The following is a 112070-nucleotide window of genomic DNA, read 5'->3' on the forward strand; positions in this document are numbered from 1 at the left end:
CAAAAATCCCCCAAAATCTCCCAAAAAATCCCCCAAAAATCCCCCCAAAAATCCCCCCCAATCCCCCCAAAAATCCCCAAAAAATTCCCCCCAAAATCCCCCCAAACCCCCCCACCAACCCAAATCTGACCCTAAATCCCCCAAAATCCCCCCCAAACCCCCCTGGGACCCCCAAAATCCCGCGAAAACCCCAAATCCCCCAAATCTGACCCTAAATCCCCCAAAATCTCCCCCAAATCCCTTTGGGACCCCCCAGGACCCCTCAAAATCCCCCCAAATCTGACCCTAAATCCCCCCAAATTCCTCTAGGAGTGCCCCAAAACCTTCCCAGGACCCCCCCAAATGCCCCCAAATCCCCCTGGGACCCCCCAAATCCCCCCAAACCCCCTAACCCAAATCTGACCCTAAATCCCCCAAAATCCCCCCAAATCCCTCTGGGACCCCCCAAAACCTCCCCAAATCCCTCTGGGACCCCCAAAACCCCCCCAGATCCCCCCAAATCCGGTGCCAAATCCCCCAAAATTCCCCCAGACCCCTCTGGGACCCCAAACCCCGGACCCCCAAATCCCCCAAACCCCCCCAAATTCCCTCCAAATCTGACCCGAAATCCCCCCGAATCCCCCCCAAATCCCCCCGGGACCCCCCCAGACCCCCCCAGACCCCCCCGGACCCCCCCGGACCCCCCAATCCGCTCCCCCCAGATTTCGAGCCCTCCTCGAGCACGGAGAAGAAGAGGACGGTCTATCAGATGGCGCTCAGTGCGTGCCTGGGGGGCTGGGGGGGTCCCGGGGGGATTTGGGGGGTCCTGGGGGGGTCCTGGAGGGATTTGAGGGGGATTTGGGGGGATTTAGGGCGCATTTGGGGGGATTTGGGGAGTCCCAAAGGGATTTGGGGAGATTTAGGACGGGATTTGGGGGATTTTTGGGGGTCCCGGGGGTTTGGGGGTCTGGGGGGTTCTTGGGGAATTTGGGGGGTCTTAGGGGGGGTCCGGGGGATTTTGGGGTCCCAGAGATTTGGGGGGATTTTTGGGGGTCCCAGAGGGATTTGGGGGGGTCTTGGGGGGGTCCCAGAGAAATGTGGGGGGTTCTGGGGGTGATCAGGGGGATTTGGGGGGTCCTGGGGGGTCCTTGGGGGGTCCCAGAGGGATTTGGGGGGATTTTGGGGGATTTAGGGTCAGATTTGGGGGGATTTGGGGGGTCCCAGGGGGATTTGGGGGGTCCTTTGGGGGTCCTGAGGGATTTGGGGGACTCCTAGAGGAATTTCGGGGGATTTGGGGGATTTGGGGAGGTTTTGGGGGTCCTGGGTCCCAAAGGGATTTGGGGGATTTTGGGGGTCCCAAAATGTGGGGAGGGCGCAGATTTGGGGGTCTGGGGGGTCCTGGGGGTCCTAGGGGTTTTGGGGGAGGTTGCCGATTTAGGGGATTTGGGGGAATTTGGGGTCCGGGGGATTTGGGGGGTTTTGAGGGGTCCCAGGGGATTTCAGGGGCATTTGGGGGGTCCTGGGGGTTTTGGGGGTCCCAGAGGGATTTGAGGGGGTCTTGGGGGGGGGTCCCAGAATTTGGGGGGGGATTGAGGGGGGGGTTTGGGGGGGCTTTGGAGGGTCTTTAGGGGGATTTGGGAGGGTCCCAAAGGACGGATTTGGGGGTCCCATTTGTTTGGGGGATTTTTGGGGGTCCCAGAGGGATTTGGGGGGTCCCAGGGGGGTCCTGGGGGGTTTGGGGGGTCCCAGGGGAATTTGGGGGTTCTGGGGAGGTTTTGGGGGCCTTGGGGGTCCCAGAGGGATTTGGGGGGTTTTGGGGGGTTCTGAGGGGAATTTGGGGGGTCTAGAGGGATTTCAGGGGGATTTGGGGGTCCCTGGGGGATTTGGGGGATCCCAGGGGGATTTGGGGGGTCCTGGGGGGTTTGGGGATTTGGGGAGATTTGGGGGTTGGGGGTTTGGGCGGTTTTGGGGGGTCCCAGGGGTTGTCCTGGGGGTTTTGGGGGGAGGTTTAGGGGTCTTGGGGGAATTTGGGGGGTCTAGGGGATTTTGGGGATTTTGGGGGTCCTGGGGGTTTGGGGGTCCCAGGGGGATTTGGGGGTCCATGGGGGGGTTTTGGGGAGATTTGGGGGGTCCTGGGGGGGTTTGGGGGGTCCTGGGGGAATTTAGGGGGAATTTGGGGGGGGTCTAGAGGGGATTTGGGGAGATTTGGGGGGTCCTGGGGGGGTCTTGGGGGGTTTTGGGCGGATTTGGGAGATCCCGAGGGGTCCTGGGGGGTTTTAGGGGGGATTTGGGGGGTCCTGGGGGGGATTTTGGGGAGTCCCACGGATTTTTGGGGGGATTTCGGGGGGATTTGGGACCGAGACCCCTCCCCAAATTCCCCCAGGACAAACTGGGCGAGATTTGGGGGGTTTAAGGGGAATTTTGGGGAATTTTTGGGGGATTTTTGGGAGATTTTTGGGGGCAATTTTGGGGTGATTTGGGGGGATTTTGGGGGATTTTTAGGGGATTTTTGGGGATTTGGGACCGAGACCCCTCCCCAAATTCCCCCTTCCACCCAGACAAACGGGACGAGATTTTGGGGGATTTAAAGGGAATTTTGGGGGATTTTTTCAGGAATTTTTGAGGGGATTTTGGGGGGATTTTTTGGGGTGAATTTGGGGGGATTTTGGACCGAGACCCCTCCCCAAATTCCCCCTTCCACCCAGACAAACTGGACGAGATTTTGGGGGATTTAAGAGGAATTTTGGGGGGAATTTTTGCAGGATTTTTGGGGAACTTATGGGGGATTTTTGGGGGGGATTTTGGGGGGATTTAAAGGGAATTTTGGGGGATTTTTTCAGGAATTTTTGAGGGGATTTTGGGGGTATTTTTTGGGGTGAATTTGGGGGGATTTGGGACCGAGACCCCTCCCCAAATTCCCCCTCCCCCCCCCCCCAGACAAACTGGACGAGATTTTGGCCGCGGCCCAGCAGAGCATCAGCGCGGGGGAGGGGCCGGGGGCGCCCCTGGGACCCCCCCTGGGCAAGGGGGGGCGCCCCAAAGGCTTCTTCAGCAGCGAGGTGGGTGGGGGCAAAAATGGGGCAAAATCCGGGAGATTTGGGCAAAAACTGGGGGGGAATTTGGGGGGAAATTCGGGGGAATTTGGGTAAAAATTGGGTGAAAAATGGGCGAAATTTGGGGAAATTTGGGGGGAATTTAGGTGAAAATTGGGGGAAATTTGGGGAAAATCTGGGGGAATTTGGGTAAAAATTGGGTGAAAAGTGAGCGAAATTTGAGTGAAATTTGAGTAAAAATTGGGTGAAAAATGGGCGGAATTTGGGGAAATTTGGGTGGAATTTGGGTAAAAATTGGGGGAATTTGGGTAAAAATTGGGTGAAAAATGGGGGAAATTTGGGGAAATTTGGGAATTTAGGTAAAAGTTGGGTCAAAAATGGGTGAAATTTGAGTGAAATTTGGGTAAAAATTGAGTGAAAAATGGGGGAAATTTGGGGAAAATTTGGGGGAATTTGGGTAAAAAATGGGTGGAAAATGGGGGAAATTTGAGGGAAATTTTGGGGAATTTGGGTAAAAAATGGGTGGAAAATGGGGGAAATTTGAGGGAAATTTGGGTAAAAATTGGGTGAAATTTGAGTGAAATTTGGGGGAAAACTCAGGTGAAATTTGGGTAAAAATCGGGTGAAAAATGGGTGAAATTTGGGGGGAATTTGAGTAAAAAGTGGGTGAAAAATTGGGTGAAAGATGGGGAAATTTGGGGGAAATTTTGGGGAATTTGGGTAAAAATCAGGTGAAAAATGGGGGAAATTTGGGGGAAATTTGGGAGAAATTCGGGGGAATTTGGGTAAAAATTGGGTGAAAAATGGGGGAAATTTGGGGAAATTTGGGCAAAATTTGGGGAAAATTGGGGGGAATTTGGGTAAAAATTGGGTGAAAAATTGGGTGAAAGATGGGGAAATTTGGGGGAAATTCAGGGGAATTTGGGTAAAAGTTGGGTGAAAAATGGGTGAAATTTGGGGGAATTTGGGTAAAAATCAGGTGAAAAATGGGGGAAATTTTGGGGAATTTGGGTAAAAAATGGGTGAAATCTGAGTGACATTTGGGTGAAAAATGGGTGAAATATGAGTGAAATTTGAGTGAAATTTGGGTAAAAATTGGGTGAAAATGGGTGAAATTTGGGGGGGATTTGGATGAAAAATGGGCAAAATTTAAGTGAAGTTTGGGGACAATTCGGGGAGAATTTGGGTAAAAATTGGGTGAAAAATGGTCGAAATTTGGGTGAAAATGGGGAAAATTTGGGGGAATTTGGGTAAAAATTGGGTGAAAAATGGGGAAATTTGGGGGAATTTGGGTAAAAATTGGGTGGAAAATGGGGGAAATTTGGGGAAAATTTGGGGGAATTTGAGTAAAAATTGGGTGAAAAATGGGGGAAATTTGGGGGAATTTGGGTAAAAATGGGTGAAAAATGGGTGAAATTTGGGGAAAATTTGGGAAATTTGGGTAAAAATTGGTGAAAAATGGGGGAAATTTGGGGGAAATTTTGGGGGAATTTGGGTAAAAATTGGGTGAAAAATGGGGAAATTTGGGGAAAATTTGGGGAAAATTGGGGAATAGAAAAATGGGTGAAAAATGGGGGAAATTTGGGGAAAATTTGGGGGAATTTGAGTAAAAATTGGGTGAAAAATGGGCAGAATTTGGGGAAATTTGGGTGGAATTTAGGTAAAAATTGGGGAAATTTGGGGGAATTTGGGTAAAAATTGGGTGAAAAATGGGCGAAATTTGGGTGAAAATTGGGGAAAATTCAGGTGAAATTTAGGGAAAAAATTGGGGAAATTTGGGGAAAATTTGGGGAATTTGGGTAAAAAATTGGGGAAAACTGGGGAATTTGGGGAAATATGGGTGAAAATGGGGGAAATTTGGGGAAATTTGGGTAAAAATTGGGTGAAAAATGAGCGAAATTTGAGTGAAAATTGGGGAAAATTCAGGTGAAATTTGGGTAAAAATCGGGTGAAAAATGGGGGAAATTTGGGAGAATTTGGGTAAAAATTGGGTGAAAAATGGGGGAAATTTGAGTGAAATTTGGGTGAAAAATGGGCAAAATTTGAGTGAAATTTGCAGAAAATTCAGGGAGAATTTGGGTAAAAATTGGGTGAAAAATGGGTGAAATTTGAGTGAAAGTTGTGTGAAAAATGAGGGAAATTTAGGTAAAAGTTGGGTGAAAAATGGGGGAAATTTGGGGGAATTTGGGTAAAAAATGGGCGAAATTTTAATGACTTTTGGGGGAAATTCGGGGGAATTTGGATAAAAGTTGTGTGAAAAATGGGCAAAATTTGGGGGAATTCAGGTAAAAATTGGGTGGAAAATGGGGAAATTTGAGTGAAATTTGGGGGGAATTTGGGTAAAAATTGGGTGGAAAATGGGGGAAATTTGAGTGAAATTTGGGGGAAATTTGGGGGAATTTCGGTAAAAATCGGGTGAAATTTGGGGAAATTCAGGTGAAATTTGAGTGAAATTTCAGTGAAATTCGGTGAAAAGTGGGGAAAGTTCAGGGGAATTTTGGGAAAATTTGGTGAAATTCAGGTGAAATTTGGGGAAAATTTGGCTAAAATTCCAGGAAAATTGAGTGAAATTCAGGTGAAATTTGGGAAAATTTCAGGTAAAACTCTGGGGAAATTTGGTGAAAATTCAGGTGAAATTCAGGAGAAATTTGGGTGAAATTAGGGAAAATTTCAGGTAAAATGCTGGGAAAATTTGAGGAAAATTCAGGTGAAATTTGAGTAAAATTCGGTGAAAAGTGGGGAAATTCAGGTGAAATTTGGGTGAAATTCCAGTAAAATTCAGGTGAAATTCGGGTGAAATTCGAGTGAAATTCAGGCGAAATTCAGGCAAAATTCGGGTGAAATTCGGGTGAAATTTGGGGGAAATTTGGGTGAAATTCCAGTGAAATTCAGGTGAAATTTGGGCAAAATTCTGGTGAAATTCAGGCGAACTTCAGGTGAATTTCTGGTAAATTCCGGGTGAATTTCCGGTAAAATTCAGGTGAAATTCAGGCGAAATTCGGGTGAAATTTGGGTGAAATTCGAGTGTAATTTGGGTAAAATGTGGTGAAATTTGAGTGAAATTCCACCAAACTTTGGATGAAATTCAAGCGAAATTTGGGTAAAATTCCGGTAAAATTCAGGCGAAATTTGGGTGAAATTCAGGCAAAATTCAGGTGAAATTTGGGTGAAATTCAGGTGAAATTTGGGAGAAATTCCGGTAAAATTTGGGTAAAATTCAGGTGAAATTCGGGAGAAATTCAGGTAAAATTTGGATGAAATTCAGGCGAAATTCAGGTGAAATTCCGGTGAAGTTTGTGTAAAATTTGGGTGAAATTCAGGCGAAATTCGGGGAAAATTCCAGTAAAATTCAGGTGAACTTCTGGTAAAATCCGGGTGAATTTCCAGTAAAATTGGGGTGAATTTCCAGTAAAATTGGGGTGAATTTCCGGTAAAATTCTGGTGAAATTCAGGCGAAATTCGGGTGAAATTTGGGTGAAATTCGAGTGCAATTTGGGTAAAATGTGGTGAAATTTGAGTGAAATTCCACCAAACTTTGGATGAAATTCAAGCGAAATTTGGGTAAAATTTGGGTGAAATTCAGGCGAAATTCGGGGAAAATTCCAGTAAAATTCAGGCGAAATTTGGGCGAAATCCGGGTGAATTTCCGCTGAAATCCGGGTGAATTTCCGGTAAAATTTGGGTGAAATTCCGATAAAATCCGGGTGAATTTCCGGTAAAACTGGGGTGAATTTCTGGTAAAATTTGGGTGAAATTCAGGCGAAATTCAGGTGAAATTCGGGTGAATTTCCGGTAAAATCCGGGTGAATTTCTGATAAAATCCGGGTGAATTTTCAGTGAAACTGGGGTGAATTTCTGGTAAAATTCAGGTGATTTAATAAAATTCATTGGTAAAATTGTGAAATCGGGTATTGTAAAATTTATTCGGTAAAATTAGTGAAATTCGATAAAATGGTGAATTCAGTAAAATTCGGGTAATTTCTGGTAATTTGGGTGAAATTTGGGTATTCAATAAAATTGTGGTTGTAAATGTGAATAATGCGTGAAATTTGGGTAAAATTGGTGAATTTGGAAACCAAATTGGTAATGCGAAATTGGGTGAAATTTGGGAAAAAATTCGGGGAAAATGCAGGTGAAATTCCGGTAAAATTTGGGTGAAATTCAGGCGAAATTCAGGTGAAATTCAGGTAAAATGTGGGGAAATTCAAGCTAAATTTGGGAAAAAGTTTGGGTAAAATTCCAGTAAAATTTGGGTAAAATTCAGGCGAAATTCTGGTGAAATTCTGGTGAAGTTTGGGTAAAATTTGGGTGAAATCCAGGTGAAATTCGGGGAAAATTCCAGTAAAACTCAGGAGAAATTCCGGCAAAATTCGGGCAAAATTCAAGTAAAATTCAGGCGAAATTTGGGCGAAATCCGGGTGAATTTCCGGTAAAATTCAGGCGAAATTCAGGCGAAATTTGGGCAAAATTCGGGCGAAATTCAGGCGAAATTCAGGCGAAATTTGGGCGAAATTCAGGTGAAATTCAGGTGAAATTCAGGTGAAATTTGGGTGAAATTCCAGTAAAATTTGGATGAAATTCAGGTGAAATTCAGGCGAAATTTGGGTGAAATTTGGGTGAAATTCAGGCGAAATTCGGGGAAAATTCCAGTAAAATTCAGGTGAAATTCCGGCAAAATTCGGGCAAAATTCAAGTAAAATTCAGGCGAAATTTGGGCGAAATCCGGGTGAATTTCTGGTAAAATCCGGGTGAATTTCCGGAAATTTGGGTGAAATTTGGGGGAATTTCCAGTGAAATCCGGGTGAAATTCCGATAAAATCCGGGTGAATTTCCAGTGAAATTCGGGTGAAATTCTGGTAAAATCCGGGTGAATTTCTGGTAAAATTCAGGCGAAATTCGGGTGAAATTTGGGTAAAATGTGAAATTTGGGTAAAATGTGGTGAAATTTGAGTGAAATTCCACCAAACTTTGGATGAAATTCAAGCGAAATTTGGGAAAAAATTCGGGGAAAATTCTGGTAAAATTCCGGTAAAATTTGGGTGAAATTCAGGCGAAATTTGGGCGAAATTTGGGTGAAATTCAGGCGAAATTTGGGTGAAATTCAGGTGAAATTCAGGTGAAATTCGGGTGAAATTCAGGCTAAATTCAGGTGAAATTTGGGTGAAATTCCAGTAAAATTCAGGTGAAATTCAGGTGAAATTCGGGCCAAATTCAGGTGAAGTTTGGGTGAAATTTGGGTGAAATTCAGGCCAAAATCGGAGAAAATTCCGGTAAAATTCAGGTAAAATTCAGGTGATATTCAGGCGAAATTCGGGTAAAATTTGGGTGAAATTCTGGTGAAATTTGGAAAAAAATTCGGGTAAAATTCTGGTAAAATTCGGGTAAAATTTGTTGAAATTCAGGTGAAATTTGGATGAAATTCAGGCGAAATTCAGGTGAAATTCGGGGAAAATTCTAGAAAAATTCAGGCAAAATTTGGGTGAAATTTGGGTAAAATCCGGGTGAATTTCGGTGAATTTCCAGTAAAATCCGGGTGAATTTCGGTAAAATTCGGGTGAAATTTGTAAATGTAATAAAGTGGGTGTAAATTTTATAAGCGGGCCACGATGGCAAGGGGGAGGGGTTCACACCATTGGGAAAATTCCAGGCCTGGGGAATTCAGGGCCTTCGGGCAGGTGAATTCACGGGCGTTTAGAATTCGGACTTGGGTGAAATTCGGGAAATTTGGGAGAAAGCCGTGAGCTCGCTCGATTCCGTTTGATGTTCTTCGGGCCATTCGGGGGCCTTTCTACTTTGGAATTCGGGCGTTTGCAGAATTCGGGGCGTTCCGGGGAATTCTGGGGAATTTCGGGACCGCGTTGGTGAATTTCCGGGGTTTCCGGGGCGTTTGGGGAATTTCGGCCAGTTTGGGGAATTTCGGGCATTCGGGGTGATTTGGGGAATTCCGAACACTTTGGGGCGGGGGTTCGGGCGTTCAAGTTCAGACTTCGGGGACATTTGGGAATACCGGGGCATTGGGGTGAATTTCGGCGGAAACCGGCCTTAATTTCCGGCCAATTCGGAGTTTGGGAATTCGGGATCGGGGGAATTCAGTGAATTCCAGGGGAGTTCGGGGAACATCCAGGGCCATTTGAAATTTGGGAATTTCGGAGCCTGAATTCCGAGCCGGCATTTGCCGTTGAGGCCCATTCTCGGGCCGTTCGGGGCCGTTACACTTCAGGGCCTTCGGGCCGTGTTGGAATTCCGCATTCCGGCCGTTGTTCCGGCCCTTTGGGGAATTTGGGGGCCTTCGGCCGTTGGAATTCGGGGCGTTTGGGGCCGTTTCGGGCGTTCCCGGCGTTCAAGCCGTTCGGGGTTCCAATTTCCGGGCGCGTTTCGCGCGTTCAAGTGCCGTCGGGCCATTTGGGAATTTCGGGGCCGTTTGGGGAATTTCGGGGCCATTCGGGGCCGTTTGGGGAATTTCGGGGCCGTTGGGGAACTTCCGCATTCAGACGTTGGGGGAATTCTCGGGGCCGTTTAGGGCCGTTGGCCGTTCCAGGGGCGTTAAGGGGCGTTCACTTGAAATTTCGGGGCCGTTTTGGGGAATTTCGGGCCGTTCGGGCCTTTTGGGGCGGAATTCGGGGCCGTTTGGGGGAATTTCGGGCCGTTTGGGGAATTTCGGGCCGTTGGGGAATTTCGGCCATTCGCGCGTTTGGGAATGTTCCGGGGCCATTGCGGCCGTTGGGGCCATTCAGGGCCTTCAGGGGCGCTTGGGGAATTCAGGGCCGTTCGGGGCCGTTGGGGAATTTCGGGCGTTTGGAGGGGAATTCCGGGGCGTTTGGGGAATTTCGAAGCCATTCGGGGCCGTTTGGGGCGTTTGGGATTTCGGGAATTCGGGGCCTTTGGGGCCGTTTGGGAATTCGGGGCCGTTCGGGGCCGTTCGGGGCCGTTCAGGGCCATTTGGGGAATTTCGGGGCCGTTTGGGGAATTTCGGGGCCATTCGGGGCCGTTTGGGGAATTTCGGGGCCGTTCGGGGCCGTTCGGGGCCGTTCAGGGCCTTCGGGGCCGTTTGGGGAATTTCGGGGCCATTCGGGGCCGTTTGGGGAATTTCGGGGCCGTTTGGGGAATTTCGGGGCCGTTTGGGGGAATTTCCCGTTAGGGGAATTCGCGTTGGGCGTTTGGGCGTTGGGGCCGTTCGGACGTTGGTTTCGGTGATTTTGGGATTTTTTTTTTGGGTTTCTTTTGCCGGTTTCGGGTGGGAGTTTGATTTTAATTAATTGTTAATATTTTAATTAATTGTTAATGATTAAGGAATAAGGAATAATTGAGTGATAATAACGAATAATTCTGATTAATTCTAATTAATCATTTTAATAATTGTTAATAATTCTAATTACTTCTCAATAGTTAAGTAATAATAAATACTAGACTACTATGAATTAATAATTCTAATTATTACTAATACTTTTAATAACTATTAGTAATTTTAATTCTCAATAATTAAGTCATGAGGAATCATTGAGTACCATTAATAATCAATTAATATTTCTAATTAATAATTGTAATTATAATTTTAATAATTGTAATTAATTATAATTACTATTTTTAATAATTATTAATATTTTAATTAATTCTTAATCATTAATATTAAGGAATGCTTGAGTGATAATAATTAGTAATCCTAATTAATTATAATTAATACTTATAATAATTCTTAATAATGTTAATTACTTTTTAATAATTAAGTGTTAAGCAATATTTGAGTACTATTAATAATAATTCTAACGATTATAATAAATAATTTTAATAATTATTAATAATTCTAATTCTCAACAATAAAGTAATAAGGAATACTCGAGTAATAATAATTAATAATTTTAGTTAATTATACTTAATAATTTTAATAATTCTTAATAATTCTAATTCTCAATAATACTCGAATACTATTAATAATAATTCTAACTACTACTAATAATTGTAATAATTATTAATTTTAATTATCAATAATTCAGTAATAAGGAATTCTCGACTACTATTAATAATTAATAATTCTAATTAATATAATAATAATTCTAATCATTATTAATATTTTAATAAATTCTCAATAATTAAGCAATAAGGAATAATAGACTAATAACAATTGAGTCATAATAATGAATAATTCTAATTAATTCTCAACAATTAACTGATAACTGACACCTGAGTACCATTAACAATTAATTAATATTTCTAATTAATAATTAATATTTCTAATGAATCATTGTAATTAATAACTCTAATAACTGTTAACCATTCTAATCAATTCTCAGTCGTTAACAAGGGATACTTGAGCGTTATTAATAAGGCATGGGTAATTAATTATGAATTAATTATTAATTAATTATTAATTAATCATTAATTAATCATTGATTAATTATTAACAAGGGATAGTTGAGCGTTATTAATAAGGAATGGGTAATTAATTATTAATGAATTATTAATGAATTATTAATGAATTATTAATGAATTATTAATGAATTAATTATTAATGAATTATTAATGAACTAATAACGATGCATTCCGCCCCGCAGGCGCCCCCGAGGAGGAGAAGCCGTACCTGGCGCCCCCCCCGGGCCGCTTCAGCCGCAGCCTCTCGGTGCCGGGCTCGGACGAGATCCCCCCTCCCCCCACCACGTCCCCGCCCGAGCCCCCCTACACCGCCCCTCCCCCCCCCAGCCCCCGCCACGCCCCGCCGGGGGGAGGGGCCTCGCTTGGGGGCGGGGCGCCCTGGCGCCTGTACAACCTGGGCGGTGGGGGCGGGGCTCGGGGCGGCGGGGGCGGGGCGGGGCTGGGGGGCGGCCCCCCCAAACCGCTGCGGCGCAAGGGGCCGCTGGTGAAGCAAACCAAGGTGGAGGGGGAGGGGCAGGGCGGAGGGGGAGGGGCGGCGCCGGGCGGGTTGGTGGGCGTGGCCGGGGGAGGGGACAAGAGCTCGATCGCCATCCCCACGATCGTGGTCAAAGCGCCCTCGACCTCCAGCTCGGGCCGCTCCAGCCGCGGCAGCAGCGTGGAGGCCGAGGGGGGGGGGAGGGGGGGGGAGGGGCGGAGCCTCGGCCACACCCGACGGACCCTCGGGGGTGGGGGGAGGGGCGGCCCCGCCCCCTCCCATGGCCCCTCCCCCCTCGCAGGGTTTGGATTTCACCTCCCAGTTCGGGGCGGCGCTGGTGGGGGCGGGGCGCAGGGAGTGGGGGGCGGGGCGCCGCTCCGCGCTCTTCCTCAGCACCGAGGAGGATGACGAGGGCGGCGGGGGAGGGGCGGCTGCTCCGGGAGGGGGAGGGGCGGGCTTGGGCCCTCCCCCCGCCCAGCCGCGCTTACGTCACTCCAAAAGCATCGACGAGGGGATGTTCGCGGCCGCGGGGGGAGGGGCGGGGGCGGAGCCTTTCCCCGCCCCCACCCGCGGCTACCGAGGGGGAGGGGCCCGAGGAGGGGGTGGGGGGAGGGGCAGCGCATTCAGCAGCGTAGCGGGGGGAGGGGCCATGGGAGGCGCGGCCCCTCCCCCTCTGCACCCGGGGGCGGCGCCGGTTCACCCCGGTTTATCCCCGGTCCATCCCAGTTTATCTCCGGTCCATCCCAGTTTATCTCCGGTCCATCCCAGTATGAGCCCGGTGCATCCCAGTATGAGCCCGGTGCATCCCAGTATGAGCCCGGTCCATCCCAGTTTGTCCCCGGTCCATCCCAGTTTGTCCCCGGTCCATCCCGGTTTAAGCCCCGCCCGCGCCCCTCCCCCGCCCGGCTCCTGCCGCGTCCTCCCCCCCGCCGCCCCCTCCCCTTTCCCCCTGGGGGCGGGGCTCCACGGGGGCCTCCCCCACCCCATGCACGCCCCTCCCCCCGCCGCCGCCGCCCCTTCCCCCCTCCACCACCACCACCACCACCCCGCTTTGGGCGCCTCCATCTCCATGGCGGGGGGCGGGGCTCGCTCCCTCCCCCTTTTGGGCGGGGTCTCCCCCTCCTCCTCCTCCCTGCACCTCTCCGGGGGCCCCCCCACCTTACCCAAGGCGCCCCCTCCCCAAAAACTCCCCGCCCCCCCCCCCGGCAGCCCCTCCCGCCGCCTCGAGCCCCTCTGGGGTGGGGGAGGGGGAGGGGGCGGTGCCGCCGAGGGTCGCGTGCGCTTCTCCGACGGCGGGGGCGGGGTCTCCGCTGGAGGGGGCGGGGTCTCCGCTGGAGGGGGCGGGTCCCCCCTGCTCTCCCTTCCCCCCCCCGCCCCCTCGGTGGACGCGGACGAGGAGCTGCTGCTGGCCGAGCCCCTCCCCCCGCCCCTGGAATTCGCCAACAGCTTCGAGGCCCCGCCCCTCCCGCGCGCCGGCGGAGCCCCGCCCACCGCGCATCAGGACGGAGCCCCTCCCCCGCCCGCCCCTCCCCCCCCCACCGTGGTGGGGGGTGGGGGAGGTGGGGGAGGGGACTCGGCCACCTCCAGCCTGACCTCGTACGACAGCGAGGTGGCCACGCTGACGCAGGGCGGGGCAGGGGGCGGGGCCACGCACGACCCCCGCAGGGGGCCCGGGGGAGGGGCCGGGGGCGGGGCGATGATTCTGGGCGGGGCTCCCGCCGAAGGGGGCGTGGCGGAGGCGGTGACGGACTCGGGCATCGAGGAGCCCGACAGCCGCAGCAGCAGCGACCACCCGCCCGAGATGGGGGAGGGGCTGGACGGGGGCGTGGCGCTGGGGGAGGGGCGGCGGGCGGGGGGGAGGGGCAGGGTGGTGCTGAGGGGGGGGAGGGGAGCGCAGGAGTGGGGCGGGGCCGGGGGAGGGGAGGAGGTGGCGCTGCCCCTCCCCCTCCCGCCGGCGCTGGCGCTGCCCCTCCCCCCCCAGCAGGGCCCGCGCGGGGGGATGGGCGCGCCCGGCTGGAGCCGCGCGGGGCTCGAGGGAGGATTCGCGGGCAGGCTCAGGTGAGGGGGCGGGGCCCAGGGGGCGGGGCTTGCGGGACGCCCTGGGAGGGGGGTGTCCGTCACACCTGGGGGGGCGGGGCTTGCGGGACAGCTGGGGGGCGGGGCTTCCATCACACCTGGGGGCGGGGCTTGCGGGACGCCTGGGGGTGTCCGTCACAGGGGGGGGGGGTGACCTGGGGGGCGGGGCTTCCATCACACCTGAGGTGTCTATCACACCTGGGGCTTCCATCGCACCTGGGGGGGCGGGGCTTGCGGGACACCGGGAACGTCCATCACACCTGGGGGGGCGGGGCTTCCATCACACCTGGGGGGGCGGGGCTTGCGGGACACCGGGAACGTCCATCACACCTGGGGGGGCGGGGCTTCCATCACACCTGGGGGCGGAGCTTGCGGGACGCCTGGGGGGCCGTCCGTCACAACTGGGGGGGCGGGGCTTGCGGGACACCTGGGGGCGGGGCTTCCATCACACCTGGGGGCGGGGCTTCCATCACACCTGGGGGCGGGGCTTGCGGGACGCCTGGGGGGTGTCCGTCACAACTGGGGGGCCGGGGCTTGCGGGACACCGGGAACGTCCATCACACCTGGGGGGGCGGGGCTTCCATCACACCTGGGGGGTGTCCGTCACACCTGGGGGCGGGGCTTGCGGGACGCCTGCGGGGGGTGCCCGTCACACCTGGGGGGCGGGGCTGCCATTGCACCTGGGGTGTCCATCACACCTGGGGCTTCCATCACACCTGGGGGCGGGGCTTGCAGAATACCTGGGGTGTCTATTACACCTGGGGGCGGGGCTTGCGGGACACCTGGAACATCCGTCACAACTGGGGGGCGGGGCTTGTGGAACACCTGGAACATCCATCACACCTGGGGGGCGGGGCTTCCATCACTCCTGGGACACCTGGGGGTGTGGCATTCATAATACCTGGGGGCGTGGCTTCCATCACACCTGGGACATCTGTCACACCTGGGGGGGCGGAGCTTCCGTAGCACCTGGGGGAGGGGTGGGGCATCCATCCCTGGGTTACCTGGAGGGGGGTGTGGCATCCATCACACCTGTGGCACACCTGTGACATCCACATTGCCCACCACACCTGGGCACACCTGTGGCATCCACATTGCCCACCACACCTGTGACATCCACATTGCCCACCACACCTGTGACATTCACATTGCCCACCACACCTGGGCACACCTGTGGCCTTCCCATTGCCCACCACACCTGGCGCACCCCTTGCATGGGTGGGGCAGTCACACCCATGGCACACCTGTGGCACACCTGTGGCACACCTGGCACCTGCTGCATGGCCTTGGAGGGGTCATCGCACCCATGGCACACCTGTGGCACACCTGGCACCTGCTGCATGGCCTTGGGGGAGTGTGGCACCACACCTGTGGCACACCTGTGGCACACGTGGCACCTGCTGCATGGATTGGAGGGGTCATCGCACCTGTGGCACACCTGTGACACACCTGGCACCTGCTGCATGGCCTTGGGGGAGTGTGGCACCTGTGGCACACCTATTGCACACCTGTGGCACACCTGTGGTACACCTGTGGCACACCTGGCACCTGCTGCATGGCTTGGGGGGGGGTCATCACACCTGTGGTACACCTGTGACACACCTGTGGGACATGTGGCATTCTGTGCATGGATGGGGTGGTACACCGTGACACACCTGGCACCTGCTGCATGGCCTGGGGGCACCTGTGACACCTGTGTGGCACACCCTGGCACCTGCTGCATGGCTTGGGGGGTGTGGCACCTGGCACACCTGCACACCTGTGGCACACCTGTGACACACCTGGCACCTGCTGCATGGCCTTGGGGGAGTGTGGCACCTGTGACACACCTGTGGCACACCTGTGGCACACCTGTGGCACACCTGGCAGCTGCTGCATGGATTGGGGGGGCACCCATCGTACCTGGCACCTGTGGCACACCTGTGGTACACCTGTGGCACACCTGGCAGCTGCTGCATGGATTGGGGGGGTCACCCATTGTACCTGGCACCTGTTGCACCTGCTGCATGGGCTTGGGGGGATGGCACCTGTGGCACACCTGTGACACACCTGTGACACACCTGTGGCACACCTGTGGCGGCTGTTGCATGGATTGGGGGGGGCACCATCGCACCTGTGGCACACCTGTGGCGGCTGTTGCACGGGCTTGGGGTGGGCGGCACACCTGGCACATCACACCTGGCACACCTGTGTCTATCACACCTGTACCGCACCTCACCTGTGCCACACCTCTCACCTGTATCTCACCTGTAACTCACCTGTATCTCACCTGTACCACACCTCACCTGCTCCACACCTCTCACGTGTACCACCTCACCCGGTTCTCACCTGTATCTCCTGTTCTTACCTGTACCACACCTCTCACCTGTATCTCACCTCTTCTCACCTGTTCTCACCTCACCTGTTCTCACCTGTATCTCACCTGTATCTCTCACCTGTATCTCACCTGTATCTCACCTGTGTCTCACCTGTTATTACCTGTTCCACACCTCTCACCTGTATCTCACCTGTTCTCACCTGTCCACCACACCTCTCACCTGTATCTCACCTGTTCTCACCTGTTCTCACCTCTCACCTGTTCTCACCTGTATCTCACCTGTATCTCACCTGTACCATACTCTCACCTGTATCTCTCACCTGTTCTCACCTGTATCTCTCACCTGTATCACACCTGTATCACACCTGTATCTCACCTGTGTCTCTCACCTGTGTCTCACCTGTGTCTCACCTGTATCTCTCACCTGTATCTCACCTGTATCTCTCACCTGTATCTCACCTGTACCATACCTCTCACCTGTATCTCTCACCTGTATCTCTCACCTGTATCTCTCACCTGTATCACACCTGTATCACACCTGTGTCACCTGTATCTCTCACCTGTTCTCACCTGTATCTCACCTGTATCACACCTGTGTCTCACCTGTATCTCTCACCTGTATCTCTCACCTGTATGTCTCACCTGTATCACACCTGTATCTCACCTGTGTCTCACCTGTATCTCTCACCTGTATGTCTCACCTGTACCTCACCTGTGTCTCACCTCACCCACTTTGGGGGTTGTTTGGGCTGACGGGCAGGGCGTGGGCGTGTCCCCGCCCCCCCCCCCGCCCTAACCCCTCCCCTTTCCCCTCCCCCCCCACAGGCTCACGGACTCCGCCCCTCCCCCCTCCTCCACCACGCCCACCAAGCCCCTCCCCCCAACCTCCGCCCTCTTCCCCCATTGGCCGCCCCCGCCTCCCAAACCCTCGGTGGGCGTGGCCGTGGGCGGAGACCTGGACGTGCGCCCGCCCCTCCGGCGCGCGCCCAGCCCCGCCCCTCCCCCCTCGGAGCGCCGCGGGAGCCCCGCCCCCCGCCCCGCCTCCCTGCCCACCTTACCTGCGGCTCACCTGTACGGAGGAGGAGGAGGAGGAGGAAGCTCCGCCTCTTACCTGGAGCTGCGCTCGCTCTCCCCGCCCCGCGCCGCCGCCTCCATCACCGCCGGCCCCGCCCCTCCCAAACCTTTTGGGGCGAAACCTTTGGCTTTTTGGAGCAAGTTCGACGTGGCGGACTGGCTGGAGTCGCTGAACCTGGGCGAGCACCGCGCGCGCTTCCTGCACAACGAGATCGACGGCACGCACCTGCCCGCGCTCACCAAGGAGGATTACATCGACCTGGGCGTCACCCGCGTCGGGCACCGCATGAACATCGACCGCGCCCTGCGCCTCTTCCTCGAGAGGTGATGGACGCGCACCTGAGCACCTGGAGGGGCGGGGACGTGGGGAGGGGCGGCGCCGGTACCTGCGGGAGGGGAGGGGGTGGGAGGGGGAGGCAGGCAGGTGCCGAGGAGGGACCCTCAGGTGTGAGGGAGACACTCCCAGGTGTGAGGGAGGGACCCTCAGGTGTGAGGGAGACACCCCCAGGTGTGAGGGGGAGACCTTCAGGTACCGAGGAGGGACCCTCAGGTGTGCAGGGAGACACCCCAGGTGTGAGGGAGGGACCATCAGGTGTGAAGGAGACACTCCCAGGTACCGAGGAGGGACCCTCAGGTGTGAAGGAGACATCCCCAGGTGTGAGGGAGGGACCCTCAGGTGTGAGGGAGACACCCCCAGGTGTGAGGGAGGGACCCTCAGGTGTGAGGGAGACACCCCAGGTACCAGGGAGGGACCCTCAGGTGTGAGGGAGGGACCTCCAGGTACCCAGGAGACACTCCCAGGTGTGAGGGGGAGACCTCCAGGTACCAGGGAGGGACCCTCAGGTGTGAGGGAGACATCCCCAGGTGTGAGGGAGGGACCTCCAGGTACTCAGGAGAGACTCCCAGGTACCAGGGAGGGACCCTCAGGTAGCGAGGAGAGACTCCCAGGTGTGAGGGATGCATCCCCAGGTGTGAGGGAGAGACCCCCAGGTACCAAGGAGAGACTCCCAGGTGTGAGGGATGGACCCCCAGGTGTGAGGGAGACACCCCCAAGGTACCGAGGTGAAAGCCTCAGGTGTGCGGGAGGGACCCTCGGGTACCAGGGAGGGACCTTCAGGTACCGAGGAGGGGCACCCAGGTGTGAGGTGGAGACTCCCAGGTACCAAGGAAGGACCCCCAGGTGTCAAGGAGGGACCCCCAGGTGTGAGGGAGGGACCCCCAGGTGTGAGATGGAGACTCCCAGGTACCAGGGAGGGACCCCCAGGTGTGAGGGAAAGAGGGGGACGGGGGGGAGGCGAGTGTGCAATGGGGTCCAGGTGTGCAACGGGATCCAGGTGTGCAATGGGGTCCAGGTGTGCAACGGGATCCAGGTGTGCAATGGGATCCAGGTGTGCAACGGGATCCAGGTGTGCAATGGGATCCAGGTGTAAAATGGGTTCTGAGTGTGCCACGGGATCCAAATGTGCAATGGGATCTGAGTGTGCAACGGGATCCGAGTGTGCAACGGGATCCAAGTGTGTAATGGGATCTGGACTTAAGACTGTGAAAGGATCCAGGTGTGCAACGGGATCCAGGTATACAATGGGATCCAAGTGTAAAATGGGATCCAGGTGTGCAACAGAATCCAGGTACACAATGGGGTCCAAGCGTGCAATGGGCTCCAGGTGTGCAACAGGATCCAGGTGTGTAAAGGGATCTGGACTTAAGACTGTGAAAGGATCTGAGTGTGCAACGGGATCCAGGTGTGTAATGGCACCCAGGTGTGTAATGGGATCCAGGTGTGCAACGGGATCCAGACATGGGAATGTGATGGGATCCAAGTGTGCAACGGGATCCAAGTGTGCAACGGGATCTGGACTTAAGACTGTGAAAGGATCCAGGTGTGCCACGGGATCCAGGTGTGCAACGGCACCCAGGTGTGTAATGGGATCTCAGTGTGTAATGGGATCTGGACTTAAGACTGTGAAAGGATCCGAGTGTGCAACGGGATCCGAGCGTGCCACGGGATCTGGAGTTAAGACTGTGATGGGATCCGAGTGTGCAAGGGGATCTCAGTGTGCAACAGGGTCCAAGTTTACATTGGGATCCAAGTGTGCAACAGGATCTGAACCTGGGAATGTGATGGGATCCGGGTGTGCAAAGGGATCCGAGTGTGCAACAGGATCTGAGTGTGCAACGGGATCCGAGTGTGCAAGGGGATCTGGGCTTGCAGCGAGATGTTGGTGTCTAGTGGGATCTGAGTGTGCAATGGGATCTTGGTGTTCAAGAGGATCTGGGTGTGCAACAGGATCCGAGTGTGCAAAGGGATCCAGGTGTGTAAAGGGATCCGAGTGTGCAACGGGATCTTGGTGTTCAAGGGGATCTGGGTGTGCAAAGGGATCCCAGTGTGCAACGAGATGCCCGTGTGCAACGGGATCCGAGTGTGTAAAGGGGTCTGAGTGTGCAACAGCACCCGGTTGCACAACGGGATCTGGGTGTGCAACAGGACCCGAGTGCGCCCTGGGACCCGATTGTGCAAGGGAACCTGGGCATGCAAGGGAACCTGGGTGTGCGAGGGGATTTGGGCGCGCGAGGGTGCGTGCGGCGGGCGCTGAGTGTGCAACGGGACGTGGACAGCGGGCGCCGGTGGGACATGAGCGTGCAACGGGAGCTGAGTGTGCAACAGGAGATGGACGTGGGAGCCCGGCGGGATCTGAGCGTGCAGCGGCGGAAGATGAGCGTGCAACGGGAGCTGGGCGTGCAACGGGAGCTGGAGGCGCAGCGGAGGCTGAGCGTGCAACAGGAGCTGGGCGTGCAACGGGAGGTGGAGATCCAGAGGAAGCTGAGCGTGCAACAGGAGCTGGGCGTGCAACGGCAGCCGGAGCTGGGCGTGCAATGGGAGCCGGGCGTGCAACACGAGCCGGGCGTGCAATGGGAGCCGGGCGTGCAACGGGAGGTGGAGATGAGCGTGCAACAGGAGCCGGGCGTGCAAGGAGCGCCGGTCGCGCAGTGGGACGTGGAGATGGGCGTGAGCGTGCAAGGACACGTGGGCGTGCCACGGGAGGCGGACATGGACGCGGGCGTGCAATGGGAGACGGGCGTGCAAGGGGAGCTCCCGGGCGTGCAACGGGGCGTGGTTGTGCAAGAGGCGATGATTGTGCAAGAGGCGACGATTGTGCAACGAGACGTGAATGTCGCGCTGGACCCGGGCGTGCAAGAGGCGCCGCCGGGCGTGCAGGAGCCCCTGGGCGTGCAAGGGGACGCGGGAGTGTGACCGGGCGTGCAAAGGGGGGGGTGGGGCCGCGCTCTGGGCCGGGCACGCGTGCGTGGGGGTGATGCCGGACCAGGGCACACGCATGTGCAAGGCTCTCACGCTCGCCCGTCCCTTGCACACTCGCAGGCGTGTCGCGTGCCCTTGCACACTCACAGCCACTCTGACACCCCTCGCACACTCGCGCCTCCTTGCACACCCACGCGCACCCCTTGCACACTCACGCACCGCCCTCGCACGCTTGCCACCCACATGCTCAGCCCATCCCTTGCACACTCACACCCTCTCACTCGGCCCCATCCTTTGCACACTCAGCGATCCCCCTTGCACACTCGTGTGCCGCTCTCCCGTCCCTCCACTTACACACTCGTGTGCAACACACTCACCCGATTCCTTACACAATCACCCCATTCCTTGCACACTCCCTCCGTCCCGTGCACACTCACCCACTCTTCCTTGCACATGCACTCACACCCCTTGCACACTCGTGTGCCACACACTCACCCCACTCCTTACACACTCACCCCACTCCTTACACACTCACCCCCGCCCCTTGCACACTCACACCTCTTGCACACTCACCGACTCTTCCTTGCACACGCGCTCACACCCCCTTGCACACCCGTGTGCCACACACACACCCCCCCCCCTTGCACACTCACCCCCGCCCCTTGCACACTCACACCTCCCCCCCTCCCCCATTGCACACGCGCACTGAGCCACTCCCCCCTCCCCCACCTTTGTACACGCTGCCCCCCCGGCCCCGCCCCCCCGCCCCTCCCCCCGCCCGTGCCCCGCATGCTCACGGGCCCCGCCCCCCCCGCCCCTCCCCCTCTCTCTAAGGGCTCTCTCAGGGTCGTCGCCCCTCCCCCTCCCAAAGCCCCTCCCCCACACCCCCCCAAAAAAAAAAAAAGAGGCAACGACCCCCACTCGAATGTCTTCCAGCGCCCCTCCCCCACCCCCAGACCCTCCCCCCCCCCCCCCCCTCCCCCAAAAACCCCGAACAACCCCAGGGTGGGGAGGGGCGCACCCCAACACCCCCCCCCCCCCCCCAAAAAATTCACTGTGACCCAAAACAGGGGGGGGGGGAGGGGGCGACGTTCCGGCCCCTCCCCCCGCCCGCCAAAGCCCCTCCCACCACCCCCCGACAAGCCCCGCCCCCCCTTTTTCCCCCCCCCCCACTTATAGTGAAAGTTAAGCCCCTCCCCCCACCCCCTCAATGCCCCTCCCCCCACCCCCTCAATGCCCCTCCCCCCACCCCCTCAATGCCCCTCCCCCACCTTTTAACGCCCCTCCCCCCACCCCCAAAGCGCTGCCGAGCTGCCCCTCCCCCCACACCCCTCCCCCCGCGCAGCGGCTCGGGTGTAATTACGGGATAATTAATTAATTCAGTAATTAATTAATAACGAATTCATTAATGAACGGACGGACGCCTTCTGGAAGTTTCTTTTTGTGGGGGGGGGGTGCGAAGGGAATTCCCCCTCCCCCCACCCCGAGTGTGCAAAATGCGCGTGCGAGGGGTGGGGGAGGGGCGGGAGGAGGGGGCGGGGCGCGCAAGGGCTGGGGAAGGGGCTGGGTGTGCAAAAGGGGCGGGGCCGAGCGTGCAAAAGGGGGTTGGGAGGGGATGGGCGTGGCCTGGTGGGCGTGCAAGGGGCGGGGCTTTTTTTGCACACGGCCCCCACGTGTGTTCACACGCGTGTGCGAGGGCGGGGCCTGGCCACGCCCCCTCATTTTGCCACGCCCCCTTTTGGTCGAACTCACCTTTATGTGACCACACCCTCTTTAAAAGCCACGCCCCTTCCTTTTGGGACCACGCCCCCCTCATTTACCACGCTGTCTGTAAAGGCCACGCCCCCTCCTTTGGGACCACGCCCCCTTTTGCCCTGTCCTCCTTTTGGACCACGCCCTCTCCTTTTTCGGAAATGCCTTCTCCTGAAGGCCACGCCCCCTCGGTTCGGGCCACGCCCCCTCAACACCTCCTATAGGGATCACCCCATAGAACCCCCAAAGACCCCCAAAGACCCCCAAATCCCCAAGGACCCCCACAGACCCCCCAGACCCCATAGACTCCTATAGATACCCCAGACCCCCCCTGACCCCCCAAAATCCGTTCCAAAATCCCCCAAAAGACCCCCCAAGTTCCCCCATAGACCCCCATAATTCTCCCCGATAATTCTCCCATAGACGCCCCAATAATCCCCCCAAAATCCCCCCAAAATCCCCCCAAAATCTCCCCATAAATCCCCCATAGCCCCCCCAATAATCCCCCCAAAATCCCCTAAAAATCCCCCCATAAATCCCCCATAGCCCCCCCAGTAATCCCCCAAAAATCCCCCATAACTCCCCCAAAATCCCCCAAAATCCCCTAAAAATCCCCCCATAAATCCTCCTTAGCCCCCCAGTAATTCCCCCAAAACCCCCCCAAAATTCCCCCCAAAATCCCCCCAAAAATCCCCCAAATAACCTCCCCACAGCCCCCCAATAAATCCCCCAAATAACCCCCGCACAGCCCCCCAATAATCCCTTCAATAGCCCCCCACAAACCCCCCATAAATCTACCATAGCCCCCCAAAATCCCCCCAATAATCCCCCCACAAATCCCCCAAAATCCCCCCATAGATCCTCCCAAAATCGCCCCAAAATCTGCCCACAGACCCCCAATAATCCCCCCATAGCCCCCCAGGAATTCCCCCCATAGACGCCCCAATAAACCCCCAATAATCCCCCCATAGCCCCCCCATAATGCCTCCATAGACCCCCAATAATTCCCCAATAATTCCCCCATAGACCCCCAATAATTCCCCATAGACCCCCAATAATCCCCCCATCCACGGACCCCAATAATTCCCCAATAATTCCCCCCATAGACCCCCAATAATTCCCCAATAATTCTCCCACAGACCCCCAATAATTCCCCAATAATTCCCCCCATAGACCCCCCAATAATCCCCCAATAATTCCCCCATAGCCCCCCAATAATTCCCCAATACCCCACACCCCACCCCCAATTCCCGCCATACCCCCAATATTCCAATAATTCCCCCATAGCCCCCAATAATTCCCCCATAGACCCCCAATAATCCCCCAATACCCCCTACAGCCCCCAATAATCCCAATAATTCCCCCATAGACCCCCACAATAACCCCATACCCCCCCATACAAATCCCCAAGCCCATACCCCATAGACCCCCAATAACCCCATCAATAATCCCCCATACAATAATTCCATAGCCCAATAATCCCCCAACCCAATACCTCCAATAATTCCCATACCAAAATCCATACCCCAATATCCCAACCCCATTACAATACCCCACATACAATAACCCACACCCAATAATTCCCCATAGCCCCAATAATCCCCAATAATCACCCCATAGCCCCCAAACCCCCAATTCCCATATCCCCCAAATTAAGACCCAATAATCCCCCACCCAATTCCAATCCCATACCCCCAATATCCCCAATAATCCCCCCCCTAAATCCCATACCCATAAATCCCCCAAAATCCCATCCCCAATAATCCCCAAACCCCAATCCGCCCAATAATCCCCCAACTATAATCCATAAATCCCCATAGACCCCCAATTCCAAAATCCCAAAACAGCCCCCAAACCCCCCCAAAACACCCTCCCCCAAAACCAAAACACCCCAAATCCCCAAACCCCCATAATCCATAAATCCCCATACTCCCCAATAAATTCCCCATACCCCATACCCCCATATCCCCCAAACGCCCCAAACCCATAAATCCCCATAGACCCCCAATACCCCACAAATTCCCCCAAAAACCCAATCCCCCCCCCAAAATCCCCCCAAAATCTCCCCATAGCCCCCCAATAATCACCTCAAAATCCGCCCCAATAATCGCCCATAGCCCCCCCCCATAAATCCCCCATACCCCCCCCAATAATCCCCATAAATCCCCCATAGCCACCCCCCAAATCCCCCATCCCAAAACCCCCAATAATCCCCAAAATCCCCAAAACAGCCCCAAAACCCAAAACCCCCTCAAACCCCAAAATCCCAAAACCCCCAAATCCCCAAATATCCCCCAAAATACCCCGTAAATCCCCCATAAATCTCCCCATAAATCCTCCCATAAACCCCCCAGTAATCCCCAAAATCCCCAAAATCTCCCCATAGCCCCCCATCAATCCCCCAAATCCGCCCCAATAATCCCCCATAGCCCCTCATAAATTCTCCCATAAACCCCCCCAATAATCCCCCAAAATCCCCCAAAACAGCCCCCAAACCCCCTCAAACCCCCCAAAACACCCCTAAAATCCCCTAAAAATCCCCAAAATCCCCAAAAATCCCCCCAATCCCCGCTACATGACATCTCCGGGTGAGCCAATCCTCTCGCACCTGCCGGCCCCTCCGCCCCTTCCTCCATCGCTCCTCTCGGCCCCTTCGGCACCCCCTCGCTGGTTCGGCAACTTCCCGCTCCCCCTGGCTCGTTCTCGGCTCGCGGCTCGGCTTCGGCTCCTCGGTTCTCTCGGCCGTTCGTCCGCTCGCCTGCCCGCTCGGGCCGGTTCGGCTGCGCTCGGTGTCTCTCGGGCCGGTTCGGCTCCGCTCGGTGTCTCTCGGGCCGGTTCGGCTCCGGTTCGGCTCCGCTCGGCTCCGCTCGGCTCCGCTCGGGCCGGCAGGTGAGCGGGGCCCGGCCGGAGGGACCGCGGGGTCCGGGGAGGGGGGCGGGGGGAGAATTTGGGGGGATTTTGGGGGGGTTCAGGGTGGGGTGGGGGCAGGTGGGTGGGGGGGGATTTGGGGGTTCAGGTGTGTGGGGCAGGATTGGGGGGGCGGTTTTGGGGGGACAGGTGTGGGGGTTCAGGTGTGCGGGGCTGATTTTGGGGTGCAGGTGTTGGGGTTCAGGTGTGCGGGGCAGGTATTGGGGTGATTTTGGGGGTTCAGGTGTGGGGGGGCAGGTGATGGAGACGATTTGGGGGTTCAGGTATTTGGGGTTCAGGTGTGTGGGGCAGATTTTGGGGTTCAGGTATTGGGGTTCAGGTGTGCGGGGCAGGTATTGGGGTGATTTTGGGGGTTCAGGTGTGTGGGGGGCAGGTGATGGAGACGGTTTGGGGGTTCAGGTATTTGGGGTTCAGGTGATGCGGGGCAGATTTTGGGGTGCAAATATTTGGGGTTCAGGTGTGTGGGGCAGGTATTGGGGTGATTTTGGGGGTTCAGGTGATGGGGAATCAGATTTGGGGGTTCAGGTTTTGGGGTTCAGGTGTGTGGGGCTGATTTGGGGGTTCAGGTGTGTGGGGCTGATTTGGGGGTTCAGGTGATGGGAGCAGGTTTGGGGTGGGGATTTGGGGGTTCAGGTGTGTGGGGCAGGATTTAGGGGGCAGTTTTGGGGGTCCAGGTGTGTGGGGCTCATTTTGGGGTGCAGATTTTGGGGGTTCAGGTGTGTGAGGGATGCAGCTTTGGGGGCGGTTTTGGGGGGACAGGTATTGGGGTTCAGGTGTGCGGGGCTGATTTGGGGGTTCAGGTATTTGGGGTTCAGGTGTGTGGGGCAGGTATTGGGGTGAGGATTTTGGGGGGTTCAGGTGATGGGGAGCAGATTTGGGGGTTCAGGTATTTGGGGTTCAGGTGTGTGGGGCTGATTTTGGGGTTCAGGCGTTGGGGTTTGGGGGTTAGTGATGGCTGCCGGTTTTGGGGGGCGGTTTTGGGGGTTCAGGTGTGGGGGTTCAGGGGATGGAGACGGTTTGGGGGTGCAGGTATTTGGGGGTTCAGGTGTGTGGGGCTGATTCTGGGGTGCAGGTATTGGGGTTCAGGTGTGCGGGGCAGGTATTGGGGTGAGTTTTGGGGGTTCAGGTGTGTGGGGCTGATATTGGGGGTTCAGGTATTTGGGGTTCAGGTGATGGGGAAGCACGGTTTTGGGGTTCAGGTATTTGGGGTTCAGGTGTGCGGGGCTGGGGATTTGTTTTGGGGGTTCAGGTGTGGGCAATTGGGGGCTTCACAGGTGTGTGGGGGCAGGTTTTGGGGTTCAGGTGTGGAGCTGATTTTGGGGTGCAAATATTGGGGGTTCAGGTGTGTGGGGCAGGTATTGGGGGAGGATTTTGGGGGTTCAGGTGATGGGGAGCAGATTTTGGGGTTCAGGTATTTGGGGTTCAGGTGTGTGGGGCTGATTTTGGGGTCAGGTATTGGGGTTCAGGTGTGTGAAGGATGCCGGTTTTGGGGGGCGGTTTTGGGGGTTCAGGTGTGCAGGGGATTGAGACGGTTTGGGGGTGCAGGTATTTGGGGGTTCAGGTGTGTGGGGCTGATTCGGGGTGAGGTATTGGGGTTCAGGTGTGCGGGGCAGGTATTGGGGTGATTTTGGGGGTTCAGGTATTTGGGGTTCAGGTGATGGGGAGCAGATTTGGGGGTTCAGGTATTTGGGGTTCAGGTGTGGGGCTGATTTTGGGGTGAGGATTTTGGGGGTTCAGGTGTGTGGAGCAGGTATTGGGGTGGGGATTTTGGGGGTTCAGGTGTGTGGGGCTGATTTTGGGGTACAGGTATTTGGGGTTCAGGTGTGCGGGGCAGGTGATGGGGTGATTTTGGGGGTTCAGGTGATGGAGACGGTTTTGGGGTGCAGGTATTTGGGGTTCAGGTGTGTGGGGCAGATTTTCGAGTTCAGGTGTGTGAGGCTGATTTTGGGGTGAGGATTTTGGGGGTTCAGGTGTGTGGGGCTGATTTGGGGGTTGGTTTTGGGGTTCAGGTGTGTGAGGCTGATTTTGGAGTGGGGATTTTGGGGTTCAGGTGTGTGGGGCTGATTTTGGGGTTGATTTTGGGGTGTGTGGGGCTGATTTGGGGGTGAGGATTTTGGGGGTTCAGGTGTGTGGGGCTGATTTGGGCGTTCAGGTGTGTGAGGCTGATTTTGGAGTGGGGATTTTGGGGTTCAGGTGTGTGGGGCTGATTTTGGGGTTGGTTTTGGGGTTCAGGTGTGTGGGGCTGATTTGGGGTTCAGGTGATGGGAGCAGGTTTGGGGTGGGGATTTTGGGGTTCAGGTGTGTGGGGCTGATTTTGGGAGGGGATTTTGGGGTGAGGATTTTGGGGTTCACCTGTTTGGCGTGGGGATTTTGGGGTTCAGGTGTGGGGGGGCAGGTTTGGGGTGATTTTGGGGGCTTCAGGTGATGGGGAGCAGATTTGGGGGTTCAGATATTTGGGGTTCAGGTGTGTAGGGGGGGCCGATTTTGGGGGTCACATTTGGGGTCATTTTGGGGTCACTTTTGGAGGTCACGGGGTCAGATTTGGGGTCACTTTTGGGGACACTTTGGGGTCAGGTTTTGGGTGACTTTGGGGGTCGTTTTGAGGTAACTTTTGGGCTCACATTTGGGGTCACATTTGGGGTCACATTTGGGGACATTTTGGGGTCATTTTGGGGTCACTTTTGGGGTAATTTTGGGTTCATTTTGGGGTCACATTTGGGGACATTTTGGGGTCACATTTGGGGTCATTTTGGGGCCATTTTGGGGTCATTTTGGGGTCACATTTGGGGTTCATTTTGGGGCCATTTGGGGTCACATTTGGGGACATTTTGGGGACATTTTGGGGTCACTTTGGGGTCATTTTGGGGTCACATTTGGGGACATTTTGGGGTCATTTTGGGGTCACTTTTGGGGTCATTTTGGGGTCATTTTGGGGTCACATTTGGGGACATTTTGGGGTCACATTTGGGGTCATTTTGGGGCCATTTTGGGTTCATTTTGGGGTCACATTTGGGGACATTTGGGGACATTTTGGGGACATTTTGGGGACATTTTGGGGACATTTTGGGGTCACTTTGGGGTCATTTTGGGGTCATATTTGGGGACATTTTGGGGACATTTTGGGGTCATTTTGGGGTCACTTTGGGGTCACATTTGGGGACATTTTGGGGTCACATTTGGGGTCACATTTGGGGCCATTTTGGGGTCATTTTGGGGTCACATTTGGGGTCACATTTGGGGACATTTTGGGGGACATTTTGGGGACATTTTGGGGTCACTTTGGGGTCACATTTGGGGACATTTTGGGGACATTTTGGGGACATTTTGGGGTCACATTTGGGGTCACATTTGGGGCATTTTGGGGTCACATTTTGGGGTCACATTTGGGGTCATTTTGGGTTCATTTGGGGTCACATTTGGGGTCACATTTGGGGACATTTTGGGGTCACTTTTGGGGTCACATTTGGGGTCACTTTTGGGGACATTTTGGGACATTTTGGGGTCATTTTGGGGGTCACATTTGGGGTCACATTTGGGGACATTTTGGGGTCACTTTTGGGGTCACATTTGGGGACATTTTGGGGACATTTTGGGTTCATTTTGGGGTCACATTTGGGGTCACATTTGGGGACATTTTGGGGACATTTTGGGGACATTTTGGGGGCCATTTTGGGGTCACATTTGGGGTCACATTTGGGGTCACATTTGGGGACATTTTGGGGACATTTTGGGGTCACTTTTTGGGGTCACATTTGGGGTCACATTTGGGGACATTTTGGGTTCATTTTGGGGTCATTTTGGGGTCACTTTTTGGGGTCACATTTGGGGTCACTTTTGGGGTCATTTTGGGTTCATTTTGGGGTCACATTTGGGGCCACATTTGGGGACATTTTGGGGTCACTTTGGGGTCACATTTGGGGACATTTTGGGGTCATTTTGGGGACATTTTGGGGACATTTTGGGGTCACTTTTTGGGGTCACATTTGGGGTCACTTTTGGGGACATTTTGGGGTCACATTTGGGGACATTTTGGGGTCATTTTGGGGTCATTTTTGGGGTCACTTTTGGGGACATTTTGGGGTCATTTTGGGGACATTTTGGGGTCACTTTTGGGGTGTCCCCACCCATTTTTTTGTCCCCTCCCCCCCACAGGTGACGTGAGGGGCCCCCCCTTGGCCCCGCCCTCCATGGCCCGGCCCCGCCCCCCCCTCCCCCCCCCCGGGCCCCTCTGACCCCCCAAAGTCGGGAGACCCCAAAGGTGAGAGGGGGCGGGGCTTAAAGGGGCAGGGCTTAAAGGGGAGGGGCTTAAATGGGAGGGGCTTAGTGGGCGGTGCCTGAGGGGGAGGGGCTTAAATGTGTGGGGGTTGTGGGGTGGGGCTAAAATGGGTGTGGGCTAAAGGGGCGTGGCCTAAAAGGGGGAGGGGCTTTGATGTGGTGCAGGTTAAGGGGAGGGGCTTAAAGGGGAGGGGGTTGATGGGAGGCGTTAAAGTGGGAGGGGCTTAAAGGGGAGGGGCTCAAATGGGTGGAGCCTGGAGAGCTGTGGTTTGATTGGGGAGGGGCTTAAGTGGGTGGGGCTTAAGGGGAGGGGCTGAAGTGGGATGGGCTTGAAGGGGCGGGGCTTAAATCGGTGGGGCAACAAAGGGGCGGAGCCTTATGGCGTGTGGCTTAATTGGGGAGGGGTTTAAGTGGGTGGGGTTCAATGGGAGGGGCTTAAGGGGGAGGAGCTTGATTGGGTGGGGCTTGAGCAGGACCACAGTGGGAGTGGCTAAAAGGGGAGGGGCAAAAAGGGGAGGGGCAAAAATTGAAAGATCAGTGCCAGGTGTGCCCAGGTGTGCCCCAGGTGTGCCCAGGTGTGCCCAGGTGTGCCCAGGTGTGCCCCAGGTGTGCCCAGGTGTGTTCAGCGCCATTTTTTGGCACCGGCCATGTCCAGGGATTTTGAGGAGAATTTTTCCCACTTTTTTCCCCCCATTTTTGCCCATTTTTCCCTGGTTTTATCCCATTTTTCACAACCAGGATGTTTTCCCATGATTTTGCCCAATTTTTCCGATTTCGCCCTCACTTTTTCCACATTTTTTTTCCCATTTTACCCCCATCCATTCCCTTCCCCCATTTTTCCCCATCTTCCCCCCTTTTCCCCCAATTTTTTCCCCAATTTCCCCCAATTTTCCCCATTCTTCCCCCCCAATTTTTTCCTTATTTTTTTCCCCAATTTTCCCCATTTTTCCTCATTCCTCCCCCCATTTTTTCCATAATTTTTACCCAATTTTCCCCATTTTTCTTTCCCTCATTATTTTTCCCCATTTTTCCTCCATTTCTTCCCCCCCTTTTTCCCAATTTTCCCCATTTTTCTTTTTTCCCCATTCCTTTTTTCCCCATTTTTCTTTTTTGTCCATGGTTTTATCCCGTTTTCCAAACTGGATTTTTTCCCATTTTTGCCCAATTTTTCCCCCCATTTTTTTCCCATTTTCCCCTCTTCCATCCATTTCTTCCCCATTTTTCCCAATTTTTCCCCCCATTTTTCCCAATTTTCTTTTTCCCTCATTCCTCCCCCCCATTTTTTCCTCAATTTTTTCCCCAATTTTTTTTTCCCATGGTTTTCTTATCCTCCCCATTTTTTCCCCAATCCCCCATTTTTTTCCCTTCCCATTCCTTCCCCCAATTTTTTCCCCAATTTTCCCCATTTTTTCCCATTTTTCCTCATTCCCCCCCTTTTTTCCCCATTTTTTCCCATTTTTTCCCCATTTTTCCATTCCATTTTTTTCCCCCTTCCATTTTTTGCCCAATCTTCCGCCCTCACTTTTTCCACATTTTTTTCCCATTTTATCCCCATTTTCCCATCCATTCCCCCCCGTTCCCATTTTTTTCCCCAATTTTTTTTCCCCAATTTTCCCCATTTTTCCCATTTTTTTCCCCAGTTTTCCCCCATTTTTCCTCCCCCATTTTTCCCCATTTCCCCTCCCATTCCTTCCCCCCCAATTTTTCCCAATTTTTCACCATTTTCCCCCATTTTTTCCTCATTCCTCCCCCTTTTTTCCCCATTTTTTCCCTTTTTTGTCCATTTTTCACCATTTTTTAGTCCAGGCTTGGGCCCTACAAGGAGAAGATATTTTTGGTATTTTATCCATATTTCCCCCAAATTTTCACATTTTTCCCCCATTTTTTTTCCCATACCCGGAAATCACAAAACCCTAATTTTCTCCCTTGGGTTTTTTTCCCAATTTTTCCCCTTTTTTCCCCATTTTTTTCTCCATTTTCCCCCAAATTTTAGACCATACCTGGGAACTATGAGAAGGACATTTTCCCCCAAATTTCCACATTTTCCCCCCATTTTTTCAGGATATCTGGGCATCCCCAAACCCCTCATTTTCCACCCATTTTTTCCCAATTTCCCATGTTTTTTCCCCATTTTATCGGCCATGTCCGGGGACTACGAGGAGAACATTTATCCCACGTTTACACCCTGAATTTTTATCCATATTTTCTCCATATTTTCCCCAATTTTCCCCATTTTCCCCCACACCCATAAATCCCAAAAATCTCATTTTTTCCACCCATTTTTTCCCAATTTCCCGTGTTTTTCCCCATTTCCAGGCCATGTCCTGGGACAACAAAGAGAACATTTGTCCCATTTTTTCACTGTGTATTTTTTATCCATATTTTCCCCAAATTTCCTCATTTTTTCAGGATATCTGGGCATCCCCAAACCCCCCATTTTCCACCCCATTTTTTCCCAATTTCCCGTGTTTTTTCCCCATTTTTCAGCCATGTCCGGGGACTACGAGGAGGACGTTTCCTGTATGATTTCATCCATATTTTCTCCATATTTTCCCCAAATCTCCCCATTTTTTCAGGATATCTGGGCATCCCCAAAAATCTTATTTTCTCCTCCTTTTTTTCCCAATTTCCCGTGTTTTTTCCCCGTTTTTTAGAGCATGTCCGGAGACTACAAGGAAGAAATTTTTGCCGCATGGTTTCATCCGTATTTTATCTCTATTTTCTCCATATTTCCCCCAAATTCCCACTTTTCCCCCCATTTTTTCAGGATATCTGGGCATCCCCAAACCCCCCATTTTCCACCCCATTTTTTCCCAAATTCCCGTGTTTTTTCCCCATTTTTCAGGCCATGTCTGGTGACTACGAGGAGGACATTTGCCAAATCATTTCATCCGTATTTTCTCCATATTTCCCCCAAATTTCCACATTTTCCCCCCATTTTTTCAGGATATCTGGGCATCCCCAAACCCCTCATTTTCCACCCTTTTTTTCCCAATTTCCCGTGTTTTTTCCCCATTTTATCGGCCATGTCTGGTGACTATGAGGAGGACATTTATCCCACGTTTACACCCTGAATTTTTCTCCGTATTTTCTCCATATTTCCCCCAAATTTTCCCCATTTTTTCCCCACACCCACAAATCCCAAAAATCTCATTTTTTCCACCCCATTTTTTCCCAATTTCCCGTGTTTTTCCCCATTTCCAGGCCATGTCCGGGGACTACAAGAACGACATTTATCCCATTTTATCACTGTATATTTTTTCTCCATATTTCCCCCAAATTTCCACATTTTCCCCCCATTTTTTGAGGATATCTGGGCATCCCCAAACCCCTCATTTTCCACCCTTTTTTTCCCAATTTCCTGTGTTTTTGCCCCGTTTCCAGGCCATGTCCGGGGACTACGAGGAGAACATTTATCCCACGTTTACACCCTGAATTTTTCTCCGTATTTTCTCCATATTTCCCCCAAATTTTCCCCATTTTTCCCCACACCCATAAATCCCAAAAATCTCATTTTTTCCACCCCATTTTTTCCCAATTTCCCGTGTTTTTCCCCATTTCCAGGCCATGTCCGGGGACTACAAGGAGGACGTTTATCCCATTTTATCACTGTATATTTTTTCTCCATATTTCCCCCAAATTTCCACATTTTCCCCCCATTTTTTGAGGATATCTGGGCATCCCCAAGCCCCTCATTTTCCCCCCGTTTTTTTCCCAATTTCCCGTGTTTTTTCCCCATTTTCCAGGCCATGTCCGGGGACTACGAGGAGGACGTTTGCCGCAGCGCGCCGCGCCTGGTGCACGAGCTCTGCTTCGCCGCCCGCGCCCGCCCGCCCCACGCCCGCTGCCTCGAGTTCACCGACCTGCTGCGGCACCGCGGGCACCCCCCGCTGCCGCAGTTCACCGACCTGCTGGGCACACCTGGGCACACCGCCTGGGCACACCTGGGTACACACCTGGGCACACCTGGGCACACCTGGGTACATACAGCACACCTGGGCACACCTGGGCACACGCACACCTGGGTACACACCTGGGCACACCTGGGCACACCTGGGTACAGGTACAGCACACCTGGGCAATCCTGGGAACACCTGCACACACCTGCTGCGGCACCGCGGGCACCCCCGGCCGGCCGATACAGGTACGGCACACCTGGGCACACCTGGGCACACCTGGGCACACCTGGGCACACCTGGGTACACCTGGGCACACCTGGGTACACACCTGGGCACACCTGCTGCGGCACACCTGGGCACACCCGGGCCTGCTGATACAGGTAACACACCTGGGCACACCTGGGCACACCTGCGAACACCTGGGACACACCTGGGTACAGGTACAGCACACCTGATACACGTATGGCACACCTGGGCACACACCTGCGCACACTGGGGCACCCCGGGTACATACACACTGGCACACCTGGGCACACACCTGGGTACAGGTACAGCACACCTGCACACACCTGGGCACACCTGGGCACACACCTGGGCACACCTGGGCACACCTGGGTACAGGTACAGCACACCTGCACACACCTGGGCACACCTGGGCACACACCTGGGCACACCTGGCACACCTGGGCACACCTGGGCATTTTGCGCCGCGGCTTTTTGGGTTGGGGATGTCCAGTAAGTTTGGCAACTTGGGGGATTTTGAGTGGATTTTTGGGGATTTTGGGTTGATTTCCAGCAAGTTTTTGTGAATTTGGGGGATTTGAGTGGATTTTTTGTGATTTTGGGTGGATTTTGGGTGGATTTTTGTGGATTTTGGGTGGATTTTCAGAAAGGTTTTGTGAATTTGGGCTGATTTTGGGTGGATTTTGAGTGGATTTTTGGTGATTTTGGGTGGATTTTGGGTGGATTTTGAGTAAGTTTTTGGTGATTTGGGTTGATCTTGAGGGGATTTCTGGTGAATTTGGCTGGATTTTTGTGGATTTTGGGTGGATTTTCAGTGGATTTTGTGGATTTGGGTTGATTTTGAGTGGATTTTTGATGGATTTTCGTGGATTTTGGGTGGATGTTCAGTAAGTTTTTGTGAATTTGAGGGAATTTTGAGTGGCTTTGTGGTGATTTTGGGTGGATTTTTGTGGATTTTGGGTGGATTTTGTGTTGATGCCCAGTAAGTTTTTTGTGGATTTGGGTTGATTTTGAGTAGATTTTTGGTGATTTTGGGTGGCTTTTGGGTGGATTTTCAGTAAGTTTTTGTGAATTTTTATGGATTTTTTTGGATAATTTTTTGGATAATTTTGGGTTGAATTTGGGTGATTTCGGTTAATTTTGCCCCCCCCAGAGGTGTCGGTGTCGCTGCTCTCCGTCATCATCACCTCCTGCGGCCTGGTCCTGCTGGGGCTGTTTGGGTGGATTTTGGTCAATTCTGGGTCAATTTTTTTGGTTATTTTGGTGAATTTTGGCTGGATTTTTTGGAATTTTGGTCAATTTTGGGTGATTTATTCCCCCAGAGGTGTCGGTGTCGCTGCTCTCCGTCATCGTCACCTCCTGCGGCCTGGTGCTGCTGGGGCTGTTTGGGTGGATTTGCGTGGATTTTGGTCAATCCTGGCTGGAATTTTATGGATTTTTTTTTGTATTTTGGTGAATTTTGGGTTGAATTTGGGTGATTTCGGTTAATTTTGTCCCCCCCCAGAGGTGTCGGTGTCGCTGCTCTCCGTCATCGTCACCTCCTGCGGCCTGGTGCTGCTGGGGCTGTTTGGGTCGATTTCTGTGCATTTTGGTCAATCCTGGGTGGGTTTTGGTCAATCCTGGGTGGAATTTTATGGATTTTTTTTTGTATTTTGGATAATTTTGGGTTGAATTTGGTTAATTTTGGATGATTTCTCCCCCCCAGAGGTGTCGGTGTCGCTGCTCTCCGTCATCGTCACCTTCTGCGGCCTGGTGCTGCTGGGGCCGTTTGGGTCGATTTGTGTGGATTTCTGTGAATTCTGGCTGGATTTTTGGGTTGAATTTGGGTGATTTTGTTAATTTTGCCCCCAGAGGTTTGGTGTCGCTGACATCACCTTTGGGGTGCTGTGTGGGCTGTTTGGGTGGATTTTTGTCCCCCCAGATTTGTCGGTTTTTTTGGTTAATTTTGCTGATTTTTCGAATTTTGGTCAATTTTGGCTGTTTTTCCCTGGGTGCTGCTCTGCGGCCATTCGTCGACCTCCTGCGCCTGGTGTTCTGGGGATTTTGGGTAGATTTTCATGGATTTTTTCGATAATTTTGGCGGATTTTTGGAATTTTGGTCAATTTTGGGTCTTTCCCCCCAGAGGTGTCGGTGTCGCTGCTCTCCGTCATCGTCACCTCCTGCGGCCTGGTGCTGCTGGGGCTGTTTGGGTGGATTTTGGTCAATTCTGGGTCGATTTTTTGGTTATTTTTTGGTGAATTTTGCGGGATTTTTGGAATTTTGGTCAATTTTGGGTCATTTATTCCCCAGAGGTGTCGGTGTCTCTGCTCTCCGTCATCATCACCTCCTGCGCCTGGTGCTGCTGGGGCCGTTTGGGTGGATTTTGGTCAATTCTGGGTATTTTTTGGTTATTTTGGTTTTGCCTGTTTTGGTTTGGGGATTTTTGAATTTGGTCAATTTTGGGTGATTTATTCCCCAGAGGTGTCGGTTTCGCTGCTCTCCATCATCCCTTTTTTTGCCCTTTTTCTTTCGGGGGCGTTTGGCTGGATTTTGGTCAATCCTGGCTGGATTTTTTTGGTTATTTTTTTTGAATTTTGGTGAATTTTGGTCAATTTTGGGTGATTTTCTCCCCCAGAGGTGTCGGTGTCTCTGCTCTCCGTCATCGTCACCTCCTGCGGCCTGGTGCTGCTGGGGCTGTTTGGGTGGATTTTGGTCAATTCTGGGTCGATTTTTTTGGTTATTTTTTTGAATTTTGGGTTAATTTTGGTCAATTTTGGGTGATTTATTCCCCCAGAGGTGTCGGTGTCGCTGCTCTCCGTCATCGTCACCTTCTGCGGCCTGGTGCTGCTGGGGCTGTTTGGGTGGATTTGGGTGGATTTTTGTCAATCCTGGCTGGATTTTTGGGTTGAATTTGGGTGATTTCGGTTAATTTTGCCCCCCAGAGGTGTCGGTGTCGCTGCTCTCCGTCATCGTCACCTTCTGCGGCCTGGTGCTGCTGGGGCTGTTTGGGTGGATTTTGGTCAATTCTGGGTCGATATTTTTGGTTATTTTGGTGAATTTTGGCTGGATTTTTTGGAATTTTGGTCAATTTTGGGTGATTTATTCCCCCAGAGGTGTCGGTGTCTCTGCTCTCCATCATCGTCACCTCCTGCGGCCTGGTGCTGCTGGGGCCGTTTGGGTGGATTTTGGTCAATTCTGGCTGGATTTTTATGGTTTTTTTTTTGAATTTTGGTTAATTTTGGTCAATTTTGGGTGATTTTTCCCCCCAGAGGTGTCGGTGTCTCTGCTCTCCGTCATCGTCACCTCCTGCGGCCTGGTCCTGCTGGGGCTGTTTGGGTGGATTTCTGTGCATTTTGGTCAATTCTGGGTCGATTTTTTTGGTTATTTTTTTGAATTTTGGGTTAATTTTGGTCAATTTTGGGTCTCTCCCCCTCCCAGAGGTGTCGGTGTCGCTGCTCTCCGTCATCATCACCTCCTGCGGCCTGGTCCTGCTGGGGCTGTTTGGGTGGATTTTGGTCAATTCTGGGTCGATTTTTTTGGTTATTTTTGGATTTTGAGATTTTGGGTGAATTTTGGGTGATTTATTCCCCCAGAGGTGTCGGTGTCGCTGCTCTCCGTCATCGTCACCTTCTGCGGCCTGGTGCTGCTCGGCGTCTCGCTCTTCGTCTCCTGGAAGCTCTGCTGGGTCCCCTGGCGCCACAAGGGGGGTCCCGGGGGGGCCCCCCCGAGGAAGGACCCCCCCCAAGGCCCGGGGGGGGCGGGGGGCGGGGCTCCGGGCCCTTTCGGGGACCCCCTCCCCGACCCCCCGAGCGAGCCCCCCCCCGAGCGCTGCTACCTGGACATGGGGCCCTGCCCGGACATCGGCGCTGGGGGCGGGGCCCGCGGCTTGGCCCCGCCCCTCGCCCCGCCCCTGCCCCTCCCCGCCTCGGGACCCGCCCAGGCACCCCCCGAATTCGGGGGGGACGGTGGGGGAGGGGCGGGGGGGCTGCCCGGGGTCCCCTCGCAGCAGCTCGGGGGGGGGATGGGCGGCAGGTAAGGGGGGCGTGGGGGCGTTTTGGGGACATTTGGGGACTTTGGGGACAATGGGGACTTTGGGGACATTGGGGACATTTGGGGACTTTGGGGAGTGGGGACATTTGGGGACAATGGGGGCATTTGGGGACATTGGGGACATTTGGGACTTTGGGGAGTGGGGACATTTGGGGACTTTGGGGCATTTGGGACATTTGGGGCATTTGGGGACAATGGGGATGTTTGAGACATTGTGGACAATGTAGGGGTGGGGACATTGGGGACATTGGGGACAATGGGGGTTGGGTACATTGGGGTGATTGGGGACAATGGGGATATTTGGGGTGATTTTGGGTCATTTGGGGACATTGGGGACAATGGGGATATTTGGGGACATTTGGGGACATTTGAGGACAATGGGGACATTGGGGACAAAGGGGATGTTTGGGGTGATTTTGGGTCATTTGGGGACATTGGGGGCATTTGGGACATTGGGGACAATGGGGGGGTGGAGACATTGGGGGACATTTGGGGCATTGGGGGCATTTGGGGACATTGGGGACATTGGGGACAATGGGGGTTGGGGACACTGGGGATATTTGGGGTGATTTGGGGACATCGGGGACATTGGGGACATTTGGGACATTGGGGATGTTTGGGGCATTTGGGGACATTGGACAGGAGGGGACATTTGGGGACATTGGGGACATTTGGGGACATTTGGGGACTTTGGGGCATTTGAGGTCATTTGGGGACATTGGGGACAATGGGGGGGTGGGGACATTGGGGGACATTTGGGGCATTTGGGGACATTGGGGACAAAGGGGATGTTTGGGGTGATTTTGGGTCATTTGGGGACATTGGGGGACATTTGGGGCATTAGGGGACATTGGGGACATTGGGGACATTTGGGGGGACAGGGGGAGGTGGGGTGGGAGAGGAGGGGGGGTGGGAATGAGGGGTCTCCAATCCCAAATCCCCCAAATCCCCCAAATCCCCCATCCCAAAACCATCCTTAACCCCAAATCCTCCATCCCAAAACCATCCCTAACCCCAAATCTGTGAGCCCAAAACCATCCCTAACCCCAAATCCCCCATCCCAAAACCATCCCTAACCCCAAATCCATGACCCCAAAACCATCTCTAACCCCAAATCTGTGAGCCCAAAACCATCCCTAACCCCAAATCCTCCCCAAATCCCCCAAATCCTCCACCCCAAAACCATCTCTAACCCCAAATCCTCCCCAAATCCCCCAAACCTGTGACCCCAAAACATCTCTAACCCCAAATCCATGACCCCAAAACCATCTCTAACCCCAAATCCTCCACCCCAAACCCCCCAAATCCCTCAAATCCCCAACCCCAAAACCATCTCAAACTTCAAATCGTCCTTCCCAAATCCCCCAAATCCTCCACCCCAAAACCATCTCTAACCCCAAATCTGTGACCCCAAAACCATCTCGAACCCCAAATCCATCACCCCAAATCCCCCAAATCCCTCAAATCCCAAACCCCAAAACCATCTCTAACCCCAAATCCATGACCCCAAAACCATCTCTAACCCCAAATCTGTGACCCCAAAACCATCCCTAACCCCAAATCCTCCACCCCAAAAGTGTCTCTGACCCCAAATCCTCCCCAAATCCTCCATCCCAAAACCATCTCTAATCCCAAATCTGTGACCCCAAAACCATCTCGAACCCCAAATCCTCCCCAAATCCCCCAAATCCTCCACCCCAAAACCATCTCTAACCCCAAATCCATCACCCCAAACCCCCGAAATCCCTCAAATCCCCAACCCCAAAACCATCACGAACCCCAAATCCTCCCCAAATCTGACCCCCAAACCATCTCTAATCCCAAACACCCACCCCAAAACCATCTCTAACCCCAAATCCTCCACCCCAAAACCATCTCTAACCCCAAATCCTCCATCCCAAAACCATCTCGAACTCCGAATCTGTGACCCCAAAACCATCTCTAACCCCAAATCCTCCACCCCAAACGCGTCTCTGACCCCAAACCTCCCCCCCCCCCTCCCCCCCCTGCCCCCCTCCCTCCTTCCCGAGGCCCCCCCCCCTGCCCACCTGGGCCAGATCCAGGCAAGCTCTCGCCCCACCGGTGACCCCGCGCGGGGGCGGACCGGTGCGCGGGGGGGTGGGTTTCGTTGGCGCCCGTGTCCCCAAATGCCCCAAAGGCCCCGTCCCAAAAGGGTCTCTAACCCCAAATCCTGAACCCCAAATTCTCCAAATCCCCAGCACTAAAAGGGTCTCGAACGCCAAAGCCTCCATCCCAAAACCAACAGTGACCCCAAATCCTTCATCCCAAAACCAACACTGACCCCAAATCCTTCATCCCAAAACCAACAGTGACCCCAAATCCTTCATCCCAAAGCCGTCTCTAACCCCAAATCTGTGACCCCAAAACCTCCTAACCCCAACACACCCCAAACCCCGAAATCCCTCAAATCCCCAACCCCAAAACCATCATAACCTAAATCCTGACCCCAAAACCATCTCTAACCAAACTGACAAACACCACCCCAAACACCTTCCAAATCCAAATTGTGACCACAAAATCCTAACCAAACCCCCACCCCAAAAGCGTCTCTGACCCCAAATCCTCCCCAAATCCTCCATCCCAAAACCATCTCTAACCCCACTCTGTGACCCCAAAACCATCTCTAACCCCAAATCCACTACCCCAAATCCTTTTCCAACCCCAAATCCCACACCCCAAACCCTTCCCTAACTCCAAATCCCCAACCCCAAAACCATCACTAACCCCAAATCCTCCACCCCAAAACCATCTCTAACCCCAAATCCTCCACCCCAAATCCCCCAAATCCTCCACCCCAAAACCATCTCTAACCCCAAATCCTCCATCCCAAATTCCCCAAATCCCTGCCCCCAAAACCATCTCTAACCCCAAATCCTCCATCCCAAATTCCCCAAATCCCTGCCCCCAAAAGTGTCTGTGACCCCAAAACCATCACTGACCCCAAACCTCTGCCCCCCAGCTCGTCGCTGCCCCCGGTCCCCGAGGAGCCCCCTGCCCACCTGGGCCAGATCCAGCCCGAGCTCTACGGCCCCGCCGGTGACCCCGAGCCGGGCGGTGCCCGCGGCGGTGGCCCCGGTGGTGGCCCCGGTGGTGGCCCCGGTGTCCCCGCGTCCCCTCCGTGCGGCCGCCTCCAGGTGTCCCTGCGCTACTCGTACGGCTCCCAGCAGCTCCTGGTGCGCGTCCTGCGCGCCCGCGACCTGCCGGCCAAGGACTCCAACGGCTTCTCGGACCCTTACGTGAAGATCTACCTGCTGCCCGACCGCAAGAAGAAGTTCCAGACCAAGGTGCTGAGGAGGACGCTGAACCCCGAGTGGGACGAGACCTTCAGCTTCGGGGTGCCCTTCGCCGAGCTGCCGGCGCGGCGGCTGCACTTCAGCGTCAACGACTTCGACCGCTTCTCGCGGCACGACCTCATCGGGCAGGTGGTGATGGACAACCTGGATGGGCGGGTACCCCCGAGGGTGGCCATCTGGAATCAGGAGGGGCGGGGTGATGTGGACACTGAAATTTGGGAGCCCCAAAAACCCCAAAACCCTAAAAATCCCCAAAAACCCCAAAAATTCATGGGGTAAATGGTGCTGGAGAACCTTCTGGTGATGGTCACCAGGGACATCCAGGAGGGGACGGGGGTGAGTGGACAGTGAAATCTTGGGGAGCCCCAAAAAGACCCCAAAACTCCTAAAAAATCCCCCAAAAACCCCAAAAAAAATTCATGGGGTAAATGGTGCTGGAGAACCTTCTGGAGATGGTCACCAGAGGGACATCCAGGAGGGGATGGTAACACAAACTAAAAACAAAAACCATAAAAACCCCAAAAATTGGGTGGTGCTGAACCCGAGATGGTCACCAGAGGGACATCCAGGAGGGGATGGGGGTGAGTGGACAGTGAAATCTTGGGGAGCCCCAAAAAGACCCCAAAACTCCTAAAAAATCCCCAAAAAACCACAAGAGTTCATGAGAGAGGTGGTGCAGGAGAACCTTCTAGAGGTGGCCATCTGGAGGGACATCCAGGAGGGGACGGGGGTGAGTGGATACTGAAATCTTGGTGAGCCCCAAAAAGATCCCAAAACTCTTAAAAAATCCCCCAAAAACCCATAAAAAACCCCAAAAATTCATGGGGTAAAAGGTGCTGGAGAACCTTCTGGAGATGGTCAGCTGAGGGACATCCAGGAGGGGACGGGGGTGAGTGGACGGTGAAATGTTGGGGAGCCCCAAAAGAGCCCAAAACTCCTAAAAGATCCCAAAAAACCCCCCAAAAGTTGATGAGAGAAGTGGTGCTGGAGAACCTTGTGGAGATGGTCACCAAGGTGGTCACCAGAGGGACATCCAGGAGGGGACAGGGGTGAGTGGACACTGAAACTGGGGAACCCATGAGGAGAAAGGGAGAACCCCAAAACACCTGAAAATCCCATAGAAAAGGGCCACGGGACAGGTGAGGTGAGCAGGTGGTGCTGGAGAACCTTCTGGACATGGTGATCCAAGGTGGGACAGCCTGGAGGCACCTGTGGCACCTGTCCCTGTCCCCTCACCTGTCCCACCTGTCCCTCACCTGTCCCTCACCTGTCCCTGTTCCTCACCTGTGCCCACCTCTCCCACCTGTGCTCACCTGTCCCACCTGTGCTCACCTGTCCCTCACCTGTCCCACCTGTCCCCGTCCCTCACCTGTCTCTCACCTGTCCCACCTGCAGGAGAAGGCTGACCTGGGCGAGGTGAATTTCTCTGTTACCTGTCCCTCACCTGTCCCTGTCTCTCACCTGTGCTCACCTGTCCCTCACCTGTCCCTCACCTGTCCCTCACCTGTCCCACCTGTCCCTGTCCCTCACCTGTCCCTCACCTGTCCCACCTGTTCCTCACCTGTGCCCACCTCTCCCACCTGTCTCACCTGTGCTCACCTGTGCTCACCTGTCCCTGTCCCCTCACCTGTCCCTCACCTTCTCACCTGTTCCACCTGTCCCACAGGAGAAGGCCAACCTGGGCGAGGTGAATTTCTCTGTTACCTGTCCCTGTCCTCTCACCTGTCCCTCACCGGTCCCTCACCTGTGCTCACCTGTGCTCACCTGTCCCTGTCCTTCACCTGTCTCTGAACTGTCCCACCTGCTCCCACCTGTCCATCACCCATTCCTGTCCCTCACCTGTGCTCACCTGTCCCCATCTGTACCTGCCACAGGTGTGTCACAGGTGTGTCCCAGGTGTTCTCCGGTGTGTTACATGTGTCACACGTGTCCTCACCTGTCCCTCACGTGTCCTGTCCCCACCTGTCCCTCACCTGTCCACCCAGGTGGGTCGACATGGTGTGTTCCACTGTTACCTGTCCTCACGTGTCCTCACGTGTCTCACCGGTCGTGTCACAGGTGTGTCATGGACAGGTGTGCTCAAGTGTGTCCCAGGTGTGTCATAGGTGTGGGACAGGTGTGTCACAGATGGGTCACAGGGCCATGGACCTGACTGGCATTCAGTAGGTGAGCAACAGGTGTGTCACAGGTGTGTCCCAGGTGTGCTCAGGTGTGTCAGGTGTGTCACAGGTGTGTCAGGTGTGTACAGGTGTGTCACAGGTGTGTCACAGGTGTGCTCAGGTGTGCTCAGGTGTGTCACAGGTGTGATATGGGGCCATGAACCTGACTGGATACTCAGGTGAGCCTCAGGTGTGTCCCAGGTGTGTCCCAGGTGCGCTCAGGTGTGCTCAGGTGTGTCACAGGTGTGTCCCAGGTGTGTCCTGGACAGGTGTGCTCAGGTGTGTCACAGGTGGGATATGGGGCCATGAACCTGACTGGATACTCAGGTGAGCCTCAGGTGTGCTCAGATGTGTCCCAGGTGTGCTCAGGTGTGTCCCAGGTATGCTCAGGTGTGTCCCAGGTGTGTCCCAGGTGCGCCTCAGGTGTGTCCCAGGTGTGTCCCAGGTGTGCTCAGGTGTGTCCCAGGTATGCTCAGGTGTGTCCCAGGTGTGTCCCAGGTGTGTCCCAGGTGTTCATTTGATCTATAAGTATTTGGGGTTCCATGGGGTTCTATGGGATCTATGGGGTTCTGTGGGTTATTATGGGGTTCTATGGGTTATTATGGGCTGTTTTGGGGTGCTGTGGGATCTATGGGGTTCCATGGGTTCTATGGGTTACTATGGGCTGTTTTGGGGTGCTTCGGGGTCTGTGGGGTTCTATGGGATCTATGGGATCTGTGGGGTTCCATGGGGTTCTGTGGGTTATTATGGGGTGCTATGGGTCATTTTGGGCTGTTTTGGGGTGCTGTGGGATCTATGGGGTTCCATGGGGTTCTGTGGGTTACTATGGGCTGTTTTGGGGTGCGTCTGTGGGGTCTATGGGGTTCCATGGGTTCTGTGGGTTATTATGGGCTGTGGGTTTGGGGTGTTTTGGGGTTCTGTGGGTTCTATGGGGTTCTGTGGGTTATTATGGGGTGCTATGGGTCATTTTGGGCTGTTTTGGGGTTCTATGGGATCTATGGGATCTATGGGGTTCCATGGGGTTCTATGGGTTACTATGGGGTGTTTTGGGGCGCAATGGGGTCTGTGGGTTGTTTTGGGGTCTGCGGCATCTATGGGGTTCTATGGGATCTATGGGGCTGTATGGTTTATTATGGGGTTCTGTGGGTTATTATGGGCTGTTTTGGGGTGCTTCGGGGTCTATGGGGTTCTATGGGGTCTATGGGGTTCTGTGGGATCTATGGGGTTCTGTGGGTTATTATGGGGTTCTGTGGGGTTACTGTGGGGTCTATGGGGTTCTGTGGGTTATTATGGGGTGTTTTGGGGTTCTGTGGGATCTATGGGGTTCTGTGGGTTATTATGGGGTGTTTTGGGGTTCTGTGGGATCTATGGGGTTCTATGGTTTATTATGGGGTTCTGTGGGTTATTATGGGCTGGTTTGGGGTGCTATGGGATCTGTGGGGTTCCATGGGGTTCTATGGGGTTCTATGGGTTATTATGGGCTGTTTTGGGGTGCTGTGGGTCTGTGGGGTTCTATGGGATCTATGGGGTTCTGTGGGTTATTATGGGGTGTTTTGGGGTTCTGTGGGATCTATGGGGTGTATGGGGTATTATGGGGTGCTATGGGTCATTTTGGGCTGTTTTGGGGTGCTATGGGATCTATGGGGTTTGTGGGGTTCCATGGGGTTCTATGGGTCATTATGGGCTGTTTTGGGGTGCTGTGGGTCATTATGGGGTGCTATGGGATCTATGGGGTTCTATGGGTTTTTATGGGCTGTTTTGGGGTGCTGTGGGATCTGTGGGGTGCTATGGGGTTCTGTGGGTTACTATGGGGTTCTATGGGGTTCTGTCCATTATTATGGGGTATTTTGGGGTTCTATAGGTTTTTATGGGGTTCTGTCCATTATTATGGGGTGTGATTTGGGGTTCTATAGGTTTTTATGGGGTTCTGTCCATTATTATGGGATGTTTTGGGGTGCTATGGGATCTGTGGGGTTCTATGGATTATTATGGGCTGTTTTGGGGCACTATGGGGTTTGTGGGGTTCCATGGGGTTCTATGGGTCATTATGGGGTCTGTGGGGTTCTGTGGGTTATTATGGGCTGTTTTGGGGCGCTATGGGATCTGTGGGGTGCTGTGGGGTTCTGTGGGTTATTATGGGATTCTATGTGATCTATGGGGTTCTGTGGGTTATTATGGGATTCTATGGGATCTATGGGGTCTGTGGGTCATTGTGGGGTCTATGGGGTTCTATGGGTTATTATGGGGTGTTTTGGGGCACTATGGGGTTTGTGGGTTGTTATGGGGTTCTATGGGTTATTACGGGGTTTATGGGTTATTATGGGATGTTTTGGGGTTTTACAGGTTTTTATGGGGTTCTGTGGGTTATTATGGGGTGTTTTGGGGTGCTGTGGGATCTATGGGGTGCTATGGGGTTCTGTGGGTTACTATGGGGTTCTATGGGTTATTATGGGCTGTTTTGGGGCACTATGGGGTTTGTGGGGTTCCATGGGGTTCTATGGGTCATTATGGGGTGCTATGGGGTTCTGTGGGTTACTATGGGGTCTATGGGGTTCTGTCCGTTATTATGGGGTATTTTGGGGTTCTATAGGTTTTTATGGGGTTCTGTGGGTTGTTATGGGCTGTTTTGGGGTGCTGTGGGATCTATGGGGTGCTATGGGGTTCTGTGGGTTTTTATGGGGTTCTATGGGGTTCTATGGATTATTATGGGCTGTTTTGGGGTGTTTTGGGGCGCTGCTACTAGGGGGTTTTATGGGGTTCTGTGGGTTATTATGGGGTGTTTTGGGGGTGCAGTGGGGTCTGTGGGTTGTTATGGGGTTCTATGGGTTATTACGGGGTTTATGGGTTATTATGGGCTGTTTTGGGGTGCTGTGGGATCTATGGGGTTCTATGGGTTATTACGGGGTTTATGGGTTATTATGGGGTGTTTTGGGGGTCCCATGAGGTGTGTGGGGCCCGCAGACCCCTACGTGAAGGCCTCGCTGATGGCCGAGGGCCGGCGGCTGAAGAAGCGCAAGACGTCCATCAAGAAGAACACGCTGAACCCCAACTACAACGAGGCGCTGGTGTTCGACGTGCCCCACGAGAGCGTGCACCACGTCAGCCTCACCATCGCCGTCGTCGACTACGACTGGTGCGCCCCGGAGCCGGGAGGGGCCCGGAGAGAATTTTGGGATCATTTTGGGGGGATTTGGGGGGGTTTTGGGGTGATTTGGGGGGGATTTGGGGCATTTGGGGTCATTCTGGAGCAATGGGACACTCCTTGGTTGACGTCCTCCATGAGAGCGTCAACGTCATCATCCTTGTTGGGTTGAACTGGTTTGTACTGGGAGGTACTGGGGGATCTTCAGAGGAAATTTCGAGGTCTTTGAGGGGTCCTGAAGAGGTTTTGGGGTGATTTTGGGGGATTTTGGGGTGTTTGGGGTCATCCCAGAGCAATGGGACACTCCTTGGTCGACGTCCAACACGAGAACATCAACGTCGTCATCATTGTTGGGTCAAACTGCTTTGTACTGGGAGGATCTGGGTGTTAGAGTATTTGGGGTTGGGGGTTTGGGGTTGGGTTCGAACTCTCTTGTTGGGTAATTGTTGGGTCTTGGGGGGGGTCTTTGTTTTGGGGTCTTGGAGGGTTTTGGGGTGATTTTGGGGGGTTTTGGGGCATTTGGAATCATCCCAGAGCAATGGGACGCTCCTTGGTTGACGTCCTCCATGAGAACGTCAACGTCGTCGTCATTGTTGGGTCGAACTGGTTTGTACTGGGAGAGCCTGGCTGGAATTTGGGGGGTCTTTGGGGGTCGTTTGGGGTCTTTGGAGGGTCTTGATGGGATTTTGGGGTGATTTGGGGGATTTTGGGGTGTTGGGGTATCCCGGGTGGGATGCTTTGGTTGACGTCCTCCATGAGAGCATATATTGTTGGGTCAAACTTTTGTATGGAAGGGTGGAGGGTCTTTGGAGGGAATTTTGGGGTCTTGGAGGGTTTTGGGGTGATTTTGGGGGGTTTTGGGGCATTTGGGGTCATCCTAGAGCAATGGGACACTCCTTGGTTGACGTCCAACATGAGAGCATCAACGTCGTCATCATTGTTGGGTCCAACTGGTTTGTACTGGGAGAATCCTGGATGGAATTTGGGGGGTCTTTGGGGGGCATCTGGGGTCTTTGAAGGGTCTTGAGGGAATTTTGGGGAGATTTTGGGGGGTTTTGGTGTGTTTGGGGTCATTCTGGAGCAATGGGACACTCCTTGGTTGATGTCCAACATGACAGCATCAACGTCGTCATCATTGTTGGGTCAAACTGGTTTATACTGGGAGGTACTGGGGGATTTAGTTTTGGTTTTGGGGGTTGGAGAGGTTTTGGGGTGATTTTGGGGGTTTGGGGTTTGGGGTATCCATAGGGGGTTTTGGTGGCGTTTGGGCTCGGTGTTTGTTGGAGTTTGTACTGGGAGAGCCTGGTTGGAATTTGGGGGTTGTTTGGGGGTCGTTTGGGGTCTTTGAAGGGTCTTGAGGGAATTTTGGGGAGATTTTGGGGGGTTTTGGGGCATTTGGGGTCATCGTGGAGCAATGGGACACTCCTTGGTTGACGTCCTCCATGACAACGTCAATGCTGTCATCATTGTTGGGTCAAACTGGTTTGTACTGGGAGGATCCTGGGGGGTATTTGGAGGGAATTTTGGGGTCTTTGAAGGGATTTGGGGAGATTTCAGGGGGATTTTGGGGTGTTTGGGGTCATCCCGTAGCAATGGGACGCTGCTTGGTTGTCGTCCTCCATGAGAGCGTCAACGTCGTCATCATTGTTGGGTTGAACTGGTTTGTACTGGGAGGTACTGGAGGGTCTTTGGAGGGAATTTTGGGGTCTTGGAGGGGTTTTGGGGTGATTTTGGGGGGTTTTGGGGCATTTGGGGTCATCCTGGAGCAATGGGACGCTGCTTGGTTGACGTCCTCCATGAGAGCGTCAACATCGTCATCATTGTTGGGTCGAACTGGTTTGTACTGGGAGAACCTGGCTGGAATTTGGGGGGTCTTTGGGGGTCATTTGGGGTCTTTGGAGGGTCTTGAGAGAATTTTGGGGAGATTTTGGGGGGTTTTGGGGCATTTGGGGTCATCCCAGAGCAATGGGTCGCGCTTTGGTTGACGTCCTCCATGAGAACATCAACGTCGTCATCATTGTTGAGTTTAACTGGTTTGTACTGGGAGGTACTGGGGGAGTCTTCGGAGGGACTTTTGGGGTCTTTGAAGGGGTTTGGGGAGATTTTGGGGGGTTTTGGGGCATTTGGGGTCATCCTAGAGCAATGGGACACTCCTTGGTTGACGTCCTCCATGAGAACGTCAACGTTGTCATCATTGTTGGGTCAAACTGGTTTGTACTGGGAGGATCTGGGGGATCTTCAGAGGTTTTGAGGTCATTTAGGGGTCCTGGAGGGTTTTGGGGAGATTTTGGGGGGTTTTGGGGCATTTGGGATCATCGTGGAGCAATGGGACACTGCTTGGTTGACGTCCTCCATGAGAGCGTCAACGTTGTCATCATTGTTGGGTCCAACTGGTTTGTATTGGGAGGATCTGGAGGGAATTCGGGGGGTCTTTGGAGGGAATTTTGGGGTCTTTGTAGGGGTCTTGGGGAACTTTTGGGGTTTTGGGGCATTTGGGATCATCCCAGAGCAATGGGACGCTCCTTGGTTGACGTCCTTCCACGAGAGCGTCAACGTCGTCAGCATTGTTGGGTTTAACTGGTTTGTACTGGGAGGTACTGGGGGATCTTCAGAGGAACTTTCGAGGTCTTTGAGGGGTCCTGAAGAGGTTTTGGGGTGATTTTGGGGGGTTTTGGGGCGTTTGGGGTCATCCCAGAGCAATGGGACGCTCCTTGGTTGACGTCCACCATGAGAGCGTCAACGTCGTCATCATTGTTGGGTCAAACTGGTTTGTACTGGGAGGATCCTGGAGGGAATTCGGGGGGTCTTTGGAGGGAATTTTGGGGTCTTTGAAGGGATTTGGGGAGATTTCGGGGGATTTTGGGGTGTTTGGGGTCATCCCAGAGCAATGGGACACTCCTTGGTTGACGTCCTCCATGAGAGCGTCAACGTTGTCATCATTGTTGGGTCAAACTGGTTTGTACTGGGAGAGCCTGGTTGGAATTTGGGGGCTGTTTGGGGGTCGTTTGGGGTCTTTGAAGGGTCTTGAGGGAATTTTGGGGAGATTTTGGGGGGTTTTGGGGCATTTGGGGTCATCCTAGAGCAATGGGACACTCCTTGGTTGACGTCCTCCATGAGAACGTCAATGTTGTCATCATTGTTGGGTTTAACTGGTTTGTACTGGGAGGTTCTGGGGGGTCTTTGGAGGGAATTTTGGGGGTCTTGGAGGGGTTTGGGGTGATTTTGGGGGGTTTTGGGGCGTTTGGGGTCATCCCAGAGCAATGGGACACTCCTTGGTTGACGTCCTCCATGAGAGCGTCAACGTCGTCATCATTGTTGAGTCGAACTGGTTTGTACTGGGGAAACCTGGTTTTTGGGGGTACTTTGGGGGTCTTGAGGGGGTGTTTTGGGGAATTTGGGGTTCCCAGAGAGGGATGCTTTTATGAGAAGTAACTTTTATGTGGGACTGTTGTACTGGGGACCGGCGGAATTTTGGGGGTCTTTGGGGGTCGTTTGGGGTCTTTGGAAGGTCTTGAGGGAATTTTGGGGTGATTTGGGGGCATTTTGGGGCATTTGGGATCATCCCAGAGCAATGGGACACGCTTCGGTTGACGTCCAACGTGAGAGCATCAATGTCGTCATCATTGTTGGGTCCAACTGGTTTGTACTGGGAGGATCTGGGGGGGGGGGTCTTTGGAGGTAATTTTGGGGTCTTTGTAGGGGTTTTTGGGGAGATTTTGGGGGGTTTTGGGGCATTTGGGATCATCCCAGAGCAATGGGACTCCCCTTGGTTGACGTCCAACATGAGAACATCAACGTCGTCATCCTTGTTGGGTTGAACTGGTTTGTACTGGGAGGACTGGGGGGTATTTGGAGGGAATTTTGGGGTCTTGGAGGGGTTTTGGGGTGATTTTGGGGGTTTTGGGGCATTTGGGGTCATCCCGAGCAATGGGACGCTGCTTGGTTGACGTCCTCCATGAGAACATCAACGTCGTCATCATTGTTGGGTTGAACTGGTTTGTACTGGGAGAGCCTGGCTGGAATTTGGGGGGTCTTTCGGGGTCGTTTGGGGTCTTTGGAGGGTCTTGAGGGAACTTTGGGGGGTTTTGGGGAATTTGGGGTCATCCCAGAGCAATGGGACGCTGCTTGGTTGACGTCCAACACGAGAACGTCAATGTCGTCATTGTTGGGTCAAACTGGTTTGTACTGGGAGAACCTGGATGGAATTTGGGGGGTCTTTGGGCATCGTTTGGGGTCTTTGGAAGGTCTTGAGGGAATTTTGGGGTGATTTGGGGGGATTTTGGGGCATTTGGGGTCATCCCAGAGCAATGGGACACGCTTCGGTTGACGTCCTCCATGAGAACATCAACGTCGTCGTCATTGTTTGGTCAAACTGGTTTGTACTGGGAGGGTTTTAGGGGGTCCTGGGGGGGTCCTGAAGAGATTTTTGGGGGATTTTGTGTCATTTTGGAGGATTTGGGGTCATTTGGGGGCATTTTGGGGTCTTTTGGGGAGACTTTGGGATAATTTTGGTGGATTTTAGGGTCGTTTTGGGGGATTTTAATGTCCCCCCAAACCGGGGATTTTTTTGGCATATTTGGGGCTGGATTTTGGGGTTTTGGGGTTTCCCCTGACCCCCCAAAATCAGTCTTGAAGAGATGATGGGGCTGTTGTGGGTAGACCAGATTTGGGGTCGTCTTGGGGGATTTTGGGGTCGTTTTGGGGTTTTGGGTTTTGGGGTGGGGTCTAGAGGGTTGTGTAGGGGGATTTTGGGGTGGGGTTCCCCTACCCCCAAAATCAGTGAGAGATGAGGGGTTGCAGGTGGCAGATTTGGGTTAGTTTTGGGGGATTTTGGGGTCATTTTGTGGGATTTTGGGGTTTTGCAGAATGGGGTATTTTTGGGGTATTTTGGGGGGATTTTGGGGTTTTTTGGGGTGCCCCTGACACCCCAAAATCGTGCATGAGAAGGTGATTGGGCTGTTGTGAGTGGGCCAGATTTGGGGCCAGTTTGGGGGATTTTGGGGTCATTTTTTGGGATTTTGGGGTAATTTTTGGGGTTTTTGGAGTTGTGCAAAATGGGAGATTTTTAGGGGATTTGGGGTTGGATTTTGGGTTTTTTTTGGGGTCCCCCTGAGCCCCCAAAATCGTGCATGGGGAGGTGATTGGGCTGTTGTGGGTAAACCAGACTTGTGGTCATTTTTGGGGGGATTTTGGGGTCATTTTGGGGTCATTTTTGTGGTCATTTTTGGGGTTTTTGGGGTCCTGCAGAATGGGGGATTTTTGGGGTTTTTTAGGGGGGATTTTGGGGTTTTTGGGGTTCCCCTGACCCCCCAAAATCAGTCTTGAAGAGATGATGGGGCTGTTGTGGGTAGACCAGATTTGGGGTCGTTTTGGGGGATTTTGGGGTCATTTTGTGGGATTTTGGGGTTTTGCAGAATGGGGGATTTTGGGGGGATTTTGGGGGCGGTTTTTGGGGTTTTTTGGGGTACCCCTGAAGCCCCAAAATAGTTCATGAGAAGGTGATGGGGCTGTTGTGGGTGGACCAGATTTGGGGCCAGTTTGGGGGATTTTGGGGTCATTTTGGGGGATTTTGGGGTAATTTTTGGGGTTTTTGGAGTTGTGCAAAATGGGAGATTTTTAGGGGATTTGGGGGTGGATTTGGGGTTTTTTTTGGGGGTCCCCCTGATCCCCCAAAATTGTGCATGAGGAGGTGATTGGGCTGTTGTGTGTGGGCCAGATTTGGGGTGGTTTTGGGATAATTTTTGGGTTTTTTGGGGTCCTACAGAATGGAGGATTTTTGGGGTTTTTAAGGGGGGATTTTGGGGTTTTTTGGGGTCCCGCTGAACCCCCAAAATCGTTCATGAGAAGGTGATGGGGCTGTTGTGGGTAGGCCAGATTTGGGGTTTTGGGGTCGTTCTGGGGTAATTTTGGGGGATTTTGGGGTCCTGCAGGATGGGGGATTTTTGGGGTATTTTAGGGGGGATTTTGGGGTTTTTTGGGGTGCCCCTGACCCCTGTGACCCCCCCTCCCCGATAGCATCGGGCACAACGAGGTGATCGGGCTGTGCCGCGTGGGCAGCGACGCCGACGGCCCCGGCCGTGAGCACTGGGCGCAGATGTTGGCGAACCCCCGCAAGCCCATCGAGCACTGGCACACCCTGGTGGAGGTCAGGAGCACCCCAAAAACCACCCGGGACCCCCAAAAATCCACAGGAACCCCCCAAAACCCCCCAGGAACCCCCAAACCCTTCTGGATCCCATAGAGAGCCCCAGATCCCATAAGGACCCCATAGGATCGCCCCAAGCCCATCGAGCACCGGCACACCCTGGTGGAGGTCAGGACCCCCCAAAACCCCCGGGGACCCCCAAAAATCCACCTGGGACCCCCCAGAACCCCACAGGAACCCCCAGATCCCATAAGGAACCCCAGGACCCCATAAGGATCCCATAGGGACCCCCCTGATCCCATAAGGACCCCATAGGATCACCCCAAGCCCATCGAGCACTGGCACACCCTGGTGGAGGTCAGGACCCCCCCAAAAACCACCCGGGACCCCCAAAAATCCCCGGAATCCCACAGGGACACCCCAAAACCCATAGAGACCCCCAGATCCCATAAGGAACCCATAGGGACACCAGAGATCCCATAAGGATCCCATAGTGACCCCATAGGGATCCCCAAGCCCATCGAGCACTGGCACACCCTGGTGGAGGTCAGGAGCACCCCAAAAACCACCTGGAGACCCCCAAAAATCCACCTGGGACCCCCCAAAATCCCCCAGGAACACCCAAAACCTTCCGGATCCCATAGGGACACCAGAGATCCCATAAGGATCCCATAGTGACCCCATAGGATCCCCAAGCCCATCGAGCACCAGCACACCCTGGTGGAGGTCAGGACCCCCCCAAAACCCCCTGGGGAACCCAAAAATCCCCCTGGGACCCCCCAGAACCTCCGGAATCCCACAGGGACACCCCAAAACCCATAGAGACCCCCAGATCCCATAAGGATCCCATAGGGCCTCCCCGATCCCATAGGGACCCCATAGGATCCCCAAGCCCTCGAGCACCGGCACACCCTGGTGGAGGTCAGGGAGCACCCCAATGGCACCCAGGGGACCCCAAAATCCACCTGGGACCCCCAGAACCCCCCAGGAACCCCCAGATCCCATAAGGAACCCCAGGACCCCATAAGGATCCCACAGGAACCCCACTGACCCCATAGGGACCCCCCAGACCCCATAAATACCCCTCTGACCCCATAAAGACTCTCCTGACTCCGGTGTCCGTGTGTCCGTCTGTCCCTCCCTGTCCCCGTGCCCGTGTGTCCCGGTGTCTGTCCCGGTGTCCGTGTGTCCGTCTGTCCCTCCCTGTCCCCGTGTCCCTCTGTCCATCTCTGTCCCCGTGTCCCTCCCTGTCCCTCTGTCTGTCCGTCCACGTGCCCGTCCGTCTGTCCCCGTGTCCCCGTGCCGTCCGCCTGTCCGTCCCTGTCCGTCCCTGTCCCCGTCCGTCTGTCCCCGTGTCCCGGTGTCCATGTGTCCGTCTGTCTGTCCCTCTGTCCGTCCATGTGTCTGTCTGTCCCCACGTCCCCGTGTCCCTCTGTCCGTCCCTGTCCATCCCGGTGTCCTTGTGTCCCTCTGTCCATCCCTGTCCCCGTGTCCGTCCCGGTGTCCGTGTGTCCGTCCCTCTGTCCCGGTGTCCGTGTGTCCATCTGTCACCACGTCCCCGTGTCCCTCTGTCCGTCCCTGTCCATCCCGGTGTCCCCGTGTCCCTTCCTGTCCCTCTGTCCTGGTGTCCCCGTGTCCGTGTGTCCCCATGTCCCTGTGTCCCTCTGTCCCCGTGTCCCCGTATCCGTGTGTCCGTCTGTCCCGGTGTCCCCGTGTCCGTCTGTCCGTCCCGGTGTCCGTGTGTCCATGTGTCCGTCCGTGTGTCCGTGTGTCCGTCTGTCCGTCCCGGTGTCCATGTGTCCGTCTGTCCGTCTGTCCTGGTGTCCCCACGTCCGTCTGTCCGTCCCGGTGTCCGTCTGTCCGTCTGTCCATCTGTCCCCATGTCCCTCCCTGTCCCTCTGTCTGCCCCCATGTCCGTCCGTCCCTCTGTCCGTCCCGGTGTCCGTGTGTCCCTGTGTCTGTCTGTCTGTCCGTCCCGGTGTCCGTGTGTGTCCGTGTGTCCCTCTGTCCTGGTGTCCCCGTGTCCATCCGTCCCGGTGTCCCTGTGTCCGTCCGTCTGTCCGTCCGTCTGTCCCGGTGTCCGTGTGTCCGTGTGTCCCTGTGTCCGTCCGTCTGTCCGTGTGTCCCTGTGTCCGTCCCGGTGTCCATGTGTCCGTGTGTCCATGTGTCCCTCTGTCCTGGTGTCCCCGTGTCCATCCGTCCCGGTGTCCCTGTGTCCGTCCGTCCGTCTGTCCGTGTGTCCGTCCGTCTGTCCGTCCGTCCGTCCCGGTGTCCGTGTGTCCCTGTGTCCATCCCGGTGTCCGTCTGTCCCTGTGTCCGTCCCGGTGTCCGTGTGTCCCTGTGTCCATCCGTCTGTCCGTCTGTCCCTGTGTCCGTCCCGGTCCGTCCGTGTTTCCCTGTGTCCGTCCCGGTGTCCGTGTGTCCCTGTGTCCATCCGTCTGTCCGTCTGTCCCTGTGTCCGTCCCGGTGTCCGTGTGTCCCTGTGTCCGTCCCGGTGTCCGTGTGTCCATCTGTCCGTCCGTCCCGGTGTCCGTCCGTCCGTGTGTCCGCAGGAGAAGGCTCTGACCAAGGCGGCGGGGCCCGCTGGGACAAACGGGGCCTGGGAGGCCCTGGGCCCGCACTGGCGACTGAGCTGGGCCAACTGGGACAGACTGGGACAGACTGGGAGGGACTGGGACAGACTGGGAACAAACTGGGAACAAACTGGGACAGACTGGGACAGACTGGGAGGGACTGGGAACAGACTGGGACAGACTGGGAACAGACTGGGAACAGACTGGGAACAAACTGGGAACAGACTGGGACAAACTGGGAGGGACTGGGACAAACTGGGACAAACTGGGAACAGACTGGGAACAGACTGGGACAGACTGGGACAGACTGGGACAGACTGGGACAGACTGAGAACAAACTGGGCAAACTGGGAACAAACTGGGAACAGACTGGGAACAGACTGGGAGGGACTGGGACAGACTGGGAACAAACTGGGAGACTGGGCAAACTGGGAACAGACTGGGAACAGACTGGGAACAAACTGGGAACAAACTGGGACAGACTGGGAACAAACTGGGACAAACTGGGACAGACTGGGAACACTGGGAGGGACTGGGAACAAACTGGGAGGGACTGGGCAAACTGGGAACAAACTGGGAACAAACTGGGACAGACTGGGAACAAACTGGGAACAAACTGGGAACAAACTGGGCAAACTGGGAACAAACTGGGACAGACTGGGAACAGACTGGGAGGGACTGGGAGCCAAACTGGGCAAACTGGGAGGGACTGGGCAAACTGGGAACAAACTGGGAACACTGGGAACAGACTGGGAACAGACTGGGAACAAACTGGGAACAAACTGGGAGGGACTGGGAGCCAAACTGGGCAAACTGGGCAAACTGGGAGGGACTGGGAGCCAAACTGGGCAAACTGGGAGCCAAACTGGGACAGACTGGGAGCCAAACTGGGCAAACTGGGAGGGACTGGGAATTCACATTTTCATACTGGGAATCACTGGGGCCATACTGGGAGGCACTGGGCCATACTGGGATGATGCTGGTCCATACTGGGAACTCCCATTTCCATACCAGTCTGTACCGGTCCATACTGGTCCATACCGGTTTATACCGGTCCATACTGGTCCATACTGGTCCATACCAGTCCATACTGGTCCATACCGGTCCATACTGGTCCATACTGGTCCATACTGGTCCATACTGGTCCATACCGTCCATACTGGTTTATACTATGTCTACGTTATGTCATACTGTTACATAGTTTATACTGGTCCATACCGGTCCATACCAGTCCATACTGGTCCATACTGGTCCATACTGGTTTATACCAGTCCATACTGGTCCATACTGGTCCATACTGGTCCATACCGGTCCATACTGGTCCATACTGGTCCATACCGGTCCATACCGGTCATATTGGTTTACACCAGTCCATACCCTACTGGTCCATACTGGTCTATACTGGTCCATACTGGTCCATACCGGACCATACTGGTTTACAGCAGTCCATACTGGTCCATACTGGTCCATACTCGTCCATACTGGTCCATACTGGTTCATACCAGTCCATACTGGTCCATACTGGTCCATACTGGTCCATACTGGTTTATACTGGTCCATACTGGTCCATACTGGTTTATACTGGTCCTACTGGTATACCGGTCCATACCGGTCCATACCGGTCCATACTGGTCCATACTGGTCCATACTGGTCCATACTGGTCCATACCCATACGGTCCATACTGGTCCATACTGGTCCATACTGGTCCATACTGGTTTATACTGGTCCATACTGGTCCATACCAGTCCATACTGGTCCATACTGGTCCATACCAATCCATACTGGTCCATACTGGTCCATACCGGTCCATACTGGTCCATACTGGTCCATACTGGTCCATACCAATCCATACTGGTCCATACCGGTCCATACTGGTCCATACTGGTCCATACTGGTTTATACTGGTCCGTACTGGTCCATACTGGTCCATACCGGTCCATACCAGTCCATACTGGTTTATACTGGTCCATACCAGGCAATACCGGTCCATACCGGTCCATACCAGTCCATACTGGTCCATACTGGTCTATACCGGTTTATACTGGTCCATACTGGTCCATACTGGTCCATACTGGTCCATACTGGTCCATACTGGTTTATACCGGTCCATACCGGTCCATACTGGTCCATACTGGTCCATACGGTCCGTACTGGTCCATACTGGTCCATACTGGTCCATACTGGTCCATACTGGTCCATACCGGTCCATACTGGTCCATACTGGTTTATACCAGTCCATACCGGTCCATACTGGTCCATACTGGTCCATACTGGTTTACACCAGTCCATACCGGTCCATACCGGTCCATACTGGTCCATACTGGTCCATACTGGTCCATACCAGTCCATACTGGTTTATACTGGTCCATATGGGTCCATACTGGTCCATACCGGTCCGTACTGGTCCATACTGGTTTATACCAGTCCGTACTGGTCCATACCGGTCCATACTGGTCCATACTGGTCCATACTGGTCCATACTGGTCCATACTGGTTTATACCAGTCCGTACTGGTCCATACTGGTCCATACTGGTTTATACTGGTCCGTACTGGTCCCGCAGGGCCGGAGCCGCCGGGGCCGCCGGGCCCGAAGCCATGGGGGCCCCCCCGGCCCCCCCCGGGCCCCCCCCCGGGCCCCCCAAGACACGGGGGGGCCCCGCCCCCCCCCACTGTGAACCCCAAAATCGGGGGGGGGGGAGGGAACCCCCAAAAAATGGGGCTCCCCCCCCGCCCCTCCCCCACCCCCCCCGTGTGTGTCAGTTCGTGTTTGGGGGGGGGACCCCAAAAAATGGGATTGGGGGACCCCAAAAATAGGAAACCTTAAAAAAAGGGACCCCAAAAATGGGAACCCAAAGAGGGAGGGGGGACACCAAAAAAGGACCCCAAAATGGGATTGGGGGGACCCCAAAAAATGGGATTGGGGGACCCCAAAAGGCCCCAAAAGGGGACCCCAAAAAGGAATTAAAAAAGGGACCCAAAAAGGACCCCAAAAAGGGATTGGGGGACCCAAAAAAAGGACCCCAAAAAGGGGGGACCCCAAAAGGGACCTAAAAAAACCCCCAAAGGGGGGGGCATGGAAAAGGGATTGGGGGGACAAAAAATAAAAAAAAGGGCCCAAAAAGACCAAAAGCAAAAAAGCCAAAATGGGAACCAAAGAGGGAGGGCAACCCATGGGTTGGGGCATGGGCCCCAAAATGGGTTTGGGGACCAAAAAAAGGGTACAAGGTAGGGGGGAACACAAGTTGGAGGGTCCCAGAAGAAAAATGGTGGATTGGGGTTGTCTTTTTTTTTCTTTATGTTTCTTTTTTTGTCTCATATATAGTACCATTAATAATATCTTTTACTTTTTACCTAGTCTTTCCATTTACTGTATAGGTTTATACCAGTTCTGTCCATACGTCATACTGGTATACATATACTTATATATGGTTTATACGTACTGTCTACGTCCATATGGTTTATACTGGTCCGTACTGGTCCCGCAGGGCCGGAGCCGCCGGGGCCGCCGGGCCCGCACCTGGGGCCCCCCGCCCCCGGCCCCCCCGGCCCCCAGAACACGGGGCCCCCGGCCCCCACTGTGAACCCCAAAATCCGGGGGGGGGGAACCCCCCCCCAAAAAAATGGGGCTCCCCCCCCGCCCCTCCCCCACCCCCCCCGTGTGTGTCAGTTCGTGTTTGGGGGGGGGACCCCAAAAAATGGGATTGGGGGACCCCAAAAATAGGAAACCTTAAAAAAAGGGACCCCAAAAATGGGAACCCAAAGAGGGAGGGGGGACCCCAAAAAAGGACCCCAAAATGGGATTGGGGGGACCCCAAAAAAGGACCCTAAAAAGGGAGAGGGGGACCCCAAAAATGGGATTTGGGGGACCCCAAAAAAAGGAAACCCAAAAAAGGGACCCCAAAAAAGGACCCCAAAAAAAGGAAACCTTAAAAAAAGTGATCCCAAAAATGGGAACCCAAAGAGGGAGGGGGGACCCCAAAAAGGACCCCAAAAATGGGATTGGAGGGGTCCCCAAAAAAAGGAAACCCTAAAAAAAGGGGCCCCAAAAAAGGGAACCCAAAGAGGGATTGGGGGGACCCCAAAAAAGGAAAAAAGGGCCCCTAAAAAAAGGGACCCCAAAAAAGGGGAAAACCCCAAAAAAAAAGGAAACCCTAAAAAAAGGGGGCCCCAAAAATGGGAACCCAAAGAGGGAGGCGGGACCCCAAAAAGGGACCCCAAAATGGGATTGGGGACCCCAAAATAGGACCCTAAAAAGGGAGAGGGGGACCCCAAAAATGGGATTTGGGGACCCCAAAAAAAAGAAACCCCTAAAAAAGGGATCCCAAAAAAGGACCCCAAAAAAAGGAAACCCTAAAAAAAGTGATCCCAAAAATGGGGACCCCAAAAAGGGATTGGGGGGACCCCAAAAAAAAGGAAACCTTAAAAAAAGGGACCCCAAAAAGGACCCCAAAAATGGGATTGAGGGGTCCCCAAAAAAAGGAAACCCTAAAAAAAGGGGCCCCAAAAATGGGAACCCAAAGAGGGAGGCGGGACCCCAAAAAAGGACCCCAAAATGGGATCGGGGGACCCCAAAAAAGGAGGGGGGAACCCAAAAAAAAAAGGGATCCCAAGAAGGGACCCCAAAAATGGGATTGGGGGGGACCCCAAAACAAAGGAAACCCTAAAAAAAGGGACCCCAAAAAATGGGAACCCAAAGGGGGGGGGGGAACCCCAAAAAGGGACCCCAAAATGGGATCGGGGGACCCCAAAAAGGGAGGGGGGAACCCAAAAAAAGGGATCCCAAAGGGAAGGGCACCCCAAAAAAAGGGAACCCATAATTGGACCCAAAAAAACAAAGGAAACCCTAAAAAAGGGACCCCAAAATGGTCGAGCAGGGGGACCCCAAAAAAACGACGCCCAAAATGGGACCCCAAAAGGGATTGGGGGAAACCCAAAAAGGGACCCCAAAATGGGGAAGGAGGGACCCCAAAAAGGGAGGGGGGAACCCAAAAGAAAGGGACCCAAAATGGGAGAGGGGCACCCCAAAAAAAGGGAACCCATAATTGGACCCAAAAGAAGGAACCCCAAAAAAAAAGGGACCCCAAAATGGGAACCCTAAAATGGGACCTGGGGAACCCCAAAAAGGGACCTCATAAAGAGAGTGGGGGGACCCCAAAAAAAGGGAAATCCCAAATATGGGATGGGGAGGAACCCAAAGTAGGAACCCAAAAAAAGGACCCCAAAAAAGGGACCCCAAAAAGGGAATTTGGGGTGTCCCCCCCAAAAAAAGGAACCCTAAAAAGGGAATCCCAAAATTGAACTCCCAAAAACGAACCCAAAAAAGGAACCCCAAAAGGGATTGGGGGGGACCCCAAAAAAAGGGAGCGGGGGACTCCAAAAAGGGACCCCAAAAAGGGACCCCAAAAAAGGACCCCAAAGAAAGGGATTCCAAAAAAGGGACCCCAAAAATGGATCCCAAAAGGGACCCCAAAAAAGGGACTCAAAAAAGGACCCTAAAAAAAGGACCCCAAAAAAGGGACCCCAAAAGGACCTCGGGGTGTCCCCCCCCCATAAAAAGGGACCACCAAGGAGGGACCCCAAAAAGGACCCCAAAAAAGGGACCCCCAAAAAAAGGGACTCAAATAAAAGGGACCCCAAAAAGGGACCCCAAAAAAAGGACCCCAAAAAGGGACCCCAAAAAAAGGGACCCCAAAAAAGGGACCCCCAAAAGGACCTCGGGGTGTCCCCCCACAAAAAAAATGGACCCCCAAAAGGGACCCCAAATAAAAGGGACCCCAAAAGGACCTCGGGGTGTCCCCCCCCCCAAAAAGGGACCCCAAACAAGGGACCCAAAAAGGGACCCCAAAAAAAGGACCCCAAAAAAAGAGACCCCAAAAGGGAGCACCAAAGAAAGGGACCCCAAAAAAGGGATCCCAAAAAAGGGACCCCAAAAAGGGACCCAAAAGAATGGACCCCCAAAAAAAGGAACCCAAAAAAAGAGACCGCAAAAAGAGACCCCAAAAAGGGACCCCCAAAAAAAGAGACCCAAAAAAAAGGACCCCAAAAAAAGGGACCCCAAAAGGGAACCCCAAAGAAAGGGACCCCAAAAAAGAGGGACCCCAAAAAGGGACTCCAAAAAAGGGATCCCAAAATAGGGACCCAAAAAGGGTCTCCAAAAAAGGGACCCCCAAAAAAAGGACCCCAAAAAAAGGACCCCAAAAGGACCTCGGAGTGTCCCCCCAAAAAAGGACCCCAAAAATGAGACCCCAAAAAAAAGGGGCCCCCAAAAAAGGGACTCCAAAAAAGGACCCCAAAAAAAGGACCCCAAAAAAAGGAACCCAAAAAGGACCTCGGGGTGTCCCCCCCAAAAAAGGGACCCAAAAAAAGAGACCCCAAAAGGGAACCCCAAAGAAAGGGACCCCAAAAAAGGGACCCCCAAAAAAAAGGACCCCCAAAAAAGGACCCCAAAAAGGACCTCGGGGTGTCCCCCCCCAAAAAAGGGACCCCAAAAAAAAGAGACCCCAAAAGGGACCCCAATGTCCCCCTGCCAAAAAAAGGACCCCCGGGTGCCCCCCCAAAAAAAGAGACCCCAAAAAAGGGACCCCAAAAAAAGGGACCCAAAAAGGGACCCCAAAAGAGGGACCCAAAAAAAGAGACCCCAAAAGGGACCCCCAAAGAAAGGGACCCCAAAAAAGGGACCCCCAAAAAAAAGGACCCCAAAAAAAGGGACCCCAAAAGGACATCGGGGTGTCCCCTCCCAAAAAAGGGACCCCAAAAAGGGAACTTGGGTTGCCGCCCCCAAAAAGGGACCCCAAAAAAAGGGACCCAAAAAAAGAGACCCCAAAAGGGACCCCAATGTCCCCCTGCCAAAAAAGGGACCCCGGGTGCCCCCCACAAAAAAAGGGACCCCAAAAAGGGACCCCAAAAAAAAGGGATCCCAAAAAAGGGACCCAAAAAAAAAGACCCCAAAAAAAAGCACCCCAAAAAGGGACCCCAAATAAAAGGGACCCCAAAAAAAAGGGACCCCAAAAAGGGACTCCAAAAAAGGGATTCCAAAAAAAGGATCCCAAAAGGACCTCGGCGTGTCCCCCCCCCAAAAAAAGGGACCCCAAAAAGAGACCCCAAAAAGGGACCCCAAAAAGAGACCCCAAAAAAAAGGGGCCCCAAAAAAAGAGACCCAAAAAAGGGATCCCAAAAAAAGGACCTCGGGGTGTCCTCCCCCAAAAAGGGACCCCAAAAAAAAAGGGACCCCAAAAAAAGGGACCCCAATAAAAGGGACCCCAAAAAGACTTCGGGGTGTCCCCCCCCCCACACAAAGTGTCCCCATTTGTGTCACCCCCCCCCCGTGTGTGTCCCCCCACATTCTCTGCGCCCCTCCCCCCCCCCTGTGTGTGTTTGTCCCCAAACGGGACCCGGGGCCCCCCAAACCCCGGTGTCCCCCCGGTGTCCCCTCCCCCCCCCGGGTGTGTCCGTGTGGGGCCGGGGGGGTCCCCAAAGCCATAAACCCCCCCCCAAAAAAAAACCCAAAATCAATAAAACCCAAATAACGACCCCGAGAGAGGCTGGGGGCACCTGGGGACACCTGGGGACAGCGGGGGGGTTTGGGGACATTTGGGGACATTGGGGGGTTGGGGACATTGGGGACAGTGAGGGGACATTGGGGATATTGAGGAAATTTGGGGAGGTGTTTGAGACATTTGGGGACATTGGGGGGATTTGGGACATTGGGGACACTGGGGACATTTGCGGACAGTGGGGGTTTGGGGACATTTGGGGGTTTGGGGACATTGGGGGGATTGGGGACATTGGGGACATTGGGGAAATTTGGGGACATTTGGGGACACTGGGGACATTGGGGACATTTGGGGACAATGGGGATATTGGGGACATTTGGGGGTTTGGGGACACCTGGGGACATTTGAGACATTTGGGGACATTGGGGATATTTGTGACTTTGGGGACATTGGGGACATTGGGGACATTGAGGGGATTGGGGGGATTTGGGACATTGGGGACAATGGGGATGTTGGGGACATTTGGGGGACAGGGGGACATTTGGGGACATTGGGGACACTGGGGACATCTGGGACACTTGGGGGAGTTGGGGACATTTGGGGGTTTGGGGACATTGGGGACAGCACAGGGACATTGGGGACATTTGGGACATTTGGGAGTTTGGGGGGTTTGGGGACACTTGGGGACATTTGGGGACATTGGGGACATTGGGGACATTTGGGGGGATTTGGGACATTGGGGACATTGGGGACACCTGGGGACATTTGTGGACAATGGGGATGTTGGGGACATTTGGGGGTTTGGGGACATTTGGGGACACCTGGGGACATTTGAGACATTTGGGGTTTTGGGGGATTTTGGGGATATTTGCGACATTCGGGACATTGGGGGGATTGGGGAAATCTGGGACATTTGGGGACATTGAAGGGATTGGGGAGATTTGGGACATTGGGGACACCTGGGGACATTTGAGACATTTGAGGATTTTGGGGATATTTGCGACATTGGGGACACTGGGGACATTTGGGGACATTTGGGACATTTGGGGACGTTGGGAACATTTGCGACATTGGGGACATTGAGGGGTTGAAAGGATGAGGACATTGCAGGGGTTGGGGACATCATTGGGGACACTTGGGGACATTGGGAGGGTTTGGGGACATTGGGGACAGTGAGGGGACATTGGGGATATTTGGGGATGTTGGGGACATTTGCGACATTGGGGACATTGGGGGTTTGGGGACATTTGGGGACATTGATGACATTGGGGGGGTTGGGGACATTAGAGGGATTGGGGACATTGGGGGTTTGGGGACATTGGGGACATTTAGGGACATCGGGGGGTTTGGGGGGTTTGGGGACATTTGGGGGTTTGGGGACATTGGGGAGGTGTTGGGGACATTTGGGGACATTGGGGGGATTGGGGACATTGGGGACATTTGGGGACGTTGGGGACATTTGCGACATTGGGGACATTGGGGGGGTTGGGGACATTGGGGACAGTGAAGGGACATTGGGGACATTTGAGACAGTTGGGGATGTTGGGGACATCGAGGAATTGGAGGGATGGGGACACTGGGGACATTGGGGACACTTGGGGGTTGGGGGCATTGGGGAGGTGTTGGGGACAACGGGGACATTGGGAGGACACTGGGGACATTGGGGGCTTTGGGGACATTGGGGACATTGGGGACAATGAGGATATTCGGGACACTTGGGGGTTGGGGACATTTGGGGACATTGGGAGACATTTGGGGACACTTCAGGGACATTGAGGGGGTTGGGGACATTGGGGAAATTTGGAGACATCGGGGTTTGGGGACATTGGTGACATTGGTGGGGTTGGGGACCCTGGGGACATTGGGGACAATGGGAGTAACAGGGAATTGGGGGATTAGGGACAATGGGGACATTTGGGAGGGGTTGGGGACACTTGGGGACATTGGGGGGATTGGGGACACTGGGGGCGTTTGGGGAGTTTGGGGACATTGGGGACATTTGGTGACATTTGGGGGTCTGGGGACATCGGGGACATTTGGGGACATTGGGGGTTGGGGACATTGGGGACACTGAGGAAATTTGGGGACATTTGGGGAGGTGTTTGGGACATTGGGGACATTGGGGACAGTGGGGACATTGGGGGACAGTGGGGTTGGGGGATTGAGGGGACACTGGGGGACATTGAGGGGACATTGAGGGGACATTGGGGACATCGGGGACACCCCTGGGGGCGCGCCGGCTTTGGGGGACGCGCGCGGGGGGGGGGCGGGGCTGTCGCTGTCCCCGCCCCCCGTGCCCATCGTCCCCCTCCCCAGCCCCGCCCCCTCCCGAAGAGCCGAGCGGAGCCGAACGGAGCCGACCCGAGCCCGAGCGGAGCCGAACGGAGCCGAACCCGAGGGCGGGCAGAGCCGAGCGGAGCCGAACCCGAGCCCGAGCGGAGCCGAACGGAGCCGAACCCGAGCCCGAGCGGAGCCGAACGGAGCCGAACCCGAGGGCGGGCAGAGCCGAGCGGAGCCGAACCCGAGCCCGAGCGGAGCCGAACGGAGCCGAACGGAGCCGAACCCGAGGGCGGGCAGAGCCGAACGGAGCCGAACCCGAGCCCGAGCGGAGCCGAACGGAGCCGAACGGAGCCGAACCCGAGGCCGGACACCTCCGAGCGCGGCCGAACCGGGGCCGGGCGCATCCGAACCGTTCCGAACGCATCCGAACGCCGCCGAAGCGGTGCCGAACACCACCGAAGCCGAGCCGAACCCTCCCGAACCCTCCCGAAGCCGAGCCGAGCGGAGCCGAGCGCGGGCGGGGGCGCGGGGCCCCGGCGGCCGCTGGAGCGATGCTGAGGCCCGGCCCGGTGAGTGGGGACCCCCCCAGTACGGACCAGTGACCCCCATCCCCCCCTCCCAGTACGGACCAGTGACCCCCATCCCCCCCTCCCAGTCACCCCCATCCCCCCCTCCCAGTCCGGACCAGTAACCGCCATCCCCCCCTCCCAGTACGGACCCGGCCCCTCCGCATCCCTCCCAGTACGGACCGGTCCCTCCCAGTATGGACCAGTACGGACCAGTGACCCCCATCCCCCTCCCAGTACGGACCAGTCCTTCCCAGTACAGACCCGGTTCGATTTTTTTTTTTTTTTTGGGGGGGGGGGTTCGTTTTGGGATGCTCGATTTGGGGGTCGATTTGGGGTCCCCAATTTTGTGGTTCCGATTTTGGGGTCCCAATTTGGCGGGGTCAGTTTGGGGGGGGTCGTTTTTGTGGGGTCGTTTTGGGGTCCTAAATTTGGGGTCCCCATTTTAGGGGATCGTTTTTGTGGGGTCGTTTTGGGGTCCCAATTTTGGGGGGGTCGTTTTAGGGCTGTGAATTTTTGGGGGGTCGTTTTGGGGTTCCAATTTGTGTGGGGGGTCTTTTTTGTGGGGTCCCTTTGGGGTCCCCATTTTGGGGTCCCCAATTTTGTGGTTCCGATTTTGGGGTCCCCATTTGGTGGGGTCAGTTTGGGGGGGTGTCGTTTTTGTGGGGTCGTTTTGGGGTCCCAATTTTGGGGGGTTCTTTTGGGGCTGTGAATTTTTGGGGGGTCGTTTTGGGATCCTCATTTTGGGGTCCCCATTTTGAGGGGTCTTTTTTTGTGGGGTCGTTTTGGGGTCCCAATTTTGGGGTCCCCATTTTGGTGGCTCTTTTTTGTAGGGTCAATTTAGGGGGCGTCCTTTTGGGGTCCCCATTTTAGGGGTTCATTTTGTAGGGTCAATTTGGGGGTGTTCGTTTTTGTGGGGTCGTTTTGGGGTCTCCATTTCGGGGGTTCATTTTGTGGGGTCAGTTTGGGGGGGGTCGTTTTTGTGGGGTCGTTTTGGGATCCTCATTTTGGGGTCCCAATTTTGGGGGGTCTTTTTTTGTGGGGTCGTTTTGGGGTCCCAATTTTGGGGGGGTCGTTCTAGGGCTGTGAATTTTTGGGGGGTCGTTTTGGGGTCCCCATTTTGGTGGCTCTTTTTTGTAGGGTCAATTTGGGGGGGGTCGTTTTGGGGTCCTCATTTTAGGGGGTCTTTTTGGTAGGGGCAATTTGGGGGGGGGTCGTTTTCGTGGGGTCGTTTTGGGGTCCCAATTTTAGGGGGGTTCTTTTGGGGCTGTGAATTTTTGGGGGGTCGTTTTGGGGTTCCAATTTGGGGGGTCATTTTCGTGGGGTCGTTTTGGGGTCCCAATTTTGGGGTCCCAATTTTGGAGGGGTCGTTTTAGGGCTGTGAATTTTTGGGGCGTCGTTTTGGGGTTCCAATTTGGGGGGGGTCTTTTTGTGGGGTCGTTTTGGGGTCCCAATTTTGGGGTCCTCATTTTGGGTGTCATTTTAGGGGGCGTCGTTTTGGGGTCCCCATTTTAGGGGGTCTTTTTTGTAGGGTCAGTTTGGGGGTGTTCGTTTTTGTGGGGTCGTTTTGGGGTCCCAATTTTGGGTGTCATTTTGGGGGTCGTTTTGGGGCTGTGACTTTTTAGTGGGGTCATTTTGGGGTCCCTATTTTATGGGTCAGTTTGGGGGGTCGTTTTTGTGGGGTCGTTTCGGGGTCCTAATTTTGGGGTCCCCATTTTTGGGGGATCGTTTTGGGGTCCCCATTTGGGAGGGTCTTTTTTTGTGGGGTCGTTTTGGGGCAGTGAATTTTTGGGGGGTCGTTTTGGGGTCCTAATTTTGGGGGGTTCTTTTGGGGCTGTGAATTTTGTGGGGTCGTTTTGGGGTCCCCATTTAGGGGGCTCGTTTTTCTGGGGTCACTTTGGGGTCCCAGTTTTGGGGTCCCCATTTTGGAGGGGTCGTTTTGGGGCTGTGAATTTTTGGGGGGTCGTTTTGGGGTCCCCATTTTAGGGGGTCTTTTTTGTAGGGTCAATTTGGGGGTGTTCGTTTTTGTGGGGTCGTTTTGGGGTCCCAATTTTGGGGGTCCCCATTTTGGAGGGGTCGTTTTGGGGTCCCAATTTTGGGGGGTTCATTTTGTAGGGTCAATTTGGGGGGGGTCTTTTTTTGTGGGGTCGTTTTGGGGTCCCAATTTTGGGGTCCCGATTTTGGAGGGGTCGTTTTGGGGCTGTGAATTTTGGGGGGTCATTTTGGGGTCCCCATTTGGGGGGTCGTTTTTCTGGGGTCGTTTTGGGGTCCCCATTTTGAGGGGTCAGTTTGGGGGGGTCGTTTTTGTGGGGTCATTTTGGGGCTGTGAATTTTCGGGGGTCGTTTTGGGGTCCCAATTTTGGGGTCCCCATTTTAGGGGGTCATTTTTGTGGGATCATTTTGGGGTCCCAATTTTGGAGGGGTTCTTTTGGGACTGTGAATTTTGGGGGGTCATTTTGGGGCTGTGAATTTTTAGGGGGGTCGTTCTGGGGTCCCAATTTTGGGGTCCCCATTTTGGGGGGTTCTTTTGGGGCTGTGAAGTTTTCGGGGGGTCGTTTTGGGGTCCCCATTTTGGGTGTCATTTTGGGGGGCGTCGTTTTGGGGTCCCCATTTGGGAGGGTCTTTTTTTGTGGGGTCGTTTTGGGGTCCCAATTTTGGGGGGGTCGTTTTGAGGCTGTGAATTTTTGGGGGGTCGTTTTGGGGTCCCAATTTTGGGGGGGTTCTTTTGGGGCTGTGAATTTTTGGGGGGTCGTTTTGGGGTCCCAATTTTGGGGTCCCCATTTTGGGTGTCGTTTTGGGGTCCCCATTTGGGGGGTTCATTTTGTAGGGTCAATTTTGGGGGGGGTCGTTTTAAGGGGTCTTTTTGGGGTCCCCATTTTGGGGGGGTCTTTTTGGGGTCCCAATTTTTGGGGTCCTGATTTTGGGGGTCCCCATTTTGGGGGGATCGTTTTGTGGGGGGTCCTTTTAGGGAGGTCTTTTTTGTGGGGTCGTTTTTTTGGGGTCGTTTTGGGGGTCCTGATTTTGGGGTTCCAATTTTGGGGTCCCCATTTTGGGGGGTCGTTTTGTGGGGTTGTTTTGGGAGGTCGTTTTTGGGGGTCCTGATTTTGGGGTTCCGATTTTGGGGTCCCCATTTTAGGGGGTCTTATTTTGTGGCGTGGGTTTGGGGTTCCGATTTTGGGGTCCTGATTTTGGGGGTGTCATTTTGGGGTCCCAATTTTGGGGGGATCTTTTTGGGGTCCCCATTTTTGGCGGGGTTATTTTGGGGTCCTCAATTTTGGGGTCCCCATTTGGGGCGGGGGGCGTGGCCTGACCCCAATCCCCTCCCCCAAACCCCAATAGGGAGCCCCGGGAGAGCCCAAAGCCATGGGGGGGTGCACAGGTGTGTACAGGTGAGTGCACAGGTGTGCAGAGGTGAGTGTGCACAGGTGTGTGCACAGGTGTGTGCATAGGTGAGTGCACAGGTGAGTGTGTACAGGTGTGTGCATAGGTGAGTGTGTGTGTACAGGTGTGTACAGGGTGCACAGGGGTGCACAGGTGAGTGTGCACAGGTGTGTGCACAGGTGTGTGCACAGCTTAGTGCGCACAGGTGTGTACAGGTGAGTGTGCACAGGTGTGTGCACAGGTGAGTGTGTGTGCACAGGTGTGCGCAGGTGAGTGTGTGTGAACAGGTGTGCACAGGTGTGTGCATAGGTGAGTGCACAGGTGAGTGTGTGTGCACAGGTGTGCGCAGGTGAGTGTGTGTGCACAGGTGTGTGAACAGGTGTGTACAGGTGTGCACAGGTGAGTGTGCACAGGTGAGTGTGTGTGCACAGGTGTGCGCAGGTGAGTGTGTACAGGTGCGTGTGCACAGGTGAGTGTCTGTGTACAGGTGAGTGTGCACAGGTGTGCGCAGATGAGTGTGCGCAGGTGAGTGTGTACAGGTGAGTGTGCACAGGTGGGTACAGGTGCGCACAGGTGAGTGTGCACAGGTGTGTGCACAGGTGTGTGTACAGATGAGTGTGCACAGGTGAGTGTGCACAGGTGTGTACAGGTGAGTGAACAGGTGAGTGCACAGGTGAGTGTGTGCAAAGGTGAGTGTGCACAGGTGAGTGTGTGCACAGGTGAGTGTGCACAGGTGTGTACAGGTGAGTGTGTGTGTACAGGTGTGTGTGCACAGGTGAGTGTGTGCACAGGTGAGTGTGCACAGGTGTGTACAGGGTGCACAGGCGTGCACAGGTGTGTGTGCACAGGTGTGTATGAGCATGCATGCCCAGACGTGCACAGGTGAGTGTGCACAGGTGTGCATGTGTGCACAGGTGAGTGTGTGTGTACAGGTGAGTGTGCTCAGGTGTGCACAGGTGAGTATTTGTGCCCAGGTGTGTGTTCAGATGTGTGTGCATGCACAGGTGAGTGTGTGAGACACAGGTGCTTGTGTCTCTGTGTGCACAGGTGTGTGCAGGTGTGTGAGTGCACAGGTGTGTTCATGTGTGCGCACATGTGTGTGTGTGCACAGGTGTTTACGGGTGTGCACAGGTGTTTACGGGTGTGCACAGGTGTGCTCACAGGTCTGTGCACAGGTGTGCGCATGTGCGCACAGGTGCACGCAGGTGTGTGTGTGCACAGGTGTGTGGAACAGGTGCGTCTGTGTGTGTGTACACAGGTGTGCACAGGTGTGTCACTGTGTGTGCCCAGGTGTGCGCAGCTGTGTCTGTGTTTGTGTGTGTGTGCCCAGGTGTGTTTGGGTGTGCACAGGTGTGCCCAGGTGTGTCACTGTGTGTGTGCCCAGGTGTGTGTGTGTGTGCCCAGGTGTGTCACTGTGTGTGCCCAGGTGTGCCCAGGTGTGCCCAGGTGTGTCACTGTGTGTGCCCAGGTGTGCCCAGGTGTGTTTGTGTGTGCCCAGCTGTGCCCAGGTGTGTTTGTGTGTACACAGGTGTGTCACTGTGTGTGCCCAGCTGTGCGTGTGCCCAGGTGTGTTACTGTGTGTGCCCAGGTGTGTGTGTGTGCCCAGGTGTGCCCAGGTGTGTTTGTGTGCCCAGGTGTGCCCAGGTGTGTTTGTGTGTACACAGGTGTGTCACTGTGTGTGCCCAGGTGTGTTTGTGTGTGCCCAGGTGTGTCACTGTGTGTGCCCAGCTGTGCCCAGGTGTGCACAGGTGTGTCACTGTGTGTGTGCCCAGGTGTGTCACTGTGTGTGCCCAGGTGTGTCTATCTGTGTGCCCAGCTGTGCCCAGGTGTGTCACTGTGTGTGCCCAGGTGTGTGTGTGCCCAGGTGTGCCCAGGTGTGTGTGTGCCCAGGTGTGCCCAGGTGTGTTTGTGTGTACACAGGTGTGCCCAGGTGTGTCACTGTGTGTGTGCCCAGGTGTGTCACTGTGTGTGCCCAGCTGTGCCCAGCTGTGCCCAGGTGTGTCACTGTGTGTGCCCAGGTGTGCCCAGGTGTGCCCAGGTGTGTCACTGTGTGCGTGCCCCGGTGTGTGTGTGTTTGTGTGCGTGTGCCCAGGTGTGTTTGTGTGTGCCCAGCTGTGCCCAGGTGTGTGCCCAGGTGTGCCCAGGTGTGTCACTGTGTGTGCCCAGGTGTGCCCAGCTTTGGCCCCGCCCCCTTTTCACCCTCACTCCGGGTCCATTTTGGGGTTCCCAGGTTGGGATTTTGGGGTTCCCAGGTGAATTTTGGGGTCCTCGTGTGGATTTTGGATTTCTGCGATTTTGGGGTCTCCAGGTGGAATTTTGAGGTTCTTTTCATGGATTTTTGGGGTCTGCAGGTTGGGATTTTGGGTTCCCCCTGTGAATTTTGGGGGTCTCCAGGTGGATTTTGGGGTCTCCAGGTTGGGATTTTGGGGTTCCCCAGGTAGATTTGGGGTTGTCCATGTGGATTTTGGGTTCTCCAGGTGGATTTTTGGGGTCCCTGATGTGGAATTTGGGGTCCCCGAGTGGCTTTTGGGATCTCCAGGTGGATTTGGAGCTCCTTGTGTGGATTTTGGGGTCTCCAGGTGAATTTTGGGGTCCCCGCTTTGTATTTTGAGTTTCCCAGGTGGATTTTGGGGGTCCCCAGGTTGGGATTTTGGGTTCCCCCTGTGAATTTTGGGGTTCCCCAGGTGGATTTTTGGGTTCCCCGATGTGTTTTTGGGGTCTCCAGGTGGATTTTTGGGTTCTCCCTACAAGTTTTGGGAACTCCAGGTGGATTTTTTTGGCTCCTGGTGTGGTTTTGGGGTTCCCCAGGTGGATTTTTTGGGGTCTCCAGGTGGATTTTGGGGTCTCCAGGTTGGGATTTTGGGGTTCCCCAGGTAGATTTGGGGTTGTCCATGTGGATTTTGGGGTCTCCAGGTGGATTTTTGGGGTCCCCGTGTGGATTTGGGGTTTCTCTCTCTGAGATTTTGGGGTCTCCAGGTGGAATTCTGAGGTTCTTTCTGTGGATTTTGGGTTCTCCAGCTGGATTTGGGGTTGTCCAGGTGGATTTTTGGGGTCCCTGATGTGGATTTTGGGTTCTCCAGGTGGATTTTTGGGGTCCCTGATGTGGATTTTGGGGTCCCCGAGTGGCTTTTGGGCTCTCCAGGTGGATTTGGAGCTCCTTGTGTGGATTTTGGGGTCTCCAGGTGAATTTTGGGGTCCCCACTTTGTATTTTGAGTTTCCCAGGTGGATTTTGGGGGTCCCCAGGTTGGGATTTTGGGTTCCCCCTGTGAATTTTGGGGTTCCCCAGGTGGATTTTTGGGTTCCCCGATGTGTTTTTGGGGTCTCCAGGTGGATTTTTGGGTTCTCCCTACAAGTTTTGGGAACTCCAGGTGGATTTTTTTGGCTCCTGGTGTGGTTTTGGGGTTCCCCAGGTGGATTTTTTGGGGTCTCCAGGTGGATTTTGGGGTCTACAGGTTGGGATTTTGGGGTTCCCCAGGTAGATTTGGGGTTGTCCATGTGGATTTTGGGGTCTCCAGGTGGATTTTTGGGGTCCCCGTGTGGATTTGGGGTTTCTCTCTCTGAGATTTTGGGGTCTCCAGGTGGAATTCTGAGGTTCCCCCTGTGGATTTTGGGTTCTCCAGGTGGATTTGGGGTTGTCCAGGTGGATTTTTGGGGTCCCTGATGTGGATTTAGGGTCTCTGAGTGGATTTTGGGGATCCCCAGGTGGCTTTTGGGATCTCCAGGTGGATTTGGGGTTGTCCAGGTGGATTTTTTGGGGTTCTTTGTGTGGATTTTGGGGTCCCCGTGCGGATTTTGGTGTCCCTCTCAGCGTTTTTGGGGTCTCCAGGTGGATTTTTTGGGGTCTCCAGGTGGATGTTTGGGGTCCTCATGTGGATTTTTGGTTTCTCTCTGAGATTCGGGGGTCCCAGGGGATTTTTTGGGGGGTGTCAGAGGGTTGGTGGTTTTTTTGTTGTTTTTGGGGGTTTTTTTGGGGGGGAATTTTGGGGTCTCCTGGGAGAATTTGGGGGCCCTAGAAGTTTTTTGGGGTTTTTTTTGGGGGGGGGTCCTGAGGGTCTCGGAGCCATTCCGGGGGGGGTTCCGCAGGATTTTGGGGGGGTCCAGAGACATTTTGGGGGTTTTGGGGGGGTCCCAGGGATTTTTTTGTGGGGGGGCTCTGCAGGATCTGGGGGGGTCCCGGGGGTCTCGGAGCCGTTTTGGGGGGTTCTGGGGGGATTTTGGGGGGTCCAGAACTGTTTTGGGGGGTCCGAGGGATTTTGGGGGGGTCTGGGGGTTTTTGGGGGTGTCCGGGGGGTCTCGGAGCCGTTTTGGGGGGTCTGGAGGATTTTGGGGGTTTTGGGGGGGTCCCGGGGGTCTCGGAGCCGTTTTGGGGGGTTCTGGGGGATTTTGGGGGGTTTGGGGGGGTCCCGGGGTCTCGGAGCCGTTTTGGGGGGGTCCTGGGGATTTTCGGGGGTCCAGAACTGTTTTGGGGGGTCTGGAGGATTTTGGGGGGGTCTGGGGGATTTTTGGGGGGTCCTGGGGGGGTCTCGGATCCGTTCTGGGGGATTTTGGGGGCTCCGGAAGATCCGGGGGGTCCTGGGGTCTCGGTGCCGTTCTGGGGGGTCCTGGGGATTTTGGGGGGGTCCCTTTGGTACCGGGGGTCCTGGGGGTTCTGGACCGTTCCGGGGGGGTCCCAGGGGGTCCCGGAGCCGTTTTGGGGGGTCCTGGAGGATTTTGGGGGTCTGGGGGTCGCGGGGGTCCCGGAGCCATCCCGGGGGGGCCCAGAAGATCCGGGGGGGTCCCGGGGGGTCTCGGATCCGTTCTGGGGGATTTTGGGGGGGTCCGGAACCGTTCTGGGGGGTCCGGGGGGTGTCCGGGGGTCTCGGAACCGTTCTGGGGGGGTCCGGAAGATCCGGGGGGGTCCCTGCGGTACCGGGGGGGTCCCGGGGGTCTCGGATCCGTTCTGGGGGATTTTGGGGGTCCGGAGCCGTTCCGGGGGGTCCGGGGGGTGTCCGGGGGTCTCGGAGCCGTTCTGGGGGGGTCCGGAAGGTGCTGGGGGTCCCTGCGGTACCGGGGGGGTCTCGGTGCCGTTCTGGGGGTTCCGAGGATCCGGGGGTCCCGGGGGGTCTCGGATCCATCTGGGGGTCTCGGGGTCTCTGGAGCCGTCCCGGGGGGGTCCCGGATCGGTACCGGGGGTCCGGGGGCCCGGGGGTCTCGGATCCATCCTGGAGGATTTGGGGGGGTTCGGATCCGTTCCGGGGGGTCCGGAAGGTGCTGGGGGGTCCCTGCGGTCCCGGGGGGTCCCGGATCGGTACCGGGGGTCCTGGGGGTCCCGCCTCTCTCGTCGCTGCCGCGCGCGCGGGGGGGGGGTGGGGGAGGGGGGGGGGAGGGGGCGGAGCTCCAGCTCCGTTTTTATTGGGGAGGGGGAGGGGCTCGCGGGGGATGGGGGAGGGGCAGGAAGGGGAAAGGGGGAGGGGCAGGAAGGAGCGGGGGGTGGGGGGGGGGGGGGAGGAGGAGGAGGAGGGGGGGGGGGAGGGGGAGGGGAGGCCGAAGGCTCCGAGCGAGGCCCCCGAGGGGGGGTGCGGGGTAAGGCCGGGGGTGGGGGAGGGGACGGGGGGGGAATTTGGGGGGAATTCGGGGGATTTTGGGGGTTGGGGGGGGGCGGGGGGGGAGCTGCGCGTGCAAGGACGGAGCGCGGGGATGGTGGGGCGGTGGGGGAGGGGCGGCGTTTGCACGCGCGCGCGAGCGGCGAGGGTGGGGGAGGGGGAGGGGTTCGGGGGGGTTTGCACACCTGGGGGGGGCTGGGGGGGCTGGGGGGGGCGGGGTTTGCACGCGCGCGTGTGAGCAGGGACGGTTTGCACACTCGTGTGAGCGGGGAGGGGTTGCACACCTGTGTGAGCACACGTGGGGGCTGTGACAGGTGGGGTTTGCACACCTGTGCGAGCAGGGACGGTTTGCACACTCGTGTGAGCAGGGATGAGTTGCACACCTGTGTGAGCACACGTGGGGGCTGTGACAGGCGGGGTTTGCACACCTGTGCGAGCAGGGACGGTTTGCACACTCGTGTGAGCGGGGATGAGTTGCACACCTGTGTGAGCACACGTGGGGTCTGTGACAGGTGGGGTTTGCACGCGCGCGTGTGAGCAGGGACGGTTTGCACACTCGTGTGAGCAGGGATGAGTTGCACACCTGTGTGAGCACACGTGGGGTCTGTGACAGCTGGGGTTTGCACACCTGTGCGAGCAGGGACAGGGTTGCACACCTGTGCCTGTGCAAGGGGTCAGTGACAAGCGGGGTTTGCACACCTGGGGCATGGCAGGTGGGGTTTGCACACCTGTGCACACGTGGGTTTGTGACAGGTGTGATTTGCACACCTGTGTGAGCAGGGAGGGATTGCACACATGTGTGCGTGCACTTGGGGGCTGTGGCAGGTGTGATTTGCACACGCGTGTGAGCAGGGAGGGGTTTGCACACCTGTGTCTGTGCAAGGGGTCAGTGACAAGTGGGGTTTGCACACCTGGGCATGGAAGGTGGGGTTTGCACACTCGTGTGAGGAGGGGCGGTTTGCACACCTGTGTGAGCAGGGAGGAATTGCACACCTGTGTGCATGCATGTGGGGGCTGTGACGGGTGGGGTTTGCACGCGCATGTGAGCAGGGAGGGGTTGCACACCTGTGCACACGTGGGTCTGTGACAGGTGGGGTTTGCACGCGCATGTGAGCAGCTGGGGTTTGCACACCTGTGCGAGCAGGGAGGGGGTTGCACACCTGTGTCTGTGCAAGGGGTCAGTGATAAGTGGGGTTTGCACACCTGGGCATGACAGGTGAGGTTTGCACACACGTGTGAGCAGGGAGGGGTTGCACACCTGTGCGTGCGCACGTGGGGTCTGTGACAGGTGTGGTTTGCACACCTGGGTGAGCAGGGACGGTTTGCACACCTGCACGTTTGTGCGCGGGGCTGTGCCACAGGTGGGGTTTGCACACCTGTGTGAGTGCGGACAGGTTGCACACCCGTGCACACGTGGGATTTGTGGCAGGTGTGATTTGCACACCTGTGTGAGCAGGGACGGTTTGCACACCTGTGCGCATGAGTTTGTGGCAGGTGTGATTTGCGCGCACGTGTGAGCAGGGATGAGTTGCACACCTGTGTGCTTGCGCACGTGGGGTCTGTGACAGGTGGGGTTTGCACGCGCGTGTGAGCAGGGACGGTTTGCACACCTGTGCGTGTGCAGAGCGTTGATGATAAGCGGGGTTTGCACACCTGAGTGTGACAGGTGAGGTGTGCACACCTGTGTGAGCAGGGATGAGTTGCACACCTGTGTGAGCGCACGTGGGATATGTGACAGGTGTGATTTGCACACTCGTGTGAGCAGGGACGGTTTGCACACCTGTGTGAGCAGGGAGGGGTTGCACACCTGTGCGTGTGCAGAGGGTTGATGATAAGCGGGGTTTGCACACCTGTGTGCGGTGGGCGGGGTTTGCACACCTGTGCTCGCACACCTGTGTGGGCGGGGCTGAGACCCTCAAACCCCCAGCCCCTTGGAGACCCCAAATTCCCCCTGACCCCCCCCTGACCCCCCCAAAACCCCCTAAACCCCCAATAACTCCCAAATCTCCCACTCAGGACCCCCAAACCCCCCCAGAATCCCCCTCAAACCCCCCAGACCCCCCCAAATCTCCCACTCAGGACCCCCGTAACATCCCCAAGACCCCCAAATCTCCCACTCGAGATCCTCTAGAAGACCCCAGATCCCCCAAATCTCCCACTCGGGACCCCAAAACTCCCCAAAAACTCCCTGAAACCCCCCAGACCCCCCCAAATCTCCCACTCAGGACCCCAAAATCCCCCCAGACCACCCCATAACCCTCGAATCTCCCACTTAGAACCACCCAGACCCCCCAAATCTCCCCCTTGGGACCCCCCAAAAACCCCCAAATCTCCCACTCAGGACCCCCGTAACATCCCCAAGATCCCCAAATCTCCCACTTGAGATCCTCTAGGAGACCCCAGACCCCCAAAGCTCCCACTTAGGACCCCCCAAACTCCCCCAGAACCCCCAAAATCTCCCACTCAGGACCCCCAGACCCCCAGACCCCCAAATCTCCCACTTGGGACCCCCAAATCCCCCCAGAATCCCCCTCAAACCCCCCAGACCCCCCCAAATCTCCCACTCAGGACCCCCGTAACATCCCCAAGACCCCCAAACCTCCCACTCGAGATCCTCTAGGAGACCCCAGACCCCCCAAATCTCCCACTTAGGACCCCAAAACTCCCCAAAAACTCCCTGAAACCCCCCAGACCCCCCAAATCTCCCACTCAGGACCCCAAAATCCCCCCAGACCCCCAAATCTCCCACTTGGGACCCCCAGACCCCCAAATCCCCCACTCAGGACCCCCCAAACTCCCCCGTAACCCCGTTTTCTCCCCCCCAGCAGCTCCCGGGCCGCTGAAGCCGGCGATGCCCCAGGCCCATGGCTGCCCCTAGGATGGCCTGGGCCCCCCAAAAACCCCCAAATCCCCCCAAAACCCCCCAAATCCCCCCAAAACCCCCAAATCCCCCCCCAAAACCCCCAAATCCCCCCCAAAACCCCCCCAAAACCCCCCAAAACCCCCCAAATCTCCCACTTAGGACCCCCGTAAGATCCCCAAGACCCCCAAATCTCCCACTTGAGATCCTCTAGAAGACCCCAGACCCCCCAAATCTCCCACTTCGGACCCCCAAATCCCCCCCAGACCACCCCCTAACCCCCAAATCTCCCCCTTAGAACCCCCCAGACCCACAAAATCTCCCACTTAGGACTCCCCAAAAATCCCCAAATCTCCCACTCAGGATCCCCCAAACCCCCCAGACCACCCCCCTAACCCCCAAATCTCCCCCTTAGGACCCCAAATCCCCCCCAAAAACCCCCAAATCTCCCACTTGGGACCCCCAAACCCCCCCAAACTCCCCCCTAACCCCGTTTTCTCCCCCCCAGCAGCTCCCGGGCCGCTGAAGCCGGGCGATGCCCCAGGCCCATGGCTGCCCCTAGGATGGCCTGGGCCCCCCAAAACCCCCAAATCCCCCCAAAACCCCCAAAACCCCCCAAAACCCCCCAAATCCCCCCAAAACCCCCCAAATCTCCCACTCAGGACCCCAAAATCCCCCCAGACCCCCAAATCTCCCACTTGGGACCCCCCAAACCCCCCCAGACCACCCCGTAACCCTCGAATCTCCCACTTAGAACCACCCAGACCCCCAAATCTCCCCCTTGGGACCCCCAAAAACCCCCAAATCTCCCACTCAGGACCCCCGTAACATCCCCAAGATCCCCAAATCTCCCACTTGAGATCCTCTAGGAGACCCCAGACCCACAAAGCTCCCACTTAGGACCCCCCAAACTCCCCCCAGACCCCCAAAATCTCCCACTCAGGACCCCCAGACCCCCAGACCCCCAAATCTCCCACTTGGGACCCCCAAATCCCCCAGAATCCCCCTCAAACCCCCCAAAAACCCCCAAATCTCCCACTCAGGACCCCCGTAAGATCCCCAAGACCCCCAAATCTCCCACTTGAGATCCTCTAGAAGACCCCAGACCCCCCAAATCTCCCACTTCGGACCCCCAAATCCCCCCCAGACCACCCCCTAACCCCCAAATCTCCCCCTTAGAACCCCCCAGACCCACAAAATCTCCCACTTGGGACCCCCAAATCTCCCCAATAACCCCCAAATCTCCCACTTAGGACCATCCAAACCCCCCCAGACCACCCCGTAACCCTCAAATCTCCCACTTAGAACCACTCAGAGCCCCCCAAATCTCCCACTTAGGACTCCCCAAAAATCCCCAAATCTCCCACTCAGGATCCCCCAAACCCCCCCAGACCACCCCCTAACCCCCAAATCTCCCCCTTAGGACCCCAAAATCCCCCCAAAAACCCCCAAATCTCCCACTTGGGACCCCCAAACTCCCCCGTAACCCCCTTTTTCTCCCCCCAGCAGCTCCCGGGCCGCTGAAGCCGGCGATGCCCCAGGCCCATGGCTGCCCCTAGGATGGCCTGGGCCCCCCAAAACCCCCCAAATCCCCCCCAAAAACCCCCAAATCTCCCACTCAGGACCCCCCAAACTCCCCCGTAACCCCTTTTTCTCCCCCCCAGCAGCTCCCGGGCCGCTGAAGCCGGCGATGCCCCAGGCCCATGGCTGCCCCTAGGATGGCCCTCAGGGCTCCTCGGCCCCGGCGCCCCCCGGCGCTGCCCCCCAAAGCCCCCCTGGTGCTGGGGGTGCTGGGGGTGCTGCTGGGGGCGGGCCCGGTGCCCGGGGCGGGGGGCAGCGCCTCGGGCACCCCCTGCCCGGCCGCCTGCACCTGCAGCAACCAGGCCAGCCGGGTGATCTGCACCAGGAGGGAGCTGCTGGAGGTGCCGCAGAGCATCTCGGTGAACACGCGCTACCTGAACCTGCAGGAGAACCACATCCAGGTGCGGAAAGGGTTAACTCCCGAAAAAAATTTCGGAATATTTTTTAATATTTTAATTTTTGAAATGTTTTCGGAACGAATTCCCTGGGACGTACTGGGGAGGAAAGGGTTAATGTCTAAAAAATAGTTTGAATATTTGGGGTGTTCTTGGGACGTGGCAGGGAAAGGGTTAATGTCTAAAATGATTTGTAATATTTTTTAGCAATTTTAATGTTCTTTATTATTTTTACTATTTTTAATATTTTACATAGTTTACATATTTTAAATATGCTAAATATTCTAAATATTCTTAATGTTTAAATATTTTTACAGTTTTTGCTTTTGAAGCATTCTCGATATTTTTAATATTTTTGTATTTTTGCTATTTTGAAAATTTTAAAATATTTTCAATATTTTCGTATTTAATATTCTTAATATTTTAATATTTTTAATATCTTTGTATTTCTGTATTTTAAAAATTTTTCACATTTCTAATATTTTGATTTTTTAAAAATATTTTGGTATTTTAAACATTTTCAACATTCTAATGTTTTTCTTTTACTATTTTGACACGAAGGAAGGAAAGACAGGGAGGAAAGGGTTAATTTTAAAAAAGATTTGTCATATTTTTTCGTATTTTTATAGTCCTAATATTTTAATAATTTTTATTTTTAAAATTGTGTTTTTAATATTTTAAATATTTCAATATTGTAATATTTTAAAAATTCCTAATATCTCAATAATTTTATTTTCAACATATTTTTGTATCATTGATATTTTATTGTTTTTAACATTTTTCTTATTTCTTAATGTCTTCATTTTAAAATCTCCCAATTTTAAAATTTTTCAATCTCTAAAATTTTTGTATTTTGAATATTTTAAATGTTAAATACTTTTTTAAGTGTTTCTATTTAAATTTTTTTAATTCATTAAAGTTGCTATTAGAATTTTTTAATTGAAATATTGAAATAATTTCAATGCGCGAGCTGCCGGAGGTGCGGAACCACATCCAGGTGCAGAAAGGGTTAATTCTGGAAAAAGATTCGGAATTTTTTTTAATATTTTTATTGTTCTTGGGATGCAGCGGGGAAAAGGGTTAATTTCAGAAAATATTTGTAATTTTTTAATATTTTTAGAAAAAATTCCCTGGGACACACTGTGGGGGAAAGGGTTAATTTCAGAAAATATTTTGAATATTTTTTCATACTTTATGAATATTTTTCGAGAAAATTCACCAGGAGACGGAGAGGAAAGGGTTAATTTAAAACTATTTTTTTTTAAAATATATTTTTTCATATTTTTAATAGTCCTAATATTTTAATATTTTTAATTTTCAAAATGGTATTTTTGATATTTTAATATTTTTAACGTTCCTAATAGTCTAATATTCTACATTTTTAAAATACTTTTGTATTTTTTATTTTTTAATATTTTCAATATTTTTGATATTCAAATGTGTTCATTTTAAAATTCCCTCATTTCAAATTTTTTTTTATTATATTTAAATTTTTTTAATGGTTTGATTTTTTTTTTTTTGTATCTTGAATATTTCAAATGTTTAAGAAATACTTTTTATTTCAGTGTTTTTATTGAAAGTTTCGTAATTAATATAAAAATATTTCAATGCGCGAGCGGCCGGAGGTGCCGCAGCTCTACCTGAACCTGCAGGAGAACCACATCCAGGTGCGGAAAGGGTTAATTCCTGAAAAAAATTCGGAATATTTTTTACTATTTTTGCATATTTTTATTGAAAGTTGACCAGGCCGCGGCGGGGAAAGGGTTAATTTCAGAGAATATTTTTAATATTCGGAATATTTGTAATGCTTTTAGGGAAAGATCACAGGGAGACGGGGAGGAAAGGGTTAATTTTAATAAAGATTTGTCATATTTTTTCGTATTTTTAAAGTCCTAATATTTTAATATTTTTTACTTTTAAAATTGTACTTTTGGTATTTTAAATATTTCAATATTGTGATATTTTTAACATTTCTAACATCTCAATAGTTTTATTTTTAAAATATTTTTGTGTTTTTGATATTTTAATATTTTTAACGTTTTTCTTATTTCTTAATGTCTTCATTTTAAAATCTCCTAATTTAAAAGTTTTTAAATCTCTAAAATTTTTGTATTTTAAATATTTTAAATGTTAAATACTTTTTTAAGTGTTTCTATTTAATGTTTTTAATTCATTAAATTTATTGTTAGAATTTTTAATTGAAATATTTCAATAATTTCAATGCGCGAGCTGCCGGAGGTGCCGCAGCTCTACCTGAACCTGCAGGAGAATCACATCCGGGTGGGACACGGCGGGGAAAGGGTTAATTTCAGAAAATATTTGGAATTTTTGAATATTTTGAATATTTTTAGAGAAAGTTCGCTGGGACACACCGGGGGGGAAAAGGGTTAATTCTATAAGATAATTGTAATTTAAGAAATAATTTAATATTTTAAATTTTTTTTTGTATTTTTAGTATTGTAATATTTTTGTACGTTTCAAACTTATCTTTAATTTTTTGTCTTAAAATATTTTTGTTATTTTAATAGTTTAATATTTCTGTGTTTTCGTATGTTCGTATTTTAGCATTCTAATATTAGTGAAATTTAGTATTTTGCTGTTTTTAATATTTTAATTTTTTGTATTTTAGTGGTTTAATTTTCTTTGTACTTTTGTATTTTTAGTATTTGTATACTTTGCTATTTATTTTACTATTTGTGTAATTTATTATTTTAGTACTTTAATATTTTAATATTTGTGTGATTTATTATTTTAGCATTTTTACTGCTTTTACTATTTTCAACATTTTTGTATTTTTGTGTTTCAATATTTATTTTAATATTTTAACATTTGCGTGACGTCGTATTTTAGTATTTTAATTTTCTTGTATTTTTGTGTATTTCGTAATTTAATATTTTAGTACTTTTGTACTTTAGCATTTTAATATTTTAGTATTTTAATATTTCTATAATTCAGTATTTTTAAATTCAAGTCCAAATTAAAGCATTAAAGTCTGCGATAAAGTCAGTGCCGAAGTATTAATTACAGTATGTGCTAAGGCATTAAAATCCGCGCTAAAATATTAAAGTCCATCCTAAAATCCAGGCTGAGTATTAAAGTCCATGTTAAAGTATTGAAGTCCGTGCTAAAGTATTAAAATCCGTGCTAAAGTATTAATTCATGCCTGGCCTAAAGAATTAAAACCTGTGCTAAAGTCTGTCCTAAAGTATTAAATCCATGCTAAAGTATTAAATTCCATGCGGAAGTATCAAAGGCTGTGCTAAAGTCCATGCTAAGGTATTAAAGTCTGTGCTAAAGTATTAAAGTCCTCACTAAGATATTAAAATTTGTGCTAAAGTATTAAAGTCCCTGCTAAGATATTAAGTTTGTGCTAAACTGTGCTAAAATATGAAATCCGCGCTAAAGTATTAAAGTCTGTGCTAAACTCTGTGCTAAAATATTCAAGTTTGTGCTAAAGTATTAAATCCATGCTAAAACATTAAATTCTGTGCTGCAGTATCAAAGTCCATGCCGAGGTATTAAAGTCCGTGCTAAAGTATTAAAGTCCTCACTGAGATATTAAAATTTGTGCTAAAGTATTAAAGACCACACTAAGATATTAAAGTCCACACTAAGATATTAAAATTTGTGCTAAAATATTAAATCTGTGCTAAAGTATTAAAGTCTGTGCTAAACTCCGTGCTAAAATATTAAAGTTTGTGCTAAAGTATTAAATCTGTGCTAAAACATTAAAGTCTGTGCTAAAGTCTGTGCTAAGGTATTAAAGTCTGTGCCAAACTCTGTGCTAAAATATTAACGTCCATGCTAAAGTATCCATGCTAAAGTATCCATGCTAAAGTCCGTGCTAAGATATTAAAGTCTGCCCTAAAGTATCAGAGTCCATACTAAAGTACCAAAGTCTGTGCTAAAGTCCGTGCTAAGGTATTAAAATCCGTGCTAAAGTATTAAAAGTCTGTGCTAAAGTATTGATTCATGCCTGGCCTAAAGAATTAAAACCTGTGCTAAAGTCTGTCCTAAAGTATTAAATCCATGCTAAAGTATTAAATTCCATGCTGAAGTATCAAAGGCTGTGCTAAAGTCCTCACTAAGATATTAAAATTTTTGCTAAAGTATTAAAGACCATGCTAAGATATTAAAGTCCATGCTAAAGTATTAAAGTCCTCACTAAGATATTAAAATTTGTGCTAAAGTATTAAAGACCATGCTAAGATATTAGGTTTGTGCTAAACTGTGCTAAAATATTAAATCCGTGCTAAAGTATTAAATCTGTGCTAAAGTATTAAAGTCTGTGCTAAAGTATTAATTCATGCCTGGCCTAAAGTATTAAAACCTGTGCCAAAGTATTACATTTCCTGCTAAAGTATTAAATCTGTGCTAAACTCTGCACTAAAGCATTAAAGTCGGCGCTAAAAGTATATGAGAGTCCATGCTAAGGTATTAAATCTCTGCTGAAGTATTAAAGCCTGTGCTAAAGTCCGTTCTAAAGTGTTAAAGTCCGTGCTAAATGCTCTGGTGAAGTATTAAGGTCTATGCTAAAGTATTAAAGTTCCTGCTAAAGTATTAAAATCCACGCTAAGACATTAAAGTCTGCCCCAAACTCTGTGCTAAAATATTAAAGTCTGTGCTAAAGTGTTCAAGTCTGTGCTAAAGTATTAAATTCTGTGCTAAAGTATGAGTCCGTGCTAAAGTATTAAAGTCTGCGCTGAAGTATTAATGTCCATGCTAAAGTATTAACGTCCACATTGAAGTATTAAACACTGTGCTAAACTATTAAATCTGTGCTGAAGTATTAAAATCCGTGCTGAACTATGTACCAAAATATTAAAGTCTGTGCTAAAGTATTAAAGTCTGTCCTAAAATCAGTGTGAAGTATTAGAGTCCGTGCTAAAGTATTAGAGTCTGTGCTAAACTGTGTACTAAAATACTAAAGTCCATGCTAAAGTATTAAATCCGTGCTAAAGTATTAAATCTGTGCTGAAGTATTGAAGTCTGTGCTTAAGTCCATGTGAAAGTTTTAAAGTCCCTGCCAAAGTGTTTGAGTCCATGCTGAAGTGTTCAAGTCCGTCCTAAAGTCCGTGCTAAAGTATTAAAGTCCGTGCTAAACTCTGGGCTAAAATATTAAAGTCCATGCTAAAGTATTAAAGCCTGTGCTAAAGTATTAAACTCTGTACTAAAATATTAAAGCCCATGCTAAAGCATTAAATCTGAAGTATTAAAGGTCGTGCTAAAGCCCGTGTTAAAGTATTAAAGTCTGCACTGAAGTATTAATGTCCATGCTAAAGTATTAACGTCCACGTTAAACTATTAAATCTGTGCTGAAGTATTAAAATCCATGCTAAACTATGTACCAAAATATTAAAGTCTGTGCTAAAGTATTAAAGTCTGTCCTAAAATCCGGGTAAAGTATTAGAGTCCGTGCTAAAGTATTAAAGTCCATGCTAAACTCTGTACTAAAATACTAAAGTCGGTGCTAAAGTATTAAATCCGTGCTAAAGTATTAAATCTGTGCTGAAGTATTGAAGTCTGTGCTTAAGTCCGTGTGAAAGTTTTAAAGTCCCTGCTAAAGTGTTTGAGTCTGTGCTGAAGTGTTCAAGTCCATCCTAAAGTCCGTGCTAAACTCTGGGGTAAAATATTAAAGTCCAGGCTAAAGTATTAAATCCGTGCTAAAGTATTAAAATCCGTGCCAAAATATTAAAGTCTGTGCTAGGATATTAAAGTCCGCGCTAAACTCTGGGCTAAAATATTAAAGTAATAAAGAATCAAAATCTGTGCTAAAGTATTCAAGTCTGTGCCAAAATATTAAAGTTCCTGCTAAAGTATAAAAGCCTGCTCTAAACTCTGAGCTAAAATATTAAAATCAAATATTAAATATGATACTTCCGTGCTGGAGTATCAAAGTCTGTGCTGAAGTCTGTGCTTAGGTGTTAAAGTCTGTCCTAAAGTGTTAAATCCATGCTAAAGTCTGTCCTAAAATATTAAAGTCCATGCTAAAGTATTAAGTCCATGCTAAAATATTAAAGTCTGTGCTAAAGTATTAAATCTGTGCTAAAGTATTAAAGTCTGTGCTAAAGTATTAATTCATGCCTGGCCTAAAGCATTAAAGCCGGTGCTAAAATCTGTGCTAAGGTATTAAATTTCCTGCTAAAGCATTAAATCTGTGCTAAACTCTGTGCTAAAGCATTAAAGTCCGCGCTGAAGTATTAAGGTCTGTGCTAAAGTATTAAAGTCCATGCTAAAGTATTAAAGTCCACGCGAAAGTATCAAAATCTGTGCTAAAGCCCGTGCTAAAATATTAAAGTCTGTGCTAAACTCTGTGCTAAAATATTAAACTATTAAATAATCAAAGTCCGTGCCGAAGTATTAGATTCCATGCTAGAGCATTAAATCTGCACCAAAGCATTAAATTCCATGCTAGAGCATCAAATCCATGCTGAAGTATTAAAGTGTGTGCAGAAGTGCCAAAGTCCACGCTGAGGTATTAAAGTACGTGCTGAAGTATTAAAGTCCATGCTAGAGTATCCAAATCTGTGCTAAAGCCCATGCTAAAATATTAAAGTCCGTGCTAAACTCTGTGTTAAAATATTAAAGTATTAAAGAATCAAAGTCCATGCTGACGTATTAAAGTCCATGCTAGAGTATTAAAGTCCGTGCTAGGGTATTAAAGTCTGTGCTAAACTCTGTGTTAAAATATTAAAGTAATAAACAATCAAAGTCCATGCTGACGTATTAACGTCCATGCTAGAGTATTAAATCTGTGCCGAAGCATTAAATTCCATGCTAGAGTATCAAAGTTCCTGCTAAAGTGTTAAAGTCTGTGCTGGAGTATTAAAATGTGTGGTAAAGTCCACATGAATAAATGATTTATCATTAATTTTTATTACTAATATTGTGGAAACTTCTCCGCAACAAAAAACACTTCTCCTTAATTATGATTAATTATAATTGCCAAACCAGCCAACCTTTGGTTCTCCTTAATTATAATTACAAAACCAACCAAATTTTGGGGTTCTCCTTAATTATAATTACAAAATGAGCCAATCTTTGGTGGTTCTACTTAATTACAATTACCAAAGCAACCAATCTTTAGTGCCAACCAACCTTTGGTGCTTCTCATTAATTATAATTCTGAAACAAGCCAATCTTTGGTTGTCCTTAATTATAATTAGCAAACCAATCAATCTTCATTGCTTCTCCCTAATTACAATTACCAAACCAACCTACTTTTGGTTCTTCTCCTTAATTAAAATTACGAAACCAACCAATCATTGGTGCCATCCAACCTTCGCTGGTTCTCTTTAATTAAAATTACAAAACTGACCAATCTTTGGTTCTTCTTAATTATAATTACCAAACCAACCAATCTTTGGTGTTTCTCCTTAATTAAAATTACCAAACCAATCAACTTTTGGTTCTCCATAAATAAAATTACCAAACCAACTAATCTTTGGTGTTTCTCCTTAATTAAAATTACCAAACCTACCAATCTTTGGTACTCCTTAATTATAATTATGAAATGAGCCAGTCTTTGGTTCTCCTTAATTATAATTGCCAAACCAACCACTCTTGGCTGCCTCTCCTTAATTATAATTACCAAACCAATCAATCTTCATTGCTTCTCCCTAATTACAATTACCAAACCAACCAATCCTTGCTGCTTCTCCTTAATTAAAATTACGAAACCAACCAATCTTTGGCGGTTCCCTTTTATTACAATTACCGAACCAACCAACCTTTGATTATTGTTCTTAATTAAAATTACCAAACCAACCAAACTTTGGTGGTTCTTCTTAATTAAAATTACGAAACGAGCCAATCCTCACTGCTTCTCCCTAATTCCAATTACCAACCCAACCAAATTTTGGTTCTCCTTAATTAAAATTACGAAACGAGCCAATCCTCACTGCTTCTCCCTAATTCCAATTACCAACCCAACCAAATTTTGGTTCTCCTTAATTAAAATTACAAAACGAGCCAATCCTCAGTTCTTCTCCCTAATCCCAATTACCAAACCAACCAAATTTTGGTTCTCCTTAATTAAAATTACGAAACGAGCCAATCCTCGCTGCTTTTTCCTAATCCCAATTACCAAACCAACCAACCTTTGGTTCTCCTTAATTAAAATTTCAAAATGAGCCAATCCTCGCTGCTTCTCCCTAATCCCAATTACCAACCCAACCAAATTTTGGTTCTCCTTAATTAAAATTACAAAACGAGCCAATCCTTGCTGCTTCTCCCTTATTACAATTACCAACCCAACCAACCCTTTTTTCTCCTCAATTAAAATTACGAAACGAGCCAATCCTCGCTGCTTCTCCCTAATCCCAATTACCAACCCAACCAACCTTTGGTTCTCCTTAATTAAAATTACGAAACGAGCCAATCCTCGCTGCTTCTCCCTAATCCCAATTACCAAACCAACCAAATTTTGGTTCTCCTTAATTAAAATTACAAAATGAGCCAATCCTCGCTGCTTCTCCCTAATTACAATTACCAACCCAACCAACCTTTTTTTCTCCTTAATTAAAATTACGAAACGAGCCAATCCTCGGTTCTTCTCCCTAATTCCAATTACCAACCCAACCAACCTTTGGTTCTCCTTAATTAAAATTACGAAACGAGCCAATCCTCACTGCTTCTCCCCAATCCCAATTACCAACCCAACTAATTCCCTGCCCCCCGCAGGTGATCCGCACCGACACCTTCAAGCACCTTCGCCACCTGGAGATCCTCCAGCTCAGCCGCAACCTGGTGCGCAAGGTGGAGGTGGGCGCCTTCAACGGGCTGCCCAACCTCAACACGCTGGAGCTCTTCGACAACCGCCTGACCACGGTGCCCACGCAGGCCTTCGAGTACCTGTCCAAGCTCCGCGAGCTCTGGCTGAGGAACAACCCCATCGAGAGCATCCCCAGCTACGCCTTCAACCGCGTGCCCTCGCTGCGCCGCCTCGACCTGGGCGAGCTCAAGCGCCTCGAGTACATCTCCGAGGCCGCCTTCGAGGGCTTGGTCAACCTGCGCTACCTCAACCTGGGCATGTGTTGTCTTGTTTGTCAAGGGTTCCGTTATCGTTGTAGTTTGCAAGGATTCCGCGTCGCCAGGGCTTCTCCCAGTTTGGCAAACGCCAACAGCTGTGATTGATGTGTTTTGCCAACGGTTTAGTGCTCAAATCTGGTTTCCCCGAATCCACGGGGTTATAGGGTCAAATCCGATTTCCCCGAATCCACGGGGCAATAGAGTTTACTCCCGAATCCACGGATCATCCCGAATCCATGGGGCAATAGAGTTTAGTCCCAAATCCACGGATCATCCCGAATCCATGGGGCAATATAGTTTAGTCCCAAATCCACGGATCATCCCAAACCCATGGGGCAATAGAGTTTAGTCCCGAATCCACGGGGCAATAGAATTCAGTCCCGAATCCTTTTTCTCCCAGATCACGTTGGGATCACCATTGGTTATCTCATCTATCAAGAGTTCTATGATCATTACAGCGCAAGGTTTATCTCCAGGGGATAAGATTGCGTTCTACACCACCTTCATTTTCCCATCCCGTTTCCTTCTACAGGCATGTGCAACCTCAAGGAGATCCCCAACCTGACGGCGCTGGTGAGGCTGGAGGAGCTGGAGCTGTCGGGGAATCGCCTGGGCCGGGTGAGGCCGGGCTCCTTCCAAGGCCTGGGCAGCCTGAGGAAGCTGTGGCTGATGCACGCGCGGGTGGCGGCGGTGGAGCGCAACGCCTTCGACGACCTGAAGGCCCTGGAGGAGCTGAACCTGGCCCACAACGACCTGGCCTCGCTGCCCCACGACCTCTTCGCGCCGCTGCACCGGCTGGAGCGCGTGCACCTGCACCACAACCCCTGGCGCTGCGACTGCGACGTGCTGTGGCTCAGCTGGTGGCTGCGCGAGACCGTGCCCAGCAACACCAGCTGCTGCGCCCGCTGCCACGCGCCGCCGGCGCTGCGCGGCCGCTACCTGGGCGAGCTGGAGCCCGGCCACTTCACCTGCTACGCGCCGGTCATCGTGGAGCCGCCGGCCGACCTCAACGTCACCGAGGGCATGGCGGCCGAGCTCAAGTGCCGCACGGGCACGGCCATGACCTCGGTCAACTGGCTGACGCCCAACGGGACGCTGATGACGCACGGCTCGTACCGCGTGCGGATCTCGGTGCTGCACGACGGGACGCTCAACTTCACCAACGTCACCGTGCAGGACACCGGCCAGTACACCTGCATGGTCACCAACGCCGCCGGCAACACCACGGCCACCGCCACGCTCAACGCCGTCGCCGACGCCGCGGCGCGCCGCCCGCGGCCGCGCCCGGCCACCGGTTACACCTTACTTCACCACGGTCACCGTGGAGACCACCGAGGGCGCCGGGCGGCGCGACGCAAGCCCCTCAAACCCCCGCTGGCGCCCACGGGGCGTCGGTTGGGAACCGGCCGGGCGCCTCCACGGCCGCCCCCGCCACGCGCGCCACCGGCAAACCCTTCACCGTGCCCATCACGGCGGCGGCGGCCGCGCGGGCGGCCGGCGGGGGTCTCCAAGATTTGGACGACGTCTTGAAGACCACCAAGATCATCATCGGTTGCTTGCGTTGCCATCACCTTCATGGCCGCCGTCATGCTGGTGGCCTTCTACAAGCTCCGCAAGCAGCACCAGCGCCACAAGCACCGCGGGCGGCCCGCGCCGTGGAGATCGTCAACGTCGAGGACGAAGCTGGCGGAGGTCCCGCCGGCGGCGGCGGGCGGGCGGCGGCCCGGCGGCGGCGCGGACGGGTGGGGACAACCGGCTGGCGTTGCCGGCGTTGGAGAGGGAGCACCTGGACAGGTATGCGGCGTTGGCCGCCCACTACGGGGGCCCGGCGGCAGCGTTGGGCTGCGGGAAGACGCCGCTGCTCAACTCGGTGCACGAGCCGCTGCTCTTCAAGAGCCCCTCCAAGGAGAACGTGCAGGAGACGCAGATCTGAGATTTTGGGGAGGAGGGGGTGGGGGGGGCGGGTGGAATGAATCCCCACCCCCCTCCACGACCAACCCTTGACCCAACCGCCCCCCCCAACCCCCCCGACAAAATCCAGCCGGGAAAAAAAAAAAAAAATTAATTTTGGGGGGAGAAAAGGGAAAAAAAAAACCTAAAACAAGTGGGGGAGACTCTTGGGGGATGGAATGGGGGAGGTGGTGAGGGAATGGGGGGAAAACCCCAAAAATGGGGGGGAAAGTCCTAAAAAAATGTGTGGAAAAACTGGTGGAAAGGAGAGGGGGAAAAGCCCAAAAAATGTGGGGGGAAACACTGGAAAAAATGTGGGGGAGACTCCTAAAAAATGTGGAGGAAAATCCCCAAAAATGGGGGAAAAAGTCCTAAAAAATGTATGGAAAAAAAGGGGGGAAAACTCCAAAAATGTGGGGGGAAAGTCCTAAAAAAATGAGGGGGACACGCTGGAAAAAATGTGGGGGAGACTCTGAAAAAAATTGGGGGAGACTCCAAAAAATGTGGAGGAAAATCCCCAAAAATGTTGGGGGAAAGTCCTAAAAAATGTGTGGGAAAAAAGGGGGGAAAACCCCAAAAATGTTGGGGGAAAATTCTAAAAAAAAGTGTGGAAAAACTGGTGGAAAGGAGAGGGGGAAAAGCCCAAAAATGTGCGGGGAAACTCCTAAAAAAATGAGGGGGAGACGCTGGAAAAAATGTGGGGGAGACTCCTAAAAATGTGGAGGAAAATCCCCAAAAATGGGGGAAAAAGTCCTAAAAAGTGTGTGGGAAAAAAGGGGGGAAAACCCCCAAAATATTGGGGGGAACCCCTAAAAAATGGGGGGGAGACTTTGGAGGAATTGAGGGATGGAGCTGGAGGATTGGGGAGAAACTTCTGGAAAATTCTTTTTTAAAAAGTGGGGGGAAATGTGCCAAAAAAATGTGGGGGAGATGGTGAGAAAATGGGGGGGAAACCCCCAAAAATGTGGGGGAAATTCCTAAAAATTTTGGGGGAAAACTGCTGGAAATGAGGGGGGAAAAAACCCAAAATGTGGGGGGAAAAAAACCCTAAAAATGTGGGGGAAAAAACCCCAAAAATGTGGGGAAAAAAAACCCAAAAATGTGGTGGGGAAACCCCTAAAAATGTGGGGGAAATTCCAAAAAAATTGGGGGAGATGCTGAAAAAAGTAGGAGGGACTTGGAAAGGTGGAGGGAAAAAAAAACCCTGAAAAATTTGGGGGAGATTCCTAAAAAGGGGAAGGAAAATCCCCCCAAAATGTGGAGGAAAATACTCAGAAAATGTGGGAGAAACTCCTAAAAATGGGGAAGGAAATTCCTAAAAATATGGGGAAGAAACTCCTGAAAAATTGGAAGAAACTCCTAAAAAATGTGGAGGAAAATCCTAAAAAAATATCAAGGAACACCTCCAGAAAATGTGGGAGAAACTCCTAAAAAATTGAGGGAAAACCCCAAAAAATGTGGGGGAAAAGGTCCCCAAAAAATGGGAAAGATGAGGAAAAAATGGGGGAAAAAACTCCTGGAAAAGAGGGGGAAAAAACCCCAAAAATGTGGGGGGAAAACCCCTAAAAAATGTGGGAAAAGCCCTAAAAATGTAGAGTAAAAAAACCTAAGAAATGGGGAAAACTCCTGAAAAATGTGGGGGAGACGGGTGGGAAAACTATGGAGGAAAACTTAAAAAGTATGAGGGGAACCCCAAAAAATTGAGGGGAAAATCCCCAAAAATTGTGATGGAGACCACAAAATTGTGGAGAAAAATCGCCAAAAAATTTTGGGGAAACCCTAAAAAGAGTGGAGAAAAATCCCCCAGAAATTGTGATGGAAACCCCAAAATTTTGGACAAAAATCCCCCAAAAATTGTGAAGGAAACCCCAAAGAAAGTGGAGAAAAATCCCCCAAAAATTGTGAAGGAAACCCCCCAAAAATATGGAAAAAAATCCCCCAAAAATCTTAAGGAAACCCTAAAAATGGGGAAAAAAACCCCAAAAAGGGGAAAAACCCCAAAATTTTGGAGAAAAATCCCCCAAAAATCGTGATGGAAACCCCCAAAAATGTGGAGAAAAAGATCCCAAAATTGTGGAGAAAAATCCCCCAAAAATCTGAAGGAAACCTTAAAAAATAGGGAAAAAACCCCAAAAATTGTGATGGAAACCCCAAAATTGTGGAGAAAAAATCCCCCCAAAATTTTGGGGAAACCCTCAAAAAAATGGAGAAAAATCCCCCCCCAAAATTGTGAAGGAAACCCTAAAACATGGGGGAAAAAACCTCAAAATTTGTGATGGAAACCCCAAAATTTTGGAGAAAAATATCCCAAAATTGTGGCAAAAGGTCCCCCAAAAATCTGAAGGAAACCCTAAAAATCTGGAGAAAAATCCCCCCAAAAATTTGGGGAAATCCCCCAAAAAAGTGGAGAAAAATCCCCCCCAAAATTTTGGGGAAACCCCCAAAATTTTGGAGAAAAATCCCCCCAAAATGTGACAGAAACCCCAAAATTGTGGAGAAAAATCCCCCAAAATTTTGGGGAAACCCTAAAAAAAGTGGAGAAAAATCCCCCAGAAATTGTGATGGAAACCCCAAAATTTTGGACAAAAATCCCCCAAAAATTGTGAAGGAAACCCCAAAGAAAGTGGAGAAAAATCCCCCCAAAAATTGTGAAGGAAACCCTAAAAAATGGGGAAAAAACCCCAAAAATGGGAAAAACCCTAAAAAATTTGTGGAAAAACCTTAAAATTGTGGTGGAACCGCCCCAAAAAATTTCGGGGAACCCCCAAAAAATTAACGGGACCCCCCCGGACCTGCGGACCTGAAGGAAACCCCCAAAAAATTGGGGACCCCCCACCCTAAATTGCTGTTGGATGAGACGGAAAACCCCAAAAATGGGGGGGAAACCCCCCCAAAAATTGGGGGAGACCCCCCCAAATCTCGAACTTTGGACTTGGAGATGAAGACTCCCAAAAATGGGGGGGGGGACCCCCCAAAAAATGGGGGTTGGACCCCCCAAAACCACGGACCTGGAGCTGGACCCCCCCCCAAAAACAAAATTTGGGGTTGGAGACCCCCCCCCCCGAACTCTGGACCTGTTGTTGCCTCCCCCCAAAAAAATTTGGGGTGCGGGACCCCCCCTCAGCTGCGGAGATGAAGAGGAGCCCCCCAAAAATGGGGGGGGTGCGATCCCCCCCAAAAACCACGGACTTGGAGCTGACCCCCCCCCCAAAAAAAATTGGGGTGCGGGACCCCCCCCTTGCGGACTCGGTGTTGAACCCCCCCAAAAATAATTGGGGAATGTGGGGACCCCCAAAATAAGATGGGACCCCCCCCCAAAAATTTGGGTTTGGACCCCCAAAAAAAAATTAAAATTTGGAGCCCCCCAAAAATTGGGGTTTGGGACTCCCCCAAATGAAGGTTTGGGATGCCCCAAAGTGGAGGAAAAATGGGGGGGACACCCCAAAAATGAGGGACCCCTCCCCCAAAAAAAAAAGGGGGTGGGGATCCCCCAACCCCCCCATTCCAGAAACGCCCCCAGCCCTAAATTTGGACCCCAAAAGCCCCCAAAATTGGACCTAAAAATCCCAAAATTTGGATCCCAAAAATCCCAAAAATTTGATCCCAAAAAATCCTAAAAATTGGATGCAAAACCCCCAAAAATTGGACCCAAAAATCCCAAAAATTGGACCCAAAAATCCCAAAATTTGGACCCCAAAAATCCCAAAAATTGGACCCAAAAATTGGATCCAAAACCCACAAAATTCGGACCCAAAAATCCCAAAATTTGGATTCCAAAACCCCCAAAATTTGGACCCAAAAATCCCAAAATTTGGACCCAAAATCTCAAAAATTTGGACCCCAAACCCTCAAAAATTGGACCCCAAAAATCCTCAAATTTCGACCCCAAACCCCCAAAAATTGGACCCAAAAATCTCAAAAATTGGACCCAAAAATTGGATCCCAAAAATCTCAAAGTGTGGACCCAAAACTCCCAAAATTTGGACCCCAAAATCCCAAAATTTGGACCCAAAGCCTCCAAAATTGGACCCCAAAAATCCTCAAATTTGGACCCCAAACCCCCAGAAATTGGACCCCAAAATCCCAAAATTTGGGCCCAAAAATCCTAACATTTGGACCCCAAAATCTCAAAAATTGGACCCCAAAACCGCCAAAATTTGGACCCCAAAACCCCCAAAAATTGGACCTAAAAATCCCAAAAATCAGACCCAAAAATCCAAAATTCGACCCAAAAATCCCAAAATTTGGACCCAAAATTCCCAAAATTTGGACCCAAAACCCTCAAAAATTGGACCCCAAAAATCCCAAAATTTGCACATAAAAATCCCAAAATTTGGACCCAAAACTCCCCAAAATTTGGACCCAAAAATCCCCAAAATTTGGATCCCAAAAATCCCAAAAATTGGACCCCAAAAATCGGATGCAAAAATCCCAAAATTGGACCCCAAAAATCCCAAAATTTGGACCCAAAATCCCCAAAAATTGGACCCAAACATTGGATCCAAAACCCCCAAAATTTGGACCCCAAACCCCCAAAATTTGGACCCCAAACCCCCAGAAATTGGACCCAAAAATCTCAAAAATTGGACTCAAAAATTGAATCCAAAACCCCCAAAATTCGGACCCAAAAATCCCAAAATTTGGACCCAAAATTCCCAAAATTTGGACCCCAAAATCCCAAAAATTGGACTCAAAATTCCCAAAAATTCGACCCCAAAAATCTCAAAAATTGGACCCAAAACCCCTAATATTTGGACCCAAAAATCCCAAAATTCGGACCCAAAAATCCCAAAAATTGGACCCCAAAATCTCAAAAATTGGACCCAAAATTGGATTCCAAAAATCCCAAAATTGGACCCAAAACCCCCAAAATTTGGACGCAAAATTCGGACCCAAAAATCCCAAAATTGGACCCAATAATCCCAAAATTTGGACCCGAAAAATTGGATCCAAAACCCTCAAAAACTGGACCCAAAAATCCCAAAATTTGGACCCCAAAAATCCTCAAATTTTGACCCCAAACCCCCAAAAATTGGATCCCAAAAATCCCAAAAATTGGATCCCAAAAATCCCAAAAATTGGACCCCAAAAATTGGATCCAAAACCCCCAAAATTCGGACCCAAAATTCCCAAAATTTGGACCCCAAAATCCCAAAAATTGGACCCAAAATTCCCCAAATTTCGACCCCAAAATCTCAAAAATTGGACCCAAAATTTGGAAAAAAAAATCCCAAAAATTGGACGCAAAATTCCCAAAATTCGGACCCAAAAATCCCAAAAATTGGACCCAAAAATCCCAAAATTTGGACCCCAAAAATCCTAAAATTTCGACCCCAAACCACCAAAAATTGGACCCAAAATTCCCAAAATTTGGACCCAAAATTCGGACCCAAAAATTGGATCCAAAACCCCCAAAAATTGGACCCAAAAATCCTCAAATTCGGACCCAAAAATCTCAAAATTTAGACCCAAAAATCCCCAAAATTTGGACCCCAAAATCTCAAAAATTGGACCTAAAACCCCCAAAATTTGGACGCAAAATTCCCAAAATTTGGACCCCAAAATCTCAAAAATTGGATCCAAAACCCCCAAAATTTGGACCCAAACCCCCCAAAATTCAGACCCAAAAATCCCAGAAATTGAACCCAAAAATCCCAAAATTCGGACCCAAAAATCCTCAAATTTCGCCCCCAAATTTCCCCCCAAAACCGGGGGTGGGTCCCCCCCAAACCCGGGGGTGGGGATTGCAAGAAGCGGGGGCGGGGCCGGGGTGGGGGCGGGGCCTGGGGGGGGGGGCGGGGCCTGGGGGCTGGGGCGGGGCCTGGGGGGGGGGGAGGGGATTTTTTAAACGGGCCGCGGAGCAGAAGCAGCGCCACTTTCCTACTTTAATAAAAACCCCGCGGGTGTTTCCAACGGCGCCGGGCGCGGGGCGGGCGGCGCGGGGCATGAGCCGGGCTCAGGGCCGGGCTCGGCGGGTACGAGGGGTTCGGGGGGTTTGGGGGGTTCGGGGGGGTTTGGGTGGGTTTGAGGGGTTTGGGGGGGGTTTGAGGGGGGTTTGGGGTGGGTTTGAGGGGGATTTGGGGTGGGTTTGGGAAGTTTAGGGTGGGTTTGAGGGCTTTAGGGTGGGTTTTAGGGGGTTTGGGGTGGGTTTGGGGGCGTTGGGGCGGTTTGGGGGGTTTGGGGTGGGTGTGGTTTGCGGGGTTTGGGTGGGTTTTGGGGGGGGGATTTGGGGGTGGGGTTTGGGGGAAGTTTAGGGGTGGGTTTGAGGGCTTTAGGGTGGGTTTTGGGGGGGTTTTGGGGGCTGGGTTTGTGAGGGGGGTTTGGGGTGGGGTTTGAGGGATTTGGGGTGGGTTTGAGGGGCTTTTAGGGTGGGTTTTGGGGGGTTTGGGGTGGGTTTTGGGGGGGGTTTGGGTTTTGGGGGGGTTTGGGTGGGTTTGAGGGGGGTTTGGGGGGAGCCTTAGGGTGGGTTTAGGGGCTTTGGGGAGGTTTTAGGGGGTTTGGGAGATTTAGGGGGATTGAGCTGGGTTCAGGGCGCTTTGGGGTGGGTTTGAGGGGGGTTTGGGGGCGTTTCGGGTGGTTCGGGAGTTGTAGAATGGGTTTGGGGTGGGTTTACGGGGTTTGGGGTGGGTTTGGGGGGATTTAGGGGCGTTTTGGGTGGGTTTGGGGGGATTTGGGGGGCTTTGAGAGTTTTAGGGTGGGTTTGGGGTGGGTTTAGGGGTTAGGATGGGTTTGGGGTGGTTTAGGACGGGTTTGCGGTGAGTTTGGGGGCGTTTGGGGTGGGTTTGGGGAGTTTAGGGGGTTTGGGGGTTTGGGGTGGTTTTAGGGGTTTGGGGGGTTTGGGGTGGTTTTTGGGGGGTTTGGGGTTGGGTTTAGGGGGTTTGGGAGGTTTTAGGGGGAGTTTGGGGTGGTTAAGGATGGGTTAGGATGGATTTTGGAAGGTTTAGGGTGGGTTTGGGGGGGTTTAGGGGGATTGAGCTGGGTTCAGGGGGGTTTGGGGGATTTGGGGTGGGTTTGGAGGGGTTTGAGGGGGTTTGGGGTGGGTTTGGGAGGTTTAGGATGGGTTTGAGGGGGTTTGGGGATTTGGGGTGGGTTTGGGATTGGTTTAGGCTGGGTTTAGGGGTTAGGATGGGTTAGGATGGGTTAGGGGTGGTTTAGGATGTGCTTGGGGTTATTTTGGGGGGGTTTTGAGGTGGTTTTAGGGGGGTTCAGCTGGGTTTTGGGGGGGTTGGGAGGGTTTAGGGGAGTTTGAGGGGGTTTGGGGTGGGTTTTAAGGGGTTTGGGGTGGGTTTGGGAGGTTTAGGATGGGTTTACAGCAGGTTAGGATGGGTTTGGGGGGGGTTGAGGGGTTTTGAGGTGGTTTTAGGGGGTTTAAGCTGGGTTTAGTGAGGGTTTGGGAGGGTTTAGGGTGGGTTTGGGGTGGTTTTGGGAGGTTTAGGATGGGTTTTAGGGGCTTTGGGGTGGGTTTAGGGGGCTTTGGGGTGGGTTTGGGGGTGCTTTGGGTGGGTTTGGGATGGGTTTAGGGGGTTTGGGGCAGTTTGGGAGGTTTGGAGGAATTTGGGGTGGGTTTAGGGGTTAGGATGGGTTTTGGATGGGTTTGAGGGGGTTTGGGGGGGTTTGGGAGGTTTAGGATGGGTTTTAGGGGGTTTGGGCTCGGTTTGGGGGATTTGGGGTGGGTTTGGGGGGGTTTTGGGAGGGTTAGGATGGGTTTTAGGGGGTTTGGGGCGGGTTTGGGGAGGTTTTAGGGGGGTTTGGGAGGTTTACGATGGGTCTACAGCGGGTTAGGATGGGTTTGGGGTGAGTTTGGGGGGTTTGGGGTGGTTAAGGATGGGTTGGGATGGATTTTAGAAGGTTTAGGGTGGGTTTGGGGGGGTTTAGGGGATTTGGGGTGGGTTTGGGAGGTTTAGGGTGGGTTTGAGGGGTTTTGAGGTGGTTTTAGGGGGTTTGAGCTGGGTTTGGGGCGGTTGGGGTGGTTTGGGGAGGTTTAGGATGGGTTTGGGCGATTTTGGGTTGGTTTTGGGTTGGTTTTGGATTGGTTTGGGTGGTTTTGGGTTGGTTTGGGTGGTTTTGGGTGGTTTTGGGTGATTTTGGGTTGGTTTGGGTTGGTTTGGGTGGTTTTGGGTGGTTTTGCGTTGGTTTGGGTTGGTTTGGGTGGTTTTGGGTTGGTTTGGGTGGTTTTGGGTTGGTTTGGGTGGTTTTGGGTTGGTTTGGGTTGGTTTGGGTTGGTTTGGGTGGTTTTGGGTGGTTTTGGATTGGTTTGGGTTGGTTTTTGGTGGTTTTTGGTGGTTTTGGGTTGGTTTGGATTGGTTTGGATTGGTTTGGGTGGTTTTGGGTGGTTTTGCGTTGGTTTGGATTGGTTTGGGTTGGTTTGGTTGGTTTTGGGTTGGTTTTGGGTGATTTTGGGTTGGTTTGGGTTGGTTTGGGTGGTTTTTGGTGTTTTTCGGTGGTTTTCGGTGGTTTTGGGGTGGATTTTTCACGGTTTTGGGGTTTTTTGGGTGGGTTTGGGCTGCGAATGACCCTGGACCGGGACGTCCCTTGCTGTGATCGAGAACATTCCAGAAATGCCTCCAAACCACCCCAAAAATACCCCAAAACCACCCCAAAAATACCCTCAAACACCCTAAAAACACCCCAAAACCACCCCCCAAAAAAACCCCCAAAAATACCCCAAAACTGCACCCAAAACCACATCGAAAAGCTGCTGCAAAAATACCCCAAAACTACCTCAAAAATACCCTAAAGCTGCCCCCAAAATACCCGAAAATGACCCCAAAACCACCCCGATAATACCCCAAAACCTCACCCAAAACGGCAAAAAGCCACTTCAAAAATACCCCAAAAATCACCCCAAAATGCTCCAAAAATCACCCAAAAATGCCCCAAAAATCACCCAAAAATGCCCCAAAAATCACCCAAAAATATCCCAAAATCACCCCAAAATCAACATCAAATCCTGCCTCAAAAGTACCTGAAAATCTCACCAAAAATTCCCCAAAATCACCTCCAAAAATACCCCAAAAACCCCAAAACCCACAATAAAAATATGCCCAAAATTCCCCCCAAAAAATGACACCAAAAATACCCCAAAATTCCCCTCAAAATGCACCTCAAAAATACCTTTAAAAAGGCCCCAAAACAATCCCAAATTACCCCAAAAAATCCCCAAAAGCCACACCTGAAATATCCCAAAATTCCCCCAAAAAACTCATTAAATTGACACCAAAACCACCTCGAATTACCCCAAAAATACCCCAAAAAAAGCCCTAAAAACCTCCAGAATCTGCCTGAAAAATCCCCAAAATTCACCCCCAAAAGAACCCCCAAAATCGCCCAAAAATATCCTAAAAATACCCCAAGAACTCAATAAAAATGCCCAAAAGATCCTAAAATCGCCCCTAAAATCCCCCAAAATCCACCCGAATAATCTAAAAAAATACCCTAAACCCACCCAAAAATACCCCAAAAATACCCCAAAAATGCCTCCAAACCGTCGCTAAACCGCCAAAAATCTCCCAAATCCTCCCCAAAACCCCAAATATCCCCAAAATCCCCTAAAAACCCCTCCCAAAATGCCCCAAAATCGCCTCAAAAATGCCCCAAAACCCCCCCAGGTCCCGGGGGGAGCCGCTTCTCCCCGCTGTTCCCGTTGCCATGGGAACCGCGCGGTTGCCATGGGAACAGCGCGGGGGGAGAGGGGGAGAGCACAGCGGCGTTGCCATGACGACAGCGGCGCGGAAGGAGGCGGCGCGACCGTGGGAACAGCGTGGTTTCTATGGTAACGGGAGCCGCGGCGCGGAGGGAGGGGCGGAGATTGAGGCAACGGCGGTTGCCATGGGAACGGGAGCGGGCGGTTCCCATAGCAACGGGAACAGCGCGGGGAGCGGGAATCGCGGCCCCCTCCGGGAAAATGGGAATGGGGAGGGGGAGGAGCCCAAAAATGGAACCCCCCCCCCCTCCAAAATTTGGGGACCCCTCCCCAAAAAAGGGACCCGGGGGTGCGACCGACACCGCTGACAAAATTTGGGGTCCCCCCCAACCAAAATTTGGGGTCCCAAGGCCGCAATCGCCTTCCAAAATTTGGGGACACCCCCCAAAAAGGGACCTTCCACCCAAAATTTGGGGTCCCAAGGATGCGATGCCCCATAAATTGGGGACCCCCACCTCAAAAACGGGGTCACTTCAAATTCGGGGGTCCCAAGGGCGCAACCCCCCACCCCCCAAAAAAATTTGGGACCCCCAGAAATGGAACTCCTCAAAAATTTGGGGTCTTAGGAGTGCGGATCGTCCCCCCAAAAAATGGAATCGCCCAAATGTTTGGGGTCTCCCCCCAAAATTTGAGGTCCCAGAGATCCAAACTCCCCCTAAAAATGGAACCTCCCAAAATTTGAAGACCCCTGCCCAAAATTTGGGATCCCAAAGGTGCGACCCCCGTCCAAAAATGGAATGTCCAAAAATTGAGGACCCCTCCCCAAATTTGGGGTCCCAGGGACGCGACCCTCCCCACCAAAAAAATTGAATCATCCAAAAATTGGGAACGCCCTCCCCAAAATTTGGGGTCCCAAAGGTGCGACCCCCACCAAAAAATGGAACTCCAAAAAAAGTGGAATCGCCCAAGATTTGAGGTTTCCCCTCCCCAAAATTTGGAGTCCTAAAGGTGCAAACCCCCCCCACCCAAAAAAAATGGAATCGCCCAAAAATTGGGGACCCCTCCCCAAAACTTGGGGTCCCAAGAGCGCCACAACCCCCTAAAAAAATGGAATCGCCCAAATTCGGGGTTCCCAACCCAAAATTTGGGGTCCCAAGGGTGCGACCCCCCCCCAAAAAATGGAATCGCCCAAATTTGGGGTTCCCCCCTACCCCCAATTGGCTCCAAGCCCCGCCCACAAAGAGGCCCAGGCCCCGCCCCCGAGCTCCAGGCCCCGCCCTCAAAGGGGTCTGGGCCACGCCCACAAATGACCTCAGACCCCGCCCCAATGTCCGCCGGGCCACGCCCACAAATGGACACAGACCACGCCTTCATTGTGCTCCAGGCCACGCCCACAAACGCCTTAGGCCCCGCCCCTTGGCCTCAGGCCCCGCCCACACCCGGAAGTGCCCCCGCGGGGGGGGGGCGGGGGGGGCAAAGGGCGCAGGAGGGGGAGGGGCGCGGCCGCTAATTAGTGAGTGCGGGTTAATTAGGGCGGGAAATGGGGGGGATTGGGGGTGATTGATGGGGTAATTAAGGGGGGAGGGGTTAATTAGGGGGTTTGAGGGTTAATTAGTTGGGTTTGGGGCTTAATTAGGGGTTAATTAGGGGTATTTGGGGGTTAATTAAGGGGGGTGCGGGTTAATTAGGGCGGTTTGGGGTTAATTAGAGGAGTTGTGACTTAATTAGGGGAGTTTGAGGGGTTAATTAGGGGGGGTTGGATTTAATTATGGAGGTTTGAGGGTTAATTTGGGAAATTTATGCGTTAATTAGGGGGATTAATTACATCAAATTGGGAGCTAATTAGGGGCCTTTAGGGGGTAATTAAAGGGGGCTTGGTGTTAATTAGGGCAGTCCGGGGTTAATTAGGGTGGTTTGGGGTTAATTACGGAGCTTTGAGGGTTAATTAGGGAAGTTTCGGGGTTAATTAGCAGGGTTTGAGGGTTAATTAATGGGGTTAATGTGGGGGTTAATTAAGGGGGTGTGGGGGTTAATTAGGAGAATTTCGGGGTTAATTAGAAGCTTTGGGGGTTAATTAAGGGGGTTTGGGGTTAATTAGGACGGGTCGGGGGTTAATTAGTGTTATTGGGGTTAATTAGCGTTCATTTGGGTTAATTAGCGTTCATTTGGGTTGAGCGGGGTGATCGGGCGTTAATTGGTGGTTAATTAGCGTTAATTAGCGTTAATTGGCCCCCAGGCCATGGAGGAGCAGCCGCGGGCTCGGCGCGTGGGGATCCTGGGATACGGAGAGCTCGGTACGGGGATACTGGTTATACTGGTTTGTACTGGTTTGTACTGGTTATACTGGTTTGTACTGGTTTGTACTGGTTTGTACTGGTTATACTGGTTATACTGGTTATACTGGTTATACTGGTTTGTACTGGTTATACTGGTTTGTACTGGTTTATACTGGTTATACTGGTTTATACTGGTTTGTACTGGGTTATACTGGTTTGTACTGGTTATACTGGTTTATACTGGTTTGTACTGGGTTATACTGGTTTGTACTGGGTTATATTGGGATATACTGGGTTATACTGGGTTATACTGGGATGGACTGGGTTATACTGGGATGGACTGGGATATACTGGGATGTACTGGGATATACTGGGTTATACTGGGATGGACTGGGTTATACTGGGATGTACTGGGAAATTCTGGGATGTACTGGGTTATACTGGGATGTACTGGGATATACTGGGTTATACTGGGTTATACTGGGTTATACTGGGTTATACTGGTTATATGGACTGGGGATACTGGTTTATACCAGGATGGACTGGGACAAACTGGTTATACTGGGATATACTGGGTTATACTGGGATGGACTGGTTTGTACTGGGTGATACTGGGTTATACTGGTTTGTACTGGTTATACTGGTTTATATTGGTTATACTGGTTATACTGGGATATACTGGGTTATGCTGGTTTGTACTGGTTTATACTGGGTTATACCGGTTTGTACTGGGATATACTGGGATACGGAAACCTCGGTACTGGGGGATACTGGTTATACTGGGATATACTGGGATATACTGGTTATACTGGTTGGTACTGGGATACGGAAACCTTGGTACTGGGGGATACTGGGATGTACTGGGAGGTACTGGTTTATACTGGGATGTACTGGTTTGTACTGGGTTATACTGGTTTATACTGGGATGTACTGGGTTATACTGGGTTATACTGGCTTACACTGGTTTATACTGGGTTATACTGGTTTGTACTGGGTTATACTGGTTTATACTGGGATGGACTGGTTTATACTGGGATATGGAGAGCTCAGTACTGGGAGGGACAAACTGGGGATACTGGGAGGGGACATTGAGGGGACATTGGGGACATTTGAGACACTGGGACAGACTGGGATGAACTGGGAGGGGACACTGGGGACATTTGGGGACACTGGGGACACACTGGGAGGGACTGGGATGAACTGGGAGGGACTGGGAAGGGACACCGGGGAAACTGGGAGGGGACATTGGGGACACTGAGGGGACATTGAGGGGGGACACTGGGAGGGAACTGGGACAAACTGGGATGGACTGGGGGGAACTGGGAGGGACTGAGAGGGGACATTGGGGACACTGGGAGGTGACAGGGGGAGGTGACAGGGGGGAGGTGACACTGCTGTCCCCAGGGCAGTTCCTGGTGTCGCAGCTGCTGTCCCGCGGTCCGTCCGTCGGTCTGTCCCTGTGTCCCAGGGGGAGGTGACACTGCTGTCCCCGTGTCCCCAGGGCAGTTCCTGGTGTCGCAGCTGCTGTCCCGCGGTCCGTCCGTCGGTCTGTCCCTCGCCTTTGTCTGGGCCCGCCGCTGGGAGGCGCTGGAGGCGCTGCCGCCCGCACTGCGCCTGCGCGACCTGAGCGAGCTGCCGAGCACGTGAGGGACCCGAAATGGCCCCGATTCAACCCAAAAAACGTCCCCAAAAATGTCCCGAATTCACCCCAAAAATGTCCCCAAAAATGTCCCGAATTAACCCAAAAAATGTCCCAAAAAATGTCCCGAATTCACCCCAAAAATGTCCCGGAATTCACCGGAAAACCGCCCAAATTCACCCCAAAAATGTTCCAAAAATGTCCCCAACTCACCCCAAAAATATCAAAAAAATATCCCCAATTCACGCCCAAAATGTCCCAAAATTGTCTGGAATTCACCCCAAAAAGTCCCAAAATTGACCCCAAAAATATCCCAAATTCACCCCAAAAATGTCCCAAAAATGTCCCGAATTCACCCCAAAATATCCTGAATTTAAATATCCCAAATCCATCCCAAAACTGTACAAATTCACCTCAAATCAATCCCCGAATTCACCCCAAAAATGTCCCAAAATATCCCAAATTCCCCCAAAATGTCCCCAGACCCCACAAATTTAACCCCAAAATACCAAAAACCCCCAAATCCCCCGATGTCCCCAAACCCCCAAATGTCCCCAAACCCCACAATGTCCCCAAATGTCCCCAAACCCCCAAATGTCCCCAATGTCCCCAATGTCCCCAATGTCCCCAGTGATGTCCCCAAATCCCCCAAATGTCCCCAATTCCCCCATGTCCCCAAATGTCCCAAACACCCTCAAATGTCCCCAATGTCCCCAATCCCTCCAATGTCCCCAAATCCCCCCAATGTCCCCAATGTCCTCAATGTCCCCGATGTCCCCAAGCCCTTCAATGTCCCCAGTCCTCCCAATCCCCCCGATGTCCCCAATGTCCCCAATGTCCCAAATCCCCCCGATGTCCCCAATCCCTTAATGTCCCCGAATGTCCCCAATGTCCCCGATGTCCCCATCCCTCTGCCGTCCCCACTGTCCCCGCTGATGTCCCCACGGGTGTCCCCAGGGGGGTGGACCTGGTGGTGGAGGTGGCACACCCGTGTGTGACACAGGAGCACGGCGAGGACATCCTGGCACACGCCGACCTCATGGTGACACCGCGGGGACACGGCGGACCTGGCCCCAACGGCCCCAATGTCCCCAATGTCCCCAGTGTCCCCAAACCCCCCCCAATGTCCCTGATGTCCCCAACCCCCCCATTACCCCAATGTCCCCAATGTCCCCAATTCTCCCCCCCCCACCAATGTCCCTGATGTCCCCAAACCCCCCATTACCCCAATGTCCCAAATGTCCCTGATGTCCCCAAACCACCCCAATGTCACCAGGGTCCCCAAATCAACCAATGTCCCCAGTGTCCCCATTCCCCCCAGCGGCCCCAATGTCCCCGAACCCCACAATGTGTCCCCAATGTCCCCAATGTCCCCATTCCCCCCCTTACCCCAATGTCCTGTCCCCGATGTCCCCATTGCCCTCAATGTCCCCAATCCCCCCAATGTCCCCATTCCCCCCAATGTCCCCAATGTTCCCACTGATCCCAATGTCCCCATTCCCCTCAGTGTCCCCATTGTCCTCAATGTCCCCATTCCCCCAATGTCTCCAATGTCCCCAATCCCCCATTGTCCCCAATGCCCCCAATGTCCCCATTACTTCCCAATGTCCCCAATGCCCCTGATGTCCCCAATGTCCCCAATCCCCCCAATGTCCCCAATGTCCCCTGTGCTGTCCCCAGCTGAGGTCCCCCACAGCGCTGGCAGATGTTGTCACCAACCCAAATGTCCCCATTGTCCCCAATGTCCCCATTACCCTCAGTGCCCCCAATGTCCCCAATGTCCCCCCAATGTTCCAATGTCCTCATTGCCCCCATTGTCCCCATTACCCCCATTGTCCCCAATGTCCCCAATGCCCCCATTACCCTCAATGACCCCATTATCCCCAATGTCCCCATTACCTCCAATGTCCCAAATGTCCCCAATGTCCCCCCAATGTTCCAATGTCCCCATTGTCCCCATTGTCCCCATTACCTCCAATGTCCCCCCAATGTCCCCCCAATGTTACAGTGTCCCCATTCCCCCCAATGTCCCCATTCCCCCCATTGTCCCCATTACCCTCAATGCCCCTATTGTCCCCAATGTCCCCAATGTCCCCAATCCCCCCATTGTCCCCATTCCCCCCATTGTCCCCATTACCCTCAATGCCCCTATTGTCCCCAATGTCCCCAATGTCCCCAATCCCCCCATTGTCCCCATTCCCCCCAGTGTCCCCATTCCCCCATTGTCCCCATTACCCCCAATGTCCCCATTACCCCCAATGTCCCCAATGTCCCCAATGTCCCCAGCTGGGGTCCCCCTGTCCCATTACCTCCAATGTCCCCAATGTCCCAATGTCCCCATTGGCCCCAATGTCCCCATTACCTCCATTGTCCCCAATGTCCCCAATGTCCCCATTGCCCCCATTGTCCCCATTACCCCCATTGTCCCCAATGTCCCCAATGTCCCCAATGTCCCCAATGTCCCCCCATTCCCCCCAATGTCCCCATTTCCCTCAATGTCCCCAATGTCCCCATTGTCCCCAATGTCCCCATTACCCTCAATGCCCCCATTGTCCCCAATGTCCCCAATGTTCCAATGTCCCCATTCCCCCCATTGTCCCCATTCCCCCCATTGTCCCCAATGTCCCCAATCTCCCCATTGTCCCCATTGCCCTCAATGTCCCCATTACCCCCAATGTCCCCAATGTCCCCATTACCCCCAATGTCCCCAATGTCCCCAATGTCCCCAGCTGGGGCCCCCTTGTCCCCATGTCGCCATGTCCCCTGTGCGGCCGTGGTCCCCAGTCCCCTGTATGTGCCCCGGGGTGCCCGTGTCCCCGATGGGACATCGCCAGGATGGACAGCGCGGGGACACTGCAGGTGACATTGGGGACATTGGGGTTAATGGGGACATTGGGGGTCCCAGTACACGGGGGATGGGGGATTGGACATTGGGGACACTGATTGGGGTAGGCTTGGGGGGTTGGGACATTGGGGGTTGGGGTTGGGGAATTGGGATACTGGGGACACTGGGGACATTGGGGTTAGTGGGGACATTGGGGGGATTTGGGACATTGGGGACATTGGGGAGATTGGGGACATTGGGGACAGGGACATTGGGGGGAATGGGGACATGGCCAGGATGGACAGTGCGGGGACACTGCAGGTGACACCAGAGGGGACATTGGGGACAATGGGGTTAATGGGGACATTGTGGGGATTGGGGACACTGAGGACAATGGGGACACTGAGGGGATTGGGGACATTGGGGTTAATGGGGACATGGCCAGGATGGACAGCGGGGACACTGCTGGTGACACCAGAGGGGACATTGGGGACAATGGGGACAATGGGGACATTGGGGTGAATGGGGATACTGGGGACACTGGGGTTAATGGGGACATGGCCAGGATGGACAGTGCAGGGACACTGCGGGTGACATTGGGGACAATGGGGTTAATCAGGGTAGTGGGGACATTGAGGACATTGGGGACATTGGGGACACTGGGGACACTGAGGGGATTGGGGACATTGGGGTTAATGGTGACATGGCCAGGATGGACAGCGCGGGGACACTGCTGGTGACATTGGGGACACTGGGGACAATGGGGTTAATCAGGGTAGTGGGGACATTGAGGACATTGGGGAATGGACAATGTAATATTGGGATTGGTTGGTTGTCAATGCGACATGGCCAAGATGGAGCGGGAACTGCGTGACACTGGAGACACTGCTGGGGACATTGGGGACATTGGGGATAATGGGGGTGATGGGGACAATGGGGATAACGGGGACATGGCCAGGATGGACCGCACGGGGACACTGCAGGTGACACCAATGGGGACACTGGGGACACTGCAGGTGACAGCAGAGGGGACACTGGGGACACTGCAGGTCCCTTGAGGCTGTCCCCTGATCGTGTCCTCTTGCTGTGTCCTCTGTCCCCAGAGGTGACAGTGATAATGTCCCCGACTGTCCCCAGAGGTGACAGTGACACTGACACTGACAATGACAATGTCCCTGTGTCCCGCAGGTGCTGAAGGTGACAATGACCAAGGCCCCCGGCAGTTTCCGTGCCCAGGGCTGGCTGTCCCCAAGGGTGGCAGTGACAATGACAGTGACAGTGACAGTGACAATGTCCCTGTGTCCCGCAGGCGCTGAAGGTGACAATGACCAAGTCCCGCCCCGGGCCAGTTTCGTGGTCTGGGGCTGGCTGTCCCCAGGGTGGCGCGCGGGCCGGGCGCGGACAAGGGAGGCGTGCGGGGGGTCCCCCGGCGCTTGTCCCTCGTCCCCAACAACGTCAACACCATGGCGGCGGCGCGGGGGCCTGAGGTGACCCCGGGTGGTCCCCCCCAGGTGTGGCACCTGTGTCACCTCTGTGTGGCACCTGTGTCACCTCTGTGTGCCACCTGTGTGCCACCTGTGTGTCACCTGTGTCACCTGTGTCACCTGTGTGTCACCTCTGTGTGGCACCTGTGTCACCTGTGTCACCTCTGTGTGTCACCTGTGTCACCTGTGTGCCACCTGTATCACCTCCTGTGTGTCACCTGTGTCACCTGTGTCACCTCTGTGTGTTATCTGTGTCACCTCCTGTGTGTCACCTGTGTGCCACCTGTGTGTCACCTGTGTGTCACCTGTGTCACCTCCTGTGTCACCTGTGTCACCTCTGTGTGTCACCTGTGCCACCTGTGTCACCTGTGCCCCCGTGTCCTGTGTACCCCTGTGTGTACCTGTGTTACCTTTGTGTTACCTCGTGCACCCGCCTGTCCAACATTCACTCGTGTCCCCAGGTGTGGCACTGTGCACCTGTGCCTGTGTGTGCCCTGTGCCCTCCTGTGTCCCCTTGTCCCCAACAATGTCACCGCCTGGGCTTCGACGGTGTCACCGCCCGCCTGGTGGCCGACCCCAGGTGTGTCACCTGTGTCACCTGTGTGTGTCACCTGTGTCACCTGTGTGTCACCTGTGTCACCTGTGCCACCTGTGTGTCACCTGTGTGTCACCTGTGTGCCACCTGTGTGTCACCTCCTGTGTCACCTGTGTCACCTCCCGTGTGTCACCTGTGCCACCTGTGTGTCACCTCCTGTGTGCCACCTGTGTGTCACCTGTGTGCCACCTGTGTGCCACCTGTGTGCCACCTGTGTGCCACCTGTGTGTCACCTGTGCCACCTGTGTGTCACCTCCTGTGTGTCACCTGTGTCACCTGTGTGCCACCTCCCGTGTCATCTGTGTGTCATCTGTGTCACCTGTGTGTCATCTGTGCCACCTCCTGTGTGTCACCTGTGTGTCACCTGTGTCACCTCCTGTGTGTCACCTGTGTCACCTGTGCCACCTGTGTGTCACCTCCTGTGTGTCACCTGTGTCACCTCCTGTGTCCCCTTGTCCCCAACAATGTCACCGCCTGGCGCATCGACGGCGTCACCGCCCACCTGGTGGCCGACCCCAGGTGTGGCACCTGTGTCACCTCTGTGTGTCACCTGTGTCACCTGTGTCACCTGTGTGCCACCTTCTGTGTCCCCTTGTGCCCAACAATGTCACTGCCTGCCTGGTGGCCGACCCCAGGTGTGGCACCTGTGTCACCTGTGTGTGTCACCTGTGTGTCACCTGTGTTACCTTCTGTGCCACCTTCTGTGTCCCCTTGTGCCCAAACAATGTACGTGCCTGGTGGCCGACCCAGGTGTGCCACCTGTGTCACCTCCTGTGTGTCACCTGTGTTACCTTCTGTGCCACCTTCTGTGTCCCCTTGTGCCCAACAATGTCACTGCCTGCCTGGTGGCCGACCCCAGGTGTGGCACCTGTGTCACCTGTGTGTGTCACCTGTGTGTCACCTGTGTCATCTCTTGTATGTCACCTGTGTCACCTGTGGCACCTGTGTCACCTGTGCCACCTCCTGTGTCACCTGTGTCACCTCCTGTGTGTCACCTGTGGCCCCTGTGTCACCTGTGTCACCTCCTGTGTCACCTGTATTATCTCTTGTGTCACCTGTGTCACCTCCTGTGCCACCAGTGTCACCTGTGTGCCACCTGTGCTGTGTGTGGCACCTCCTGTGGCACCCCTGTCCCCTCAGCGTCCCTGCAGTGCCACCCCAATGTCCCCAGTTGTCACCCTCAGTGTCCCCAATGTCCCCTCAGTGTCGCTGTCCGTGTCACCCTCAGTGTCCCCAATGTCACCAATGTCCCCTCAATGTCCCCAACTGCCACATCATCGAGGTCCCCAATGTCCCCTCAGTGTCCCCGACTGTCACACCCTCAATGTCCCCTCAGTGTCCCCACTGCCCCTCAGTGTCCCCACTGTCCCCTCAGTGTCCCCAATGTCCCCTCAGTGTCCCCAATGTCCCCCAGTGTCCCCACTGTCCCCTCAGTGTCCCCACTGTCCCCTCAGTGTCCCCAATGTCCCCTCAGTGTCCCCTCAGTGTCCCTGTCAATGTCCCCTCAGTGTCCCCGAATGTCCCCATCCCTCCAATGTCCCCAAGTCTCCCTCAGTGTCCCCATGTCCCCTCAATGTCCCCACTCCCTCAGTGTCCCCAATGTCCCCTCAGTGTCCCCGACTGTCACACATCCCCCTCAGTGTCCTCACTGTCCCCTCAGTGTCCCCACTGTCCCCTCAGTGTCCCTGTCAATGTCCCCTCAGTGTCCCCGACTGTCACATCATCGATGTCGAGGTCACGGCCGTCCCCGAGCGCGGCCGCTCCCTGACCGTCACCAGCACGCGCCGCAACCCCGCCGAGCCCGGCCGCGTCACGGGCAGCGCCACCCGCCACAGCTTCTGGAGCAGCGTGCAGGGTGTGTGACCTCAGCGTCACCCCAGTGTCACCTCAGTGTCACCTGTGCCACCGCTCGGTGTCACCCGTGCCACCTCAGGCCCGCTCACTCCGTCCCCTCCCCGCAGCCTGCACCGGACACGGCGGTTGTGTCAAGCTCTGCTGAGGAGGAACGGCGGAAAAACCCGCGGGGGACAATTTGGGGACGATTTGGGGACGATTTGGGGACATTCTGGGGACAATTTGGGGACAATAAAACCTGGCAAGGCCTGGTGGTGGTGGCGCCCTTCTTGTAATGGCGGCGGTGAAGAGGCGCGATCTGATTGGTGGAGAAACGGCCGGGGAGGAAGGGTTCTCACCGCTGATTGGTTAAGGCGGCGGTGCAAAGCAGCACGGGAGGAAGGTCAAAGCGTTGATTGGTCAAGCGCTGAACAGGGAGGAGGGCGCCGCGTTCTGATTGGTCATGCGTCGCAAAGCACGACGGGAGTTGTAGTTCGCGGGGCCTGAGGGGGCAGAGGCCGCAATGGCCCCGGAGGACGCGCGGGGTGAGGAGGGGGCGGCCCGGCCGGATTTTGGGGGGTGCTGAGGGGTCCTGGGGGTTCTTTCGGGGGTCAGGAAGGGCTCGGGGGGGGTTTGGGGGTCCGGAGGGGATTTGGGGGCGAAGGGAGGCGGAGGCCGCGCTGAGGGCCCGTGAGGGGGGAAGGGCTGGGGAGGCCTGAGGGGATTTTGGGGGATCCCGGGGGGATTTTGGGGGGTCCTGGGGGTTTTGGGGGTGCCAGGAATTTGGGGAGGGGTCTTGGGAGGGGTTTGGGGGGGTTTGGGGGCGTTTCAGGGGTTTTTGGGTGATTTTGGGGCGTCCTGAGGGGATTTGGGGGTGTCAGGAATTTGGGGAGGGGTCTTGAGGGCGATTTGTGGGATTTTTGGCGGGAATTTGAGGGAATTTTGCAGAGAATTTGGGGAGGGGTCTCAGGGTGAGTTGAGAGAATTTGGGGGGGAATTTGAGGAGGGGTCTTGAGGGAAATTTGGGGGAATTTGGGGAGGGGTCTCGTGAGGTGATTTGAGGTAATTTTGGGGGGAATTTAAGACAATTTTGGGGGAATTTGGGGAGGGGTCTCGGGGGAATTTTGGGGGAAATTTTGGGGAAATTTGGGGAGTGGTCTTGGTGGGAGTTTTGGGGGGAATTTGGGGAGGGGTCTTGGGGGGAATTTAAAGGAATTTTTGTGGGAATTTGGGGAGGGGTCTCGGGGTGGATTTGAGGGAGTTTTGGGGAATTTGAGGGAATTTTGTGGGGAATTTGGGGGAGGGGTCTCGGGGGCATTTGGGGAATTTGGGGGGGGTTAATTTGAGGGAGCTTTGGGGGAATTTGGGGAGGGGTCTCGTGAGGTGATTTGAGGGAATTTTGGGGGAATTTGGGGAGGGGTCTCGGGGGAATTTTGGGGGAATATTGGGGAGTGGTCTTGGGGGAATTTGGGGAGGGGTCTCGGGGTGGATTTGAGGGATTTTTGGGGGAATTTGAGGGAATTTTGTGGGGAATGTGGGGAGTGGTCTCGGGGGCATTTGGGGGGCATTTGGGGGAGGGGTCTCGGGGGAATTT

At 52.9% G+C, this 112070-nt stretch overlaps 4 protein-coding genes and 1 long non-coding RNA gene across 5 annotated transcripts; all 5 read left to right on the forward strand.

Moving 5' to 3' along the window:
• Positions 1–664: 664 nt before the first annotated feature.
• Positions 665–17691, forward strand: LOC115917044 (SH3 and multiple ankyrin repeat domains protein 1-like; the record flags this gene model as incomplete). The annotated part of the gene is given in 6 exon segments (XM_030970780.1): positions 665–758; positions 2917–3042; positions 11582–12065; positions 12067–13741; positions 13802–13932; positions 17093–17691. Coding segments are annotated over 6 exon segments (3087 nt in total), but the record flags the coding sequence as incomplete, so codon positions are not given.
• Positions 17692–25130: 7439 nt separating this feature from the next.
• LOC115917045 (synaptotagmin-3-like) lies at positions 25131–65527 on the forward strand. Its single transcript, XM_030970781.1, has 14 exons — positions 25131–25241; positions 29433–29538; positions 33302–33417; positions 33662–33699; positions 37271–37709; positions 40708–41209; positions 41736–41771; positions 42437–42476; positions 42729–42776; positions 43480–43527; positions 46162–46333; positions 52358–52487; positions 55040–55110; positions 64873–65527. Exons 3-14 carry the CDS (start codon positions 33305–33307, stop codon positions 65525–65527), a joined length of 2292 nt encoding a protein of 763 aa, XP_030826641.1. The 5' UTR covers positions 25131–25241; positions 29433–29538; positions 33302–33304.
• On the forward strand, positions 65139–90306 carry LOC115917047 (leucine-rich repeat-containing protein 4B-like). Its single transcript, XM_030970784.1, is given in 9 exon segments — positions 65139–65405; positions 78891–79208; positions 87885–88230; positions 88765–89534; positions 89536–89567; positions 89569–89791; positions 89793–89874; positions 89877–89954; positions 89957–90306. Coding segments are annotated over 8 exon segments (2019 nt in total). The 5' UTR covers positions 65139–65405; positions 78891–78929; the 3' UTR covers positions 90166–90306.
• Positions 90307–99768: 9462 nt separating this feature from the next.
• Positions 99769–108055, forward strand: ASPDH (aspartate dehydrogenase domain containing). The gene is made up of 6 exons (XM_030970782.1): positions 99769–99954; positions 102062–102119; positions 103603–103744; positions 104698–104836; positions 107753–107792; positions 107874–108055. The coding sequence occupies exons 1-6, from the start codon at positions 99952–99954 to the stop codon at positions 108053–108055; spliced, it is 564 nt and encodes a 187-aa protein (XP_030826642.1). The 5' UTR covers positions 99769–99951.
• A 526-nt stretch (positions 108056–108581) lies between these two features.
• LOC115917048 lies at positions 108582–110740 on the forward strand. Its single transcript, XR_004061660.1, has 3 exons — positions 108582–108628; positions 110347–110498; positions 110605–110740. It is a non-coding gene; the product is annotated as an uncharacterized LOC115917048 (long non-coding RNA).
• Positions 110741–112070: the final 1330 nt, after the last annotated feature.

Source organism: Camarhynchus parvulus, unplaced genomic scaffold (genome assembly GCF_901933205.1).
Source record: "Camarhynchus parvulus unplaced genomic scaffold, STF_HiC, whole genome shotgun sequence".
Classification (NCBI taxonomy): Eukaryota; Metazoa; Chordata; class Aves; order Passeriformes; family Thraupidae; genus Camarhynchus; species Camarhynchus parvulus.

Coding starts and splice junctions, on each gene's coding strand:
- LOC115917045 (XM_030970781.1), top strand. CDS start 33,305: ATGTCCGGGGACTACGAGGAGGACGTTTGCCGCAGCGCGCCGCGCCTG. Junction 33,700..37,270: donor CCCCCGGCCGGCCGATACAG/GTACGGCACACC, acceptor TTATTCCCCCAG/AGGTGTCGGTGTCGCTGCTC. Junction 41,772..42,436: donor ACATCCAGGAGGGGACGGGG/GTGAGTGGATAC, acceptor TCCCACCTGCAG/GAGAAGGCTGACCTGGGCGA.
- ASPDH (XM_030970782.1), top strand. Junction 103,745..104,697: donor CTGAGCGAGCTGCCGAGCAC/GTGAGGGACCCG, acceptor GGGTGTCCCCAG/GGGGGTGGACCTGGTGGTGG. Junction 104,837..107,752: donor ACGGCCCCAATGTCCCCAAT/GTCCCCAGTGTC, acceptor TGTGTCCCGCAG/GTGCTGAAGGTGACAATGAC.